Raw genomic sequence first — 144179 nt, 5'->3', positions numbered from 1 at the left:
AAAATACATTCTCTGAACAAAGCCAAAATATCTTTTCAGTGTTACTTCTAAAACAAGATAAAGTAAATGTATCTTGTTTTAAGGATGTTTAGATATTTTTACAGAAAAACAATACAATGTCAAAGGTCTTACTTAAGGAGAAAAATACAAATGTGTGCTCAAATGTGGATTTTCTTGATTAAAATATCTATATATAATCACAACTGATACCAGGTGCATGTAAAAGGGCTAGAAATAGCATTTAAGTTTAGCAAAACGCTAAATGTTTACATGACAATTTACACAAGATTAACCAATTCTGCTGCTCCAAACTTACTTCACAACCCCACAGAGCAAGCAAAACATAATCTTTTTATGATCACATGTGGATTCACTCTGTTAAAAACCCAAGGGAAAGTTCCTCAATGACGTCATATCCACCTTTTCACTCATAACAGTTTGAGATCATCCTCTGTTTATATAAATACATCATAAGAAAGTGTATCACCTCGTTCAAACTATCATCAGATTGCATCATTTATATGGATAAATGTTTTATAACTGAATAGACTAAAAATAAAATGCAAAGTAATCTCTAATACTTTTTGAATGTAACTGTATTCTGATTACTAATTATTTAAATTGCAACTTTAGTGGAATACAGATGCTAATATTTTGTATTTTAAATATGTAATCCTGTTACATGTATTCCGTTACTCCCCAACCCTGAGTATCACTCCACTTGTGTGTTTTGCACCATTCCAAACCAAGATCTATAATACCTGGCAAGAGCTATCTGTTACACTCCCATTCATCTTAATGGCAGTTGCTCAGGTGGCACATGGACCCCCAGAAGTACACAACAAAAAGTAAACATTGTGAGAATACACTTTACTTTTGAATGGCTGTCAATGGGGATGCTTTTTTGCCATCATGGTTTAGTTATGAATCTACCAGCAGAGGTTAACTGAGTGACTCTCACCAGCCAATTCCTAACCAGCCAGTTCCAAACAGGCAGTTTATCCTGCTTTTCATTTGGAACTATTCCTGCAATCAGAGATAAAATATACAAAATGACTTACCATACTGTCAACAAAAATAAATTGTTGGGTAGCCTAAAATGTGCTTCAAATGGTTACATTCAAATTAACTGGCATTTTTTAAATCAAAAATATTTAACATAACTAAACCAACCTGAAAACAATATGTTACAAAAACAAAAGTAATCTTATGTGTTAGATCAAGTAGAATTTATTTTTTTAAAACCATGCGTGGATGTGGTTTTTTGGCTTTGCAATATGCAGCACCTCATTTTAATCAATTTAAACCTACTGAATACTGTTCACAAAACTCTAGACTATCATTTAAGGGTTAATGATACAACTGAGTCATGTGACAACAACATGACGTTGATTTCTGTGAAATGCTTCTATGGGTGCAAAGCCAACAAGAGTGTCTCTGGTAAGAAACCTCTTCAAGTTTTTTCATTGAAACCTGTTTGGGTGTAAAGAGTAGCGTCTCTGGTTTTGTTTCATATGCCACTTTTAAAAAATTTGAAATTTTTTGATAAACATTTTAATAAAATTCATTTATTTTTGCCGGTAAACAATGTTTTTGGGACATTACTCCCTCAAAAGTTGAAAAAAAACATGTTAGTTATTTTAAATAACTTTCAACATTAACACATCTATGGGTCATTTCGCTTCATTTTAATATACATTAAACTTTCAAATAAAATAATGCATTTTATTTTGTTATCACTGTATAATACGGTTCTATTCATTAACATATGTAAATGCATTCCACTGTGCATTTTCACATTAAGAATCTATGGGCTCATCCAAATGCAGAAAAGTTTTGCTTTCAGGTGCTTCATATGGATTAAGTATGAAAATAAGGTGAATTTTGAACTGTTCTGAGATCAGTGCATACAGACAGCACACTGGAGATTAAGTCTTTCAATAAATTAGCATCCTATAGCTTTCTATGCAGCTAAATGCATTCACTCCTAAAATCCAACCAAAAGTTAAGTTTCAGGCTGCAGATGATATTTGGACCACTCAGCATAGTTGACAGACATGGGACAGTGGTAATTGGTACATATATTCAGAATTTATAATACATAATTTTATTTTTACATGGTTGGCAGTGATTGGATGATGCTGGCCATTACTCTGAATCAGAATTAATTAAATGCAATTTTTTTTATGTAATGTCTGTAACATCTCAAAAACTTGAATAACCAACACTCTTGCAAACATAATAAACAATTTGATGAAAACAATCAGATTTTCTATAGCGTGATATTATTTAATATTTGACAACAGTCCAGCCATCCACATATGTGGACATACTGTACATTTTTAGGAAAACAGTTTGCTCTAGATTTCTTTGTTGTTTTCTTGTTTTTTAGGTGTTACTAGTTACAAATCAAAAAGGGAAATGGAAAATGCACACAGCAGTCACGCTAGTGTCTCAGGAGATTAAGATAACAATGACACATTACCACTTTTTAGAGCATTGATGTTAACTTCTATATAGAGCTGTTGAATAGAAGCGATATCAGCTAACAATTAAAGCCTGAAAAAAGATCTGATTACTGACAAACATATCAATGCTACCTTTCTGTGTTTTTACTTCTCTAATCTAGTTTGGCATAAATGCCTCCATTTATATTTGAGGATAAAGCAACAGAAAGCAGAACAGCCACCAGATACTTCGACAGTTGCCCAATGTGCAGAAAGATAGGCAGGCAAGCACGTTCTCATTCCATCCTCATCATGAAAGCCAATTGAGGCACAGAAAGAAATGAAAGTGTTCCATTCCCGCCCAATTCCCTGCCAACATCTGTCACTGCCAGTGCTTTGCATTTGTGATTTATGTTTGTTTTCGGCTTTTGTGTGCACAAGTGTGTGTGTGTGTATGCATAATTGTGCTTGTGTGTGAGGGTGTACTGTCCAGCATCCTTGTTTACAGTAGTCTATTGTGAGCTATGTTGATTGCCCTTGACAGGTGTAACACTTTCTCTCTCTCCCACCCCCTGTCAATTTTTGCCCTATAGTTGTTTGCTGTCTATCACCAAATCTGGCCGCACTAAAATAATGAATCCCTCTGATAAGCGTATGTGAGCTGCAGACTCAGCTTTGCATTAGTATGGTCATGTTCTCATTGAGTAGGTGTACAGAGACACCGTCCCTTGATGAAATACCGCGAATGAGGCCCTTTCTTTGTACAGAGCGAAAAAAAAAAAAGAAAAAACATGCCTCGCTTTTCATGCCTAAGGCGCTCGCACACCTACAGCTACACTGGGAACGAGCAGCTGAAAGTGTGAGGGAGGAGAAAGTAGAAAAAAATAAGATCAAACAAATGAAAAGAACGAAAGACACCAGAAAAGATGTGTGAAAGTGAAAGTGTGAACCGAATGAGAGACTAAACGTTAAACTCGCCACTTCCAATTGCAGAAATTCACACTTGGTGAGCTGGAGTCAGCTCAATAAATCATCACCAGTCCATCTGTGTTCTATCAATGAAGAGATTGTCAGTATGGACAAACCGGGCCTGTTATAGCAATCAAAACATTTCCAACACTGGAAAAATCCATTATCTCCAAAATCAGATCCAACGAGCAGACAAAAGTGGTCTCGGAGATCACAAATGAAGCTGAGAGATACTATGAACACTATAAATTAAAAACACTGTCACGTTTTTTTAGAGTCCCGTTTTTTTTATCTGAGCTGGGGGTTTGTATGAGCTCAACCTGAACCCAGAACATGAACATAAGCTAATATGGCTTTAATAAAAACAAATATGCACCTAGGTGGATTCACCTAAAAATATTGCTCTGTTTGTTTGAGCATCCTGAACAGCATGACAAAGCAACATTGGCTCAACCAATGGCACGAGTTGGGATGGTGGTGTTTGGAAAACATTTTGAAAATAAGCATTACTATTACTATTGCTCTTACTTTGCATAGGGATATGAAGAGCCTCAGCAAACTTACAAGGGGGCCACGTGATTACTTAAAATAAGTTATATTACAGTTTTTATCGATTGCTTAAACACATTTCTTGAGATTATGCCTCCTTTTCTCGAAACTCTAAACATAAATCCATAACTTCTCACCCAATTCCGCAAACTTCCTTTTTTTCAGGTCAAAATGAAGCTCTCCACACAAAACCATTCAATCCTGTTGAAAAAACTAATTTTGCCCTCAGACATTACACACAAGCCCTGAAAAAAAACACACACTACAACATAGTCTTACACATTGGTGAGATAAATTCAAAACAATACTACAAAAACCGGTAATAAGTTATGTTGCTTGTGTTTCTCCCCCTCAAAACCTTTTCACATGATGACAACACAACAAAAGACATAACAAATGTATACATTTGCAATTTTTTTTATTCTTTAATGTACTCTATCTACAGTACAATACACCAATCAAAAAAAGTATAATGCCCCAGCATCCCTCATAGTCATACCATGGACAAGGACATGATCAACTAGAGTGGCACGAATTTCATCCGAGATTGTTTGTCTCCTTGACCTTCCTCATCCTTGTAGTCGTCATCCTCAAGTCAAGTCAAGTCAAGTGGTTTTTATTGTCATTCAACCATATACAGTTAGTACAGTACACAGTGAAAAGAGACAACGTTCCTCCAGGACCATGGTGCTACATGAAACAACATAGGACAAACACGGAATCGCATGAGACTACACAGACTAAATAACATACCTATATAAAGTGCACGTGCATACGTGTGCAAAAAGTACGGGACAGTACAATAAATTACTAAAAATGAACAGGACAATAGGCACAGTGAGAGACAGTGAGAGACAGTGCAGCGCCGGCCAGTACACAGTTGTGCAAAAAGTTGACAGTTTCTAAAAATGCCAAATGTAAACATAACATACTATGAGATAGTGTTCTATGGACATACCAGTTATTGAGGTAGCAGCCAGGTATAAAGTGACAATAATTAAAGTGCAACTCAGGACACGTGTGTGTGTGTCAGTCCAGTCTCTGAGTATTGAGGAGTCCTCCTTCTCCTCTTCCTTCACTCCCTACTGCTTTTCCTCCCCCTCCTCCTCCTCTCCGGTGTCCTCGACCTCTTCCTTCACGTCTCTCTGGATCCATTGTTCCAAATCTGAATTAACTGACTCGGGCCCTTTTATCTATCTATTGAAGGTTCCGATTGGTGTGTGATCAATTTTGACTCTGTGTTTCCACCTGGGTAATTGTGTGCTAACTGAGCTCAAACTGTGCTGACTTGAGTGAACAATATTGAATGCTAGTGGTTTCTAAATGACTACATGGTGTAGACAATGAGAAATTAATGGATTTGTGTGTAGAGTTTTGCAGTGACAGTTCAACAAATCTGACTCATGTGTCAAAATAGGGGAATAGTGTTTATAGTTTAGGGAAATGGGTGAGCTTTTTGATAAATGGCATTATGGTTTTGAAACTTTAGTTCAAAAGCCTGGTTATAGTGTTTAAGCAATTGAGAAAAACTGTAAAATAATCAGAGGGATGGGGGACTTTGAATATGTCCTGGACATTGGGGGGCATTGGAGTCACAAAGGGTTGAGAACGGCAACAAGTTTAGCATGGGCAAGTGACACTTACATTTTCTTAAGAAAATGTAAATATCTTTTGGCAATACTGTTTTGTGATACAAGTAGCACATACATTGCATACTTCACCTCAAATATTCAAAACACCTGCATTCTTAGGTCACATCCACACTAATCCTTTTTTGTATGAAAACTCTCAAAGTATGCAGGTAATGAGAGCATTTTCTAAACTCTACATTTTCAGAGGAAGAAAATGCTGTTTCAATGTTGATAAGAGGCATAAACATACAGCAAAATCATGTGAATGAGGCCTATTAAGGGGGTATTTGCACTTCATGTGTTTTTACTGATCTAATTGTTATCCGATTGAATAAGCACATTCAAAAATATACAACAAATTATCCACCAAACAGATATAAATCCAATCTTCAATTCTCACACTATGTACAAATATAACAGAGCTCACTTCTGTGATTATGCTAATGCTGGGCAGTGAATTTAAAAGATTTGATTTATTATTTGATTCCAAGTGACTTTTTCCTAGTGTGCATGTCTGTGTGTGTGCACTGTGTATTTTTCCCTTCGGGCTTCTCGTAGGTAAGATGCTTCATGCGCGTCAACTGCACTCACTGTCAGTGTTTAGGTTCAGTTTCACCAACGATCTGCATCAAATAAATTTAGAAGTTCTGTCTCCCCCACAACATGCATCTGTTTCTTGATATTTTATTATTTATTGCACGACACAAGCCTTATCCACAATATTCCTGAATCCCATAACGCTTTGCCGGCATTGTGGGCAGAACTTCCGGTTAAGAGTACTCAATCATTATGTTATGTACTAACACAGCATTAAAAATGAAAAACTTGAAAACAAATGATCACAGAATTATAGTAAGGCGATATTGTTCTTCCCTACCTACCTGTTAATGATTAAGGGTTTGAGGATGATCACCAAACATCTCAAATAGAAGCATTTTAGCTATTTTGTTGAGTCTTTATCCATCGATGGAAGAACCTGAGCAGATTAACCTGAAAAGCAACTTCACAGCTGTAAAGTTGGACATGTTTTGAGACCTGTAGATAATTCTGGTTATTTAAGCATATATTGAGTCTAGTCAGAACCTGAAGAGTTTGTTGTACCAAGATTATGTACTTAATGCAGATACAGGGGAGGTCCAGACAGCAGGATGCTCGTGTATTACAGGACTCAGGCAATAAGACAGACATGCTGCTGTTTTTCAGATAAAATAAAATAATTTTACGGAAGATGAAATAAATAACCTTAATGTAGTAAGCTCAATCTAGCTTTATAATTGTTAGTTTACATAAATAATCTCCATATCTAAATGCTATAACCTACATTAAATGTTTTAGTATTGTCTGAACAACAGTTCCTGTTGATTTAATTTATTGTTCTTGTGTAGGAAATAGTGATGTCTTAGCAGCCACACAATAAACTGTATCGTGCAAAAAGAACTACATGCAAAACAAATAAACATATTCATTTGGACATACATTATAAACATTGTACACAAAAGTTCAATGTTCTCTGTAAAGCAACTATAAAACAGTATGGATTATTAAATACAAACAAGCTATACAAATACATTTAATTGATACTTAACCCTCTGGGGTCGACGGACACGTCGGTGCGTCCTGCTGGATTTTTTCGTCATTACAGCTGAAACAACTCAAAATACTCCATCATTTTGGGGCATACAGATAAGTGTAAGACATCATTAGAGACTATAAAGGGTCTACTTTTATGTATGTACACACACAATAACAACAAAACCTTGTGCTTTTGTAAAATAAAGAAAATAAAAAGGGTGAGCTGTCAGCAGTCTCTGTGTGCATGAGGATATTTCTGAAACATGTCACAAAAATTTACTGAAACTCTGCGAATACTTATCACACAAACATGAAACATATGTCTAAAGAAAGCTTAAAATGTCTAACATGTCTTTTAAATAAAACAATTCAAATTTAAAACAAATATTCTCCTGCAATGTAATCTGTATGAAACAAAGCGATGTACAATTTCTCCTGGCTCAGCTAATTGTCTCTAATGTGATCACACCCACCAGCAGAGCGCGCTATTCATACGGCAATGTGCTGAGACGATCAAACGGTAAACGCCCACGACTGTGCCTTAAAAACATCAAGTTCATTAGCTTTTCTGCGCATTTGGAAGATGGCATGATACACAGTTGAGGAAACTCCTGGATAGTGACGAAGAGTTAACATTTTCCTCAAAAGAAGAGCGGGACTCCGATGAACGTTTGCATTTTGAAGAGAAACTTGATCCAGCTGAGGATACAATTTTGGACGAGTAAACCATTTAGTTTTACTTTCATATTAGTTGACATGCTATTTTATATAAACATGTACATATTTTACTAGTGGGACTGTTTTCAGACTTGCCAGCAAGGATTCAGAGTATTGAAATTTGAAATATGACTCCTAATAAGCAAGTTTTGGTTACATTTAAATGCTGTTTCAGCTAAAACAGGTATTAAAATTGTATGCTGTATGATATAAATATGATATGTAATATGATATAAAAATAATATTCATGTTTAGATTATATTTTAACTTGTGTTTATGCTGCCTCATTATCATCAATGAAGCTTGTGCTTGCAAATATGTGTTCGGGTGTAAATGTGTCAAATGTGATGTAAATATGCCCATATTAGAAAATCAGCATATTATAATGATTCTGAAGGATCATGTGACACTGAAGACTGCAGTAATGATGCTGAAAATTCAGCTTTGATCACAAATTGCATTTTACAATATTTTCAAATAGAAAACTGTTCTTTTAAATTGTAAAAATAGTTCAGAATATCACTGTTTTTACTGTATTTTGGATCAAATAAATGCAACCTTGGTGAGCAGAAGAGACTTCTAAAACTTTTAAACAGTAGTGTAGGTCAAAAAAAATTTGTCTGGACCGAGTAAAGTTTACATATGTGGCTTGAACAGCCAGAAGCATTTACAATTGACCGAGTTTTGAATGACATGCATCTCAGACCACCTCCGGAGGTGAGTGATTGGATTTATATTCGTCTCATATCTGTCTTGGAGGGCATTTACACTTGGTCTTTTTATGATTGGATAGCAATCCAATCAGGGAATTCTGAGAATTTCCCCAAGATTTAGAATCAATAAAGCTTAATCTGTTACATTCCCAATATTTTATTATATAAAAAAACTATTTATGTACATTATATTCTATTTTAACTTCTCCTGAATATGCATGAAATACCCACACCTGTGCCTGAAATTGCTACCCAGTTGTTTCAAATAAGTTTGTATAGGCAGATACTGGGTCAAAGCTATTCCTTAACTTACCCTCTCCAGCTCAGACTTTGTCCACTTTAACTGGCCTTTAAACAGAGAGCGTTTTCCCTCCCTGACTGTGGCAATCTATCGCTGTGATAAGATCTCTCCATCTTCCCAGCGGCGGGCCATTCGTCCTGGAAGAGCTTTGTCCTGCATGCTGATAAGGATGTTTTCTCCTCCAGTTCTACACTAGCCTTACTGATAGGAATGCTGTCTGGTTTAACCACCAGCCAACAGGACCGACCTCTGCACTCATAAACAAGTCTAGGTCATTTTACATCTCTACTCTGTGTGTGTGTATATATATATATATATATATATAAAGAAAATAAAGAGGAAACAGTTTGTGGCTTCCATATAACAATCGCGACTGCAATCATCAATCATGTCGCAATCATGTGACAAAAAGTCTTGATCGTCACCCGTGATTTAATAGTCATCCGAACGCTTGAGTTTTATCACAGAGGAGCCATGAAAACGTAGCCTACTTTTACAGATGTCAACCTGAGAAACAATTGCCATCCGAATAGGGCTAATATCATACTTTTGGCATAATCTATTGAACTGATATTCAATTCATTGTATACTAGTATAAATTATAATACATTATTAATTATGAACAAATTTTAAAGACCAGAAATGTCATTTTTAACTTGGTCCTACAGTTTGATGGCAACACTGTAAACTGCATTATTTTTAACATTCCTTAAAATTAAGATACCCTAGTAACATTATTTATTACCTTTGTTTTACAGCATGGCGAAAAGACAAGTAAATAATTTCATTCCATTTTATTATTTTCACACAAATTGTAGTGTTGTCTGCATTTGTAAAGCTTAACTTTTCAACTCTGTCACCAAAGTTGTTGTAAGAAAAAATATCAAAAATATTTTCCTTTGATTTATGGGAAATATAAGTTTATAATAACTACAAAACAACATTAGTTTCCAAACTACTGTAGCTCCTATTGTGTGATAGGTTAATTTAGCCTACATTTGCAACCCTGTCACTTACCTTTCAAAAACATTACAAATCTCATATAAATAAATGCAAATAAAAACACTCATATAATATATAGTTTGACCTCCTGAGGTTAAGTACCTCATTTAATTGACAATTTGTTAATAAAAACAAATACTTCATTATGTGTTTCAGGCCCCGATGAGTACCCTGTTTAGTGTATTGAGTACACTAGCTTTCTTTACTGAAAAGCAAATACATTCACTACTATATAAAATACAAAAAAATATCAAAACATTTTCAATTCATAAAAATAGCTCCATTCCCTTCCACACAAATAAGTCTACTCTCTAGAGGAATATATTAAAAAGATTATATTAGCAAAGCCAGAGATAGGGCATACCTTCACATCTTTAGCTGGATAAACAAAACTAAACATAAAGACCTTTGTCACCCTTGTTTTGGGGTTTGGTCTCTACAGGGCCGTATGGTGTGAAATCTGCCACTAAGGCACAAGAGCTGCCAACACATCTGCTATTGGACTCCAGCCAAGGTGGGTCCAACACTTACAAAAAAAAAAAGCCAGAGCCAGTGTGAAATCTCTGGCAGCCAAAACGCAGCCCTGAAGTTGGGGATGGTAAGGCAGTGAGTAGGCAGTAAGAAGTCATAGATCATTGTCAGAGCTCAGCCGAGAAAAACTTTTTTTTACATGCTTTTTCATTCGCTCTGCAGTGGAAACACGCTTTCTCTCTCTGTATCGCCCAAACATCTGCAAACTGTTGCTGAGAAGGAACCCAGAGGAAAACATTTACCTAACAGAATACTAATTCTTTCAGGCCCCGGTGTCAGCACTTCGTAAATAATGGCAAGTGTGCAGGGAGGGTTTTTCGCTCAGGCACATGTGAAATAGTTTTTTCAAGGGAAGTCTGGGAGAGCCATCTCTCCATTGCACTGTGAGCAGCACATGGTTTAAAAGGGGAACAGCACTCTTACTCATCCCTTTCTCTCCCTCCCTGTCTTCATGTTATATCTATCCACAATCAAACTTTTCTGTTGACTGTAGCTGCATATTACTCTAATCGCAACATAACTCTGTTTATATCAGTCTCAGTCACCATTCACTTTTTGCATTGCATCTTTTTTCCATATATTGAAAGTGTTTGACGATTGAGACTCTTTACAGGTTTGGAAACAACATGAGGGTCAAAAAGGGTTTTATTTTTAGGAGCTATCCCTTTAAACATGTTATACAATTGTTTCTATGAATCAGCGTATTGATTTCTTGGTTCTTGGAACCAGTGAAATTATTTTCTAAGAATTAGAGATTAAAAAGTTAATTTAACTTTAATTTAATTTAACTTAAAAAGATTCATAATATTAAATTAATGTTCCGAGTTTATATATAAGCTCAATCGACAGCATTTGTGGTATACTGTTGATTACCACACAAATCTATTTCGACTCGTACCTCCTTTTCTCAACAAAAAGCAAAAATCTGGGTTACAGTGAGACACAATGGAAGTGAATGGTGCCAATCTGCAAATGCTAAAATACTCACTGTTTCAAAGGTATAGCCACAAGACATATACAATATGTGTATACACGATTTTAGTGTAATTTACCCTTGTGCGACCTTCGGGACATTTTCGTCTTTTTCATTTTTGTTTTTTAATTTTCGTTTTTTCCATTTGTTTTTTCATTTTGGTTGTGTTAACGCCAACGGCATTCAATTTTGCCAAAGGTGTGTATTTTTGAGGGAATTTTGATATTTCAACCTCAATTCCTAAAATACAACCATGTATTTTACTGTGTACACAAAAAAAGTAACACTCAGGACCTTCAGGACAAAAATGTGCCAATTGAAATCCATTTAAACTGCAATATTTGATCCCAGTGCCATTAAAGCATAAATTCATGAATTCTATTATATTGTGCTTTCATTTCTGAGCCCTGGATTCAAAATTTAATTTTTTTTATATTTTCCACCAGAGGTCACCATTTTTTTCACTTTTAGCCTATGGAGCAAATACATGCTTTTTGTCCTATTTTCTGTTTGCTGTATTATAGAGCACTGCAGGCCAATTGAATAAATGATGCAGCAAAAATTTTGTGGGTGTTAGTATGGATGTCCGAGTGTGTTATGTATGCATGTGAGGAGCGGTAGTGTAGCGGTAGGGGGGTGGTAGTTTAGCGGTTAGTGTGCTGTGCTACAAACCTGGTGACCTGAGTTCAATTCCCACTCATGGCCAACACCAGTGATGCTTATCTGAACTGGTCCCAGGCCTCCCCTAGGTTGACTCAGCCTAAAAAAATGAGTACCTGGTGCGGTCTGTAAAACATCATCACTGGGGAGACAAAGGTGGTCGGGTGTGGTGCTGGTCACCCACCCCCTTGTATACCGTTCTGGCCTTCATAGGTGCTTGCTAACAGCACTTCTTCAGACCTCTTGAGTAACGTTTTTTATTTACACACAAGGGTTGTATAGCTTGCTCACCTTCTGTGTGTAAAGTTTTATATACTAGCAGTTAATCCGGAAATAACAAAGATTTAATTTTAGTGCTTTTATAAAATTTTAAGCTTCACATTTCTGCCTTTAACCCTTTTAAAAATTGGCCACATTCACGTCCAGTTTTTAAAGAAGACCAATGATTGGTCAAAATAAGTTTTTGTTTTAATTAACATTATGCCACAAACGCTGTCAATTGAGCTTAACTTGTATTAAACCCGGAATATTACTTTAAGATGTAAATCCCTATTTAATTCTAACTGGAACCATTAGTTTTAAGATTGTAGGTTATTATAAGGCCTTCAGTGGATGGATGTAGATGGGACAAAATAGTATATGACAGATGATTGGAAAGCTGTATTTTGAATCATGTTATAATCTGCTTCCATTATGATGTGTGTGCATTAGGGTCTCACTGCTAAGCTAAGAAATAGTTTAGAACCATAGATTTAGAATCATATTTCACAAATAAATTCAAATAAATGTTAATTAGACAATAAGAGCACAGATACCTCACAAACTCTGTCATGCAAAAAGCATGATCGGTTGGTGTGGTATCACAATAAGCAATTACTATCCTAAGAACTCTGATTCCCAGTTTGAACATAATGGCCACTGGGATGAGCTCACAGGCAAATAATGCACGTCACCTAATGACAGCGGCTGTGGTTAAGAAATGAATAAGTGACAGAGACACATGCATAATTCAGTGGTTTTAAGGCATCTTAGTGGAAGTGGATGAGCAGCAGAGAGAGGCAAATATATGTCTGCAGCTACCTCATCATCTCTTTCAGTGCCAAGTCTGTTGGAGGGCCGGGACCACGGCAAACAGGTGAATACGCAAGCACGGGGACCAGCTCATGAATAAATGAATGCAACACGGAGATAATTAGCATCTTTAAGGGGAAAAAAGTGGCGTTTCATCACTTTGTCTTCTGAAATCTGGAAAGGTACTTTTATTTATTTATTTATTAATGGAGAGTGTTGTTATTACATAATAGTCATTAACAGTGGCGTTCCAAGAGGTGTCATTGGCAATGCTGTGCATTGTCAAGCTGATCACAATGAGTTCTCGTGCATTTTCCTCCCCTTAATTAGGCTTTCACAGAACACATCATAATGAATGCTGAAATGCATTTGTCCTTGCCTAATATCAGAAACAAATTTTTGAGGTTATTATGCAAATCAATACTGTTTACGAACATGAAAGCTGGCAGTTGCCTTTTGATCTGCAGCAGAAATACCATCGCTTATCAATAGCTAAAGCCTCCCTCTGCAGGTGTCATGTCAATAACAGCAGAATCGATAGGGCCCATCTTGGGGGGATTGGGACAGGCAGGTCTCTAAGCAGTAGTTAGTCTGTGAAGACCTGGACACATTGCAAATTCAAAGTGGCCTTTGGAGTTTGACTCCATTAACGCAGCACACACAAATGAAGGCTAATGGTTTGCAGAACAGATTCTGACTGCTCGGCATTAAATGTCTTGGGAAAACTCAAAAATTGCAAATGGTGCTCTTTGCACTACAGGCCATCAGCATCAAACCATGAAAGCAGGCATATATCCTAACAGATACATACATTTAAATATCACAAACCAAAGTCTAGTCTTCTTATTTTTTTTGAACACCTGCTATTTCCCAAAACGTGCTTCTCTTTTTCATACCCAAGTCAGTTTCATTTGCAGTCTGTCTGAAGATGCACTCATTCTACTCCCGTGCATGACTCTTGGTCCACAGGCACTCTTTTTCCCCGCTCAACCTAATGTGTAAGCAATCCTGACAGAGCAATGATGATGAAGTAATAGCACTGGGATGGTGTAAAGGGCATTTAAAGAATGCAGTGATGTTAAGCAGCAAATCGGGATGTGATGAAAGCAGTTTCTAGAGGTCAGGAACATTTCTGACTGTTAATAAGGTGTTATAAGGCTCTGAGTTAACCCCTAAAATGTTATAAAAACTGTGTGCTGGGGATCCGTGTTGGGGAGTAAATATTTCAGTAGCATGACAGCAGCTCAGCTATTTTCATAAAAGTGCAGCTTTTATAGTTACAAGCTACATTTGTCACATTGTATTGCGAACGCAGCAATGGAGCTGAGGGAGTTAACAAACATGCTCACAAAAACTGTCCTCTTTCACTCATGTTAGCGCTGGGAAAACAGAATTGTTTAAGTAAATTAGTTATATCGGATGGTTCAAGTAAATGAACTAGTTATCACAAAAACAATTCACTGTTTCACTGAGCACCGCACAGCCTTAGAGGGACTGCCTTCAATTTTGAAGCGAAATATTTAGTTATTTGCTGTTGTTTGTCACTATATTTTCATTCAGTTATTAAAAATGGGGTGTTTTCTAGTTTAATTTGTGTATATTAAATATAAATATACTGTAAGTTCAATTTAATGCTTTCTCTCTTTTGAAAATTAAACATGGTTTTACTTAATTGTTGTAAAGCAATGCCATCCTAATTAAAAATACAACTATCAGGTGATATTGTGGAATTCTATTTTTGAAATCTGTTACATATCTAAAAATACTTTCTTCTTTAAATAGCTTCAATGTAGTTGAGACAGCAGCAGGACCACCAAGGATGTTTGCCGTGATGTCTTCCACATATATTAATATTTCTGTCCTTGTAAACCACTTCAACCTACACCCCCCACGCACACACACGATTCAGTATATAAGTGAGGAAATCTCATAAACTTCTTTTGCTTTCATAGCAGCCTAAAGATATATTCTATCCCCTAAACCCAACCCTTGCAGAAACCTGTGCATAGATGTAGATTTAAAGCCAAACATGATTTATGGGCCTTTGTTAATAATGAGGACCAGCTAAAATGTCCTTACTAGAGTGTGTTGTCTACCAGTTTCACTACATTAGTCAGGACATTGAAAAAAAAAATTGCCACTCACAAGTATAGCCAAATCTGTACACAAACACACACACACACACACACACACACATACACACACACACACACACACACACACACACACACACACACACACACACACACACACACACACACACACACACACACACACACACACGTTGTGTTTCCATGTTTTATGGGGACTTTCCATAGACATAATGGTTTTTATACTGTACAAACTTTATATTCTATCCCCTAAACCTAACCGTACCCCTAAACCTAACCCTCACAGAAAACTTTCTGCATTTTTACATTTTCAAAAAACATAATTTAGTATGATTTACAAGCTGTTTTCCTCATGGGGACCGACAAAATGTCCCCACAAGGTCAAAAATTTCGGGTTTTACTATCCTTATGGGGACATTTGGTACCCACAAAGTGATAAATACACGCTCACACACTCACACACACGCAAACATATAAACATTCACTGTTTGAGTAGATTCTAAGGAATTCAAGCATATAATAACACCCCCACAATCTGCTTTTAAGCAGTGATTTTTGAAAGAAAACAAGACACAAAGAACGCATGACTCACAGGTGAAACTGAAATTGAGTTCTAAAAGTGAACGTTGCCTGAAAAAGAGTATCACAGTGACTGATTATTTTGAGAACAATGGCAGGGACTGGTAGAACAGTGAAATCTGACGGTTCTAGAGCCCTATTTACGCAGCTCCACATTCTTTTCTGCCTTTCAAACAACCTTGACAAAACACACCATCTCAAGTTGAGTGGGAAACATAAAAAAGGCAAAGAAACTGTTGCGAAGAGGATGATCAATAAATAGAGTTTTGTTTTTCTTTCTTTCATTTTGTCTTTTTAATTAAGTGTGAGAGACACCATGCAAAGCTAAAGTTGGATGACACAATGGGTACACTGAGGGACACAGTCACTTTAGGAAGATTTTCAAAGTGGAAAGCACAACTAGAGGTTTGCTAAGTCATAACAGCTAATTGATACAAACTTAATGAATGCGGGTGATAACGAGACAGATGCTTTGTGGAAAGTAGCAGATATCGGTGACTGAATGTCTCTCTCATTCTGTTGCACATCAAGACACCAAGAACATTTGGCAGGTCATAGAGTTACAGAAGGAGAGTAGAAGCTTGCGAGAGTGGGGAAAAAGCCCATATGATTGTGTGTTTGTGTGTATCTGTGGTACGTCTGCTCTTGAGCTTGCCTGTTTGTTTGAACACTCTCTCTTTTGTTTGGGCTTTCTAGACTTGCCAGCTATGTGGCTTGCAATTAGCACTCAGGCCTCAGGGACCTAATTAACCAGTGCAGTTAATTCACTTTTTATTTATTTATTTATTTTAAATCCCATACGAGTCACCCTGACATTTGCAAGCCAGTCGGGAGGTGTTCATTGTAAGTGATTATTAACTGATTGGCTCATTTGCAAGCTCTACCTCTCCCCTAGGAGGTGGTTAGTTGGGGATTGAGGGGTGGGCTGTGGAGGAAGAGGGGCAGTGATGGTGGACTAGGTCTGCTGGGAGGCAGGTACAAAAACACTGCAACTATGGTGATGAGTAGAAGTGGGGGTCCACTGACCTTTCATCGAGTCTACGATCAATATGGTGCGAGAGCTGGTCCCTTTGACGAGCAGGCCTTGCGGTCATGGCCACAAAGAGGTGGGGGGAAGAAAGGTAGGAGGTATTAGCCGTCTTCTCTCATTAGCACATTATGACATCTTTGTCTTTGGAAAAAGGAAAGGGGGGGGTGGGTGGGTTTGGATGCCACTGGTCCCCAACAGTCTTTAATAGCCATTCTCACCATATGGGACCATCTGATCACCACACAGCAATAATCTATAGAAAGAGAGATTTTGCCATATTCATAAAGATTTTTGGGAAAAAACGATTATATTAGATTTAGATTAGATTAGATTAAGGGTTAGATTTATAGGACTTAAACAAATTTAGGAAAAATCGCAATAACATCGTTTCTTGGTTAGTTTATTTTCCTCTATGGTAATAACAGCACGTTTTTGTATGAGGCAACTTGTACGATTTCTTACAATTTCTCCATCTTGTACTGAAATCATGTTTTTACCACTTACATAAAAATAAAATACATGAAATGAGGATGTTCCATTTTAAACCCACTGCTGGACAAATGGTATTTAGGAAATTTGGTTTAATCTTGCTTAATTTGTAATTGAATCTCCAAAAAAAAATTAAATACAAAAACAAATACAAAATAAAAAATATACTGTATATATATATATATATATATATATATATATATATATATATATATATATATATATATATCTTTCATTGCAGGAAGCCAGAGTTGTGTTTCAATATATTTAACGCTTTGTTTAATTAAAAAAAAATATATATATATATAATTATGAGAAGTGTCCTTTTTTCCACTTGAGCCCCTGCACCCCAAAATGTCTGTGCACGTCCCTGGCCAAATCGATAGCAGATAAACATCCATCCAGTTTGCTGACCTGAACTGTGTGTGTGTGACTGACTTAACTGAACATAGTTTCTCCAGCCGGAACATGAGACAGCTGGTACTTCTTTTCTGTGTTTACGGACATGACGTAATGACGCAAGGATGAATGTCAGAAGGCAGCGATTTCACACCAAATCCGAACCAGACAGCTTAAAATACAAATCAGGGTAAGATAAGGACATTGTCTTGAACAATGATGGTTTATGTATTCATTCAATAAATGGCACTTTGTTAATTTTTAACCATGAGTTTCCATTTCATATGAGTGTTTTATAACAAGTGTCAATCCAGAACTGGAGTTTGTTATAATGAGTGCTCTACATTGAGTGATAGCGATCAGTGATGGTTTCTCGAACACTTAAATTGCAAATCAAAATGCAAACAGACGTGTCCCCGCCATAGCCAGAGTGTACACACGCCATAGCCATGTGTAAGCCTACCCTGGACACAGGGCATGGACATGGGGCTGCTAGGATCACCAGGACAACCACCACGCAAACCACACTATTGCGTGGGGCCCCAAAAGTCTGGGGGCCCTGGTCGAAAAGCTAAAAAAATGCTCAAGGGGTGATGGGTGAAAAGTTGTTTTTGGAAATATGCTGTTTTCAGCCATCTTGGATCAGTTCACATGCACTGTGAAGGCAAAATGACCTTGAACAAAACTGAAGTATTTTGTTTCAAAATAAATGTGATAATTTCAGGGATTCACTTTAACTACATGAATTTGCAACATTTAAAAAAATAGAAAAAACTATATCAAATTGCCTCAAAATCCAACTTTAGACATTAGATGCAAAGATCTAATGGATCAGGAAATGTTGGCAGTTTATAGTGGCAAACAGGTGGAAAGTACTGAGGTAGTCTTTGTTACTGTTTAGTGTTTTGGGGGAAAATCAAATAAAATGTGTGAGAGTATTAATTATAAAGTGATATACATTAAGTACATACTTCATTTACTTCATTACATTTATTTACTTCAGCACAGTAGGTAGCAGTTCAACTACTAACCTTAGAAAGAAAGGGTTAATAGGTCACACGGTCAAAATAGACATGTCTAAAATATTACACATTCAAAATTACCATGTTAAGGCGATATTTGTGCGTCAACACTTGATAAATAAAAATGTTCAAAATGTCTGTGTTAAGGCAATATGAATGTGCGTGTCTACACGTAATAAATAAACACATTCAAAATTACAGTGTTTAGGCAATAACAATGTGCATGTCCTGTCTACATTTGTGATGTTTCTTCGTAAGGTTTTGTGATGTTTTGCTGTTTTCTGTTTTATAAAAATTTGTATGTTTGTGAGGTCGAAGCTACTTAAATTGCCCTGTAAAGGGACAAATAAAGATTTACTACAACTACTACTACTACACCTATTAATGTGTCTACTCGTTCAAAACTGACAGATAGAAATAGATCATGATGGAAATTTTACAACTTAATCTGTCAGATATTTGTAGCACAACCTCTGTATATGACCTGTAAAACGTTTAAATCACAAAAAGTAAGAAAATACAATGAACACATACAAGAGGACAGGGTGGGATTTAAAAATAATTGTTTTACGTGCCCTAACAATTTTTTGTTTGCATTCCCTTGCACAGTGGTTCTACAAAAAAAAAACATATTTTAACTATATTTCAATATTCGTAGTGAAGCATAGTAATAATATAATGAAAGTAATAATGAAAAAAGATAAATCTTAATTTGTGGTTAATCTATAGTAAAACCATGGTTTCTATATGGATACATTATACTGTATTACAATTATTGTTTCAGCCAATAAAAAAAGTGTTTTTAGCCAACTAGCTTGTGCAGAAAGATTCCTGGAATAGTCGATTACTCTTGCACACCCCTAATATTGTGAAGTTACATTTTTATAAAAATCAAGTTCATGGAACTGTTATATGTCAATCAATCTATTACGTCAGTTCTACCTAATACATGTTGACTAGTCTATTAAAATCTGATATTTGTAAAGACTCCAGCTGGAATAGATTTCTGAGATAACACCGTGGCAACTCTGACGTTTACATGCTGACCCGCATACATTTATTGGCAGATTCGATCCAAGAACATTTCCATTCAATCACTCACATGGGAATAAGGGAAGAGCGTAAAAGAGTCTGACAGACAAAAAGACAGAGACACAGAGGGAAAGATTCCATTGTTCCTTGTGTATCATGACCAAAGAGTGCCCTTTTCAATGTTGTGCATACTCTCTCTCTCTCTCTCTCTCTCTCTCTCTCTCTATTTCTCTCCACGGCTCTCACTCTATCTCTAGTGCCCTCAAACTTCCCCAAAGAAAGCACAGCAGTAGAGAGTCTCTGCAGCTTTGATGGGGAGGGGGCTGTTGTGTAAATATTTTGTGTGAAAGAATGCCTTTTGAGCGTCTTAATCGTGTGTTAGGTGATCTCTCTTGAGTGGCACGGCAGGCGCTGGCTTTCATACCCACTCCTGGCTGGTGATGGGGTCTCTGTACTTCTAGGAGTGCTGGGAGCAAGAGTTCACTATGGGGGCGTTAAGTGTGTCAAGAAGAACGGTTCCCCCCATCGCAAGCCCCAGGCCCTCTCCACAAACATTAAAAAGCATAAACAGTCAATACCGAGTGTTACCGTTAGAAAAAAAAGATAGAGTATGAGAAAGGAACATTGGCTTTCTGAAGAATTACACAACATGGCGAGATCAGAGTGGAGCTTTGGCTCTGCTGTATGGGTTTTTCACCATGCTCCACACTCTTGGGGAGGCAAACCGCTTGTTCTCGCAGTGAATCATTTATACCGGGGGATGCGGAGGGTGGGGGCACTGCAAATAGAGGAAGAGAGGGATCAAGGAAACCCCCACCTGGTGCAAAGAAGAGGTCAAAGCATCCAGGGAAAGAGAAAAACAGGAAAATGAAAAGAACTGCTCCACGTCATTCCATGAAAAGATGTCTGCAACACTGCAGTATTTAAGCGCATATGGCGATAGGCTGTCTATTATCGAACTGACATTGAAAGTTGTCTTTTATGATAAGTGAGAACAGCAATGATGAAAAAAGAATCACACATCCACATCTGAGATTTCTCTTTTGAAATGTGAAGGTTTGTTTATCTGTAGTGTGTTGCGAGCGAGTTCTAAGTGATAGGCTTTACAAGCAAGGAATAAAAATCTGTCTTTCACACAAACACTCAAATAATTTCTCAAAACACTCGACACCTGCCTCCTGACTGAAGATCTGTAATAAGTGGAAGTCCGGATGTTACAACTTAAATATGTTTTTTATGACATATTTTTTTGTTTTTAACTGCAGCACATATATATATATAAAGAAATAAGGAGTAATTGGTGTAAATTCCAGTGAAATCTCTTCAATATTGACTGGCTGCATCAGATTTGAGCTGTTTTCCATGTTGTCTTTCTTAGAAGAGTCCTTATACTCAGCTCAGGTTACTATGAACAGTTTATGTCCCAATTATGTTCAAGGGACACAAAAAATATTGCCATGCTTTATTTATAATCTCAATGTAGCCATAAACTATAATCAATAATTAAAAAAAAAATCTGTTTAAGATTCTATGTTTTTTAAATTTTTTTATTTGTTTGACCTTGTGTCAGATGCTGGAAGATTTTATGTTAATAAAAGTAACCACTGACATGACAAAAAACATTAAAAACACCAAAGAGATGTAATGTCCATTGGAATTGACTCAGGGTCTGAAAGGGTTAAGGACACAATTTTAAATTAAAACATTATTTAATGAAACAAATTCATTGAAGGGATAAGTCACAGGAAAAAAAAACTTTCTTTCTCCTATGGAACACAAAGAGATATACTGTACATTATTAGGCAGAAAGTTAAAGACTGACAACCTCAGTCACCATTTACTTTCATTGTATCTAAAAAAAAGATGCAATGAAACTGAATGGTGACTGAGGCTAACATTCTGCCTAACATCTCCTTTTGTGTTTCACTGCAGACAGAATGCCACGCAAGTATAAATGATGACAGAATACAATTTTTTAGGTGAACTATCCCTTGCAGGTGAATGGTGTAACTACAGTATATGTGTATTTTATAAAGGCTGAAATGTTTTATTGACCAATCAGTCTCCTGGACCGGACCTATCCATTTTATAATGACATTTATCATATTATCAAACAAATGTACATACATGCAGGCTTATAGTGTAACACAAGAAAAGGAAGGCAATGGTGACTCCCTGGGATTCATATACTTTCCTTTTGTTGTCAAACAGAATCATTAAACATGCTCATTCATATCCCCTGGTGTGGCGTTATTAATTTATCACTTTGGAGTTAACAGTGCTCTAATACACGTGGTCTTAGATGAATGGCAATGTGTTAAATTTAGTTTGAGTTTGGCTGCTATAAATTATGTAACCATGGAGACTGGAAGCTTTGTTGCTTCTTCAAGAGTAATCTCACTGGAGAAACCAACATACATAATCTGATATGTGCTTTACTTTCATAATGAGGGTATGAGGTGATGACCAGCATTTCACTGAGATTTTGTCTCTGTCATGAGTGACAGAGAGTCACCACTGCTTTCCTCCATCCGTGAGACAAAAACAAACCAACACTTCTCAGAGGAAAGTGGGGCACTTCATCCCATCATTGTAGAGCTCTGATGTTAGCTGTGATGTCTCAACAGGCTGGTTTACAAAATAAATAAATCAAATAAATAAATAAAAAAGGGGGCGGTGGAAGCGCTATCAGATGTTGATCGTTGTGGCTAAGGCAGTCTTTGATAGGCTTCTAAGGAGTGACAGGACTATTTTTCCCAAATGCTCTCTGCTAGATGGCTCTGTAAAAAAAAACCTGCTTCATTTGAGTGGTTTGAACAGACTGTCAAATGTCAAGACGTTATCAAATAAAAGATGCATTTTTATTTTAAAAGATTCTGGTAGAGAGTGTTTTTTTACGCCTATTCCAGACAGGGTGCAGGATGCCCAGGCCCCACATGTTGCCCCTAAAACTGGCCCAAAAAGGACTGTTTGAAGAACACATCCATTGGAAATGATAGCTAGTTTTCCTTATTGAATTTATAGAGTCATCATTTTACAATAGCCTTGGGATATGGGGGGGTTGCTATCCTTTTCTGCGGAAAAGTCCCGGTTCTCCCTATGGCCAGTCCTCCCCTGGAGTGACCTCTTTTTAGACTATAGCATATAAGTAGCAAACGGTGTCTATATGAAACTATCAATAAATACTCTGGAAAAAACAACCAAACAACAACAAAAACTCTAGTTCTTCACCTGAAATGCAAATGTAGACTAAGAGTGTTGTAGTTCAACATAATGCAAGGAGTGTTGTAATAAAAAAATAAAAAAATGTATAGCCACATGGTCACACTCTATTTCATGTGTCAACAATAATTTAATTACCTTAATTATTCAATAAAGCATACAGTAGTTGTGTGTGAGACTGTGTTACAGTGATTTTACTACAGGTAATGGGTGTTCTTACAATGGATAAGTAATATAAGTAATATAATTCATTATCCAAACTGTATGTTTTAATTAGGGCAGTCAATTGATTAACATTTTTAATTGAATTAGTTAAATGGTATGCTGATTAATTAATCACTAATCAATAAATGTTTGCTAAGAAAGCCCCTCAAATAACAATAATTCAACATATGATTAAATAATTATAAATCTCTCTTTTTGTCCCACGTAGGTGCAGGGTCCGCTTCTTGATAGTCCGCATATATATATTTTGATTTGACACAGGTTTTACGCCGGATGCCCTTCCTGAAGCAATCCCTAGTGGCTGGGAGACTCTTACTCACACACATACGGGACAATTTAGATTCTCCAATTCACTTAACCTGCATGTTTTTGGACTTGTGGGGGAAACCAGAGCACCCGGAGGAAAGCAGAACATGCAAACTCCACACAGAAAGGAGCTAGTTGGGCCGGGACTGGAGCACAGGACCTTCTTGCTGTGAGGCGACAGTGCCAAACACTGGTGTGCATTTTACAACAATTTTGAATGTGGCTCATCTAATCTGATTTTATAAAAATTATTATTCAAACACTAAAAGAATTCTGCAAAATGGATTTTGAGAGAGGATTCAAACTTTACTATCTTGCTACTTGTTCTTTATTAAAACTACAATTTTAAATGACTCTTATCCCATGTGTGAGATGTGTCCCCGAGTCTTATAAATAGTCAGTCTCTACTCTTAGAGTTTTGAGTGCAGTTCTGAACTACTTGCCCCGCTCTTTTTATTCTCAAACATTTATGGGTAGTGTGGATACATGCACAGAGACCAACTGGCTTGCGGCAGTCCTGTCAGAATGCTGACACTCTAAAGAGTGTCCTACTCAGTGTTTACACTAGAGGAGCCTCATGTCTTCATCTAGCTGGACTGGGAGAGGATCAAAAAAAGGATCAATTTATTTCCAAAGGCATTACATTTCAGATTCCTTCAGCTTGTTTAGAAAGATCATCTCAGTTTTAGAGTTGGCATAGACTGAAAAAATAACTATTTTGTGGTGTAGTAAATACAGCAAAAATGATTAAGTACTTTCTACATTGAATGTAGTTAGTTTAAGTTAGTTTAAGTGTGAAATTGAAAATATTTTGTAAATTCTGCATTCAAACGTGTAAAAATTAAAGCTCTATCTTATATGTAAATATTATATATGATTGTTTGTTATTTTATCAATGTGTCAACTTGTATTAATCCTAAAGTAGAAAAACATTTTATAATTATTTGCTAATTTAAGAAAATGCCTCTGGTAAATACTGTTTGCAAGTTTATTCATGTTAATGAATATTGTTAATATTGTTTTTATTGTTAATGTTTGGTAACTTCATGTTTTGTGCAGTTTTAAGTTCTCAAAATTACCCATTCATGATCAAAATAGTTATCAGTTGATTGTCACCATCATGGTGTTTTGTCCATCCAAGTGTAGAGGTCTGCAATGGAATTGATTCCAAGAGTTGTTTCCAGACAAATATTTTCAATTCCGGAAAAAAAAAACAGCAGGTTAAAGTTATATCTCATAATAAACAGCTCACTACAAAATGTTCTATGCACTATTTATAATAGCATGAATGACATTTACTATTAATAGCTCCATTTAAAATTAAATCAGGGCCTGTGTGCACATACCAAAGCACGATGCTTCAATCCCATGAGATAAATTTGAGGGAAATTTGAGTAGATGTGCCTGTATTTCAAAGAACTACCGCATATAATCTTAAAAGCACAATTGAACCTACATTGAAATTATTTAGAGAGGATATTAGATATTAGTTTATATTAGAATGTATAACAAATGTCCACTACCATTTCTATACTGAATAAAATGTCCAAACAATACACACTTCAGTTTTATTTAAAAATCCAGGTTATTGTACTGGTTTATTTAATACAATCTAAAAAAATATATACATTTTATAATGTGTTTTTACCTTTTTTTTATGTTTCTTATTTCATAAAACAATTTTTATATAAAATTGTTTAAAATGTAGGCTAACTAAAAACATTATATGCAAAAGGTTTTAAAACACTGTAAAAATATCGAGATTGAGCTTTTATTAGTGCAGCACATTGATCAATTAAACTCCAACATACGTAATTGATGTGATCTGGGACACTAACTCAACTCTGCCATCTCCTTGTTGTAGACATGTGTTGTATCATCAGGGAAGTTGTTATTGTGTGCCATTTAAAAGACACAAATTTGGCATGTTGATTACAAGTTTAATACAAAATAAAATACAGCAACTATACAGATGCTGATGGACTAAAAAAGACTCGATGATCGTTAAGATGCAGTCATTTAATAATCCTCTTGTAAATTGCATTCTGGAAGGCTTATGAAATGTGTAGTTCAGTGGTCGAGAAAATAAACACAGTCCGAAAATATCAACCGGTTTCCCAGAAGCTCTGGAATCGATTCCAAGCGCTTCGAGTCGATTCTCGATTCTCGATTCCCAACACCTTGGAATTTATTAAATTTGTTTTTTAGTGTAGTTACTGTGATTTGCATTTGAAGAGTGGTTTTGTTGATATGTGTTTTCCAATCATTAAATTATTACATTTTGTTCACCCTGATCCTAAATATGTCCAGATATATCTTGGGTTTGTATGTATTCTGAGCTCAAAGTAGCCTTAGAAAGTAATCCCATGACGACTATTACATCTAGTTACATTGTTGGCTACTAGTCTCTGTGTCCCCTTCCTACACTGTAACAAGATCACAATATGCTGTGTCCCTTCACTCTGTCGCATAAACAATCAATTGCATAACATTTTGACAAGTTTTTGTTCTGTTTGGTCATACATATTGCAATAAAATCACAAAGCACACATACTGTATCTTTGCTATTGCCACCTATGTTTATCGTGTATTCTTTTTTGTGTCTACTGCTGAAGCACTTCCAAGAGAGTGATGCTCTGAAGTGGATCTCAATTTTAGAACAAAAGAAAATATCAAGTCCATTTTCTTTATAAGAAAAAGCTCTGCGTTAAGTTTCATTTAATTGAATCTCTATTGAAAAGTGGGGGTTTGTGTTTTATTTATGTGTTTTTCCTCCTCTTCTCCTTTCTTTGTTGCTTCTCTTCGCTCGCTCTGACAAAAGATGCCAGCCTGCCAAGCAGGGCTGCTCTGGGACGAACCTGTCAATCACCACTGACGGCACCCTGACAACATGAACGTTAAAAATTAAACTAGCACGCAAAGCTGGCGTGTGACAGCCGAGCCTTTGAAAATGGCTGCAGCGCTCAGCGACAGAAAGGCAGGAATGAGGGAAAAAAATATTAAGAAAACACCAGCGCGATGGGAGGAGAGTAGAGAGAATGCAAGAAAGAAGGGGAAATCAAAAGTTAAAAGCGCAAAGAAGACGAACCGCAGTATTGATGGTGGGAATTGGTGTTATTTCCCTGCTTTTTTTTATTTGGTGATCTCCTCCGAGGGGCTGCTATATGTCATTCTTGATTCTTCGGGCCTCTCACAAACATTCAAACAATCTCAAAGTTCTAACCAGCTCACCAACAGAGCATCTGCTTCATCTAACGTAGATAGTCGTGACCCAGACTGGTGTCAGTCATTCAAATATATTGTAAGATATGCAGATCTTAAAAGAATTATAGCATATGTATTTATCAACTGGGATCTGAGTTAAAGGGAAGTCACGTGTTTCTATACAAAAATGTTCAAACCACTGTGAAATGAATTTGCTGACACAAGAGCTTGATTTCCAGAAGCCCTTAGTATGTAACAAAGAATAGCTAAGCCAATCCCAGTTGCACACCAAGAACTCGAGCTATGTTTCGAAATAGCACACTTCTCTTGCTATTTCTGCAATAGGCTACAATTTAAACAGTAAAACATGGGTATGTGCAATTGTTACCTGTTATTTGTACTTGATCAAATCCTTCCAAATGTATTTTATTTGTGTAACCTACAGTAATGTATTCAGGTTGATTCAGTTATATCAATTTACCTGACAAAAGATTTAACAATAAAACACCCAGATGACCTACTGCATCTGATAAAATGTGCATTATACTACTATGTGAGATCTCACAATGCAATGCACTTGACTTGACAAGAGGTCGACCATTGTGGATTTGGTCCATACCGATAACCAAGGTGGCCGGTTATCGGCCGATTTCACCACATTAGTTATCGGTATCGGCAAAATCCACAATCGGTCGACCTCTTGTCAAGTTAAGTGCATTGCATTGTGCGACCTCACAATGATAAATTACATTTATAAAACAATTTATAGAATGTAATTTTTTTTTTAAGTCTTTCCATACTACGACGGGCACAGACAGAGGCTACAAGAGTCCAAAATGAACAAAATTCCAGATTGTGATTTCATCTATTGACGGAGAATTGGCTCAGTTAGAATGCTTTATATCCCTGCGATGGACTGGCGACCTGTCCAGGGTGTCCCCCGCCTTTCGCCCAATGTTAGCTGGGATAGGCTCCAGCCCCCGCGACCCTGTACACAGGATAAGCGGTTGACGATGGATGGATGAGAATGCTTTATATTTAAGTGTCTACCAAATTTGTATAGCCTATATTCACCAGATTAAGGATTTTTATATCACCAGGTTTTTTTTTATTATGTATGTTCTATGGGGCACATTTCGATATAGTCAAATTTTTCTTTGCATTCTCTCGCTTCAATTTAGAACACTTCATCACAATAACAAAATATGCATTGAAGTGAGGATAAATATATACATGAATATTATATTAAGTATTTAGATATAACAAATCCCCAATAGGTGTTAGTAATTGTTTTTATTTAACTTGTGTTTTTATTTAATTAGAGGCTTCTCTTATATCATAGAAAACTGTGTGCAAAAAAAATAAATAATAAACTATCGGCATAGATTTTTGCCGATAACAGATAGTTCCAATAAACAACTATAGGCATGGATTAATCGTTAAAAGTGATATATCCATCTACATCTAGACTTAACCTTTCATTTCTGGTGTGACAAATAAACTAGAGATAAGCTAAGCCACAATCTCCTTCTTGACTAATTCTTTGATAAGGCATTTTTACACAAAATTATATTTCAAATATGTAAAATAACCATTTTTATTTCCAAGATGATAACTGGATGCCACTTGCAGAATTAAACATACTATATGAGGTCATGTGACGTGAAAAACGTAGTGAGGTCATGTACTCTAATAATGTTCCTAATTATCTGGTTTTATTCAATTGTAATGTTACATGTGGTAGAAACAGCTCTTTGCATTAACAATTTCACATTTTCACTTTTTGCAGTATATTTAAGAAAATATTAATTAGTTTACAGTAGCCTATAAACACAGTATAATGGCGAACATAGTTTTAAAACAGTTTTGCTGGTTTGATGCAAGATATATTGTCTCAAACTGCTTTAAGGTAAGGAAAATGACTTTCATTTTATTATCTATTTTTAGACATTGATGATGTAATGTAGGATCTCAGTATCACTATTTATTTAATAATGTCTCTGAAATGTAAATCATCAAAAATGTTAGGTGCACATAATCGAAGCAAATTCTAGATATTTTTGTACATGGTTCTATTAAAAAACTATTTAATAGCCTATTTTAGTCGCATACCCATTTATTCCCACACACCAGAATGTTGCAACACCAAAACAAAAAGCTTTTACATGCATGTGTGCTGTGTGTGCACATGCCTTTGTTTGTAAGCGAGAGTGTGTTTATTTGTGTGTATGAATACCCACTGTGGCCTGTGCTCCAGGTCAGCTCCCTCACAGCAGCTGTTTAAAATTACCTGCGTCTGAGCCCAACACAGCACCTGCTGCAGCTGATAGGATTTAAAGCACAGAGAGATGACACAGTCAGTAAATACATATCTGTCTGCACACTTCTTCCAGGAATTATTTTACAAATAAATAGAGAGAGAGAGAGAGAGAGAGAGAGAGAGAGAGAATAGATGGAAGCACATTTAAAGCTCTACTGCCCTCTAGTGGTGTTTAAAAGATCTGAATAGTTCAAATAGTGTCCCTGTAGGATGTATCAGAGGAGTGATTTGATTGATTCCAGCATTTTAATATTTATTTAATCATTATTTATGCCTTGGTAAACAGGCATCAACATTATGTAAATGATCTGCAATCAAAGCAATTATTTTACCTAGGATTCCTATGGCATACAACATAATCTAATAAGTACAAATGAAAGTAAAATAATACTTTGCCAAGTCAGTTGAACAGTAATTTAATAAGGGTTTAGTTAGTGCTAATTATTTATTTGTGTTCTTATTTTTTTCTGTACATAACATTTTTTATTTGACTGTTTGTTAATACTGACTGTTATGTTAAAAATCTAAGTAAATATAAATACTATCATACAATTATCCTTACTAAAACATTACCTTTAAGAACCTAAAATTGCTATGTTCATTTATTAATAACAAATGTGTTTCACTCAACAGAAAAACAGGTAACTAAAAATGTGCTTCATGTGGTACTATCTAAATGAATTGTTTTTATTCAAGTCAAAATATGATTTCATATGAAGGATTTAACCTGATTAAATTGTGTTACACCAATTCAAGTCATTTGTATGGGTTAGATCAAGTAGATATCAAACCTTAACTACTGTAAAGCATATTGAAGCCTGCTTTGAATTTTAAAAACATACATTAGTGTGTAACATTGCAACAAGAAAACTTTTATTATTATTATTATTTAATATTTTCAAGCATATGGCAATTATATACTCCACTATTCTTTGACTATATTTGATCATTTTTAGTTTTTGTTGTTTATTATAATTTCATATGATATTGTTTTCACTGTGCTACACACTGTCATTCCATTTTAATTTAACAAGACTGAAGGCATTTACAGGATAGAGTTAAGAAGAAAACTGTGCAGCGTGTTTGGGTGTTAGAAAGGGGTAAACGGTTTCATCATTATGGATATGGGGATGAGCCACACACCCCATCAAGCGTTCTTCTGTTTATTAATAATGCGATACGTAAGGTTCGTAAGGTTTTTCAAACACTCTTTGAGAGATATGGTGCACCAGCACGAAGGTGAACAAAACATTTCATTTCAAATGCTACTTCATTTCAAACCACTCAAAAGGAATTTCACACTGCTCTCTACTATCTTTTATTTCTTCATGCCTTCACTTGCTCCCATATGAATGCCCCATTTTTCTTTGCACTGCTCATGAGAACTGCTGCATCCCTTTGAAATAAACAGTATTATTTATTGCTGGCTACAAAGTAGAGTGGCTTCTTCCACTACCAACATTTGCATTTTTTATGCTCTCATGTGAAGCTATACTCAGAAACTCAAAAAGATAACAGTCGGTAATGATAATCAACAATGACTATCGCTCTCAAATGAATTATGACACCACAACCATGCAACATTATTTGAATAAACTGGCCATCTAGGCATTTAAAAATACACATATGTAGCCAGGATGTACCCACAGTGGGGTCCAAAAGTCTGAGACTAGTGCAATGCTTTTATTTTGCATTTTATAAATGTAATGTAATTATTGTCAGTACAAATTAGAATATCAGTATAACAATGAGTGCAAAGATTCATTGGATTTTTTTTTTTTTTTTTTTAATTTACAATTTCCGAACTTCTTTGTATTTGGTATGTTAACCTTTCGCTTAGTGACAGCATGCACTCTAGCTGGCATGGACTTCACAAGTTTTTGCAAAACCTGATGACCCATGTTATCCCATCTAATGTGCAATAAAAGAAGCAAGGAAATCTGACCATTTGTGTTTAACAAAGTTAACATGATTAATGTAAAAAATTTGCAGATTAGTCTGCAAACATCTTTATCTCCAGGTTTTTTTTCAAAATCCCAGAATTTCAGTGTGGTGTCTTTTAACTTTTTGGACTCAATAATATGATGTACGTAATAAAGTGTAAGGAGGTTTTGTCAAGTGCAAATTGTGTTTCTCAACCCAGTGTTATTTAAATCTCATGTGGAATTAAAATATTATCATTGTCAGGCCAAGGAACTGAGCTAGATTTTTGGCTACATTAATGTGACATACAAAAGTGAGACAGAAGGAAGTGTGTTGAAGGAGAGACACCTTAAAGTTGTGATTATCCTGATTGGCTTGGATCAGCAGTGATGCCTGCTGGGACATGAGCACAGGGCTTCTAAATAAATTGCAAGTGGCCTTGGGCAAAGAGAAGAACTGTCTTTTGATCTCCTTTATGAGTGAATGAAGAGAATTTGCAGGCTGTCAATCAAACTCATAAGTCTTCACAACAATAGGAACAACCTTTATCTATTATTTTTTTTATTACAAACAAGGCTCTCTCTCTCTCTCTTCCCTGGTTCTGGTCGAGAGCCGCACGATCATTAATTGATACGGCGTGGTAGAGCCGACTTGCCTCTTTTTCTTTGGAAACCTGTTGTCAGAACACATTTGCTTTGATGTCAAATTTGAAGAAGCAAAATGGCATCATATGTGATTATATATTTAAGGCTGTAGAAAGGTTGGTATAGATCGTCAGCTCTGGTGCACCATTTCCCTGTGTTCAAGGGGCTCTATTGAAGTTGTGTGTGTGTTGTTGCCAGCTCTTGCCTTAAACACACAGATGCATTGTAAGGTGATTCCACCTTCTAAAAGAAGAGATGAAAAGATCTGAGTTGTTTTTTTTTGTCATGTGTCAGTAAATACAGAGAGTGCTTTTTTAAAAGAGGGCAGATCACAGAAAAGAAAGCTACTCTTTAAACTCTGAGCTATGGGATACATCACGACAGACAATTGTTTTTTTTCTGGACTAGTTTCCTCTGAAAAGAACTCAAGATGCGTGCAAGACAAACCCAGCAACCGATAATGCATACTCATGTTTAAATTTGGATCGGAGCACATTAATCTGGGGTATGAATTTGGGATATAAATTTGAAATTGGTGAAAAAAGAATACATAAAAAAATAAGGACACCCCAATTTATGATGTTATAGCAATGATGTTTTGTTTCCTTAAATGTCATCTTCCGAATATCGGGGAATGGGTGCATTTATGGTCGGAGATATCAAGTAGGAATATCCCTCATTCAACTTGAATGAAACGCAGCATAACCGTGTAATCTGACGAAATGAAATTTATTGCAAGAAACATTTCAATCGCAAATATTATTAGATAGATTTTTCCAGGTATTGTAGACCTCCTTGGTAGATTCACATGAAAAATAGTGTCATTTCAAATTCTGGCTTTCGTGCATGGACGTGTTTTTAAAATGTCAATTGTTATTAGTTAGCTGTGACAATGTATGATGCCCAAAGGCATAGGGTGTCTTGTTCATTGTGAAACTGTGTTTTCTTAATGGCATGAATCACGCTGAAGGCCTAGACTTTAAATGCATGGCCCGTCACTGGTGAGGCACTTACAATGGAAGTGAATTGGCCCAATCCGTAAATGTTGAAATACTCAATTCCAAAGTAGTTTCAAAAGTATACCGATAAGATGTAAATGATATGCATGTTAAAATGATTTAGTGTGATAAAATCGATAACAAGCCTTTACTGTCTAAAGCTAGATCCAGTTTTATGTCATCTTTTCAATGATGACATAATGCAATAAACCCTAAAACCCTTAAAAGACTGTAAAAAAGTCTCAAATAAATAATACACAAGTTTTAAAATAGTTAATGTGTGCTTTTATGAAATTCTAAGCTTCACATTTATGAATTTCTATTCTCCAAAACGTGCCCCATTTTCTTCCATTGAAAGTGTTTCACTGTAAACTGTATTTGTTTCTTTAAATAAAAGGAGGGACGAGTCAAAATACATTTTTGTGGTAATCAGCATTATTCTACAAATGCTGTCAATTGAGCTTAACTTGTATTTTACCCGGAATATTTCTTTAAACCAGCTAGACCATCTCAAATCAATTCAATGGTTCAATGGTTCAATGGTTCAAGCTGTTTTTTTTGTTTGTGTTTGTTTTTTGTTTATTTGTTTGTTTGTTTTTCAGGAAAGGCATACATTTATTAAAAAAAAAGTTGGGTTTAATCTAGGAGAAGTTTTATGAAATGCCCAAGAGAGAGTGGTGGTAGAGAGACTGAGAGAAATGTTTAACTAAATAACTACATCCATTATTTGACTGGATTCAGAACCGCCCCTCCCAATCCCTCCATTCTTTAGTGTATATTCCACAACTATTTCCTCTTTTAATTATCCTCCAAAAGAAAATGGAGCACATCAGACACATCTCCACAAAGCCATCCCTGGCACGCTCTCAGAGTGGCCGCCAAACATAGGCACCGTCTGGCGAAGCCGATAGCAAGGCTCATGCGCTGGCAGGGACAGACATGGGCCGCCTGCAGCTCCGCACAACAACAGGAGGATGATCTCTCTGCAAAGGGGCCCTCATCTTCCTCCCCCTCACATGGGAGGCTTTGGCTCGCTCAGCCACATCACACTGTCTTCGACAGCAGATTAAGGCCTGTTCATACAAACCCGAGACTAATTGGAGAGAAGTCGTACTTGGCGGCAGCTGTCATTCACCAGGGCAGTGCTTAAATGTCCTGAAACCATAATGTACTTTAAATGACTAATTTTCTGTATAACAAACTGCTCAGATGGCTTTTTTAAATACTCATATCTGGGACTGCAAAGTCCTCTGGATATTGTCTTCATATGTATTAAGGAGGACAATAAATGGATACTTTGTATTACTTCATAATGATGCCAATTTCTTATCATAAACCGACAGTGTATTAATGTATTTACAATTTTCTTAATCTAAAACTATGTTGGATGTTTGCATTAAAATGCTCCATGACATTGTTAGGCTTGGGATTTGGGTAAGGGATTAGACTTCATGGCTAGATTTAGGTTTGGCTTAGGGGTTAAATTTAGGACAAATCTTCATAACAGTGTTCATTGGTTCGTTGTACAATCAAACTTGTACAATTTCTTGCGATCTCGTACAACTATTCATGAGACCGGGTTGGGAGAGGCAGACAGGAAAGTGTTGGGGGGGGGGAATAGGATTAGGACATGACCCAGGCCATATTTGAACCTAGGTCCCAATGAGTTAACGACATGATCTCATTGGAAGTCTGCATGTTGCTTCTAAATATTCCAGTACCCTGGCACTGGCCCCATCATGCCAAGTTACTGACAAGCACCATATCCAATCGGACATTTTCCAGTTTGCATCGTCCCCTGTTGAAACCAGGAAGTAATCTTGTTTGCATAATGAGTGATGACCGTGATTCCAAGGTTCCTCTAAGACATTTTTTACTCCACTGACGATTAGGTTTAAGGAAGATTTATACCTATGCAGCATCCAAATGTGCACCTCTCCAAAAATGTAACATCATGTTGGAGCAATTCAGATGTCAAAAGCTGTCATTGTTCTGCTTTGTAACCAGAGTATGACAAAGAGATATCTTAGGTTGTGTCACATTTTCTCCAAGATTATTTTAAGACCTATACATCATATCACATTGTAGTGGAGTGTGGTTTTAATCAGGAACATCTGCTGTTTATTCTTTTTGTTTCAGGAAGTTACAAGCGAAAACTCAACAAAAAGACATATCTGTTTGCGACTTATACACTCTGGGCTTTTACTTTTATTAGTTGTATTCTACTTGAGAACTTTCTGATCTGTACAATAAGACTGTATTTTTAACAGTATGATGTACAGTGTATAATCATACACAAACACACACACACACACACACACACACACACACACACACACACACACACACACACACACACACACACAGTTGTGTTTCCATGTTTTATGGGGACTTTCCATAGACATAATGGTTTTTATACTGTACAAACTTTATATTCTATCCCCTAAACCTAACCTTACCCCTAAACCTAACCCTCACAGAAAACATTCTGCATTTTTACATTTTCAAAAAACATAATTTAGTATGATTTATAAGCTGTTTTCCTCATGGGGACCGACAAAATGTCCCCACAAAGTCAAAAATTTCAGGTTTTACTATCCTTATGGGGACATTTGGTACCCACAAAGTGATAAATACACGCTCACATACACACACACACACACACACACACACTGGCAGCCAAAAGTTTAATAATGTACATATTTTGCTAATATTTTGCTAATATGTTGATATTTGTTCAACTGTGTGTTCTTGTGTATGGGTTTCTCCTCTTTATGTATCTATTAAAGTCTCAATCAGACAGTATTTTGTTGTTTTTGTCTGCATTCAACAACGTTACACAAGTACAGTGTGCCCTGTGTTTTATTCCATTTTTAAAGCAGCATGTTGCATTCAACATTGTGTGACTTGAAGAGGTAAGGTACGAAGCTATATTTGTTCATTAATCTACTTTGTCTAATGTTGCTTGTCTGTTCAATCTTGTCTTTGAATAAAGACAAATTTCCCTCTTGAAAGAAGAATAAACACAAAACCAACAGAGAATATAACATATTAATTTGCTTGTAAACATTGTGCAACCAGCATTTGGTCATTCCACAACTATCACACCAGGCACATCATGTAAGTTATCTACCTACATAAACATCTGAACTTATAATAGTGTATAACAGAGCATCTCCTTATGGTTCTACACATGTCTACAAACAACACAGAATGGCAGTGACAACTAGCCAGCACGCCCTCATCCACTTTATTTAATTGCTGGCTACTAGCCGCAAGTTAGCCATTGTCGACCAAGGGCTTTTGTAGATAAGTGTACCAATCAGACATCTAAGCATTTTCCACTTTTCTTTGTGCAAAGGGCAAAATGGTACATTTACCTATTTTAATCAAATGTCAGGAGTTGAAACTACATAGAATTATAGTCATTTTCAGGAATATACTGTAATGTCTGTTGATGTTTCTGCTTGAGGACTTACTATTGGCTGTTATGTTTGCATAATTAATTAGGTATGTCTGTGTAGGTTTTAGGGACTGTTTGTGGGTTTTATTAACTAACATTTAAAAGTAATTAGGGTTATAGTATGTTTAGAGTTCATTTTAATGTTAAATATGTCATTTTATGTTATGAAAAGGGGTTATTTATTTGGTTACCCTGGTGAAATTAGTGTTGCTTTGAGATAGTTGTGATCCTGTGTGACTTCAGTTAGGATTAATTGCAATTTTTCTGTGTTTTGATTGTTGAATAACAGTGGTTTAAAAGCTACTATGCTTGGTCCCCCGACTTTCTTCATGGTAATGCCCATGCTAATATCCTTTTTATATAGGCACCAGAAGTACATATATTAATGCCAGCTGAAATTCAGTTGTGGTGTGGGCCAGCAGTATTATAAGTATAACATTTAAGTATGTCCATTCTGTGTATTTCAAACATTATATGCAAGGGTAGATATTTAAAGTGTACTAAAGTATACTTGAAATAGTTCCATTTTAGCACAACCAAGGATACTTCACACATATTTAGTTGCACCACAGCACTGCTTTCGGCAAACTAAAGTGCATTAAGTACAAAATTAGTTGTTCCAATTTAGCAGACTTTAAGTATACCAATTTATAGCCTGCCAGCAATACACTTTAGTGTACTGAAGAACCCACGAATAAAGTGTGCTTATATCTTTTTTTTTTTTCACTTGGGATTGCTTTGTTTTGTAACTTTATTACCTTACATTACCAAAAAAAAAAAAAAGAAAAGACTGTTACTCTCAGTCTGTGTCCAACAGCAACTCTCTCCCTGTGTCTCTCTCAACTGGAGACGAAGCAAAAGATCTTAAGTGTTGGCTTTTTGTTCTCCAGGGGGAACCAAGAGAGAAAGCTTGGGTTTATTTTAAGAATTCTGCCCCGTGTGGGGAGGAAAAGTCTTGTAGCGCTTTCAAGATTACTATTTGTAAGCCTGTGATGTGAGAGAACCATTCCTGTAGCGCAGAGCACATGTGGTAAAGTAATCGCCAACTAAGCCGTGGGGGTCAAAAATAAAGGGGACAGGGAAAAATTTGATTGAAAAATAATTTCTCACAAAAACAAGGGGAAGCAAGGGTGTCATATACACTTTATGTTGTCAGGTTACCTGTTTAACATGCAAGGGGATGTTCAATATTTGATCTATATATAATATATATATATATATATATATAGTAATACAGCAAGCAAAATGGCAACTGAACTTGAGAGTTGAACATTACTTTTCATTTTATGGAAAAGACCAGCTATGACATTTTGTTCTAAAAGTTATCAGACTAGTTGGGAACATCATGACTGTAGATGATGACATCATTTTTAGTTTAAAGCATATGGTCAGCAGAAAGATCTGCAGACTTGATTGAACTGACCATATTTAGACATCTGCTGATTTCTGCCCCCAAATATTTTTTTACCTACAAAAATAATGTAGCTTAACTATCGAATATATATATATATATATATAAAAAAAAAAAAAAACTTTTCTTAAAAGTTACATTCAAAATCCACTAGTTTCAAAAATGCGAGGGGGCTCATGCACATTAGTACCACACAAAAGAAGAGATAAATATTTATAACTCAATGTTTGAGGATCAATATTTTGCATTTTTAAAAAGAAATCTCACACATTAATAATGCTTGTGACTGTCAGCTCAAGCCATTGTCAGATAAAGAAACAAAGCTATAACTTCTCAATGGCAGAGTGGTTATCAAAGAACAGTGTGGCTTTTGATTTACAAAAGCTGTCTTTCTCCACAGTAAAATCAGCAAAGCGCACAAAACAATACACAAAACAAAGCATTGCTCCTCATCTTGATGAAAGGAGAGATGAGGGGAGTAAAGTTCAGCTTTGAAAAGAATAAAAAAGGGCAACTCTCTTTGGCCTTTTGCCTGTCAGCTGAGGGGTCTGCTTACATGCCAAAATCTACTGTATTAGAGTTGAAAAAACCCATCACACAATACCACAAACACACACATATGATCCACCACAATACAGCCTTATCAAAGCCTTGCATCAGAGCAGGTCTTCAGGCTATGGAAGCAAAAGAACGCAACATATTGTCGGAGGTTATGTCAGCATATTCCAGAACAATCAATAGTGTCAGAATCGCTTAGAGTTTGCCTGAAACTGCGCACGGCAGGCAAAAGACAGACCAGATGTACTATAATGTGTACTGTGATGAAATCACTCACAAAGGCCCAGTGTTTAAAAATAAATATTTAAATGTAAATTTCCAGACCAACTGCTTGACAAAATGTCTGTCAATTTGCCTTTATAAACAGAATGTGACACTTGTGTTTCCATGTAATTGCATATTTGATGGTGACATTAAAAAACAGCTATAGAAAACTATTTATGCAATATAGGGATTTCAGAAACCTGTGATGAAAAGTTCTCTTAACACAGTTTGAAATAGGTGTGCAGTAAAGTTAAGACTTAGAGTCTTAAATCATGTAAATTTCAAATATAAATTAGTTGAGTATACCTAACATAATTCATTAGTTAGAACATGTTTTTGTTTTTTTTAACACCATCTCTATAAAATTATTTCCAAAAAATCTATATTGAATAATCACAAATGGCTGCAAAAGTCATGGCTGGGTCAATATGTTAAAAAAAGTATTAAAAATACATTAGAAATGGTATTTTCTCAATACGCAATACTTTTAGCAAAAGTAGTTCAGAAAAATATATTATTATTATTTCTTTAATATTTATAATATTTGTAAAAAATAAATAAATTATATATGGCCTATATATATATATATATATATATATATATATATATATATATATATATATATATGAGTATATATATATTCTTTTAACTTGAGAAATATGTGTAAAACATTTTTAATATTAATGATTCGGTTTTTCAAAACAGTGATTCAAGGAGCAAGAATTATAATACCTTTTACTTGTTGGTTACACCACTTGACATTTTTGATGTCATAAAATAATTTGTAAAAAAAAAAATGAAAACCAACATGGACACAAAGATAATTTTTTTTTTAGAACTTTACATGTTTTAAACTATATATTTAAAAAAATATATTTCCACGTTTTAGCATCACGGACAATCTTATTTGTCAACAACCCTGCAATTCATTGGTCAAAAAAGTGAGGTAACTACATCTTGGGGGAATTTACATTTCCAAAATATCAGGAAGGGATTGAATAAGAGGTAACCTAAATAAGCCTTTGATTTGGATCAAACTAAAATTGTGATTTATCTTAAAAATGTTTACATACTATTTTTTACCACACAATGTGTCAAATACAGAAAGGCCCATTAGAATGCCTCCTGATTCTTTTGTGACTCATTGTGAAAAGAGCACAACACCAGGTCATGTGTGAACAAGGCTTGGTGTGCTGGTAAGGTGTATGAGGTGAGGGGAAATTGTATAGGTAAACTCTAGCATTGGTGAATAATGGGAGTGCGGCTATAGTTGTTTTTGGAGAAATGAATAATGGGAAAGTTCTGTGACGTTGTTAATGGTAAACTCTAGTCTCTGTGACGTGCCTCTGGCAGCGATGTGTATACATATGTAGAAGAGTATAAAAGCACCACCAGGTCCTCTATGGCAATACGGCAGATTGGCGTAGACATCCTGCTCTGCAAACATGGGAAAGGTAGGTGTTGGCCGTGATATTTAAAAAATATTTTACATGGCATGTGCTACTCATTGGCTAGAAACAACGACTTGGTGACCAAAGATTCATCTAACTAAAGAAGTTCCTCAGAGGATATGAGTGTACAAACATCTAATTTGATAAAAAACAAAAAGGACTTGTTATTCTATATAGCACCTCTGTTTTTGAACAATTTCATGTCATGAATATAAATTACGTAACACACAAACATTAAATGCTGTGTAAGAACTGCATTCATAAAAAATTAAACATATCAAATATTTTTTAAATGACTACAGCAGGATGTCTCATCAGATCTGAGCTATAGGCCTTCAGGAAATGTTTTTGGAGGCTTAGCTTAGCTAAGCTTAGTTCATGAAGTAGCTGTATGACATTTCTCACTCTAACATATTGGTTAGAAAAGTAATCTTACTGAGACAAAAGTGTTTTCCAAGCTAAATGAGATAAAAAAAATGATGAACTAAAAAATTTATCACCAATATCAAGCTAGCAACTTGATAAATTATGCAGGATATTAATTTGTCACTTAGCTTACATGGACTATTTCACTTTTATTTGCTAATATCTTAACTAACCACTGAGCTTTTTGATTCTACCGTCTCTTTCTCTTGATAGATCGTCTTTTACGAAGGCCGCAACTTCCAGGGGCGCTCTTACGAGTGCTCTGCAGACTGCTTTGACACCTACAGGCACTTCAACTGCTGCAACTCCATCAGGGTCATGGGGGGTCACTGGGTTGCCTACGAGAAGCCCAACTATATGGGGTATCAGTATGTCCTGGGCCGTGGGGAGTATCCTGACTTTCACCACTGGATGGGCTTCAACAGTTGTATCAGATCTTGTCAGATGTTCCCCCCAGTAAGTCAATCAAACTGATGGGTTTTATTCCACACAGTTCGACATCTTATAAAAGCAACGTCAATCAATGAGTCCTTTGAAGTCATTTATAAATGCAGGGGGAAAAAAACTGGTTCACAGGTCCACCAGGAGATTTAGTTATTTGAAATGGAGCAAGACACACTCTGATGACTGCGCAGCTCATCTTAATTCCATTCATCTCTGTTTTTGGCAGTGGAAAAATCATCACACTGTCACTAGAGTTTGTTTAACCAAAATGACTAAACGTCTACTTGAAAATCTTTGAAAGCTGCACGTTTACAGCAGGAAGTCATGTTCAAAGGTTTCTAGTCTCAACAGAAACATCAAGAATTCAGAGCTTCAGTTTTGCCTCCCTAATATCCTGACAACTTGTTTCACTCATGTCCTGAGCATTGGTCTCTCAAATGTTCTGAATGATTGTCTCTCTATAATGCCATGATTAGTGGTTTCTCTCAAGCCCTGACTCCTTTTTTTTCTCACAACACAACAGTACAGAGGAGCCTACCGCATGAGAATCTACAACAAGCCTGAAATGCACGGACACATGATGGAGTTCACAGACGACTGCCCCAACGTCCACGAACGTTTCGGTCACCACGGCATCTACTCCAGTAACGTTATGGAGGGCTTCTGGACCTTCTATGAGCACCCTAACTACAGAGGGCGTCAGTATTTCCTGAGGCCCGGAGAGTACAGAGCTTGCGGGGACTGGGGTTGCATGAATCCAATGATTGGTTCCTTCAGAAGAATAAGGAGCAGTTTAATGTAAACAGAGTATTTTTTATGGCCATTAAAATCTTTTAAACTGATTAAAATGGTTCTCTTTTTTCATTCCACTATCAATTTTTGGGTAGCAAAGAAAACAGAAAGAGCTTGCTCAGCTTGCCAGTTGTTTTTAAAGTTAGGATATACTGATCCACTGCCTAATAAACATGAAAATAAACAGTAAATCAGTTCTAACGTTAAATATTTGTCTTGGTTAAAGGATTCATTTTAGTCTCATTCCAGAACATAAAAAAGCTCAGACGAAGAAGAAAATCCCCAAAAACGTGCCTATTTGAGAGAATTGTGTTTCATATTAATAAATTCCTATAACAAATTGAAATGCAAACTGGTTCATATTGCCATTTGATCTTCATTTGTGTGTTCTGCCCATTCACGGGATAATGTAAAGCCCTGGAGCAACTAAAAGCAGAGTTTGCAACTTTTTTTTTTTGTCAAGCACTGAAAAGTGCAGTGGTGCCATTTTTGGCGAGAGAGCAAAAAAAAAAAAAGCTTGCAAAGACACAAAGGGGGTTGCACACTGCCAGATCTACAGTTGCGTGCACTCTATACAACACATTTTGCTGACAAGACAGAGTTTTGTGAGTCACACACAAAGCCCCGATCCATGCCGGTTCTATAAAGAGGTCCTGACCTCAGAAATGGTTTGGTCTGCTCAGAGAACAGTCACAATGGGCAAGGTAAGTGACCAAATTATATGACATCTGTAAATTCAGTTATACAGAATAAGGTGTTAGGATATGCCACCCTATTACTTTTCCTCAAAATAAACACTGAATAAAGAATACAGAACAGATTTAGTACTTTTAAAGCCATAGTAATCGAGAAACTAAAACCTGTTATATCATGGTGCCCATTTATATCCTAGAAAATATTCATTTCAGTCTGACTTTGATGTTTAAAGTCCAAAAAAAAACAACTAAAAGATAGTCCAGTTAAATGAATTTAGTATGTCTGAATTAAAATCTGTATTAGTGTATTTTAAGTATATGTGCATGACAAAGAGAGAATTCAGTTTATTGTCATACTGAGGGAAAACATTTCAACTGAGAAGCCTTAAATAATTAACTTTTAAAAAACTGATATTCAAATTAACAATCCAGCTTTTCAAAAAGATTTCTAAAAAGTACTGAATAAGTAACTGCATCTGTTTTTTTTTCATTCCTTCATTCTAACCATCCAACAGATTACTTTCTTTGAAGACAAAAACTTCCAGGGGCGTCAATATGACTGCAGCGGAGACTGTGCTGAAATGCAGTCCCACTTTTCTCGCTGCAACTCCATCCGTGTAGAGAGTGGATGCTGGGTGGCCTACGAGAAGCCCAGCTATGCTGGATACCAGTACATGCTGTCCAAGGGTGAATACCCTGATTTCCAGCACTGGGCTGGCTTCAATGAATGCATTCGTTCCTGCCGCATGGTTCCTCCTGTGAGTATTTGACTGTATAATAGAGAAATAGTTTTGTTTTTTAGAGCGTGCATCATGATATAGTAAGGAGGTTATTAATCCCCAAACCCCAGCTACTCTCTCAACTTACTTCAGCAGTGGTTTTTCGTTTGTGAATGAATCTGTTTTTATCAGAAATAATTTAATTTAACAAATCGTTCTCATTCACTATTCAAAATTCTGTGTTTTTAATGAATCAGGATGTGGGACACTCATTTGTCACCACCTACTGCTATAAAAAATACAATCTGCACAAATGGTCACTGAATGAATCTTTTTGGTAGACAGATTCAAAAAACTTAACGGATTTAAAAGAGTCACAGACTATGATTTAGTACAGTAAAATGATTACATATAGCATAATTAATTATTTTTCCTTGTTTAAAGGAAATATATGGGGGCATTTAAATAGTTGTTTTTAAGAATTATTTTGTGGTATTATTCATGTTTTGTTGCAAATAGTTGTTTAGTGTGATGTCACCATAAACGAGATCTGTTTCCCATTTGGTCAAGTTGGACCCTGTTAAAACCATCTCAGTTCTCAGTACAGGCATATATGCATTTCTATGGAGAAATACATTTATTTGACCTAAAATCAGAAATCATCTTCATTATTTAAGCTGTGCCATTTAATTAAAATTATTAAGTTGAAACAACAAATTTAAATAGAAAATCTGAGTTAAGTCTACTTGCATCTAGTTACCATAACTTCAATGTTAAGTTAATTCTTTATGAACACCAAGTTAAGCAAACTTAATTACTCAAATTTTGGAGACACCATTATTCAATTAAATTGAAGGAATGAGTTTACTCAATCATTTGAGTAAAGTCAACTTATTAGGGTAATTAACCACCTAAGGCTAGTTTAAGCAATTTTTTCATCAAGGTAATTTTCTCTTTATATCAACAAGTTAAATATATGAGCTTATATTATAAGTCTGATTGATTCATCCTCAGTACACTGGAAACTACAGGATGAAGATCTTTGAGCGTTCCGATTTTGGTGGTCAAGCAATGGAGCTAAATGAAGACTGCCCTGATCTGCGCCAGCGATTCCACAATGGAGACATCTCTTCAGCCAACGTCATGGAGGGCTACTGGATCCTCCACGAGCATCCCAACTACTCTGGCCGCCAGTTCTTCCTGTGCCCTGGTGAATACAGGAGGCACGTTGAGTGGGGCAGTCCAAGTACTACCATGGGCTCCCTGCGACGTGTGACTGACCTCAACTGATGATCCAAATAATGCAACTACTAAATGAAACCCTCTCCTAATGTGTCAACAGCACTGCCTGTCCATGCAGCCGTTATGTCTGACCTTTTATCACCTCAGGGTGACAGGGCATGTGGATCTGTTAAATGTATTTGTGGTGCTTGCTATAATCCAGCACTGTATCAAAGTGGCTGTTTAGCCTCACTTATGTAGTGCTATCTGCCTCCTTTAGCACTGTTGACCGAGCAAACTTTGTATTTTATCAGCACCCTTCCCTTCCCAGATAAATGGAAATAAAGGAAAACTTGATTAAAATCAAACAAATGAGTTTTGAATAGTGACTGCAATAGGGTTGCACAATTATGTTGTACCAGTACCATTAGTAGCTAAACAATGCAACAGAGATTCTTATACATATACTATGCATTATAGGTCCAGTGAAAGGCCTTGATCTGGCATGGCATCAACTTGTGCCGAGAGCCAATATATATATATATAAATTAAGGAAATGAAAGACTTGTTCTTTGAAACGAGTTATTAGAGATCAAAAAAGGTGTATCTAAGGATGGAAGAGCAGAAGTCTTTATAAGATCACATGGGGGGTAGCAGGCTCTTTGCGCCCATGAAAGAGGCCCATATTAGCAGTACATCATAGGCCAGTGCAGACTCAAAGAGGAAAAGTCAAAGTGGCCTGGTCTTATCCCCAAGCAAGCAGCTCTCTCAGAACACGTTCATGCATTTTTCATAAGGTATGGATACCAAGCCCTTTCAAAGATAAATATCAATTATTGAAATTGTTAATTAGAACTCCGTAACTGGCAAAGATACAAATGAATAAATAACTTTTACGATTAATTATTGATTTGAAAAAATTAAGCTCTGCCGGGAACGTGTTTGAGTCTCTAAAGATCAAGGAGAAAACAGAAATGTGAGTTTTGGCCCCAAGTAATGTTCAATTAAAGCTGTACTGACTTTGCTGTGAAAGTCCGAGGGTTTGACATGAGACCGGTTCTTTTCATTTTCATACCCATGTGCCCCAAGCACTTAAGTTTGGCCTTGACATGATACATCATATCAAGTTTCCATACCAGGTTGATGGGGATACAAAATTAAACATACAGCAGTCATAATTTCCACAGAACAAAATAAAACCAAATAAAACTACATCCGAAAGTAGCTCCACTTAATTACGTATGGAAAGATGAGAGGTCAAAACAATGGGCAAAGCACATTTTTACATTTCCTGGAGAACTAGTATAACATAAATGTAATTAGGGCTTCAAAGTATGTATGGTTCTGTTTACTGAATAACATATTCATGTAGCATGATATTTACATGGTTCCAAAAAGTACATTTCCAAAAAGTTTGTATCAATGGATTTTAGGTATATCTTCCAAATGCGAGACATCTTCATCCAGGGCACTTCTCTCTATTTGTTCTTCATGTTCAAAGTATCCAGTTTTATGTTGTAATTTAATTTATGATAACCGTTCGCAGTTTCCGGTGTGTGTATAGCTCTTTTCCGATTGCGTCATTGCCATCATTCATTTACTCAAAGATACTGAGAGCATGGATGTGCATGAATTTATAGAGATATATTTTAAACTTGGCCTTCAATACAAAGACATTACTGTCTATGACATTTGTAATACTGTCATGGTTGAGACATGCTTTGATCTTCCAAAGGTCACTAATCAAACAATAGACTCGTACTTGCATTTAAGGAATGAGATATTAACCTCATTATAACCTGTGCTTAGCATGTTTCTTTTATCTGAGATCCAGATATAAAATGTATATATTCATACTTATATAATAGTTTTGTGAAAGTGTTCACATTTGTTACAGTTATTTCAAAGTTTAAATTGAACTGTGAGCAATGCCCCTTGTTTGTTACTTCAACAGTCATAAACTATTAATGAAATTCTGCAATTTACTCACCCTCACGTTGTTCCTAAATCACATGAATAGGCCACAAAAGGATATGAAAGGCAGAATGTTATGGACTGAGAGTCTCAGTCACCATTCACATTCATTGTAAAGAATATTGATGCAGTGAATTTGAATGGTGACTGAGACTCTTTGTATTGAAGGCCAAGTTTAAAATATATCTCTAAATTCATGCGCATCCATGCTCTCAGTATCTGAGTAAATGTATGATGGCAATGACGCAATCGGAAAAGAGCTATACACACACCGGAAACTGTAACGCGTGCGCACCAGAAAGTTTCTCGTGCGCATACGAAAGTCTCTGTGATGTTTTTTTTTTTTTTTTGCATAAGTCACTTCAGGGGCTCCGTACTTCTGCCACAAGAATGTAATGCATTTTAATTATCTGAATATTTTTGATTATACATATATATATTTTTTTTATATTTAAATCTAACTATGTATAATTATATATTAATATAAATATAATCATTATATATTGCATTATTGTTATATGAGGGGCTTTCTCAGAAAATATTTGTATACGAGATATATTTGTATATGCGATTAAATGCTATTAATCGTGATTATTTAATCGGGACACCAAATAATTAATTCGATAAAATGTTTAATTGTTTGACAGCCCTAGTTTGTTGTTGTTGTGTAATCTCAGGTAAAGAAACATAATTTATGATACCAGTGTTGTCAAATTTGATTGCTGATTTGAAATATGTTCTTTGATCATAATCTTGACCATCCGTTTTGGAGATTTCAGTTTTTCCCTATTCATGTAGATAGGAGCTCTAATTGCCACTCGTTTACATAGAAAAATAGCTGCCTGAAAGCCTTCCAAATATGACCGCCATTGGACTGACTCGCTAAAAAAGACTTTGACCAAGGGCATGTTAACCTTCGAACAGGATGAGTCGGTTTACATTGAGTAATTATTTTATCTTGTGCAATAGACTATATGTCAAAATGTGTTCTGACAAAAAACAATATATAAATGTATATTTATTTATTCTGCAAGTAAATGTAACTGCAACTACATGACATAGATCATTAATCGTAGACACAGTAACAACTGAATGAGAATTTCATTTTTTTATTTTTTATTAAGTCTTATTGAGCATAAACAGCACATTTTGGGAAATGAAAAGGATTCTCCAGTCAAAATGCAGTGGCACTTTTATGTCAAACCTCAGTCTTCCCATAGTCTCCTTTTTCCTAATAGCTACCTAATTAATCCTCTGTGGTATTGTTTTTACTCTTCCATGTCCCACTTAGTGGTTGGCATGTCTTACTCCCCACAGAGAGACCTCTTGATGTTTCCCACACTGGAATGCACTGAAGACAGATTAAAAAAGTTAAAAATGGCTCCAATACTCCTCAGTTTCCTCACATTCTGATTGGCTGCCTTAATTATTCTCCAAAACAACTTTCACGTGCAAATTCAACTTTCAGGTCTTTGTTGAAAGTGACAAATGTAACAAGGATTCTTAGAAATACAAAAAAGAAATATATTCTACATACAAAATAGGTGAACAGCTTAATTTAAATTTTGAAAAATGTTAACAGTGCTTTTATGCAAAGATAACAAGCCCTTTTTCAGCAGTTCAGGACAAAGGCTGTCTGTCCCAGGTGCATTTTACACAGATGACAGGAAATTCTTTACAGTACTGCCCATTCCTTGTGATTAAAAAGTAGGAAAAAAAATAAAAAATGCTATTATGTTGTTTCATTGTTGTTGTTTTTTAAAATAAAAGCATACGATACAGACAATGCATTTGGAAAATACAACAAAAATTGATTTATGTAATATTGTTTATGACCAGAACTTTGCAAAAAGAGAAATTATTTATTTATTGTTATAGCTATACAGGTATGTACTGTATGCAATATGCGGTGCACAAAAACAACAACCAAAAAAAAACAAAAAAACATTATTTTTAATGCTTTGATGCTCTGATTTATACAGCCTGTGTCTGGGAAATTTTCTTCTGAATGTCCCGATGGAATTTCACATCTTAAATACAGTATCACAAAAATATACCATCAGCATCGTAAGGGCCGATTAGTCTACCTCATTTTGTCAACTCAAATTCACAGGAGTCAGAAACTTATTAGTGGGATTGTCTTTAGATTTGCCATGAAATTGGCTTTATATTTCACTACCCAGAGAAACATAATGCAATGCACAATTCATCCCTGAAATAAAAAAAGAAACAAGATTTTTTAAACAGGTCAATCAATGAAGGGTTCCCCTTCTGTCTTTGTGGCACAACATTTTTAACAAGCATGTGGGAGTGTGCTGCTTTGTTCAGAGAACAAGACAAATTCGATCAGATTTGAGGCAGGTCAAAAACTGTTCAGCCCTTCTGACAGTCCCATTTATAGGTTTTATGGATTTACAGGTTTGCTATTCAAGGCTCTTATGTAATTGGGTGCACTAAATTGCTCTGTCCATTTAAGGTTTCATGTCTATTATACTTACTCCAAACAAACTGTCTGATGGGTCCCTTTAAAAATGCTGTTTTAAGTGGGTGTGCTTTCACTTAAATGATATTTGTTTGGTTCTCCATTTTAAGTGCAGTGGAGTCATAAGAGTATTCTTGCCTGTAGAGGCTTTTATTAAAAGACTCTAGCTGGTGTTTCTGCGTCCAGGCAGAGGCTGTGCAACCGGGAGATTCTCATGAAGGAACTTCAAGCTGCCCTGTTCAGAGAAGTCTGCAGCCGTGTGACCCTCACCCCGCAAGACCCACTTGGTAGTGAGAAGCCCCTCCAGCCCCACAGGTCCACGGGCATGAATACGGGCTGTGCTGATGCCAACCTCCGCACCTGCAATACACCAAATGATCATTATAGGATTAAAAGGGAAATGTTTTAACGATTAAAAGAAAATATTGAAGTGCACCCAAAATAGAAAATAGTCTTTTCCTCACACAAAGTTATTGTATGGCATTAGAGGACTGGTATTATAGTACACAAGTCATTTGTTCCCCTTTAATTATACTTTTATGGTGCTTTTTTGTCATTTTGGAGCTTGACTGCCCCCATTCCTTTTTTGCTGTCATTATATATTAGTATATAGTGGCCAAGACATTCTTCAAAGTCTACTTTGTGTTCCACAGAAGAAAGTCTACAACATGAGGGTGAGCAAATTATGATATAATTTAAATTTTTGGGTGAATTATTAGTTTTTGGTGAAATAATAATAATTAAAACAAATTTAATAAGGGCTCTCTACCAAGACCGAAACGATATCCATCTGCAAAGCGTGAGCTGGCATTCCAGAACACGCAGGCACTGTCCAACTGCTGCAGGAACTGCTCTGCTGTCTCCTCTAAACAGATTATTAAACAAAGATGAAAGAAAAATGGTTAATGCAATGTGAATTACATTACATGCATGTAAGGTTTCAAGTTTGGATGCAATAACAATCTTGTCACTAGATGGCACTGTAGCACTTGAAACAGGGCCCTCAAAATCAACAAACTTAAAGGGATCATTACATGCATTTTTTAAAAATGATTTTAATATGTTCTTTTTTGGTTAACTTACAATATTAGTACTTTTTTGGTGCAAACAAGTCATTTATTTGTAAAACATCTCTGTACTGGACTGCCCTGCCCTCTCCTTGCCATCTCAATGCTTAGCACTACTGGGTGGGCTAAGTTTTAATGTAAAGCAAGTGCTGATGTGTTATTGTAGAGGTGGTCAGATGCAAATGTCTACCATAGTGTGACATCACAATGTGGAGGAATTAGAATACAAGTTGTTGTTGCCAGTTGGTTTCAACAAATGTTATTTTTGCAGTGAGGAAGTTTAGAGTTTTTATAGTACATTGACCTCTTACATGTTAAACGATCCCCCCTTTAAACGAATCATAAATCTAAACAATTTCGACAAACTGTTTAAGTATGTGTACAGATATATCTTCCTTCACTGCAGGGAAACTGTATGTTCAGCATTACCATTCTCAGTGACAATAACATCAGTGTGGGAGCTGCCGTATTTATGGATGTGATCCACTGCTTCATGCATACTGTCCACCACCTCTATACAGCACTCCAGATCCCCATACTCGGTACGCAAAGACTTCACCTCTGATGGACTGAAGGTCAGGTAGGATGCAAACTTGGGGCCAGCATGGATCTTTACCTGTGGTAGTCAAGTCACCAATAATCATGAGGAATCGTATTTAGAGTATAATTTGTTTACTTTTTTTCTATTTACGGCATGAAAAAAAAAAAATTTCTAGACAAAAGACAGATTTCATTACAGTTCTGAGCATATGTAGCTACTTAAGTATGAATGGTATACTGTGTATATGCTGTTGTCTTACATGTTCTGTTCTCAGCATGTCAATGATCTGGTCAAACAGAGGGGTTCTGAGAAGATCTCGATGCACCAACAGGGTTTCCATGGCATTACAGGCTGCAGGGTAGTCGCACTTGGAGTCTCGGACTAAAGAGATAAGCAGAGGGTTTCCCAAACAGGGGTTTGTGAGAGAGTGAAGAGGTTGCACACAGAAATATTTCCATCATTTACTGAATTAAAAAAAAAACTTTGATGGTAATTCAAAATGCCATTATATACAGTGAGGAAAATAAGTATTTGAACACCCTGCTATTTTGCAAGTTCTCCCACTTAGAAATCATGGAGGGGTCTGAAATTGTCATCGTAGGTGCATGTCCACTGTGAGAGACATAATCTAAAAAAAAAAAATCCAGAAATCACAATGTATGATTTTTTAACTATTTATTTGTATGAGACAGCAGCAAATAAGTATTTGAACACCTGAGAAAATCAATGTTAATATTTGGTACAGTAGCCTTTGTTTGCAATTACAGAGGTCAAACGTTTCCTGTAGTTTTTCACCAGGTTTGCACACACTGCAGGAGGGATTTTGGCCCACTCCTCCACACAGATCTTCTCTAGATCAGTCAGGTTTCTGGGCTGTCACTGAGAAACACGGAGTTTGAGCTCCCTCCAAAGATTCTCTATTGGGTTTAGGTCTGGAGACTGGCTAGGCCACGCCAGAACCTTGATATGCTTCTTACAGAGCCACTCCTTGGTTATCCTGGCTGTGTGCTTTGGGTCATTGTCATGTTGGAAGACCCAGCCTCGACCCATCTTCAATGCTCTAACTGAGGGAAGGAGGTTGTTCCCCAAAATCTCGCAATACATGGCCCCGGTCATCCTCTCCTTAATACAGTGCAGTCAGCCCTGTCCCATGTGCAGAAAAACACCCCCAAAGCATGATGCTACCACCCCCATGCTTCACAGTAGGGATGGTGTTCTTGGGATGGTACTCATCATTCTTCTTCCTCCAAACACGGTTAGTGGAATTATGACCAAAAAGTTATATTTTGGTCTCATCTGACCACATGACTTTCTCCCATGACTCCTCTGGATCATCCAAATGGTCATTGGCAAACTTAAGACGGGCCTTGACATGTGCTGGTTTAAGCTGGGGAACCTTCCATGCCATGCATGATTTCAAACCATGACGTCTTAGTGTATTACCAACAGTAACCTTGGAACGGTGGTCCCAGCTCTTTTCAGTTCATTGACCAGCTCCTCCCGTGTAGTTCTGGGCTGATTTCTCACCTTTCTTAGGATCATTGAGACCCCACGAGGTGAGATCTTGCATGGAGCCCCAGTCCGAGGGAGATTGACAGTCATGTTTAGCTTCTTCCATTTTCTAATGATTGCTCCAACAGTGGACCTTTTTTCACCAAGCTGCTTGGCAATTTCCCCGTAGCCCTTTCCAGCCTTGTGGAGGTGTACAATTTTGTCTCTAGTGTCCTTGGACAGCTCTTTGGTCTTGGCCATGTTAGTAGTTGGATTCTTACTGATTGTATGGGGTTGACAGGTGTCTTTATGCAGCTAACGACCTCAAACAGGTGCATCTAATTTAGGATAATAAATGGAGTGGAGGTGGACATTTTAAAGGCAGACTAACAGGTCTTTGAGGGTCAGAATTCTAGCTGATAGACAGGTGTTCAAATACTTATTTGCAGCTGTATCATACAAATAAATAGTTAAAAAATCATACATTGTGATTTCTGGATTTTTTTTTTTAGATTATGTTTCTCACAGTGGACATGCACCTACGATGACAATTTCAGACCCCTCCATGATTTCCAAGTGGGAGAACTTGCAAAATAGCAGGGTGTTCAAATACTTATTTTCCTCACTGTATAAAATGAAAAGGCTTTCATTTGACATAAAAAAACAAGAAAGAGTACAACTGAAAACAAGCGTGTCAATTTGCCATTTAACCATTTTAAACAACTATTTCCTTGCACAGCTACCAAAACCCTTAAAATAGAATGTATAAATTTCCCAAAAATATCAATATAATGTTTAATTTCCTAAAAATATTTCCTGAAGTAAGGGTGATGGGAATAGATTATATTTTTTATAATGGTTGCAACAGCCCTGGCTTTGTTACTTTTATGAAAAGTAACTTTGAATGCTTGAAAATTTAAATATGGCTATCAAATGTACATACAAAAATGGAATGATATGTTTATAAAATAATCAGGGAAATTAAATGGGATATGACAGACTAAAATAGACCATTTAAAAAAACAAATTTACAAATTTTTAAAAATGTGAAGGATAATGATTATATGTAGTGCAATTTTTGATTGGGATAGAAATGACATTGGTGAATTAAATGAAACATGTACTGTATACATATTATATGAAAATAAATATAACAATAAAAAACATTAAGTAAAAAGAAGTACAATTATTTCTATTTTGAAAGGTTAACATTACTTAAAATCTCAGGGGTAGCTACTTCAAGAAAATAATTTAGGTCAAAGGGTTTCAGCTGAAAAAAAAACGTTTGGGAACCCCGGTGTTAAAGGAATGGTCCAGACACATATGACTTCCTTCCTGCGGAACACAAAGAGAGCCTTTTATAGGTTGTTCCTTCTGCTGATTTCCATGCAACGGCAGTTGATAGTGACTCACTTTAAAGCTTAAAAAAAAAAAAAAAAAAAGAAAAAAGACCCAAAAATGTCTCAAATGGACACCCATTCAAAATGCTCTTGTGTTCTGCAGAAGAAATAAAATCACATGGGTCTGGAAAGACATGAGGTTGAGTTAATAAAGAAAGGTTCTCTACAATTCAAATAAAGGCTTATTCATAAGCAGTCCATCTTACTGATATTGATGGCTTTGTCAATGCTGGCCTCATGGTCCACATAGACATGGCAGATGCCCTCACTGTGGCCAAGAACAGGGATGCCTTTAGCGGCACGCTGAATATCTCTAACCAGCTGAGAGGATCCACGGGGAATGATCAGATCTATCATCTTCTCAAGATGACACAGATCCTCCACCTCTTCACGTGTGCTCACCTGCAACACGTTATATCATTTACATGTTAGATATGCATGTAAATACTACATGTGTAATTAGTGTCAGTGTGGAGCTAAACACTGACACTAATTAGACATAAGGTCAAATCTATGGGTATACGAGTGTTTCATGTACCAGCTGGATGGCGTCTTTCACTCCATGGATGGACAGGGCCTCCTGGGCGAGCTCATGCAGGATGTGATTTGTGTTTGCGGCCTCTTTGCCACCTTTCAGCAAAAGAGCATTTCCACTGGCAATGGCTAAAGCAGAAACCTGCTCAGACAAACAAACAAATGTTAGCCCAGATCAGTAACCACTAGTCCAACCACCCCATGCTTGCAAACATGAAAGCTATTAAATATAGATAACTAAGAAACTATGCTAATGATCAACATTGAAATCATCTAAATTCACATTCTCTTGATGTCATTAATACATTGAGCACGTGTTTTTGTGTGACTGACCTGGGGCAGGCAGTCTGGCCGTGACTCGAAAATGACCAGCAGTACTCCTATAGGCACAGTGATCTGTTCCAACTCCAGATTGTTTGCCACACGAGTCCTGCGCAGAACCCTGCCCACGCTGTCTTGAGAGGACACTGCGATCTGACGCAGACCAATGGACAGACTGTTCAGCTTAGATGATGACAAGCTGAGTCGCTTCAGCATGGCTGGAGACAGGCGACCTGTAACATTACCAGATGAGAACCAAAATGAAACCAAAAATCCTCTTTGGGATAACTCTATACCAATTCAATGGGGGTACGTTGTACATGAAATTGTGTGCCTGACAAGAAATGACTTAATGTTACCTGTGCTGACAGAAAGCTCCAGGTCCTTTTTATTGGCTGTTAAAATTTCATCTTTTCTCTCGGTGAGGAGGTCAGCCAATGCACAGATGATGTCACTCCTCTGTGGGCAAACAGATCAATAATACATAGTGCCTCCGCATTATGCAAGACTAAGAGTTAGTCTCAAGGAAATTAAACTTATTTTCGACTTAATGTCTATGTCATGCTGTCGATCACCACAGACACAGTTAATGCCAAACTTCTTCTGGAAGCATGTAACAGTATCAGGGTGTGAAATTAACATCTGCCACCAGCCTCAAAAGAGAGTATTTTTTTATGTGCTTTTTTTAAAGTGGCAAACAATTCGGAGAACAGTGAGGAATGGTTAAGTCGCATTTCCAATTAACTGCAGTTCAGCATGATATGATAACAAACCGTTCTGTTGGTATGTTTTTAGTATGTGGCGTCACACAATTGTCAATTCGCCAATGCCAAGGTAACAGTAGTTTCTAGGTAGCTGGCCAAGTTAACACAAATTAGTGTATGTTCATGATTTTATGATGATGGTTTTAACTAGTATGTGGTCTGTTGACCACAACCACAATATTTACCTTGGTTCAACTACATATTTCCAACTAGGACAGCTCAGAACCTGGGAATAATGGCAATGACCATTTTAACTTCACTGCCCACATCTCATCAACCACCCAGTCTTGCAGGTTCATGCTTACAACATAACAAAAAAATCAGACCTTTCCTGTCTGACTATGCTACACAGCTCCTGGTCCAAGCTCTGGTCATCTCTAGACTGAGCTACTATAATGCTCTTGAGATAGAGGACTACATCTCAACTCTGTCTCAGCGGTCACATAGAAGCACAAACTCTGTTTCACGATCATTCACTTTCTCTGTTCCTCTATTTTGGAATGCGCTTTCAACCTCCACATGATCTGCTGAAACCATCTCAACATTCAAGAACCAGCTGAAAATGGCTGTTCTGCGAGTACTTAAACAATTTACACTTACTAATTAACAAAAAAAAATTTTGGTTTAGGAGTCTCTAGTAATCAACAGCATGCCACAGATGTTGTCTTAAGAGATTACGTTGAAAATATCCCAGAGATTTCCTAATCAGGACGTTGGTCATACAATAAAGCCACAGCAACAACTTGTGGGAAAAAGGGACATATTACAGGCAGTTAGTTAACATGGTTAGACCTAACCTGCTCTGAGTCAAGGGAAGCTAGAGTCCTGCCAGCAGTACGAGCCATTTCTGTCTGCTGCTCGACTGTGGGGCCTGCGATAGAAGAAAAGTGGCATCACTCTGAGGTCATCTTACAGACAAAAACAAAAGGAACCACTAAAGAAAAATTGTCCTGTAGAACATGTGACAGCTTACCAGCTGGCTTGACCTCTGAGAAGAAGGTTCCAACTTTCTTGCCTTCAACAATGTCAGTGATCACATGACCTGTGACTTTGGGGTGTGTACCATTTGCTATGACAACAGAAGTCCCACCCTGGAGAGCCCAGAGAGCAGCTTTCACCTAAGAGTTAGTCATAGCACAGACTGCCATGTTTAGTGATTCAATCAAATAATAAATATGAATATAAAAATGCTGCATTAATCACATGAATATTGAATCACACCTTCGCTTCCATTCCTCCAATGCCAACCCTGGACTTTGTGCCATAGGTTATTGACTGCTGGTCCCCAGGGTAAAACGTGTCAAGGAGCTTGGCGTCATCGGATCCTGGTGGGCTGTCGTAAAGCCCTGCATATTAACAAAATAGGCCTCAGAGTGGCTGAGTTCATGGTTTTGTGACAGCAGTTCCATTATACCATTTTGCTTTCATATTTTGAGTAAAAGCTGTAATCTCACCTTCTACATCAGAGAGAGCGATTAGAAGATCTGCCCTCATCTCTACGGCAAGTCGCGCTGCAAGACTATCGTTATCCTTGATACTGATAACCTAGAGTATAAACATAAGAAATATATGTTTATAAAAACAGTTTTAAAAGACCTGTACAGTGGATGTGACTCATTGGGTCTCATTTACCAACTGTGCATGCACATAAATTTGACCTTAAAAAGTGTTTTCACTCAGAAATTATGATTCATCTATAAGTTTGCAATTTTTCTCAATTTAGAACAAACTTAAACCACAAGTACAGACTTCTGGTGGCCTTGGACAAATGGAATATGTTATGCTGAGTTTGCACTACACGATTTTAAGCCTGATTTTCGCTCGACGACAGTTTTGTGGAGATCACCGACTAAAGCCTGAAATCGTAGGCAAATCGGAGCTCGCTCCCATGACCGACGATTGCAATGCTATCAAAGACACGATCTGAGAGAAGCACCAACGTGTCGCCGATGTCAGCGAGACATCTAGAATGTTAAATATCTGGACCCATCTGCGATTCCAAATCGTGCAATGTGAAATATGTTTTGACTGAATACAACTGCAGCGTTAACCTACAGCCAAAGAGAGAGCAAGAGAGTCATGGGAAGTTCTGATGTACCTGCAACAGAACATCAACTAGCATGGCTGTGGTATCAAGAGTCTCATTGGACCACAGACATGGAGGAACAATTTGTGGAACATTGGAAGGATCATCAGTGCCTATTTGATGTTTCCTCTGAACTGTACCACAACCGGGTGGAGAAAGAGAAGAGTTGGAGAGAAATTGCCAATTCTCTTTGACAGTCAGGTAAGCAAATAGGTAGATTTTTCAATTGTGCCTTTAGTTGATTAAAAACATACACATCATATTCTGAAATGCATAACATGTGATCACGCATTTGTTTTCGTATCACTTCTCGCGTGTAATCTGTAGTGAAACGTAATTAAAGAGTCCAGGCAGAGTAGTCGGGGATTTGTCAATAGTGAAATGTTTTGTAATGTGTTCACCCCTGTCGCCGATCGTCATGTAATTTGAAAACGCTACGACTTCCTACGACAGTTGTGTAATATGAACGGTACCACGATCCGACATCTTTGAAAGTCGTGCAGTGTGTAGGAGGCATTAGTTGGAAATAGTTCCTATTATTATGTATTATTTAAATGAGACATTTAATAACTAAAGGAGTCTTTACACAGGTGAGTTAAGGCTGTTCTGAGCCTGCTTAAAAGTCTGTATAAAGAAGCAATGCTGCATAAAAGCAAGACAAATTATGCCTGCTCAGCCCCCAGCATCAAAGGCAGTTCTGATGCTGCACTGGTTTGGTGTAAATTAAATGCAGCTTCAGGGCAGCCTTAAACTTTGTTGATATAATGATACAGCATGTATATAAGAATGGATGACTTCATATTGAAAAGTATCATTTAATTTGTTCATCCTCATTGTGGCATCCTCGTGTTCATTTCATAGTTAAATATTCATAATTTTATATTTAAAACAGTAATTTCAAAACATTATGCAATTGTAAGTGCTGTGTAAATTAATTAATGCCACCACTGTGCAACATTAAACAGCTTTTCTTGGTATATATGCCACTTTAGATGCAGCTTCTGTGAACTTTTTGCAGTGTAAAGATGACTATAGTCCTTATTAACGGTGTGAATGCTATCTTTGATTTTATTGGGAATGACAATGAGGCTATGAAGAATAGACTTACCATCTCTTCAATGACACGTACCATTTAATGCTGTAAAAAGCTCAGATTTTCTCATGTTGTCAGGAGTTTTTTGTCAACAAAATGTTTTGTCTGCAGAACAATCAAAAAAACACTTTAAACTGCAGTCCAGCTTATTGAAGAGACAGCACGTCTATCCCTCACAGTCTTGTTGTCATTACGGTCAAAACTCAAAGATGACACTGCTGTGAATAAGGTCCAGTGACCCTACGATAAGTCAAACTTAAAAAAAAAAAAGGATGTGTTATTGCTCGAGCTGGGATGGGTTCTGCATAAAAATGCAACCTGTATAGGAGAATGTACAGCTGGCTAATGAGAGGTCTGAGCACTACCTCATTTCAAATAATTCCGATTAATCAAAGGATTGTAAGAACAATTTATGTGTGCATTCACATTATGTTCTAAATATGACAGAAAATTGCAGTGAGAACTGTTTCTGCACAGATAAGTAAAAAAAAAAATTTAATAATTATTAGTGAATGAGACCCATTGTCATTTAAACACACAGCCATGAATTAGTATTATGCCAATTTTTCTTTAAACTGTGATATTAAATTGAAAATGATGAACAAGGAAAGTATCTGCTCTATGAAATGGTAACATTCCTCAAGAAACCACATGTGAAACCCCAGCCAGTGCATAATAGAGCAAGCGTAGACCAGCCCAGAGTGTTAGCAACGGAGCTGCACTCCCAATGAAGTAATGTTAGTTCTACCACAGTTTCTACAGGAACAGAAAACACCCTCAGGCTGCAACAGTGCAGAAGCCAAAGATCAAGCCTCAACATTGTTCTGACTCCCAGCATGCATCTGTAAAATCCCCTCCCAGCATGCCAACAGAGACAGGGTGGGTGTGGTAAGGCTGTTTAGCAGACTCTCTCCCTGCCCCGTTGTGCTCTGTACCCACATTTACCCCCTGCAGGTCACTGTTGGGTTCTGGGGGAGGCACCACAGCGTCATTGGTGTTGATGATTGGCACGATGTTCATACGCAGTAGCTCGTGCAGAGTGCTGTTCAAGTTCCGTCTTTTCTGGTCGTCTTGGAAGTCTAAATTCGTCACCAGGATCTGAAGCAGCAAAAATATCCATTACAGAATGAATGACACTTTTTGATCTGTGAATTTCCATTACTTTTTTTATTCCTGATAAGGGTTGAATTAAGAAATCATTTAATAGAGATTGCTGGATGGATTTCCATTTGTATGCCAGGAACCAATCTTTTGAATTAGTAGATAACGATACATTCGTGTGCAAATATTTCAATAAGAACATTCCAGTTTGCAATTTCTGCACCACTAGCATCACCATACAGGATTACCAAAAAGACAAAAAAAACAAGACTATTTTCAAACAGATTCCAGAAAAATCCATCTTCCATTGGTTGCAAAAACTTAGTCGCACCACAAATTTGCACCAATGGCCGAGCCAATGTTGCAGTGTCACAATAGCACCAGAGATCCAGAGTGTTACACTTTAAGGTGAAATCAACCTACAAATTGCATTATTATAGTTAACTTTATATTAAGCTGTAATACAAAAAATTATTGTTACTTTGAAAAAAAAAATCACACACATATTGTAGAAAGACTGTTGGCGCTAGCTTGCGTTTTGCAGAGGTTTTATTCTACGCAAGCACTCACACAGAAAAATACTCAGTCAAATAAATATTTTAAAGCGGAGCAAAGCTTAAAAAGCATAATCCTTTTAAACATTTCCATCAGTTTTCTCAATTTTACTTTCTATGACTTTTCAGACCTGGAAATTACAATTTTAAAATCCCCTGATATTGCTGTTGTTTTTCATGATGGAGAAAACCCTAACAAGTATATTTTCTAGCTTTGTCATGCATGTGCAAGTGTGTGTATGTACCTGTGCTGTACAGGTGCTGTATTGAGTGAACATAGCTTCATAAAGTGCCATGAGCCCACTCTGTCCGGCAGCAGCACACGCTCTTGCCTCCAGAACCGGTAGTGACTGATATAGAAAATACATTTATAATCACTTTGACTTCAGTACAATTTATCCTGTATCAATCAATGCAGTTACTGTATCCGGCACATAAGGACAGCATGGAACACATTAATGCAAAAAAATGCATAAAGTTATATACAGTACCCTCACCATGTCTTTGAGCTGATTCTGGCCTGAATGCAGGGCTTGTCTGACACTCTGTGAGAGGAGAATTTCGTGCCTCAGTCTCTGTTTTCCAAATGCCACAGCGCCACTGGTTACAATCATCATTTCTCTGCCCTGATTCTGAAGCATCGCCACCTTCAACAATTAAAATTGATAAATACAAGCCACAATATGCCAATAATTACATGTGTATGTATGTATAATATATATATTTCAGTTTTTCTTTTTTAATAAATGTGCAAAAATGTCAACAATTCTGTGTTTTTCTGTCAATATGGGGTGCTGTGTGTACAATAATGAGGAAACTTAAATGATTTTAGCAAATGGCTGCAATATAACAAAGAGTGAAAAATTTAAGGGGGTCTGAATACTTTCAGTACCCACTGTATGTATATATATATATAAAAACACACACACACACACACACACACACACACACACACACACACACACACACACACACACACACACACACACAGTTGAAGTCAGAAGTTTACATATACTTAGGTTGAAGTCATTAAAACTCATATTTTAACCACTCCAGATTGAATATTAGCAAACCAATTATATGCCATATAGGACATCTACTTTTTCCAACAATTGTTTACAGACTGATTGTTTCACATTTAATTGACTATATCACAATTTCAGTGGGTCAGAAGTTTACATACACTAAGTTAACTGTGCCTTTAAGCAGCTTGGAAAGTTCCAGAAAATTATGTCAAGCCTTTAGACAATTAGCTTCTGATAGGAGGTGTACTGAATTGGAGGTGTACTTGTGGATTTATTTTAAGGATTACCTTCAAACTCAGTGTCTCTTTGCTTTAAATAATGGGAAAATCAAAAGAAAATTTGGACCTCCACAAGTCTGGTTCATCCTTGGGAGCAATTTCCAAATGCTTGAAGGTACTACGCTCATCTTTACAAACAATAGTACGCAAGTATAAACACCATGGGACTATGCAGCCATCATACCGCTCAGGAAGGAGTTGCATTCTGTCTCCAAGGGATGAACATAGTTTGGTGCGAAAAGAGCAAATCAAAACCCAAAACAACAGCAAAGGACCTTGTAAAGATGCTGGAGGAAACAGGTAGACAAGTATCTATATCTACAGTAAATCGAGTCCTATATCGACATAACCTGAAAGGCTGCTCAGCAAGGAAGAAGTCACTGCTCCAAAACTGCCATAAAAAAGTTAGTAAGTGAACATGGGGACAAAGATCTCATTTTATGGAGAAATTACCTCTGGTCTAATGAAACATAAAAATTATGTTTGGAGGAAAAAGGGGTGAGGCTTGCAAGCCAAGAACACCATCCCAACCGTGAAGCATGGGGGTGGCAGCATCATGTTGTGGGGGTGCTTTGCAGCAGGAGGGACTGGTGCACTTCACAAAATAGATGGCATCATGACGAAGGAAAATTATGTGGATATATTGAAGCAACATCTCAAGACATCAGCCAGGAAGTTAAAGCTCGGTAGCAAACGGGTCTTCCAAATAGACAATGACTTCCAAATGGGCATATCTCCAAAGTTGTGGCAAAATGGCTTAAGGAACAAAGTTAAGGTATTGGAGTGGTCATCACAAAGCCCTGCCCTCAATCTGATAGAATATTTGTGGGCAGAACTGAAAAAGCATGTGTGAGCAAGGAGGCCTTCAAACCTGACTCAGTTACACCAGTTCTGTCTGGAGGAGTGGGCCAAAATTCCAGCAACTTATTGTGAGAAGCTCGTGGAAGGCTACCCAAAATGTTTGACCCAAGTTAAACAATTTAAAGGCAATGCTACCAAATACTAATAAAGTGTATGTAAACTTCTGACCCACTGAGAATATGATGAAAGAAATAAAAGCTGAAATAATTTATTCTCTCTACTATTATTCTTACATTTCACATTCTTAAAATAGTGATCCTAACTGACTATATCCATATAGTGGACTAGTATTTTTTTTATTAATAGCATTTAAAGGATTCATATCATACTTGTTTTTATCATTTCTTTTTTTTTATTTTTCCAGAGGTTCACTTATAATGTCAGTTATTGAACACACGCACACAGTTAAAATAATAAAATAAAAAAATACATATTTTCCAGGTTCAATACAAGTTAAGCTCAATCGAAAGCACTTGCATGTTAACACTAAAGCATGTTAACATGCATAATGTTTATGTATAATTGTGGCTAAACATTTAAAACAAATTACAATTTTAAAGTTTTTATTTATTTACATTGACCCCAATCAGTTCCATTGTAACCCAGATTTTTACTTTTTTTAAAGAAATGGAGGGGCAAGTCAAAATAATTTTTTGTGGTAATCAATTTTATGCCACAAATGCTGTTGATTGAGCTCAACTTTTATTGAACCAGCAATATTCCTTTAAAGGGTCAAACAGCTGCGGTGTCAAATATAGGTTAACTTCCTTATCCTTCTATAACATTCTCGTTTATTACATTGTCACAGGTTCCGAAATAATCTATGCTGAAATGCGCTGCACAAATGTATTTTAAGTAAAAAATAAAACACTTAAAAAAGCCTGGTTGCATAAGTGTGCACACCCCTAAACTAATACTTGGTTGAAGCACCTTTTGCTTTTAAAGAGTCTATCAATTTAGCACATCTTGATTTGTCAGTTTTTTCCCACCCTTCCTTCAAGATCAATCAAATTGGGAGGGGGTCTCATGTGCACAGCCCTCTTCAAGTCATTCCACAGATTTTCAATTGGATTTTGATCTGTGCTCTGAATGGGCTGTTCCAAAATGTTGATCTTCTTTTGAAGCCATTCCTTTGTTGACTAAGATTTGTCTTTATAGTCCACTTCAGCTTTCTAATGGAGGCCTGCAGGTTTTGTGCCAAAATTTTCTGGTATTTGGCACTATCCATGATATCTTGACTAGTGCCCCAGTGCCAGCTGAAGAGAAGCAGCTCCATAGCATGATGCTTCCACCACCATGCTGCACCATGGGTATGGTGTTGTTTGGGTTATGAGCATGATCTTGTTTTTGCACCAAACGTTCCTTTTAAAATTATGGCCAAAAAATCTATATTGGTCTCATCAGACCATAAAACAATTTCCCATAGTTTTGAGTGATTTTATATATGTTTAAGGAAAATTGTGAGTAATTGCTTCTGTTTTGCCATCCTACCCCATAGCCAAGTGAAGATTATGGGAAATTTTTGTCACATGCAGTGAGAAACCAGTCCTAGCCATATATTCTTAAAGCTCATTTAATGTTGCTGTAGGTCTCAACAGCCTCCCTGATAAGTTTCTTCTTGTTTTTATTTTTTTTATTTTTGATGGGTTCTTTGGAATGTCATTGTGATGCCCCATTTTCTCCACTTCTTGATGATGTCCATCATGGTGTTCCATGGCAAATCTAATGTTTAAAAAATTATTTTTCACCCCTCTCCCGATTGTTATATCTTCACAATGAGATTCTGCACATCATTTGTAAGCTATTTGCAGACCATGGCATAAGCAGTAAGATGCAAACAAGAAGTTGCCAAGAACATCCTACAGAAACAGAAATTTATATGAATCACTTAATAGATTACTTTAGGACTAAAATTACTTTTGAGTAAGTGTTTGAATGTAATTGGTCAATTCCAAAAAGAGTCACATGCCCCATTATAAAATGGTGTGCACACTTTTGCAACCAGGTTTTTCCAAGTCTTTTCTTTTTCACTCCGAAAAAGTTTATTCTTGTTGTTCACTTGAATTTGGTTGATTGCATTTATCACATTAATTATGGAAAAAGATCTGACATGATTTAGATTGGTTACATTTTTTACATCTCAAAATCCTGCAAATTAGCAGAGGCGTGTTGGCTTTTTATATCCACTGTAACAGTTTTAGAACTTTTGAGTTTTAGAAGTAGCAGTTTTCATAGCACAAATGACTCCTTTAAAACTTTAAGCAGTTTAAGTTCATCACATTTAACATCAAATACTCACATAGAGGATTACACATTTTATGAGCGACTTTCATGCCATAGAGTTATTCATTTATTTTAAAATTTGGAGCATCTGGCATTTATCTTTACCTGTTCTACAATCGAAGCAAGCCGTCCCAAAGCGAGACCACACTCGTCACCGCGGGTTACGACAGCACTGCCCAGCTTGACCACAATTCTTTTGGCCTGGCGCAGCTCGCTACGGTGGCCAAATGACTTACCATGCGCCCGTGCCAGTGGCACTGTAAAAAAAGGCACGTTACTCCAATAACGCACAGCATGGAGTGAGAGAGATGGGGAGAAGGAAGGATCTGCAGGGGGAAAGAGAGCCAGGAAAGCACCCAATGAACAGCCATGCCATGCAGGGTAGTCAGTGACAGGACAGAGGGAAATTAGGAGTGATTTGGTGAATGTTTGTGTGCAGCAATCGATTGTGTCACTTATGAATGTCACGATAATCAGGAGAGGATGGATATGAGAGAAAACAGTGAAAGACAAAAACAAGCAGACAAAACATGCATGTTCATCATGTTTGATTATTACGGGATAATGCTAACGATATTAATTTACTACAATTGTTAACATAAACCAACAATAATGTTCCAAAATCTGCAAATGCTATATAATAAAATATTGTTCATTGTTTGTTCATGGTACCTAGCTGAAAAAATAGTACCCAATTGTAAAGTGTTACTGGGATACCAACATGAGACAATCCAGTTTAAGCAGACTTAAAGACAACATGAAATCAAAGTTGACTATATTTACTTTTCTTAGTTCCCAGCTTTTATTGCACATGATTAATCAGTGCACATTATTCTAAGGATTTTTTAAAATCTTTCATTAAAAAGTAATAGCTTTCTCCACCTCTGAAACACAATAAAAATCAAAAAACATCACAGCCACATTTCAAGATCCAATCAGCCATCACTGGATGAATCCAGATCCCACTCTACATTATTTCCTCCTACAAATTCTTTTGCATTCAGAAAAAGTAATATTATGTTAAATGTAAAGCAATCCAAGTAATCATAAAAGTTATTTGCAATCAAAATCAAGCAAGTGATCAGAAATCTGGGACAACCAAATCACAAAACTGAGTTTGCACAGAACAGAATCCACCAAAGCCCCACCACATTCTTTATGAAAGAAAATAACATAGTAAAATGTGCCACATCAGCAAAGCCAGACAGCACACCAAATGCTGACAGCTTGGAACTCGAAGTGCAGTGAATGAGGGAGACAGACATGCTGTAAATTAGGAGTGATTTGAGCAGTTTGGGGGCAAATGAATGGAAACAATTCCTATATATCCATACTTCAATTCCTGTCGATTTTTTTAACAAATCAGAAACAAGGTTGTTTAGTACTTGCTATTTATTGGTAAAGGCAATTAGTTTTGTAAGACTAGATTGTCTTATATAGAGTTCCGTTGCATTACTCTGCATATATTTTTTTTTAGATCTTTCAGGAGGTAGAGTGGTAAAAGCTGTGTGATACAGTAAATAAAGACTTACTCTTCCCTTGTGAAGCAGCTCTACTGAACGTCTGCAAAGCATTTGTCCTTGTAAAACGCCGAGAACAGGAGAGCAGCCTCTGCAGATACATATTGATCTGATCTGTCCAACTGAAATCTAAATAAAAAAGAACATTGATCTAATCAATTCCTGTAGTCCTAGGCAGGATTCTTAAATAAATAATGAATCTGAGATTATGATAATTGTTCTTCTAAACTTGCTCAAGACCATTAGTGAATTCTTATTCTGAATTTAAATGTAAAATTTAAATGCAATATTAGGATATTTTATAAGTATGGGCATAAGATCTAAACGCATGCGGTATGCGTAATATTATAATACAAAGAGATTTAGCATACTATCCTAAATTATAAAATAAGTACATAGTAAGGCAGGATAAAGAACAATATTTCTTATTTTTAATGCAAACTTTATTTGGATGCAAGTAGATTAAATGGCCCAGCATGACATTTCTAATGCAAATTGAATGGGTAATTCAGTAATGTGTAAGCAGCGCACACAATATCATTTTAACATACCTTAATCTGAAAAATAAATACTCTTTATCCAGCTCAAGTTCACTGTCAAGGCAGCGCTCTCTTCAGTGCCACATCAACTCTCAGCAGTTGCTCTCATCATGGATTCAGCCATGTTTACGTTCATCGACGTAGCTACGCAAAGAACGTACACTTCATCGCTAAAGGCTGTCTCATTTAATTTTTATATTTATTTTTCTTATTTTTTATTCTCTTTTATTTATTATCAATGCCTTTCATTTCTACAATTGCTAACCTTTTTTTCATGCCCAATAAAAAATAAAAAAAATTGAAAAGAGACAGCCTCTATGACGTATGCAGCCGACAAACCCGACCTCCGGAGGACACATCCTTCCAAACGAGATACAGCCTACAGTCATTGGTCTACGCGGAGTTTCGTAGTGATTCACAAACATAATTACGCAAAATATAGTCCCGTTTAGAAATAAAACGCTGCCAACGTCACATACGCAATCTGCGCAGCTTTAATGCCTTAATTTAACGAGTAACTATATCATGAATGAGCTAAACAACAGAATATTAATTTCGTAGTAGCATGACATTTCAAATTTATTTTTTCTTATGATTCTTAATCACCCCGCCCCTTTTCAGCGTCGCACGCTTCCGTGTTTTCTCTCAAGGTGCTTTTTTTTTTTTTTTTTTATGGAAATGTATGCAAAAAACTTTCCTACTCCCCGAAAGATAATAATGAAATAAGTGTAATGAGATATCTTACTGGTCTCTGTGACAGCTCTAGACACTATAAACAGCAAACAAAAATGTGTCCGCTGTCAATTATACTTTCGACCTCTCAATCATGTTGCACGTTCTCATAGTATTGTAGTTGCAGCGAATTATTGAAGCATAATGCATTTTTATGCTATGTTTCTCATAACTTTTCAATATATGGTGCTATTATGCTGCTGGTGTTTTTAACCACTTTTTCAGCTCTCATTGAAGCTCATTTTGGTATCTTTGGAGATTGAGGCATGGCTAGGCTCTAATCACTTACAGCACCTTTAATTTCTGGATTGTATATCAAATTCTGTAGTATTTTTGCCATTATGGACAACCAACTTGGCCATGTGCTCCAGAGACATCTATACGTATTAGCACCTTATTAGCAGCTGTTTCTATGGACTGCCATGCCTTAGCTTGTCCTCCATATTGGTTAGGTCAAGAGCCATCTGTCAACACATGAATGTAAACAGGGTTGGAAGGGTTACTTTTGAAATGTATTCCACTACAGATTACAGAATACATGCTGTAAAATGTCATTTGTAACGTATTCCATTGGGTTACTCAAAGTCAGTAACGTAATCTAAATACTTTGGATTACTTCTTCAGCACTGCTACATTTTTTCACTTGTTTTGACTATTACAGTAGGTACAGTAAGACAAAATAAACATGTTAACAATACATTCTCTGAAAAAACTAAATATCTTATGCAGTGTTGTTTCTAAAACAAGATCAAATCAATCAAAATGATCTTATTTTAAGGATTTTTAGATATTTTACAGAAAAAAAAGAAGAAAAAAGATTAACAAGAATAACATTTTTGCCCTAATATCAAAGGTCTTACTAGAAAAAAACTAGAACTAAAATTTTCTTGATAAAAAAAAGAAGATCGTGCCTGGTAACATATGCATGTAAAATGGCTAGAAATAGCATTTTAGCTTAGCATAAAGCTGACCATTTACACAAGGTTTATTTCTATTTCTTCTGCTCCAAACTTACTTCAAATGTACTTCTCTGTATGCTCGTATGAATGTAACACATCATAAGAAAGATTTTCACTGCTGTTCAAATGCACTTTGGATCACATCATTTATATGTATAAATGTTTTCTATCTGAAAGGACTAAATATTAAATGAAACAAATGACAATAAAATGCAAAGTAATCTCTTCAGTAATCAAAATACTTTTGTAACTTTATTCTAAATACCAATTATGTAAATTGAAACAGTAGTGGAATACAGTTACTTATATTTTGTATTTTAAATACGTAATCCGTTACATGTATTCCATTACTTCCCAAACACTGAATGGAAATTGACAGATTACGGTCTGCAAAAGTCTTTTGTCGTTTCCAGACGACTTTCAGATTATCTGATTTTCCATAAATATTGGGAAATATTTTATATTATATTAAAAATTCTGACCACTTCTAAAACAAGTTGTTTTCAATCTCCACCACTAGAGTGCGGTGTGTAAACATGAGGATGCAGATCTCTCTGATGGGTGATCTATATACCAAGGGCCAAACAAAAGACAATGGACCATTCTGAACGCTGATATATTAAATAGCTTTATTACCTATTTAGTGTTTTAATGACCACGTTCGGCTTCCAGCACGTCTATTATAACAGCTTCTTGGATGATACATAAAATATGTTAAAGTGCTGTGGTTAAATCCAGTGGAGGTATTAAAATGGCAATACATTTATTTGTGAAGTAACCCATTTAAGGCTAAACTTATAAATTCTAAAATGAAATAATTGTTTCTCAAACTAGGTAAATAAAAGTATATTTTGTCTTGTTTATAACAAGTCAGTTCAGTATTCTTTGGACACTATACTATGCCTACCTCATCTTATCTGTTAGCCAAATTTCATAGAAGGTCTGAGCCATGACCCTGCTTGTAATTTACTCGAGGATCAACTTGCAAGCCTTCAAAAACACAATCCAGATGTGAACACAGGTTTTATTCCTTTTTCTGCATTCCACAATTTCTCAGTTAAAAGCTACAGCACAACCCTGTGACTAAATCTGAGCCATAAGAAACACCTGGGCAAATGAGCCATGGCTTTTTCTATCCATGTCTTTGTCCATTTAGACTGAGTCTTGTCTATTCTGCTATGAAGACCTGATTTGAAATCTATTCAAGAAATGCGACAGTATTTCTGTGTTGCACTGTCCTGTGTGTTTTTATTTATTTATTGTATGTTCATTGAATGTTGTTTTTACCATGTGTATGTGAATAGATTAATGAATTTGTGAAGTGGACAGTGACAGTGTGTGAGCATGAATTTAAAAGATACAAAAGCACTTAACAGCTCTTTAAAGTCTTACTAGATTTGCACCCTATTTTAGACAACAGTGATTACTCTACACCTAAAGCAGCAAATCTCCTTCACACAACAGCTAATTTATCACATTATGAACACTTTTATCTTTGTGAATCAAAATTACATCCGTGATCAGCTTTAAATAGCCTTTAGTTTAGTTGTGTTGTGAAGATATGGATACAGCAAAACAACATTAATAACGAAAGTGCTGTAATTTAGTAAGTACAACAATAAATGAATAATTATATTGGTAAAGCAGGATACAAATCTGCAGAATGCTTTAAAAGTTGTACAAAACACTGGTAGAATTTCTTGAATTCTGCACTAGAACAAATTAATTAATTGCAAGGACCATAACCACATCATAACCAGCCTTGAGCAACTGGAGTTCTTTCTAACAATCATAAAATTAATTAATTCCCTTGATTTTTTTGGAATGTTGTGTGGAATCCGTAACATTCCAACAATGTCAGTCACCTTTTAAACAGTGGCGGAGCTAGGGGGTTGGACACTCATTGGCCACCCCACACGAAATTGCTGTTTTAGTAAGGTTTTTTGTCATTTTTTGGCACAATTTAGTTCTTTAGAGGTGAAATCATCTCCGTTCAAATGTACAAACTTAACATGTGCACACCCCAAGGTCGCCAAACCTCTCCGCCCCGGTTGTCATTGTATCCAGCATAAATGTGAAGCTTACAGTGTAATAAAATAATTTTCATACTAATTTCTGTTAAAACCTGTGTAGTTTTTGAGCTGCAAAGTTGTTTAAATCAACGTTTTTGCAGAAATACAGGGTTTAGTTGTAAAATTGGCTACAAATTTACACAGAAAAGGTTTGTAAGCAATTTTATCACACTAAAATCATGTTAACACATATTGCTTATGTTTTTGTGGCTATACTATTAAAACATTGAGTGTTTTAGTGTTTACGGATTGCCCCCATTCATTCTATTGTAAGTGCCTCATGCTGATTTTTGCACATTTTTAGGGACAAGTTGAAAAACCTTTTTTTTTGGTCGTCAAAATTATGCCACAAAATGCTGTCGATTGAGCTAAACTTGTATTGAACCTGGAATATTCCTTTAACATAAGTAGTCTCTTATTTTCTCTGCCTTACAGTGAACCAGATGTGCACAACAAAATAGGTAAAGCAAATAAAAGCTGAAAACACATTGGAAATTATCCACGCCGCAACACAACAAATTATCATGGGAAAAAATATTTCAAAGAAATGCTGATCTTATTTGTTGTGGCTTAGGGTTAGTTGTGTTTTGTTCTGTTGTAATTGCAGTTATTTTGTTGTTCTGTGACTTTTCAGTTGTGTTGAGGTTTAATCTAGATTGGCTGTGGTTTATTTTATTCAGTTTTTATGTGCTTTGCTATTTTGGTTTTGTTGTTAACCCTTAGGCCACAGTATTTGTCATATGTGAGAGTTCAAAATTAATTTAGCTGAATATCACCATAATTGAGTGGGTGTTTGTATTGTTTTCATCACATATTTTCTTTTTCAAGTTGTGCACCATGGCCTTTATACCATATGGATAGCAGGAAACCCCTTTGGGAGGGAAAAGAGTTTTCCAACTGGGAAGCAGATGGTTGACATCATAGCCAGACAGCCATTATAACAAAACTGCTGGCTCTAAATCACAATGGCAAAGTTCAGTTTACTTTTTGTGAGCTCAATTATGTTGCCATTAGTGCTTTAGATGTTTATTCAATGCTTTAGGTTTTAGGCAGATCATATCCCGGGGACGTATGGTGATTATTAGGCCCTCTGCTTCTCTGCTTCAACCGAAAAACAAGTAATTCCACACATCTGTTCTTTTTCTTCAATCAGAGATTTCAGCGCAATTACATTTTTCCATTGCTATAAAAAAACAATCACATGGTAACAAGATGAGACAATTGATTATGTTTTCACCATCCAAATACAGAGGATATAAACATCCCCCCCAAAAAAAAAAATCTTTCTGAAGATTTAATTGAAAGAATATGCTTTTTGAGCCTTTTACAGGCCCCAGGAAGTCATTCAGACGATGCATTTTCTTTTAAGGAAACTCTAAAGTTATGTATTATGCATTTGGTATCACAGAGGTCCCTTGTGTATTCTAAATTTAAAAGGGCAACTAGCTTCCATTTAGAATGACCATGTTCCAAATTGTTTCCTCTGTTGTGTAGTTGCCTGAAAGACTGTTATTGTTCTATACATGTTTAAAATACAGTATCTCCGACTGATTTATTACAATAAAATTAAACTGCAAATTTTGACTTTATGTGTGCCTTTGATCCCATGTTTGACATCTCATGTCTTCATGGAGGATTAGTCACTGCAGCTGTCAAGCATTCAGTATATCTGCTAATGTATTAAGTAGTCCCTGATCAGAACAGATCTCAGATATAATTGCGTGACTGCTCTCAAATCTTCTTACAATCTGTTTGTCAGATGAAGCAGTGAAACTGTTTGCCATTAAAAAATTATCTCTTTCTTTCCTTTTTTCCCCAGAAATCCCATTTTCTTGGAAATAACATTCTTTGATTACAATCGCTTGCATTTTAAGTAGTCCAAATATTACCAGAGCATATACTAGTGGGGTCATCCCAAAAATCTGAGAGAACTAGTGAAAATGCTTCAAATTATTCTACAAATGTTTTCATAATAAACCATATTATAAACATAAAAATGTGAGTGAAAAGCTGAATTGAAAAATTAACATGAATTTCAGAATTTCTTCGTAGAGGAGACTGGACAAGTTGTCACGCTAGGAAGTTGTCACAAAGGCTATATTAAGATTTGGAAAGATGTCCAATTACAATGTGTTTTCTCTAGCACTGGCTTTCTTTGTTGGATGCAAACACTTATGCACTTAAAATCCTTCTTAAATTAGAATATGTTTTCATATTCTACCCTAAATTTTCATCATCATATTTTTGTTATAGCTGTTGGGTAAACAAGAGAACATACATAATCAAACCACACTGGCATACATACATGCATGGGTCATCTATATATTTATTTATTTATTTATTTATTAAGTTGGCTTGTGAGAGCCAACTTACTGAAATCCTATTTAAACTTATTATTAGTGGTGCTTGCAAAGCATCACTATTGTAATCTCACATACTTATTATTTTAATTTTTATTATTTTTATATCTCCGTACAAAACTTCGGCACCTAACTCGTCCCGCACCGTTTGGCGTAGACCCACGAATGAGGTGTCAAATCGAACCGCCTATTGAGGACACGTGTGCTATGACTTTTATAAGCGATCGGGGGTACGGTATTTGCCCCAGGGGCAAAAAAGCGGCCGAAAAATCCCATAGACTTAGCATTGCGACAAACTTTGACGCGTCACAGCTCCGATCGAGGATTTCACAGAAATGTGTGATTAGCCACATTTGAAGAGGCTGGCAGGCTCTGTAAGAGCATACCTCAATATGGGGTAAAAGTTGCATCCCTGGGGGGCAGGAGCTCCCCAAAAATGCCCCAATTGACTTACAATGGTGTAGGGAGGCCCATGAAATGAAATGGCATAGGGATTTTGTATTGAACATAGCTCTGGATCACAGTGTCATAGAGACGAGGGGGCGGGCTCATTTTACTCAGACGACCAATCAGTCTCTCAGGATCATTGTGAAGCTATCAAGCCACGCCCTAGCAACCATTTAGAGCACCTTAGCAACAAGTCCCATAGACTTCTATTGAAACAGATCAAAGGGATATCTCCGGATAGAAGTGTCATAGAAACACAAGTGTGGTCTCGTTTGACTCGGGACAGCAAACAGCCAATCATGAATCACCTCAACACTTCCTAGCTCCTCCCTAGCAACCATTGTCGAGCACCTTAGCAACCAAAATCCATAGAGGGATATCTTCCATTCTGAATGTCACAGAGGCATGGGAGTTGGTTTATATCATTCATACTGACAAGCAGCCTTTGGAGATTCATGATTGGCAGCTGCCAAGCCACTCCCTAGCAACTAAACAGAGTACCCTAGCAACCGAGTAACAAATCACATATTTCTGAACCAGAAAATCGTACAGACTTCCGGGTTGATTTCTTTCAACCAGGATGGCAAGGACACTTCATTAGTATCAATATGGTGACTGCCTAGCAACCAGATGGGGTTACCCTAGCAACCGAGCAACAAATCACATATCTCTGCACCTGAAAACACTACAGACTTCCGGGTTGACTTATTTCACTCAGGGTGGAAAGGAGCCATGTATTGTATTACCTTGGTAACTGCATAGCAACCACATGGGCTTACCCTAGCGACCGAGTAACAAATCGCATATTTCTGCACCAGAGAATCGTACAGACTTCTGGGTTGATTTATTTACGACCGTGATTTTTGCTCTTTTCAAGCATGCTATTTGACGAGTTTTGCCACGGCAAGCACCACTCACATTTTCTTCAGGAAATGTACCCATCTAGTTAGTAGTGCTTGCAAAGCATCACTATTGTAATCTCACATACTTATTAGTGGTGCTTGCAAAGCATCACTATTGTAATCTCACATACTTATTATTTTTATTTTTATATCTCCGTACAAAACTTCGGCACCTAACTCGTCCCGCACCGTTTGGCGTAGACCCACGAATGAGGTGTCAAATCGAACGGCCTATTGATGACACGTGTGCTATGACTTTTATAAGCTGATCGAGTGCGGTATTTGCCCCAGGGGCAAAAAAGCGGCCAAAAAATCCCATAGACTTAACATTGCGACAAACTTTGACGTGTCACAGCTCCGATCGAGGATTTCACAGAAACGTGGCAGCTGGCAGCTGCCAAGCCACTCCCTAGCAACTAAACAGAGTACCCTAGCAACCGTTTAGCAATAACTATATCTCTGCACCAGAAAATCAGAGAGACTTCTGGGTTGATTTATTTCAATCAGGATGGCAAGGTGACTTGATAAGTATCACTATGGTAACTGCCTAGCAACCACATGCAGTTACCCTAGCAACCGAGTAACAAATCGCATATCTATGCACCAGAAAATCGTACAGACTTCTGGGTTGATTTATTTCAATCCGGATAGCAAGGAGACATGATATGTATCACTATGGTAACTGCCTAGCAACCAGATGGGGTTACCCTAGCAACCGAGTAACAAATCACATATCTCTGCATCAGAAAAACGTAGAGACTTCTGGGTTGGTTTATTTCAATCAGGATGGCAAGGACACTTGATAAGTATCACTATGGTAACTGCCTAGCAACCACATGGGGTTACCCTAGCAACCGAGTAACAAATCACATATCTCTGCACCAGAAAATCGAAGAGACTTCTGGGTTGATTTATTTCAATCAGGATGGCAAGTAGACTTGATTAGTATCACTATGGTAACTGCCTAGCAACCAGATGGGGTTACCCTAGCAATCGAGTAACAAATCACATATCTCTGCACCAGAAAATAGTAGAGACTTCCGGGTTGACTTATTTCACTCAGGATGGCAAGGAGACTTGATAAGTATCACTATGGTAACTGCCTAGCAACCAGATGGGGTTACCATAGCAACCGAATAACAAATCACATATCTCTGCATCAGAAAAACGAAGAGACTTCCGGGTTGACTTATTTCAATCAGGATGGCAAGGAGACTTGATTAGTATCACTATGGTAACTGCCTAGCAACCAGATGGGGTTACCCTAGCAACCGAGTAACCAATCACATATCTCTGCACCAGAAAATAGTACAGACTTCTGGGTTGATTTATTTCAATCAGGATGGCAAGGAGACTTGATAAGTATCACTATGGTAACTGCCTAGCAACCAGATGGGGTTACCCTAGCAACCGAGTAACAAATCACATATCTCTGCACCAGAAAATAGTACAGACTTCTGGGTTGATTTATTTCACTCAGGATGGCAAGGACACTTGATTACTATCACTATGGTAACTGTCTAGCAACAAGATGGGGTTACCCTAGCAACTGAGTAACAAATCACATATCTCTGCACCAGAAAATAGTACAGACTTCCGGGTTGACTTATTTCAATCAGGATGGCAAGGAGACTTCATTAGTATCACTATGGTAACTGCCTAGCAACCAGATTGGGTTACCCTAGCAACCGAGTAACAAATCACATATCTCTGCACCAGAAAATAGTAGAGACTTCCGAGTAGACTTATTTCACTCAGGATGGAAAGGAGCCATGTATTGTATTACCTTGGTAACTGCATAGCAACCACATGGGCTTACCCTAGCAACCGAGTAACAAATCACATATTTCTGCACCAGAAACTCGTACAGACTTCTGGGTTGATTTATTTATGACCATAATTTTTGTTCTTTTCAAGTTATAACATGCTATTTGACGGGTTTTGCCACGGCAAGCACCACTCACATTTTCTTCAGGAAATGTACCTATCTAGTTATTTGTATTTTTATTATTTTTATATCTCCGTACAAAACTTCGGCACCTAACTCGTCCCGCACCGTTTGGCGTAGACCCACGAATGAGGTGTCAAATCGAACGGCCTATTGAGGACACGTGTGCTATGACTTTTATAAGCGATCGGGGGTACGGTGTTTGCCCCAGGGGCAAAAAATCGGCCGAAAAATCCCATAGACTTAACATTGTGACAAACTTTGACGCGTCACAGCTCCAATCCAAGATTTCACAGAAACGTGTGATTAGCCACATTTGAAGAGGCTGGCAGGCTCTGTAAGAGCATACCTCAATATGGGGTAAAAGTTGCACCCCTGGGGGGCAGGAGCTGCCCAAAAATGCCCCAATTGACTTACAATGGTGTAGGGCGGCCCATGAAATGAAATGGCATAGGGATTTTGTATTGAACATAGCTCTGGATCACAGTGTCATAGAGACGAGGGGGTGGGCTCATTTTACTCAGATGACCAATCAGTCTCTCAGGATCATTGTGAAGCTATCAAGCCACGCCCTAGCAACCATTTAGAGCACCTTAGCAACAAGTCCCATAGACTTCTATTGAAACAGATCAAAGGGATATCTCCGGATAGAAGTGTCATAGAAACACAAGGGTGGTCTCGTTTGACTCGGGGCAGCAAACAACCAATCATGAATCACCTTAACACTTCCTAACCCCTCCCTAGCAACCATTGTCGAGCACCTTAGCAACCAAAATCCATAGAGGGATATCTTCCATTCTGAATGTCACAGAGGCATGGGAGTTGGTTTATATCATTCATACTGACAAGCAGCCTTTGGAGATTCATGATTGGCAGCTGCCAAGCCACTCCCTAGCAACTAAACAGAGTACCCTAGCAACCGTTTAGCAATAACTATATCTCTGCACCAGAAAATCAGAGAGACTTCTGGGTTGATTTATTTCAATCAGGATGGCAAGGAGACTTGATTAGTATCACTATGGTAACTGCCTAGCAACCAGATGGGGTTACCCTAGCAACCGAGTAACAAATCACATATCTCTGCATCACAAAAACGTAGAGACTTCCGGGTTGACTTATTTCAATCATGATGGCAAGGACACTTGATTAGTATCACTATGGTAACTGCCTAGCAACCAAATGGGGTTACCCTAGCAACCGAGTAACAAATCACATATCTCTGCATCAGAAAAACGTAGAGACTTCCAGGTTGACTTATTTCAATCAGGATGGCAAGGACACTTGATTAGTATCACTATGGTAACTGCCTAGCAACCATATGGGGTTACCCTAGCAACAGAGTAACAAATCACATATCTCTGCACCAGAAAATAGTACAGACTTCCGGGTTGACTTATTTCACTCAGGATGGAAAGGAGCCATGTATTGTATTACCTAGGTAACTGCATAGCAACCACATGGCCTTACCCTAGCAACCGAGTAACAAATCACATATCTCTGCACCACAAAATAGTACAGACTTCTGGGTTGATTTATTTCAATCAGGATGGCAAGGAGACTTGATTAGTATCACTATGGTAACTGCCTAGCAACCAGATGGGGTTACCCTAGCAACCGAGTAACAAATCACATATCTCTGCACCAGAAAATAGTACTGACTTCTGGGTTGATTTATTTCACTCAGGATGGCAAGGACACTTGATTAGTATCACTATGGTAACTGCCTAGCAACCAGATGGGGTTACCCTAGCAACCGAGTAACAAATCACATATCTCTGCACCAGAAAATAGTACTGACTTCTGGGTTGATTTATTTCAATCAGGATGGCAAGGAGACTTCATTAGTATCACTATGGTAACTGCCTAGAAACCAGATGGGGTTACCCTAGCAACCGAGTAACAAATCACATATCTCTGCACCAGAAAATAGTACAGACTTCCGGGTTGACTTATTTCACTCAGGATGGAAAGGAGCCATGTATTGTATTACCTTGGTAACTGCATAGCAACCACATGGGCTTACCCTAGTGACCGAGTAACAAATCACATATTTCTGCACCAGAAAATCGTACAGACTTCTGGGTTGATTTATTTATGACCAAAACTTTTGTTCTTTTCAAGTTATAACATGCTATTTGATGAGTTTTGCCACGGCAAGCACCACTCACATTTTCTTCAGGAAATGTACCTATCTAGTTAAGTTGGCTTGTGAGAGCCAACTTACTGAAATCCTATTTAAACTTATTATTAAGTTGGCTTGTGAGAGCCAACTTACTGAAATCCTATTTAAACTTATTATTATTATTAAGTTGGCTTGTGAAAGCCAACTTACTGAAATCCTACTTAAACTTATTATTATTCCGCTTATTCTTCTTAGCGGTGAAATTTCTATATCTAACTCCTCCTAGAGCTTTAACTCCACATACTCCAAACTCGGCTCAGACACTCAAACTGTTCTGACTCGAGTTGCTATATCTTTTCTAACTGATCGGACTTACGGTTTTCCTAAAAATGACGATCAAACTCGGAAAAAACTCCCATTGACTTAACATTGCGGAATGTTCAGAAATTTAAATCCCAACTGACATTTTCACACACACAGACAAAAAGGGCCTGTCAGCCCTGCATCTCTCCCTCTCTCTCTCCCTCAGAGGATTTATTTATCAAGCAGCCAAAAAGTAATGACCTAAAATCTTCATAGCCACACGCTAAAACATGCTAAAAACATGCTAGCATCATGCTAACACATGCTAGCATTGACTAGCGAAGTGTTAAAACAAGCTAAAAATGTGCTAGCATCATGCTAAAATCGCCTAGCGAAGTGCTAAAAAATGCTAAAAACGTGCTAGCATCATGTTAACACATGCTAGCATCGCCTAGCGAAGTCTTAAAACATGCTAAAAATGTGCTAACATCATGCTAACACAAGCTAGCATCGCCTAGCGAAGTGCTAAAACATGCTAAAAACGTGCTAGCATCATGCTAACACATGCTAGCATCGCCTAGCGAAGTCGCTAAAACATGCTAAAAGCGTGCTAGCATCATGCTAACACATGCTAGCATCGCCTAGCGAAGTGCTAAAAAATGCTAAAAACGTGCTAGCATCATGCTAACACATGCTAGCATCGCCTAGCGAAGTGCTAAAACATGCTAAAAATGTGTTAGCATCATGTTAGCATCACCTAGCAAAGTGCTAAAAAATGCTAAAAACGTGCCAGCATCATGCTAACACATGCTAGCATCGCCTAGCGAAGTGTTAAAACATGCTAAAAACGTGCTAGCATCATGCTAACACATGTTAGCATCGCCTAGCGGAGTGCCAAAACATGCTAAAAACAACGTAGCATCATGCTAACACATGTTCAGCATACGCCTAGCGAAGTGTTAAATCATGCTAAAAGCGTGCTAGCATCATGCTAACACATGCTAGCATCACCTAGCGAAGTACTAAAAAATGCTAAAAACGTGCTAGCATCTATCTGTCTGTCTATCTATCTATCTATCTATCTGAGGGTCAATATCTATCTATCTATCTATTTGAGGGTCAATATCTATCTATCTATCTATCTATCTATCTATCTATCTATCTATCTATCTATCTATCTATCTATCTATCTATCTATCTATCTATCTATTTGAGGGTCAATATCTATCTATCTATCTATCTATCTGAGGGTAAATATCTATCTATCTATATCTATCTATCTATCTGAGGGTAAATATCTATCTATCTCTCTATCTATCTATCTGAGTGTCTGTCTATCTATCTATCTATCTATCTATCTATCTATCTATCTATCTATCTATCTATCTATCTATCTATCTAGCAACTAAGTTAAACTTTTAACTACTTTAAACTACAAACTACTTTAAACTTTAAACTAATTTAAACTTTAAACTCATTTAAACTTTAGACTAATTTAAACTTTAAACTAATTTAAACTATAAACTAATTTAAACTTCAAACTACTTTAAAATTCAAACTAATTTAAACTTTAGACTAATTTAAACTTTAAACTAATTTAAACTATAAACTACTTTAAACTTCAAACTACTTTAAAATTCAAACTAATTTAAACTTTAGACTAATTTAAACTTTAAACTAATTTAAACTATAAACTACTTTAAACTTCAAACTACTTTAAAATTCAAACTAATTTAAACTTTAGACTAATTTAAACTTTAAACTAATTTAAACTATAAACTACTTTAAACTTCAAACTACTTTAAAATTCAAACTAATTTAAACTTTAGACTAATTTAAACTTTAAACTAATTTAAAATATAAACTACTTTAAACTTCAAACTACTTTAAAATTCAAACTAATTTAAACTTTAGACTAATTTAAACTTTAAACTAATTTAAACTATAAACTAATTTAAACTTCAAACTACTTTAAACTTCAAACTTTCTGGTCCAAACTTTCACAAGCCAACTTAAATTTTGTCTCGACGAACTTTTTCTAGTTAAGTTGGCTTGTGAGAGCCAACTTACTGAAATCCTATTTAAACTTATTATTATTATTATTATTATTATTATTCTTCTGAGACTAAAATTACCAAGACTAACTCCTCCTAGAGCTTTTAAGCTACAGGCACCAAACTCGGCACAGACCTTCAGACTAATCCCGAATAGTGTGCTATATCTTTTCTAACTGATCGGACTTACGGTTTTCCTAAAAATGATGATCAAACTCGGAAAAAACTCCCATTGACTTAACATTGCGGAATGTTCAGAAATTCAAATTCCAACTGACATTTTCACACACACAGACAAAAAGGGCCTGTCAGCCCTGCATCTCTCCCTCTCTCTCTCCCTCAGAGGATTTCTTTTATCAAGCAGCCAAAAAGTAATGACCTAAAATCTTCCTAGCCACACACTAAAACATGCTAAAAACGTGCTAGCATCTATCTGAGGGTCAATATCTATCTATCTATCTAAATATCTAAATATCTATCTATCTATCTATCTATCTATCTATCTATCTATCTATCTATCTATCTATCTATCTATCTATCTATCTATCTGAGGGTAAATATCTATCTCTCTCTCTATCTATCTATATCTATCTCTCTATATATCTAAGGGTAAATATCTATCTATCTATCTATCTATCTAGCAACTAAGTTAAACTTTTTAACACTACACTGTAGAACTGGCTCATTAGAGTCATTCATTTGGGAATCAGACCACACTGGTCACACTGTATGTTTCACACTGTAGATTCAAAAGAACTGGCTCATTAGAGTCATTCATTTGGGAATCAGACTACACTGGTCACACTGTATGTTTCACATTGTAGATTTAAAAGAACTGGCTCATTAGAGTCATTCATTTGGGAATCAGACTAAACTGGTCACACTGTATGTTTCACATTGTAGATTCAAAAGAACTGGCTCATTAGAGTCATTAATTTGGGAATCAGACTACACTGGTCACACTGTATGTTTCACACTGTAGATTCAAAAGAACTGGATCATTAGAGTCATTCATTTGGGAATCAGACTACACTGGTCACACTGTATGTTTCACACTGTAGAGTCAAAAGAACTGGATCATTAGAGTCATTCATTTGGGAATCAGACTACACTGGTCACACTGTATGTTTCACACTGTAGATTCAAAAGAACTGGATCATTAGAGTCATTAATTTGGGAATCAGACTACACTGGTCACACTGTATGTTTCACACTGTAGATTCAAAAGAACTGGATCATTAGAGTCATTCATTTGGGAATCAGACTACACTGGTCACACTGTATGTTTCACACTGTAGAGTCAAAAGAACCGGCTCATTAGAGTCATTAATTTGGGAACACACACAGACAAAAAGGGCCTGTCAGCCCTGCATCTCTCCCTCTCTCTCCCTCATTGCATAGGGATTTTGTATTGAACATAGCTCTGGATCACAGTGTCAAAGAGACAAGGGGCGGGCTCATTTTACTCAGACGACCAATCAGTCTCTCGTGATCATTGTGAAGCTATCAAGCCACGCCCTAGCAACAATTTAAAGCACCTTAGCAACAACTCCCATAGACTTCTAATGAAAGATATCAAACGGATATCTCCGGATAGAAGTGTCATAGAAACACAAGGGTGGTCTCGTTTGACTCGGGGCAGCAAACAGCCAATCATGAATCACCTCAACACTTCCTAGCCCCTCCCTAGCAACCATTGTCGAGCACCTTAACAACCAAAATCCATAGAGGGATATCTTCCATTCTGAATGTCACAGAGGCATGGGAGTTGGTTTATATCATTCATACTGACAAGCAGCCTTTGGAGTTTCATAATTGGCAGCTGTCAAGCCACTCCCTAGCAACTAAACAGAGTACCCTAGCAACCGTTTAGCAATAACTATATCTCTGCACCAGAAAATCAGAGAGACTTCTGGGTTCATTTATTTCAAGCAGGATGGCAAGGAGACTTGATAAGTATCACTATGGTAACTGCCTAGCAACCACATGGGGTTACCCTAGCAACCGAGTAACAAATCACATATCTCTGCACCAGAAAATCAGAGAGACTTCTGGGTTGATTTATTTCAATCAGGATGGCAAGGAGACTTGATAAGTATCACTATGGTAACTGCCTAGCAACCACATGGGGTTACCTTAGCAACCGAGTAACAAATCACATATCTCTGCATCAGAAAAGCGTAGAGACTTCCGGATTGACTTATTTCAATCAGGATGGCAAAGAGACTTCATTAGTATCACTATGGTAACTGCCTAGCAACCAGATGTGGTTACCCTAGCAACCAAGTAACAAATCACATATCTCTGCACCAGATAATCGTAGAGACTTCTGGGTTGATTTATTTCAATCAGGATGTCAAGGAGACTTGATAAGTATCACTATGGTAACTGCCTAGCAACCACATTGGGTTACCCTAGCAACCGAGTAACAAATCACATATCTCTGGACCAGAAAATCGTAGAGACTTCTGGGTTGGTTTATTTCAATCACGATGTCAAGAAGACTTGATAAGTATCACTATGGTGACTGCCTAACAACCAGATGGGGTTACCCTAGCAACCGAGTAACAAATCACATATCTCTGCACCAGAAAATCAGAGAGATTTCTGGGTTGATTTATTTCAATCAGGGTGGCAAGGAGACTTGATAAGTATCACTATGGTAACTGCCTAGCAACCAGATGGGGTTACCCTAGCAACCGAGTAACAAATCACATATCTCTGCACCAGATAATCGTAGAGACTTCTGGGTTGATTTATTTCAATCAGGATGTCAAGGAGACTTGACAAGTATCACTATGGTAACTGCCTAGCAACCACATTGGGTTACCCTAGCAACCGAGTAACAAATCACATATCTCTGGACCAGAAAATCGTAGAGACTTCTGGGTTGGTTTATTTCAATCAGGATGTCAAGAAGACTTGATAAGTATCACTATGGTGACTGCCTAACAACCAGATGGGGTTAGCCTAGCAACCGAGTAACAAATCACATATCTCTGCACCAGAAAATCAGAGAGACTTCTGGGTTGATTTATTTCAATCAGGCTGGCAAGGAGACTTGATAAGTATCACTATGGTAACTGCCTAGCAACCACATGGGGTTACCTTAGCAACCGAGTAACAAATCACATATCTCTGCATCAGAAAAACGTAGAGACTTCCGGATTGACTTATTTCAATCAGGATGGCAAGGACACTTCATTAGTATCACTAAGATAACTGCCTAGCAACCAGATGGGGTTACCCTAGCAACCGAGTAACAAATCAAATATCTCTGCACCAGAAAATCATAGAGACTTCTGGGTTGATTTATTTCAATCAGGATGTCAATGAGACTTGATAAGTATCACTATGGTAACTGCCTAGCAACCACATGGGGTTACCTTAGCAACCGAGTAACAAATCACATATCTCTGCATCAGAAAAGCGTAGAGACTTCCGGATTGACTTATTTCAATCAGGATGGCAAGGACACTTCATTAGTATCACTAAGGTAACTGCCTAGCAACCAGATGGGGTTACCCTAGCAACCGAGTAACAAATCAAATATCTCTGCACCAGAAAATCATAGAGACTTCTGGGTTGATTTATTTCAATCAGGATGTCAATGAGACTTGATATGTATCACTATGGTAACGGTCTAGCAACCATATTGGGTTACCCTAGCAACCGAGTAACAAATCACATATCTCTGGACCAGAAAATCGTAGAGACTTCTGGGTTGGTTCATTTCAATCAGGATGTCAAGAACACTTGATAAGTATCACTATGGTGACTGCCTAACAACCAGATGGGGTTACCCTAGCAACCGAGTAACAAATCACATATCTCTGCAACAGAAAATCGTAGAGACTTCTGGGTTGATTTATTTCAATCAGGATGGCAAGAAGACTTGATAAGTATCACTATGGTAACTGCCTAGCAACCATATGGGGTTACCCTAGCAACCGAGTAACAAATCACATATCTCTGCAACTGAACAACATAAAGACTTCTGGCTTTGTTCTTGGGACTCAGGGTAGCAAGGATCAATCCATCCATCAATCAATCCATCCATCTATCTATCTATCTATCTGAGGGTCAATATCTATCTATCTATCTATCTATCTATCTATCTGAGGGTCAATGTCTATCTATCTATCGATCTATCTATCTATCTATCTGAGGGTAAATATCTATCTATCTCTCTATCTGAGTGTCTGTCTATCTATCTATCTATCTATCTATCTATCTATCTATCTATCTATCTATCTATCTATCTATCTAGCAACTAAGTTAAACTTTAAACTACTTTAAACAAATTTAAACTAAACTAATTTAAACTATAAACTACTTTAAACTAATTTAAACTAATTTAAACTTCAAACTAATTTAAACTACAAACTAATTTATACTTCAAACTAATTTAAACTACAAACTAATTTAAACTATAAACTACTTTAAACTTTAAACTAATTTAAACTAATTTAAACTTCAAACTACTTTAAACTTCTTCAAACTTTCTGGTCCAAACTTTCACAAGCCAACTTAAAGTTTGTCTCGATCTAACTTTTTTTCTAGTTATTATTATTATTCTGAGACTAAAATTACCAAGACTAACTCCTCCTAGAGCTTTTAAGCTACAGGCACCAAACTCGGCACAGACCTTCAGACTAATCCCGAATAGTGTGCTATATCTTTTCTAACTGATCGGACTTACGGTTTTCCTAAAAATGACGATCAAACTCGGAAAAACTCCCATTGACTTAACATTGTGGAATGTTCAGAAATTTAAATCCCAACTGACATTTTCACACACACAGACAAAAAGGGCCTGTCAGCCCTGCATCTCTCCCTCTCTCTCTCCCTCATTGCATAGATATTTTGTATTGAACATAGCTCTGGTTCACAGTGTCATAGAGACAAGGGGGCGGGCTCATTTTACTCAGACGACCAATCAGTCTCTCGGGATCATTGTGAAGCTATCAAGCCACGCCCTAGCAACAATTTAAAGCACCTTAGCAACAAATCCCATAGACTTCTAATGAAAGACATCAAAGGGATATCTCCGGATAGAAGTGTCATAGAAACACAAGGGTTGTCTCGTTTGACTCGGGGCAGCAAACAGCCAATCATGAATCACCTCAACACTTCCTAGTCCCTCCCTAGCAACCATTGTCGAGCACCTTAACAACCAAAATCCATAGAGGGATATCTTCCATTCTGAATGTCACAGAGGCATGGGAGTTGGTTTATATCATTCATACTGACAAGCAGCCTTTGGAGTTTCATGATTGGCAGCTATCAAGCCACTCCCTAGCAACTAAACAGAGTACCCTAGCAACCGTTTAGCAATAACTATATCTCTGCACCAGAAAATCAGAGAGACTTCTGGGTTCATTTATTTCAATCAGGATGGCAAGGAGACTTGATAAGTATCACTATGGTAACTGCCTAGCAACCACATGGGGTTACCCTAGCAACCGAGTAACAAATCACATATATCTGCACCAGATAATCGTAGAGACTTCTGGGTTGATTTATTTCAATCAGGATGTCAAGGAGACTTGACAAGTATCACTATGGTAACTGCCTAGCAACCAGATGGGGTTACCCTAGCAACCGAGTAACAAATCACATATCTCTGCAACAGAACAACATAAAGACTTCTGGGTTGATTTATTTCAATCAGGATGTCAAGGAGACTTGACAAGTATCACTATGGTAACTGCCCAGCAACCACATTGGGTTACCCTAGCAACCGAGTAACAAATCACATATCTCTGGACCAGAAAATCGTAGAGACTTCTGGGTTGGTTTATTTCAATCAGGATGTCAAGAAGACTTGATAAGTATCACTATGGTGACTGCCTAACAACCAGATGGGGTTACCCTAGCAACCGAGTAACAAATCACATATCTCTGCACCAGAAAATCAGAGAGACTTCTGGGTTGATTTATTTCAATCAGGATGGCAAGGAGACTTGATAAGTATCACTATGGTAACTGCCTAGCAACCACATGGGGTTACCTTAGCAACCGAGTAACAAATCACATATCTCTGCATCAGAAAAACGTAGAGACTTCCAGATTGACTTATTTCAATCAGGATGGCAAGGACACTTCATTAGTATCACTATGGTAACTGCCTAGCAACCAGATGGGGTTACCCTAGCAACCGAGTAACAAATCACATATCTATGCACCAGAAAATCATAGAGACTTCTGGGTTGATTTATTTCAATCAGGATGTCAAGGAGACTTGATAAGTATCACTATGGTAACTGCCTAGCAACCACATTGGGTTACCCTAGCAACCGAGTATCAAATCACATATCTCTGGACCAGAAAATCGTAGAGCCTTCTGGGTTGGTTTATTTCAATCAGGATGTCAAGAACACTTGATAAGTATCACTATGGTGACTGCCTAATAACCAGATGGGGTTACCCTAGCAACCGAGTAACAAATCACATATCTCTGCAACAGAAAATCGTAGAGACGTCTGGGTTGATTTATTTCAATCAGGATGGCAAGAAGACTTGATAAGTATCACTATGGTAACTGCCTAGCAACCATATGGGGTTACCCTAGCAACCGAGTAACAAATCACATATCTCTGCAACAGAACAACATAAAGACTTCTGGCTTTGTTCATGGGACTCAGGGTAGCAAGGATCAATCAATCAATCAATCAATCAATCCATCCATCCATCCATCCATCCATCCATCCATCCATCCATCCATCCATCCATCCATCTATCTATCTATCTATCTATCTATCTATCTATCTATCTATCTATCTATCTGAGGGTCAATATCTATCTATCTATCTATCTGTCTCTCTGTCTGTCTGTTGTCTATCTATCTGTCTGAGGGTCAATGTCTGTCTATCTATCTATCTATCTATCTATCTGAGGGTAAATATCTATCTATCTATCTCTCTATCTATCTGAGTGTCTTTCTGTCTATCTATCTATCTAGCAACTAAGTTAAACTTTAAACTACATTAAACTAATTTAAACTTCAAACTAATTTAAACTACAAACTAATTTAAACTTCAAACTAATTTAAACTATAAACAAATTTAAAATTCAAACTACTTTAAACTTCTTCACACTTTCTGGTCCAAACTTTCACAAGCCAACTTAAAGTTTGTCTCGACGAACTTTTTTTTCTAGTTATTATTAAGTTGGCTTGTGAGAGCCAACTTACTGAAATCCTATTTAAACTTATTATTAAGTTGGCTTGTGAGAGCCAACTTACTGAAATCCTATTTAAACTTATTATTATTATTAAGTTGGCTTGTGAGAGCCAACTTACTGAAATCCTATTTAAACTTATTATTATTAAGTTGGCTTGTGAGAGCCAACTTACTGAAATCCTATTTAAACTTATTATTATTATTATTAAGTTGGCTTGTGAGAGCCAACTTACTGAAATCCTATTTAAACTTATTATTATTATTATTATTATTATTATTATTATTATTAAGTTGGCTTGTGAAAGCCTACTGAAACTTATTAAGTTGGCTTGTGAAAGCCAACTTACTGAAATCCTACTTAAACTTATTATTATTCCGATTCTTCTTAGCGGTGAAATTTCTATATCTATCTCCTCCTAGAGCTTTAACTCCACATACTCCAAACTCGGCTCAGACACTCAAACTGTTCTGACTCGAGTTGCTATATCTTTTCTAACTGATCGGACTTACGGTTTTCCTAAAAATCACGATCAAACTCGGAAAAACTCCCATTGACTTAACATTACGGAATGTTCAGAAATTTAAATCTCAACTGACATTTTCACACACACAGACAAAAAGGGCCTGTCAGACCTGCATCTCTCCCTCTCTCTCTCCCTCAGAGGATTTATTTTATCAAGCAGCCAAAAAGTAATGACCTAAAATCTTCATAGCCACACGCTAAAACATGCTAAAAACGTGCTAGCATCTATCTAGCTATCTATCTATCTATCTATCTATCTATCTATCTATCTATCTATCTATCTATCTATCTATCTATCTGAGGGTCAATATCTATCTATCTATCTATCTATCTATCTATCTATCTATCTATCTATCTATCTATCTATCTGAGGGTCAATATCTATCTATCTGTCTATCTATCTATCTATCTATCTATCTATCTATCTGAGGGTCAATATCTATCTATCTATCTATCTATCTATCTATCTATCTATCTATCTATCTATCTATCTATCTGAGGGTCAATATCTATCTATCTATCTATCTATCTATCTATCTATCTATCTATCTATCTATCTATCTATCTATCTATCTGAGGGTCAATATCTATCTATCTGTCTATCTATCTATCTATCTATCTATCTGAGGGTCAATATCTATCTATCTATCTATCTGAGGGTCAATATCTATCTATCTATCTATCTATCTATCTATCTATCTATCTATCTGATCGGTCATCTATCTATCTATCTATCTATCTATCTATCTATCTATCTATCTATCTATCTATCTATCTATCTATCTATCTATCTATCTATCTATCTATCTATCTGAGGGTCAATATCTATCTATCTATCTATCTATCTATCTATCTATCTATCTATCTGAGGGTCAATATCTATCTATCTATCTATCTATCTATCTATCTATCTATCTATCTATCTATCTATCTATCTGAGGGTCAATATCTATCTATCTATCTATCTATCTATCTATCTATCTATCTATCTATCTATCTATCTATCTATCTATCTATCTATCTATCTATCTATCTATCTAGCAACTAAGTTAAACTTTTTTAACACTACACTGTAAAACTGGCTCATTAGAGTCATTAATTTGGGAATCAGACTACACTGGTCACACTGTATGTTTCACACTGTATATTCAAAAGAACTGGCTCATTAGAGTCATTAATTTGGGAATCAGACTACACTGGTCACACTGTATGTTTCACACTGTATATTCAAAAGAACTGGCTCATTAGAGTCATTCATTTGGGAATCAGACTACACTGGTCACACTGTATGTTTCACACTGTATATTCAAAAGAACTGGCTCATTAGAGTAATTTGTTTGGGAATCAGACTACACTGGTCACACTGTATGTTTCACACTGTAGATTCAAAAGAACTGGCTCATTAGAGTCATTCATTTGGGAATCAGACTACACTGGTCACACTGTATGTTTCACACTGTAGAGTCAAAAGAACTGGCTCATTAGAGTAATTTGTTTGGGAATCAGACTACACTGGTCACACTGTATGTTTCACACTGTAGATTCAAAAGAACCGGCTCATTAGAGTCATTTGTTTGGGAATCAGTCTACACTGGTAACACATGCTAGCATCGCCTAGCGAAGTGCTAAAACATGCTAAAAAAGTGCTAGCATCATGCTAACACATGCTAGCATCGCCTAGCTAAGTGTTAAAACATGCTAAAAAAGAGCTAGCACCATGCTAACACATGCTAGCATCGCCTAGCGAAGTGCTAAAACATGCTTAAAAAGTGTTAGCATGATGCTAACACATGCTAGCATCGCCTAGCGAAGTGCTAAAACATGCTAAAAACGTGCTAGCATCATGCTAACACATGCTAGCATCGCCTAGCGAAGTGCTAAAACATGCTAAAAACGTGTTAACATCATGCTAACACATGCTAGCATTGACTAGCGAAGTGCTAAAAAAGGCTAAAAATATGCTAACATCATGATAAAATCGCCTATCGAAGTGCTAAAACATGCTAAAAACGTGCTAGCATCGCCTAGCGAAGTGCTAAAAAATGCTAAAAGCGTCTTAGCGTCATGCTTAACACATGCTAGCATCGCCTAGCGAAGTGCTAAAACATGTTAAAAACGTCATAGCATCATGCTAACACATGCTAGCATCGCCTAGCGAAGTGCTTAAAAATGCTTAAAAATGTGCTTAGCATCATGATAACACATGCTAAGCATCGCCTAGCTGAAGTGCTAAAACATGCTAAAATCGTGTTAGCATAATGTTAATACATGTTAGCATCACCTAGCGAAGTCGCTAAAACATGCTAAAAGCGTCTAAGCATGATGCTAACACATGCTTAGCATCGCCTAGCGAAGTGCTTGAAACATGCTAAAAACGTCATTAGCATCATGTTGACACATGTTAGCATCGCCTAGCGAAGTGCTAAAAAATACTAAAAACGGGTTAGCATCATGCTAACACATGCTAGCATCGTCTAGCGAAGTGTTAAAACATGATAAAATGTGCTAGCATCATGCTAACACATGCTAGCATCGCCTATCTAAGTGCTAAAACATGCTAAAAACGTGTTAACATCATGCTATCACATGCTAGCATCGTCTAGCGAAGTGCTAAAACATGCTATAAACGTGCTAGCATCTATCTGTCTATCTATCTATCTATCCATCTATCTATCTGAGGGTCAATATCTATCTATCTATCTATTTGAGGGTCAATATCTATCTATCTATCTGAGGGTAAATATCTATCTCTCTCTCTATCTATCTATCTATCTATCTATCTATCTATATCTATCTCTCTATATATCTAAGGGTAAATATCTATCTATCTATCTGAGTGTCTATCTATCTATCTATCTATCTATCTGAGTGTCTATCTATCTATCTATCTATCTAGCAACTAAGTTAAACTTTTTTAACACTACACTGTAGAACTGGCTCATTAGAGTCATTAATTTGGGAATCAGACTACACTTGTCACACTGTATGTTTCACACTGTAGATTCAAAAGAACCGGCTCATTAGAGTCATTAATTTGGGAATCAGACTACACTGGTCACACTGTATGTTTCACACTGTAGATTCAAAAGAACTGGCTCATTAGAGTCATTAATGTTGTAATCAGACTACACTGGTCACACAGTATGTTTCACACTGTAGATTCAAAAGAACCGGCTCATTAGAGTCATTTGTTTGGGAATCAGACTACACTGGTCACACTGTATGTTTCACACTGTAGATTCAAAATAACCAACTTTAAAATTCAAACTAATTTAAACTTTAGACTAATTTAAACTGTAAACTAATTTAAACTATAAACTAATTTAAACTTCAAACTACTTTAAACTTCAAACTACTTTAAACTATAAACTACTTTAAACTATAAACTACTTTAAACTCATTTAAACTAATTTAAACTTCAAACTACTTTAAACTTCTTCAAACTTTCTGGTCCAAACTTTCACAAGCCAACTTAAAGTTTGTACTCAAACTTTTTAATCTAGTTATTATTCCGCTTATTCTTCTTAGCGGTGAAATTTCTATATCTAACTCCTCCTAGAGCTATAACTCCACATACTCCAAACTCGGCTCAGACACTCAAACTGTTCTGACTCGAGTTGCTATATCTTTTCTAACTGATCGGACTTACGGTTTTCCTAAAAATGACGATCAAACTCGGAAAAAACTCCCATTGACTTAACATTGCGGAATGTTCAGAAATTCAAATTCCAACTGACATTTTCACACACACAGACAAAAAGGGCCTGTCAGCCCTGCATCTCTCCCTCTCTCTCTCCCTCAGAGGATTTCTTTTATCAAGCAGCCAAAAAGTAATGACCTAAAATCTTCCTAGCCACACGCTAAAACATGCTAAAAACGTGCTAGCATCTATCTGAGGGTCAATATCTATCTATCTATCTATCTATCTATCTATCTATCTATCTATCTATCTATCTATCTATCTATCTATCTGAGGGTAAATATCTATCTCTCTCTCTATCTATCTATATCTATCTCTCTATCTATCTATCTATCTATCTATCTATCTATCTATCTATCTATCTATCTATCTATCTATCTATCTATCTATCTAGCAACTAAGTTAAACTTTTTTAACACTACACTGTAGAACTGGCTCATTAGAGTCATTCATTTGGGAATCAGACTACACTGGTCACACTGTATGTTTCACACTGTAGATTCAAAAGAACTGGCTCATTAGAGTCATTCATTTGGGAATCAGACTACACTGGTCACACTGTATGTTTCACACTGTAGATTCAAAAGAACTGGCTCATTAGAGTCATTCATTTGGGAATCAGACTACACTGGTCACACTGTATGTTTCACATTGTAGATTCAAAAGAACTGGCTCATTAGAGTCATTCATTTGGGAATCAGACTACACTGGTCACACTGTATGTTTCACATTGTAGATTCAAAAGAACTGGCTCATTAGAGTCATTCATTTGGGAATCAGACTAAACTGGTCACACTGTATGTTTCACATTGTAGATTCAAAAGAACTGGCTCATTAGAGTCATTCATTTGGGAATCAGACTACACTGGTCACACTGTATGTTTCACATTGTAGAGTCAAAAGAACTGGCTCATTAGAGTCATTAATTTGGGAATCAGACTACACTGGTCACACTGTATGTTTCACATTGTAGAGTCAAAAGAACTGGCTCATTAGAGTCATTAATTTGGGAATCAGACTACACTGGTCACACTGTATGTTTCACATTGTAGAGTCAAAAGAACTGGATCATTAGAGTCATTAATTTGGGAATCAGGCTACACTGGTCACACTGTATGTTTCACACTGTAGAGTCAAAAGAACCGGCTCATTAGAGTCATTAATTTGGGAACACACACAGACAAAAAGGGCCTGTCAGCCCTGGATTTTGTATTGAACATAGCTCTGGATCACAGTGTCATAGAGACAAGGGGCGGGCTCATTTTACTCAGACGACCAATCAGTCTCTCGGGATCATTGTGAAGCTATCAAGCCACGCCCTAGCAACAATTTAAAGCACCTTAGCAACAACTCCCATAGACTTCTAATGAAAGATATCAAAGGGATATCTCCGGATAGAAGTGTCATAGAAACACAAGGGTGGTCTCGTTTGACTCGGGGCAGCAAACAGCCAATCATGAATCACCTCAACACTTCCTAGCCCCTCCCTAGCAACCATTGTCGAGCACCTTAACAACCAAAATCCATAGAGGGATATCTTCCATTCTGAATGTCACAGAGGCATGGGAGTTGGTTTATATCATTCATACTGACAAGCAGCCTTTGGAGTTTCATGATTGGCAATGGTCAAGCCACTCCCTAGCAACTAAACAGAGTACCCTAGCAACCGTTTAGCAATAACTATATCTCTGCACCAGAAAATCAGAGAGACTTCTGGGTTCATTTATTTCAATCAGGATGGCAAGGAGACTTGATAAATATCACTATGGTAACTGCCTAGCAACCACATGGGGTTACCCTAGCAACCGAATAACAAATCACATATCTCTGCACCAGAAAATCAGAGAGACTTCTGGGTTGATTTATTTCAATCAGGATGGCAAGGAGACTTGATAAGTATCACTATGGTAACTGCCTAGCAACCACATGGGGTTACCTTAGCAACCGAGTAACAAATCACATATCTCTGCATCAGAAAATCGTAGAGACTTCTGGGTTGGTTTATTTCAATCAGGATGGCAAGAAGACTTGATAAGTATCACTATGGTGACTGCCTAACAACCAGATGGGGTTACCCTAGCAACCGAGTAACAAATCACATATCTCTGCAACAGAAAATCGTAGAGACTTCTGGGTTGATTTATTTCAAACAGGATGGCAAGAAGACTTGATAAGTATCACTATGGTAACTGCCTAGCAACCAGATGGGGTTACCCTAGCAACCGAGTAACAATTCACATATCTCTGCAACAGAAAGTCGTAGAGACTTCTAGGTTGATTTATTTCAATCAGGATGGCAAGGAGAGTTGATAAGTATAACTATGGTAACTGCCTAGCAACCACATTGGGTTACCCTAGCAACCGAGTAACAAATCACATATCTCTGCACCAGGAAATCATAGAGACTTCTGGGTTGGTTTATTTCAATCAGGATGGCAAGAAGACTTGACAAGTATCACTATGGTAACTGCTTAGCAACCAGATGGGGTTACCCTAGCAACCGAGTAACAAATCACATATCTCTGCAACAGAAAATCGTAGAGACTTCTCGGTTGATTTATTTCAAACAGGATGGCAAGAAGACTTGATAAGTATCACTATGGTAACTGCCTAGCAACCAGATGGGGTTACCCTAGCAACCGAGTAACAAATCACATATCTCTGCAACAGAAAGTCGTAGAGACTTCTAGGTTGATTTATTTCAATCAGGATGGCAAGGAGAGTTGATAAGTATAACTATGGTAACTGCCTAGCAACCACATTGGGTTACCCTAGCAACCGAGTAACAATTCAAATATCTCTGCACCAGGAAATCGTAGAGACTTCTGGGTTGGTTTATTTCAATCAGGATGGCAAGAAGACTTGACAAGTATCACTATGGTAACTGCTTAGCAACCAGATGGGGTTACCCTAGCAACCGAGTAACAAATCACATATCTCTGCAACAGAAAATCGTAGAGACTTCTCGGTTGATTTATTTCAAACAGGATGGCAAGAAGACTTGATAAGTATCACTATGGTAACTGCCTAGCAACCAGATGGGGTTACCCTAGCAACCGAGTAACAAATCACATATCTCTGCAACAGAAAGTCGTAGAGACTTCTAGGTTGATTTATTTCAATCAGGATGGCAAGGAGAGTTGATAAGTATAACTATGGTAACTGCCTAGCAACCACATTGGGTTACCCTAGCAACCGAGTAACAATTCAAATATCTCTGCACCAGGAAATCGTAGAGACTTCTGGGTTGGTTTATTTCAATCAGGATGGCAAGAAGACTTGATAAGTATCACTATGGTATCTGCCTAACAACCAGATGGGGTTACCCTAGCAACCGAGTAACAAATCACATATCTCTGCAACAGAAAATCGTAGAGACTTCTGGGTTGGTTTATTTCAATCAGGATGGCAAGAAGACTTGATAAGTATCACTATGGTATCTGCCTAACAACCAGATGGGGTTACCCTAGCAACCGAGTAACAAATCACATATCTCTGCAACAGAACAACATAAAGACCTCTGGCTTTGTTCATGGGACTCAGGGTAGCAAGGATCAATCAATCAATCTATCTATCTATCTATCGGAGGGTCAATATCTATCTATCTATCTATCTATCTATCTATCTATCTATCTATCTATCTATCTATCTATCTATCTATCTATCTATCTATCTATCTATCTGTCTCTCTGTCTGTCTGTCTGTCTGTTGTCTATCTATCTATTTGAGGGTCAATGTCTATCTATCTATCTATCGATCTATCTATCGATCTATCTCTCTCTCTATCTATCTATCTATCTATCTATCTATCTATCTATCTATCTATCTGAGGGTCTATCTATCTATCTCTGTATCTCTATCTATCTGAGGGTCAATATCTATTTATCTATCTATCTGTCTATCTGTCTGTATGTCCATCTATTTATCTATCTATCCATCTATCTATCTATCTATCTATCTATCTATCTATCTATCTATCTATCTATCTATCTATCTATCTATCTATCTATCTATCTATCTATCTAGCAACTAAGTTAAACTTTAAACTACAAACTACTTTAAACTTCAAACTACTTTAAACTTCAAACTACTTTAAACTATAAACTACTTTAAACTATAAACTACTTTAAACTCATTTAAACTACTTTAAACTTCAAACTACTTTAAACTATAAACTACTTTAAACTATAAACTACTTTAAACTATAAACTAATTTAAAGTAATTTAAACTTCAAACTACTTTAAACTTCAAACTTTCTGGTCCAAACTTTCACAAGCCAACTTAAAGTTTGTACTCAAACTTTTTAATCTAGTTATTAAGTTGGCTTGTGAAAGCCAACTTACTGAAATCCTATTTAAACTTATTATTAAGTTGGCTTGTGAAAGCCAACTTACTGAAATCCTACTTAAACTTATTATTATTCCGATTCTTCTTAGCGGTGAAATTTCTATATCTATCTCCTCCTAGAGCTTTAACTCCACATACTCCGAACTCGGCACAGACACTCAAACTGTTCTGACTCGAGTTGCTATATCTTTTCTAACTGATCGGACTTACGGTTTTCCTAAAAATGACGATCAAACTCGGAAAAAACTCCCATTGACTTAACATTGCGGAATGTTCAGAAATTCAAATTCCAACTGACATTTTCACACACACAGACAAAAAGGGCCTGTCAGCCCTGCATCTCTCCCTCTCTCTCTCCCTCAGAGGATTTCTTTTATCAACCAGCCAAAAAGTAATGACAAAAATCTTCATAGCCACATGCTAAAACATGCTAAAAACGTGCTTAGCATCATGCTAACACATGCTAGCATTGACTAGCGAAGTGCTAAAACAAGCTAAAAATGTGCTAGCATCATGCTAAAATCGCCTAGCGAAGTGCTAAAACATGCTAAAAGCGTCTTAGCATCGCCTAGCCGAAGTGCTAAAAATGCTAAAAGCGTCTTAGCATCATGCTTAACACATGCTATAGCATCACCTAGCGAAGTGCTTAAAACATGCTAAAAGCGTGCTAAGCATCATGCTTAACACATGCTAACATCGCCTAGCCGAAGTGCTAAAAATGCTAAAAGCGTCTTAGCATCATGCTTAACACATGCTTAGCATCGCCTAGCGAAGTGTTAAAAATGCTTAAAAACTTGCTTAGCATCATCGTTAACACATGCTTAACATCGCCTAGCGAGTGCTTAAAACATGCTAAAAACATGCTTAGCATCATGCTAACACATGCTAGCATACGCCTAGCCGAGTGCTTAAAACATGCTTAAAAGCGTCTATAGCATCATGCTAACATATGCTTAGCATCGCCTAGCGAAGTGCTTAAAACATGCTAAAAGCGTCTTAAGCATCATGCTTAACACATGCTTAGCATTGCCTAGCGAAGTGCTTAAAACATGCTAAAAACGTCTTAGCATCATGTTAACACATGTTAGCATCGCCTAGCGAAGTCGCTAAAACATGCTAAAAGCGTCTAAGCATCATGCTAACACATGTTAGCATCGCCTAGCGAAGTGCTTAAAACATGCTAAAAGCGTGTTAGCATCATGCTAACACATGCTAGCATCGCCTAGCGAAGTGCTAAAAAATGCTAAAAGCGTCATAGCATCATGCTAACACATGCTAGCATCGCCTAGCCGAAGTGCTAAAAATGCAAAAAGCGTGCTAAGCATCATGCTTAACACATGTTAGCATCGCCTAGCGAAGTGCTAAATCATGCTAAAAATGTGCTAGCATCATGCTAACACATGCTTAGCATCGCCTAGCGAGTGCTAAAGCATGCTAAAAACGTGTTAGCATCATGTTAACACATGCTAGCATCGCCTAGCGAAGTGCTAAAAAATGCTAAAAGCGTCTATAGCATCGCCTAGCGAAGTGCTAAAAATTCTAAAAGCGTACTAGCATCTATCTGTCTGTCTATCTATCTATCTATCTATCTGAGGGTCAATATCTATCTATCTATCTATCTATCTGAGGGTAAATATCTATCTCTATCTCTCTCTATCTATTTATCTATCTATCTGAGGGTAAATATCTATCTATCTATATCTATCTATCTATCTGAGGGTAAATATCTATCTATCTATCTCTCTATCTAACTATCTATCTGAGTGTCTATCTATCTATCTGTCTATCTAGCAACTAAGTTAAACTTTAAACTACTTTAAACTACAAACTACTTTAAACTTTAAACTAATTTAAACTACAAACTAATTTAAACTTTAAACTCGTTTAAACTATAAACTACTTTAAACTTCAAACTACTTTAAACTTTAAACTCGTTTAAACTACAAACTACTTTAAACTTTAAACTAATTTAAACTACAAACTACTTTAAACTTCAAACTACTTTAAACTTCAAACTACTTTAAACTTCAAACTACTTTAAACTTCTTCAAACTTTCTGGTCCAAACTTTCACAAGCCAACTTAAAGTTTGTCTCGACGAACTTTTTCTAGTTAAGTTGGCTTGTGAGAGCCAACTTACTGAAATCCTATTTAAACTTATTATTATTATTATTATTATTATTATTCTTCTGAGACTAAAATTACCAAGACTAACTCCTCCTAGAGCTTTTAAGCTACAGGCACCAAACTCGGCACAGACCTTCAGACTAATCCCGAATAGTGTGCTATATCTTTTCTAACTGATCGGACTTACGGTTTTCCTAAAAATGACGATCAAACTCGGAAAAAACTCCCATTGACTTAACATTGCGGAATGTTCAGAAATTTAAATCCCAACTGACATTTTCACACACACAGACAAAAAGGGCCTGTCAGCCCTGCATCTCTCCCTCTCTCTCTCCCTCATTGCATAGATATTTTGTATTGAACATAGCTCTGGATCACAGTGTCATAGAGACAAGGGGGCGGGCTTATTTTACTCAGACGACCAGTCAGTCTCTCGGGATCATTGTGAAGCTATCAAGCCATGCCCTAGCAACAATTTAAAGCACCTTAGCAACAACTCCCATAGACTTCTAATGAAAGACATCAAAGGGATATCTCCGGATAGAAGTGTCATAGAAACACAAGGGTGGTCTCGTTTGACTCGGGGCAGCAAACAGCCAATCATGAATCACCTCAACACTTCCTAGCCCCTCCCTAGCAACCATTGTCGAGCACCTTAACAACCAAAATCCATAGAGGGATATCTTCCATTCTGAATGTCACAGAGGCATGGGAGTTGGTTTATATCATTCATACTGACAAGCAGCATTTGGAGTTTCATGATTGGCAGCTGTCAAGCCACTCCCTAGCAACTAAACAGAGTACCCTAGCAACCGTTTAGCACTAACTATATCTCTGCATCAGAAAATCAGAGAGACTTCTGGGTTCATTTATTTCAATCAGGATGGCAAGGAGACTTGATAAGTATCACTATGGTAACTGCCTAGCAACCACATGGGGTTACCTTAGCAACCGAGTAACAAATCACATATCTCTGACCCAGAAAATCGTAGAGACTTCTGGGTTGGTTTATTTCAATCAGGATGTCAAGAAGACTTGATAATTATCACTATGGTGACTGCCTAACAACCAGATGGGGTTACCCTAGCAACCGACTAACAAATCACATATCTCTGCACCAGAAAATCAGAGAGACTTCTGGGTTGATTTATTTCAATCAGGATGGCAAGGAGACTTGATAAGTATCACTATGGTAACTGCCTAGCAACCACATGGGGTTACCTTAGCAACCGAGTAACAAATCACATATCTCTGCATCAGAAAAACGTAGAGACATCCGGATTGACTTATTTCAATCAGGATGGCAAGGACACTTCATTAGTATCACTAAGGTAACTACCTAGCAACCAGATGGGGTTACCCTAGCAACCGAGTAACAAATCAAATATCTCTGCACCAGAAAATCATAGAGACTTCTGGGTTGATTTATTTCAATCAGGATGTCAATGAGACTTGATAAGTATCACTATGGTAACTGTCTAGCAAGCACATTGGGTTACCCTAGCAACCGAGTAACAAATCACATATCTCTGGACCAGAAAATCGTAGAGACTTCTGGGTTGGTTTATTTCAATCAGGATGTCAAGAACACTTGATAAGTATCACTATGGTGACTGCCTAACAACCAGATGGGGTTACCCTAGCAACCGAGTAACAAATCACATATCTCTGCAACAGAAAATCGTAGAGACTTCTGGGTTGATTTATTTCAATCAGGGTGGCAAGAAGACTTGATAAGTATCACTATGGTAACTGCCTAGCAACCATATGGGGTTACCCTAGCAACCGAGTAACAAATCACATATCTCTGCAACAGAACAACATAAAGACTTCTGGCTTTGTTCATGGGACTCAGGGTAGCAAGGATCAATCAATCAATCAATCAATCAATCAATCATCTATCTATCTATCTATCTGAGGGTCAATATCTATCTATCTATCGGTCTCTCTGTCTGTCTGTTGTCTATCTATCTATCTGATGGTCAATGTCTATCTATCTATTGATCTATCTATCTATCTGAGGGTAAATATCTATCTATCTATCTATCTCTCTATCTATCTGAGTGTCTGTCTATCTATCTATCTATCTGAGGGTAAATATCTATCTATCTATCTCTCTATCTATCTGAGTGTCTGTCTATCTATCTATCTATCTATCTATCTATCTATCTATCTATCTATCTATCTATCTATCTATCTATCTAGCAACTAAGTTAAACTTTAAACTACTTTAAACTAATTTAAACTAAACTAATTTAAACTATAAACTACTTTAAACTATAAACTACTTTAAACTAATTTAAACTTCAAACTAATTTAAACTACAAACTAATTTATACTTCAAACTAATTTAAACTACAAACTAATTTAAACTATAAACTACTTTAAACTAATTTAAACTTCAAACTACTTTAAACTTCTTCAAACTTTCTGGTCCAAACTTTCACAAGCCAACTTAAAGTTTGTCTCGACGAACTTTTTTTTCTAGTTATTATTATTCTTCTGAGACTAAAATTACCAAGACTAACTCCTCCTAGAGCTTTTAAGCTACAGGCACCAAACTCGGCACAGACCTTCAGACTAATCCCGAATAGTGTGCTATATCTTTTCTAACTGATCGGACTTACGGTTTTCCTAAAAATGATGATCAAACTCGAAAAAACTCCCATTGACTTAACATTGCGGAATGTTCAGAAATTCAAATTCCAACTGACATTTTCACACACACAGACAAAAAGGGCCTGTCAGCCCTGCATCTCTCCTCTCTCTCTCCCTCAGAGGATTTCTTTTATCAAGCAGCCAAAAAGTAATGACCTAAAATCTTCCTAGCCACACGCTAAAACATGCTAAAAACGTGCTAGCATCTATCTGAGGGTCAATATCTATCTATCTATCTATCTATCTATCTATCTATCTATCTATCTATCTATCTATCTGAGGGTAAATATCTATCTCTCTCTCTCTATCTATCTATATCTATCTCTCTATATATCTAAGGGTAAATATCTATCTATCTATCTATCTATCTATCTATCTATCTATCTATCTATCTATCTATCTATCTATCTATCTATCTAGCAACTAAGTTAAACTTTTTTAACACTACACTGTAGAACTGGCTCATTAGAGTCATTCATTTGGGAATCAGACTACACTGGTCACACTGTATGTTTCACACTGTAGAGTCAAAAGAACCGGCTCATTAGAGTCATTAATTTGGGAACACACACAGACAAAAAGGGCCTGTCAGCCCTGCATCTCTCCCTCTCTCTCTCCCTCATTGCATAGGGATTTTGTATTGAACATAGCTCTGGATCACAGTGTCATAGAGACAAGGGGGCGGGCTCATTTTACTCAGAGGACCAATCAGTCTCTCGGGATCATTGTGAAGCTATCAAGCCACGCCCTAGCAACAATTTAAAGCACCTTAGCAACAACGCCCATAGACTTCTAATGAAAGACATCAAAGGGATATCTCCGGATAGAAGTGTCATAGAAACACAAGGGTGGTCTCGTTTGACTCGGGGCAGCAAACAGCCAATCATGAATCACCTCAACACTTCCTAGCCCCTCCCTAGCAACCATTGTCGAGCACCTTAACAACCAAAATCCATAGAGGGATATCTTCCATTCTGAATGACACAGAGGCATGGGAGTTGGTTTATATCATTCATACTGACAAGCAGCCTTTGAAGTTTCATGATTGGCAGCTGTCAAGCCACTCCCTAGCAACTAAAAAGAGTACCCTAGCAACCGTATAGCAATAACTATATCTCTGCACCAGAAAATCAGAGAGACTTCTGGGTTCATTTATTTCAATCAGGATGGCAAGGAGACTTGATAAGTATCACTATGGTAACTGCCTAGCAACCACATGGGCTTACCCTAGCAACCGAGTAACAAATCACATATCTCTGCACCAGAAAATCAGAGAGACTTCTGGGTTGATTTATTTCAATCAGGATGGCAAGGAGACTTCATTAGTATCACTATGGTAACTGCCTAGCAACCAGATGCGGTTACCCTAGCAACCGAGTAACAAATCACATATCTCTGCATCAGAAAAACGTAGAGACTTCTGGGTTGATTTATTTCAATCAGGATGTCAAGGAGACTTGACAAGTATCACTATGGTAACTGCCTAGCAACCACATTGGGTTACCCTAGCAACCGAGTAACAAATCACATATCTCTGGACCAGAAAATCGTAGAGACTTCTGGGTTGGTTTATTTCAATCAGGATGTCAAGAAGACTTGATAAGTATCACTATGGTGACTGCCTAACAACCAGATGGGGTTACCCTAGCAACCGAGTAACAAATCACATATCTCTGCACCAGAAAATCAGAGAGACTTCTGGGTTGATTTATTTCAATCAGGATGGCAAGGAGACTTGATAAGTATCACTATGGTAACTGCCTAGCAACCACATGGGGTTACCTTAGCAACCGAGTAACAAATCACATATCTCTGCATCAGAAAAACGTAGAGACTTCCGGATTGACTTATTTCAATCAGGATGGCAAGGACACTTCATTAGTATCACTAAGGTAACTGCTTAGCAACCAGATGTGGTTACCCTAGCAACCGAGTAACAAATCAAATATCTCTGCACCAGAAAATCAGAGAGACTTCTGGGTTGATTTATTTCAATCAGGATGTCAATGAGACTTGATAAGTATCACTATGGTAACTGTCTAGCAACCACATTGGGTTACCCTAGCAACCGAGTAACAAATCACATATCTCTGGACCAGAAAATCGTAGAGACTTCTGGGTTGGTTTATTTCAATCAGGATGTCAAGAACACTTGATAAGTATCACTATGGTGACTGCCTAACAACCAGATGGGGTTACCCTAGCAACCGAGTAACAAATCACATATCTCTGCAACAGAAAATCGTAGAGACTTCTGGGTTGATTTATTTCAATCAGGATGGCAAGAAGACTTGATAAGTATCACTATGGTAACTGTCTAGCAACCATATGGGGTTACCCTAGCAACCGAGTAACAAATCACATCTCTGCAACAGAACAACATAAAGACTTCTGGCTTTGTTCATGGGACTCAGGGTAGCAAGGATCAATCAATCAATCAATCAATCAATCAATCATCTATCTATCTATCTAGCTATCTATCTGAGGGTCAATATCTATCTATCTATCTATCTATCTATCTATCTATCTATCTATCTATCTATCTATCTATCTATCTATCTATCTATCTGTCTCTCTGTCTGTCTGTTGTCTATCTATCTATCTGAGGGTCAATGTCTATCTATCTATCGATCTATCTATCTATCTGAGGGTAAATATCTATCTATCTATCTCTCTATATATCTGAGTGTCTGTCTATCTATCTATCTATCTATCTATCTATCTATCTATCTATCTATCTAGCAACTAAGTTAAACTTTAAACTAATTTAAACTAAACTAATTTAAACTATAAACTACTTTAAACTATAAACTACTTTAAACTAATTTAAACTTCAAACTAATTTAAACTACAAACTAATTTAAACTATAAACTACTTTAAACTTTAAACTAATTTAAACTTCTTCAAACTTTCTGGTCCAAACTTTCACAAGCCAACTTAAAGTTTGTCTCGACGAACTTTTTTTTCTAGTTTATTTTTATGATGCTTGAATAAGTACAAAATTGAGGTTAGAGAAATAAATACTTGTCAGTGGTCACAATGATGTGTATGTGGGTATGTATGTGTATGTATTTATATGTGTATATGTGTATGTGTATGGATGTATAGAACAATATGATAATAATAATATAAAAATTGTAAATTGAATGACTGTAAGAATTAAGGGGGTAGGAGTATATAAGTTTTACTTCTTCCTACTCCTTTTTGCACATGTAATAGAAGTATGTCAACAGGAAAGAAGTATATATATATATATTTTTTTTTGCTGCTCATTTGTTTTGTTTTGTTCTCTTATGTTTTTAAACATTGTTTTATATTTTTATATACTTTCTTTTCCATGTTCTAAATAAAGATTTTAAATCAAATCAAAATCAAATCAACTATATTTTCCAGTTTTGCTGTTTCGTGCATTTTTTGTACCTCATAATTGTTTTACAAAATGTTGCTATAAAGCTGTTAAATGCAGGCATAGATTTTAAGCATGGTGTAGATTTAGTTTTTGGGTACTACTGGGGCAAGCTGTCACAAAAGTAAGTGTGTGGTCAATGAACTGTGTCTTTTGTCCAGGGCAATAATGGTGAAAAGGTTAATAGATTTTTGTAGACAGAACATCAAGGTATGCAGAAATTGCATTAAAAAATCTGTTTATTTATTAAAATATTTAATTTTGGTCTCAGGCAACAAGATACTAGTTTATAATACAATACAACCAACACATCTCCATCTGCTTGTGTTTATTTTATGGCACCTTTTGCATGAGCAGGTGATAATAAATTTACATACAGTTTGGTGATACATACTGTACGGATCTGTATTACAGCCTGTCTCATATTTCTCACATCCAATACAAATCATCTCATTATCAACATCCACTAACAAATATCTGTCCTGATGGCAATACCTGCATGAGACGCCCAAACACAAAAAGAGAGAACACAATATGAGAGAACAATATATCACATGTCATAAATGTAGTTGTTATAGTTGTGTGCTTATGGATTTTGGCTATCAAGAGTTGTGACAGGGAAAGAAAGCTAGCTGTATCCCAGAGAATACAAAAATGTCTTTGTTTGTGATCAGATCTCTGGCAAAAGTCATTCTCTGACATACTGTAGAATGGTGACACAACAATGGTTAGTCAGGGAGTGTGAATAATAATACTTTTAAGGTAAGCTCTCTCTCTCTCTCTCTCTCTCTCTCTCTCTCTCTCGCTCTCACACACACACACACACACACACACACACACACACACACACAGACATACTCTTTGTCAGTGTTTCTCTCACTCTTTCAGAAAGAGAGTGAAGTGAGAGGTAACAGAACATGGTTGGTGGTGGAGGGAGGGAGAAAACTGGTGACTAGCCCGCCCACTCATGCCCCCTTTGCCTTATAAAGAACCTCAAGATTGGGAGAGACCCTCTAAGAGAGTTGAGCCAAGTACCCGGAACAGCACAATAATAGCGGGACGTGTGAGAGACAGAAAGAGGGTGAGAGAGAAAGAGAGAGAGAGAATTATAAGACGCTGCATTCATGGATGAACAAGGAGGTAAGTCTATCAACCACTCACACATTAACACAGTCTTCACCATATTGGTGTCAGAGCAAGGCAGAATGTAATTTGGTAAGTTGTGAACAGAAAACAAGGGGAGGTAACACAAAGCAAAACTTAAAATATAACTTATTTGAATCATATTATTTGGAGCTGGATAACTGTTGGCACTAAACCAATCCACCTTTCTAAAAAGATCTAATTCAAAATGAAACAGTAGCATGTTAGTATTAGTAGTGGTGATGTACGTGTGGTCACTATTTGTTAATCTTTGTATATTGACACCAGGCATACAATTGAAGGATCATATGGTATTTAGTTTGCCACATGCTTTCTTTAATTCCACATCTACGGTTTATTGTTCGCCAAATATTAAACTAATCTGTGACAATAATTCAAAGGACTAAAAATGACCGAAAATCTCCCAACTGACCTTAAAAGGATTTATCTTAAATAATATCCCTTGAGGTATGCACATATTTTTAATCCTGGACAATCTGTCAAACAGCTCATTAAACATTAATGTGCTGCTTTTAAAGCTTAGTGCATATTTACAACCTCTAAGAAACCTATTATGGATCAGGAACTGGAAAAAGTGAGGACGATCCAGTATTGTTTTGTCCGAAAAGTGATCTCACAGTACATTTGGCTTGGTAGTGTAAACAGATTATCTGATGCTATATAAATAAAGGTGAAAGGCATGGGAATACTCGGCAGACAGCACAATCATCTAATGCCTCCCTTGTCAACATCTGGTCTTCCTCAGCAGCAGGAGCCTGCAAAGTGTATTTGTGCAGGACTCAGATTGCCGGGGCATAGTCAAAGAGGAAAAGAGAGGGAAAGATTGTTACATAATCTCAGAGGATTTCTTCCGGAGTCTGGGCATGCCATCTGGTTGCTGAGCAATCCAGAGTAACAAAACAACATGTCTGCATTGTTATCATAGCTTTAATATAATTTAGATAGCTTAAAGCTATATAATATCTCATGAAATTAAAGGTGAAGTGTGTCATATTTGCCTCGCTACGATTTGTCAGTCAAACAAGATAGTCCCGCCCCCAATTCACACTATAAGTTGAGCCAATGTTGTGGTGGGCTGGTCAGGATGCTCAAAAAGACCAATGTTTTTTTATAGCGTTACAGAGCCACAAGATCATTACTTATAGTTGTCTCTGCATATTAAGCATGGATAAAGTATGACACACTACAGCTTTAAAGGGCCAGTTCACTCCAAAATTTTAATTCTGACATCATTTACTCACCCTCATTGTTCCAAATCTGTATGATTTTCTTTGTTCCCTGAAACACCACAGGAGATGTTATGTTATTAACCGGTCCTGCTCGACCCGCACTGATTGGGATTCTAACCAGGTTCTCTAGCAAGGGAGGCGGGTGGGCTAAAGTGGAGGCTAAAGGCTACAGCCTCTAATGTCAGTCGTTAGTTTGCATCTTGACGCCAGGGGAGTGAGGTTTACACACTGCACAGTTACCTACCAGCTGGCTACTGTTACATTATCCTCAGTCACCATTCACTTTCATTGCATCTTTTTCCATATAATGAAAGTGAATGGGGACTGAGATTGCCTTTCTGGCTAACATCTACTTTTGTGTTCCATGGAAAAAAGAAAGAAAATGATATGGGCTTGAAACAAATTCAGGATGAATAAATTACAGAAATGAACTTTTTCAGTAAACTATCCCTTTAAATATCAGTTTTGCACTATTTATACCTGCACGGAACAAGTACTTCTTGGAATTATTTTGTTAGGATAAGTTCCATTGTTTCTTTCTTGTGCTAACTTGAGGAAACTAGTACTTACGTTGTGCCATCTTCGTCTCATTTCTCAACACCAAATGCCTTGAGGAAACTAAAACTTCCTGTAGCTGACACAACAAAGTCAGTGTAGATGTTCCTCCTTATTCCAGTCACATTCAGTTGAGGAAGTCCCACCCCTCCCACACACAGGGCCTCTTTTACAAGCCTGGCTGGGGTGATTCCCTTGTCTTAAAGGAGCATTTCCTTAATCCAGAAACACTTTAAAAAGTGGGATTTGGTTTTATAAAGTTAAATACTAGAAATAACAAGTAAAAGAGATATTTCACTCTTTGAGTTGAAACAGGACATAGGAAAATCTTGCATGTAAAAATGTGGTCATTGACTCTACAATGTGGTATATTGCATGTCATAGTAAATGGCTTGCGTGCATAGAGGGGTCTCTACTTACACTTGCGAATGTTGCGTGGTTTGAAGCCGTTGCAATCTGACACGAGGTACATTACCACTGTCACACAGATGCTGCTGATGTCAGAATTTGGTCTGCTTGTGATCATCACCATAAGAAAATTTGACAAACAAACTAGGCAGCTAGTCACTTTATGATATTAAGTAACATAAGAGAGATGGTGATGAATGTTTAAAAATCCATTAAGAAAATAAATAAAATTTTCTTCCGAGCAGTAATGAATAATCTATGGATTCATCTTCCCAATTAAGATGGCAAAAACAAAGTTCTGCGCTTAATAACTTTATTCGACTCCTTAATAAAGCTATATTACCCATCTGGCAGGCAGTATAAAAGATCTAGAGAGAAAATATATATATACGCAGTTAGTAGATACTACACAGTGTTATCTAGATAGTTATTACTTATCTCAAAGATTTAGAGAGAAAGTATATAAAGGTAGAATGTCTGAGCTGAAATTTCTAATCTCTATCGATGTCCCACCACAATTCAATCACTAAAAGCTGATTAACACCAATAAGATTGCAGAGGCTTCTAAGTTTTTACATTAAAACCTGTTTGAGTCAAAAAAAGCCTCCTTTTTTGTTCCAGGGTTATAATTAATTTGAAACAACATTGTGAGTAGACCAAACATTTATTTTTGAGTGAACTATCCCTTTAAGATGACAGTTATAACATGCAACACTACAAATCATTGTATTCTCCGTCCTGCTATAGCTAAAAATAGAATATGGGATGTATCTGTTATGAGGGGTGCGGAAGCAGGACAAGACGGACAAGAGGTGCGGATCCAAACGCGGTTTTTATTGACTTAAACACATAAGAAATAAAAGGTAAACACAAAGGAAAGTCCACGATGGGAAAACTGGAAACTTAAAACACAATGAAACAGATTAAACACGATGAAACAAAACACAACACAACGAAAACTAAGAACTCGGGAAGGGAACACGGACCAGGCTTAGCAACATACAAGAAACGAACGACAATCGACAGAGACTCAACAAAGAACCAGGGTTTAAATACACAGACAAAGTGGAGACAGAACGAGACACAGGTGGAAACAATGATGAGTGCAGGCAGTGAGGGAGGCCAGGAATTGTGGGAAACGTAGTTTTAGACAAGGACAGTGAAACACGGGGCGACAACAAAGAAAACGTGACATGGAGCATGAACGGTGACGGGTGAAAAGGAAAACACGGAGCAGACAAGGAAACATGACAAGAATGTGAATAGAGAAACATAGAACACAAGACAACAGTGAACATGACAGAATAAAAGAAACTACAAAAAAGACTTCAAAACCAAAACAGGAATTAAACTAAACTTCACGATGACAGTACAAAAACAAAAGACAACAGGGAACATAACAGTATCATACCGATTTAATAAATGGATACAAAGGGTTTTTGAATATTGTACTTTTACATTTTTTTCCCTAAAATCATCCGGTGCACCAAGTTGTATCTGACAGGCTACTAAATGTTATGAGTTTTAGGAATAGATGTGGGGACAGGGTAAAGGCCTTGTCAGTCTGCCAGAAACAATTGTGGAGTTATCATGCTCACACACACCCCATATGCTATTGCACGCACTACCTTACATAACTTCACTGAAGATATGTATTTGGGCGGTGGTTAAGTGGAAATTACTTTTAAAAAAAATATTGTTGGACTACTTTCTTATATACAGGGAGAGCATATCTGTGCTCGTAGCTACTTGACTGATCAGGTGTGGATGTAAACAATATGCCACAGTGAACAAAATGTGCTTGCTTTTTTATTTTTATCTTCAGGAAGAGTGATGCTAAACATCCTCTAGCTTTCACATCAGACTAGCTTGTGTTCGTTATTGAGTAATTCATGTTTTAGTTGATTTTTGAATTTGAACCTGTTGCTTAACTGGCACTAGCAAAAGCAAGATCAAGAGTTTGGTTTTGGGGTGGTACAGTTGATTAAATATTAGTTCCTCTTCACTGTATTACAGCCTGTATAGTTAAAAACAACTCATGTCTTGTCAAGTCATGACAAGTCCCCATCAATAATCAGATATGGCCAGATTGTCTCCCCCAATAATTGATTGTTGCTGTTCTGCTGCAGTCCACTATGCACCATTTTATTGTCATTAAGTTGTGTCAGAAATAACATAAAGTTATTAAAAAGAAAAAAAAAAGGGTAATTTTTTTGCACACTCATTTGTTTAACACCGCTCACCAATGTCATATGAGCCAATCAAAATGATGAAGACTCAAGTCTAAGATGCTGAATGGGAACCTCGTGGATTATTCCAGTGGTGCGCATCAGCAAGCAGTTCAGGTTAAGAGTGTTAGTGTCATTAAACATGCAATATTTGCCCATTATGATTGACATGTTGTACCGTCAGGCACAGATTTAGAAAGCAGAGGCCCCTGGGCACAAAATCTTTTTTTATAGTTTAAAACAAAACCACTTTTTCCAACTCCATTTCTTTTGATGTTAAATGTGACAGCAAAGGAGATCTATACATATCTATAAAACAAAAGACAAAATGGAAACTATCACAGAACAAAATCAACAGAATTTATTGCAATATAGCAGATTCAAATCTATGAAAATCCAGCCTAATAACATAACTAAGAATAACTATAGTCATGTCTGTACAGTCTGTCAAAATCGAACTAGCTTCCCACAGTGACCACTATTTGATCTAAAGAGCTGACTTCAGAAAAACAGCTGATTGTTGAGCACCTCTTTTTCTTTCTCTCACTGTCTCTCCCCTTCACGGAGAAACAGATGATCAACGATCTACTAGGTTGGGTACGGGTCTCTGCTTCATTTCTCTCTCAAGCGGAGTCAGGAACATTTGTTTGTGTGAGGAGATTAAAGCCTCTGTGTTCTTGTGTCATCCTGGGGTTGATGGGGTCGGGTTCACATGATGCTTTTTTCTAGTCATTAGTCATTTCACAACTCAGCAAAATGGAACACAGACACACTCACTTCCTCTGACTACAAAACAGCTCACCCAGTGGAAACAAACATCCTCCTCTGGCAGAATAAACCCTTAGGGAAAGATTGTATACTGAAATGTTCTTGAAGGGATGAAATGCATACATCATACTTGACATGGTCATTTCATTGTAAAAACAAACAACAAAAAACAAACAAACATGGAAATAAATAAAAGGAAAATTACTTCACATTGGGGGGAATTCAATAAACAGTCATATACGTATATACCTGTATATACGTATATACACTGCGTCAAGCCTCAGTTCTATTTGCCTTGTGCAATTCATGTTTAAAAAGCTTATTTAAAAAAAATGTTTACATTTCCATTTGGCAGACGCTTTTATCCAAAGCAACTTACAGTGCACTTATTACAGGGACAATCCCCCCAGAGCAACCTGGAGTTAAGTGCCTTGCTCAAGGACACAATGGTGGTGGCTGTGGGGATCAAACCAGCAATCTTCTGATTACCAGTTTACCAGTTATGTGGTTTAGACCACTACACCACACCACTCCAATGTTCACCATGTTTGTGAAAATTTTTGATTGCTTTCTTAGCAGCTGTTATTCATCAAATGGTTATCAAATGATGGAGAGAGAAATGAAAACGCAATATCAGTGGGCGCAAATTCCTTCTTAGTATATTTTCCCATAAAGTGTAGTCTCCCAGGAAAAACAAAATTACAAATAATGGAATTTATAACTATGCCTTTCCTGCTGTTACGATGAAAGACACTATTATCTCTCTGTTAGTAATGGACATCAGAGTGGAAATCTTTTCTGCTTTCCTATAATGTTAAAAAGAGACACTGAGATTTAAAGGGATAGTTCAACCCAAACAGAGAACTCTGTCTTATTTACAAACCATCATGTTGTTTCAAATATATGAGACTTTCTTCTGTGAAACACAAATAGAGATATTAGACAAAATGTTAGCCTTAATCACCATTCACTTTCACTATATGGAAAAAAGATGCAATGAAAATGAATTGTGTCTGGGGCTAAAATTCTTCCAAACATCTCTTGTTTTGTGTTTTACAGAAGGAAGAAAGTTATATAAACTCACTTTATTAAGAACACCTGTACACTTACTTATTCATGTGATTATCTAAAAAGTAAATCTTGTGCCAGCAGTGCAGTGCATAAAATAATGCAGATATAGGTCAGGAGATTCAGTTAATGTCAACATCATCCATCAGAATGGGTAAAATATGTGATCTAAGTGATTTCGACCATGGCATCATTGTTAGTGCCAGATGGGCTGGTTTGAGTATTTCTGTGACTGCTGAACTCCTGGGATTTTAACGCACAACAGGATCTAGAGTTTATTTAGAATGGTGCCAAAAACAAACAAAAAAATCCAGTGAGCTGCAATTCTGTGGATGGAAAGCCTTGATGATGAGAGAGGTCCACAGAGAATGGCCAGACTGGTTCGAGCTGACAGAAAGGCTGTGATAACTCAGATAACCACACTGTTCAATTGTAGTGAGCAGAATAGCATCTTGTTGCGTATGGGCTACAACAGCAGAAGACATGTCGGGCACTTTATTAGGACTATAGTGTTCCAAATAAAGTGCTCAGTGAGTGTAGGTTTAGTATCATATGAGCAAATGATGACAGAATTGTCATTTTTGGGTGAACGATCCATTTAATGTCATACTGCAGCATAGCACTAGAAGACTAGTCGAAGACAGTGTTCTGTCTTCAAATCTGCTGACAAGCCCATGTTGACCGCAAGATCACACTGGCATGCACTTCAAACATTGGTGAGACAGTTGCTATCCTGCATTATTTGAAAATTCGTCATGTGCATGCTTTCTAAACCACTAAACCACAAGTTTTTAGTTGGTAAATTTCTTTGTCTTTGTCAGTCTATAAGACTGAATGAACCTCACCACGGGTAATCTAAGCCCCTTGGCCTAAAGAGGCTTCTTGGCAGTCTGGCAGTCTAAAACAGTCTGATTGCTTTCAAATGGACTGTGTTTCAATTTTCACTGTTAGATAGTATGGCAAGAAAGGCAGAATTTATTGTATTATCTCTCTATGAAAAGCCTCACCCACAGCTGAATAGGAAATGTATAAACCATTGACGTGCATTATTACTTTAAGGCTTGAATGACAACTTAAAAGGCTATGCCAAGGTGAGATGATATAAGTTCTCATTAGTGTGAGCTCTGGACCTCCTAATGTCATAGCACAATATTCACACACATCACTTTTGGCTGATGGTGCTGTTTTGGGAATTATACCTGTCAATATGACAATTTGTGTCATAATATTGTTTAAATACCAGTCAGTTTCATGTATCCTCAGATACTGGCATAGAGATTGCATTGTCTATTAAGACAACACTACATGGCAATATTATGTGGTCATCTTAACCACACCCATGTGCTTTCTTTCTTTAATTCCATGGGGATCATAGGTAACAGGTTCTCCTGTTGCTCCTATTCAAGCTTCCACTCTTCTGGAAAGCTTTCCACTAGATGTTGAAACATGGATGCGGGGTTTATCTCCCATTCATACACAAGAGTATCCCTACGTGTTAAAGCTGAAATGTGTAACTTTTACGGTGTTAAAATACTTTCTCCTATCCCAGCTTATTATGCAGAGACAACTATACTGTAAGCCATTCATAGGTTAACTGTGAACACTTGCTGGGTTTTCATCCAAAATGTTTAACATTTTTTAAGAGCATTTCTAAAAAAATTACTTAAGAAAATACGAATTGTTGAGGGCTTCCATCCACTACGTAATGCACATAATCATGAGGGAGCAGCTTCGCCATGATGGAGCAATTGAATGACTTCTCCCTGCATTGGTGACAGTTTTATTTGCAAGATTAGAGCAAGTATCTAATTTTATTAAGTGCATCCACGAGACACCGCAGAATATGTGTAATATCTGATATAGTGTGGGCTGAAATAGCTGCGCCAATCTCTGCATACCTGGGAGCGCCCACTCTCAAAACAGTGTTGGTGGATTGTGAGGACCCAATTTATCGACCAGCTGTGGGTTAAACACTTCAGACTGACAAGTGCCATGTTCAAAGAATTGTGTGACAAGGTCAGTCCTTTCAGTGGGCTAGTCACATCAAGCTATCACAAACTCATAACACATGCACAAATGGTCAAAACACGTAATCGTTTTGTGAATAAACCGTTTCCATCAGCACATTTTAACTAATGTGAAACTCTAGAATGACCACCTCCTCCTAGCGCATTACATTTTAAGCGTTTAAAATGTATTCTCATAGAAAGTATTTCCATTCAGGATTTCTTATGCACAATTTCAAAATGCACATAAAATAGTTGGATGGAAACCCACCTATTGTATCTTTATTAAAATTGGTGGTTTTGAGCAACCCGTCTAGCTCGACATAGCAACATTGACTCTTGAGGGCGAGGCTATCTGTTAGTTTAATCAACAGAAGACGGGGGGCATATTCAGAAAGCTGTTTGAAAACAATGTTTATTTTTTCAATTCTGATTGCTGACGGTATAGTGATGCAAAAATGACACACTTCAGCTTTAAAGGGTTTTGTGCAGGCCACTCAAGTTCTTCACCACAAAGCTCAGTAAACCAGTAAACAATTTTACTGGTGGCATCATACGGCAGTGCCACAATGAAAGTCATTAAGCTCTTTAGTATGCCCTATTCCATTGAAAATGTTTGTCTAAGGAGATTGTATGGGTGTATGCTTGATTGTATGCAACAGATAGTACTGGAAATGATCCTAATGAATCTAGCTGAAATTGCCAAACCAGTTAAAGTTTGGCAAAATGAAAACCCAAAACTGAAAATTCTGTCATCATTTACTCACCCTCATATCGTTCCAAACCAGTATGACTTTCTTTATTCCACTGAACACAAAAGGAGATGTTGGGCAGAATGTTAGTCTCAGTCACATCCTACCATCATTTGTGTTAGTCCTAACATAATTTGTGTTCCATGGCAGACAAAGTCATACAGATTTGTAATAACAAGTGGGTGAGTAAATGTTGACAGAATCTTAATTTTTGGGTGAACTATCACTTTAATTAGAAGAGGGTCTCTGCTTACTTTTGGCTGTGTAGTGTATGGGTAATATGTATTACTACAGTTTGTGGCTACATCTATTCAAGACCTTTATATTCTTGTTTTTTGTAATCTAAACCGCATTTGAATGAGGAATACAGTTTCATTCAAACTTGACTTTCAGAATTACACAAAACACAAGGTTCTGTTGTCCGTTTCATTCATAAAAACACACAGGCATTCCAGTTCTCATGATTGTGTTCACTGAATAGGGTGGAAAGTATCATTATTTACATTGTTTCAAGAGTGTCACATTGACATGGATTACCTCATACAAGCTTACTCAGTGAGGCATGTCAGTGCAGGAGAATCCTACAGAGGACACATAAAACCTGATGTAACACGTTTAGTCCCAGCTTTGGCCAACAGTGACTGTACAGTCTAATGAGACATAATAAAAACTGCTGATGATTTGCCCAGGCTGTACTTGCTCTCAGGGGCTTTAGTAGATGATGACAGTGTCTCAATAATGGATGATCCATAGAGGAATTCAGAACTAGAAAGGAAATCTGTTTACTAGAGAGCATGAGTGTGCATTGACTTCTCTTTTCAGTATGTGTTAGTTGCTATACAAATATTCTTTGCACAACTCTGATTTCACAAGAGGAAATGCAACTTAGTTTCATAATGAAGTTCTGTTACAGAAAATTCCATTTACTCAGCCTCTTGTTTTTCCAAATCCATATGACATACATTGTGTAAAAATCAAAAGGAGATGTTAAGCAGAATGTTAGCCTCAGCCACCATTCACTTTCACTTCAATGTATCTTTTTTTATACATTGAAAGCGAATGGTGACTGAGAAAAACATTCTACCTAACACGTAACAACATGAGGGTGAGTAAATATGACAGAATTTACAGTTTAGAGTGGACTATCCCTTTAAGTAAGCCAAGGAACATGTCAACCATGGGGCCCCCTGTTATTACAGATATATCAGTAACTACTTGCATTTGGCAGAACTTCAGAGCGACTAACGCTAAAAGCTTGAGGGTGACATTTTGTATGGGATGGGTGTCTGGAAGAATGCAATGAACGGTGTAGAGTCTACTGCTGCAGTCTTTACAAGAGGGATGAACATTTGTTTTTAATCTACAGTATATTTAGTGATGTGGCTTGGGGAACAAATTACAGATAAAAATGTTTTATTGTACAACAGATAGAAACAGCTGCATTTTAAATATGAGTGTTTTCACTGTATCCCAGCAACAGTGCTTATTGCAATATAAACTGACTTTTAATTGGAGGAAGGAAACCAAGAATAAGGAACCTGAAACAACACAAATAGCTATGTACATGAACAGAACATGATTGTTTTCCACTAGGAGTCATTACAGAGGAGTTAAAGGGCCCTGATAAATTCTGTGTAATTGGTCGAAATGTTTGGGTGGAACAGCAGTGCTATTTGTTCTGGATAACAGTGTCTGATACATTCATGCAATGCATGAAGTTAAAAAGATATTTCACCCAAAATTAAAAATTCTGTTGTTGTTTAGTCACCTTCATGCCCTTTCCAAACCCGTCTGACTTTCTTTCTTGCGTGGAACATAAGAGTAGAATTTTTTTTTCATACAATGAAAGTAAATAGGGAATGAGGTTTTAAAGGGGACCTATTATTCAAAATTCACTTTGACTTGGTGTTTGTACATAAATGTGAGTCTGTAGTGTGTACACAACCACCCTACAATGTTAAAAGTCCACCCACTCCTCTTTCTCATTTAAAACAGTGTGTCAAAATTAACAGTTTTTGTTTCTGCTCTAAAGTGACGTCACTTTAGAGCAGGCCTCGCCCACGACTGGTGACGGACTTCACACTCCTCCCCTGAGTGATCTACACGCAGTCTGCAAATTCTTTTCCACGCTGGAATAGATACAGTTAGAAGAAAAATGTCTCAGCTTTGTGAGCGTCATAAGTGTTCTGTTGTTGGCTGTAAAAGTGAACATAAGAGTCTTCATGTACTCCCGGCATCAGAGCAACTGAAGACGAGTGGACAAGCTGGACTGATAATCTGGCATACCGTGTATTTTCCCAGTGGGCTGAAACACTTTGGGGCTGATCAGGGGCGGACTGGTCATCGGGAGAACCAAACGAAATGAGCCGAATGGGCCGTGATAAGCTAAAATGAGCCGCCGCATTATGCAGAATGGACCACAAAACGGCAGACAAAGGGCATCTAGAAAATCGAGAAAAGGACAGCGAACTCACCCCCTTTCAAATTTTGGGCCAGCTTCTATGTAAATCCTGGGCTGATTTCTCTTCCCAGTCCAGTCCTGCCTGAACTCCGGTATTTACGCTGTCAGTCATATAGGTTCTGATTTGTTTTTGCGGTTGTAACCAAAGCACAAGCTGTAAAGGCACAGCCCTTTTACGGAAATGGGGAGGGGAGTAGCAGCTCATTTGCATTTAAAGAGACACATACAAAATCAGCATTTTTGATTCCACCCAAAAAGAGGCATTTAGAACATGGTATAATAAATGATCCGTGGGGTATTTTGAGCTGAAACTTCACAGACACATTCTGGGGACACCTGAGACTTATATTACATCTTGTAAAAAGGGGCATAATAGATCTCCTTAAAGCTCCATTCTACCTAACATCTCCTTTTGTGTTCCATGGAGAAAAGAAGCTCAAACAGGGTTGGAACAACATGATGGGTGATGTCAGGAATACGGGTGTAAATGATGAAAGGATTTTAATTTTTGGGTGAACTATCCCTTTCTGTCTCTTTTCTCTGATAGGCCAAACTGACATGACTTGTCTAACCTTTAAAATCAATGTTAAATCTTGCATAAAAATGTATATGGTATGGTATTTCTCTTTTGATTCACCTTTTCATGGATGGTGTCCTAATATGAGGATAGTTCCCTAATAAAACAAGTTGTATGCAATTTAAGTTAATACATCTATTTTTTTTTTTAAATAGTTTGTGCATTAAAATAGTTCGATTTAGACTTTAGACCTTTTTATTGATTAATACCAAACATCTAAATCTTGGCAACTGACTTGCATGCCAATGACAGAAGCTTCAAATAAAGTTTGCTTAACCGAGGGTGATCTGTATGCAGCTCATTCAGGTGCTCAAAAGTGGGTCAATTCCCTGAGGGGGTGTTCAAGGGAATTCCGCTCACTGGCACATGTAGCGGTACTGCACTGCCTTGCTCCACATGCAAAACGGATATTTCCCCAAATTCACATTCATATATACTCTTGTATGACATGAAGAGCTACGCGCATAGATGTGTGAATGATCTTCAACTCAAATGACCTGGAATGCACGTTCGCACGATGGAAATGTAATTCAGAAGCCACTTAAATCTCGTTTGTTTGGAAGTTACCGCAGAAACCACGGCAGTTGTTTTCTCCGTGCTGCTGACACACTCTCCCGCCTATGAAAGACGCATGACCTGTGGAGTCCTCATGGGTAGGTGAAAAGAACACCGAGGCGCACTGATTATAATGCACAACTCATGCCATATGCTACTTTCCGCTTAACAGAGACATGTCAACCAAGCAACATCATGAGAAGTGGCTATATTGGACTTTGCAAGAACTGTTTTCAGAACAGTAGAGGAACGGAAGTAAATTATATTTTACTTGAATTCAAGATGATTAATATTTACTATATATGTAGCCTACTAATGTAATATATAACATGTACTGTAGCCTATTGATGTAGAATATTGAGGAGATGAGTTAGATGAAAGCGGTTTCAAAATGTAATGTAGGCTTTTAAAAATATAATTACATTTTTGTCAACAAATAAGTTTACTTTTTTGACCTAAAGCCAGGGTATTATTTGTAACAATGGCCTAAAATATTATTACCTATAACTGGAGTTTTTATTTTATTTTATTCAAAGTTATAATTAGGGTTGTTGACAAATATGTTTGTCTGAGATGATTTCTATGAATCAAGTTCATAGAAATTTAATATTTGTGTCCATATTGGTTTCATACATTTTTGAAGAAACATTTAGATATAGCATTTCCCATTGCTCCCAATTTGGAATGCCCAATTCCCAATACTTAGTAGGTCCTCCTGGTGGTGTGGTTACTCAAGTCTCAGTTACCTCTGCTTCTGAGACCGCCAGTCCACGCGTCTTATCACGTGGCTCTTTGTGCATGAGACTCCCAGCATGTGGAGGCTTCATGCTACACCCCAATCTATGCAAAACTTACCACGTGCCCCATTGAGAGCGAGGAGGTTACCCCATGTGACTCTACCCTCCCTAGCAACCTTGCTTAGGATACCTGGCTGGAGTCACTCAGCACACCCTGGATTCGAACTCGCGACTCAAGGGGTGGTAGTCAGCATCAATACAGGCCCCCAGGCTATAGCAAATGCCACTTAAAATTCTTTCCCTGCACCTTGAAAACACATGAGTGTGTACAATTTAATCATTAATTAAAAAAAAAACATAGTAACATGACTGATTTGGTGGACAAATGTTTTTCAAATATTATTATTTTAAAATCAGAATCAGATTCAGTTTTATTGCCAAGTATGCTTACACATACAAGGAATTTGTCTTGGTGACAGGAGCTTCCAGTCAACAACAATACAAACAATACCAAAACAGCAGCAAGACATGGGTAATTAAAACAAAAAACAAAAAAGAATACAAAATAAATAATTATACATATATGTACATACACTCACCTTCATACATACCCACATACACACACGTAGTGCAAATCTATTACAAACTGTTATACAGAGAACAAAAAACTGTATATTATGTACAGAGCAATGTAAGTAATGGAAGAAGTGGATATGTTGGATAATATAAATAGAATTAAACTGTGTATTGCACATAATGAAAATGAAACTGTTTTTATTATAAGAAATTATAAAAAAGATTTTTACAAACTACTTATCTAGATAATTTTTTCAAGAATTTAATCTTTTATCCATCAGTCACTGGATGGTTACTCCACTTAGACATTTTGAATTTAAGAAAAATATCTTCAAACTCAGAAATCATATCAAATCAAACTCATTTTAATCATAACAGATGTGTATTCAAGTAATTGTTTTGTGTGAATTGCATTTTAACTGTATTTTGGAATAATAGTTCCAGACAAAAAAAAGTCATTGGCCTATTTTCTTTGATCATTAAAATACATGATACCAAAATAAACATCATGAAGGGCCTCTTGTATAAACAGTGGCCAGACAGATGTAATGCACAGCTGAGTGCACAATGACATGACTTAAAGCCTTGTTTGTTGTTCCTTTTAACTGAAAGGATGGGTGATCTTTTATTTATTTATTTTATAAACACCTCACCAAGGTTAGGGATGAATATTTATTTTATATTTATGTGAAGTATCAATATTTAAAACATTTTCCCAACAGTAATGTTTTTTTATTCATCAGTTGCTGTTATAACGTAAGCTATAAATAGAGTTATTGTAGGGAATGTATGCTATAAATTAAACTCACAATAAACACTGAGCCTGTCAAATATTACAATTGTTATTAAATGTCAACCTGTTATCTTTATTTTACTCTGTTTAGAAGTAAAAGTGAAGAACCCATGCCACAGGCCAGTGTTCATCTTTCTGGCTGTTATTATTTCCCTGGGAATCATTACCATGGTGTCCATTTCTGTTGTCCAGAACAAGCCTTTACTCCAGAAGTATAAGGTATGAACTATTCACTATGAGTAATTAATAATGCTCAACTAAGAACACTTTTAGTTGAGATGTAAATATTATAAATTTTTTCTAATATGGTCTGTGTAAACAGTATGGAATAGTTCTGGATGCTGGTTCCTCCCACACTTCAGTGTTCATCTATGAATGGCCAGCAGAGAAGGAAAACAACACAGGCATGGTACGGCAGAAACACACCTGCAATGTGAAAGGTACATGATCCCTAATTTTCTGTGCAGTCTTCAAGATCTAATGTCATGGATTCTAATGGAATAGCTCTCATAACTCAAGAAACAGCTCTGGCTACATTACTGTGTTTTTTACTTTTCTTTTATCTAACCTTCATGTTTTGTTTGGGGTCTGAGATACACAAAGGCAATTTCATATCTCAAGAAACAGATTAATATTGAAATATCAGGTTGAGAAATTCAACTACTAACTACATTTATTTGAATTATTGCAATAGCAATGTGTTTTTCAAAACCCAAAACAAAAGCAACGTTACTATATTGGATAGGTCATATGAAATATGCATGCCTACTTTGTGATACAATAGAGCAATGCTTCAATAATATCTGTCAAATGTGTTTTGAATGGGCTAGAGAAACACAGTAAAATAATTTGAAGTGGAAATATGAAAATGTCATTTAAAAATTACTATAATTTTTTTTTATACAAATCATTGGGGTCTCTATAGGATCCCAAAGATAAAGACATAAAGTTAAAAGAACATGAGGGTTAAGAACCCTTCAATACAGTATGTTGATAACAGTGGCGGCTGCTGGTCTTTCAAAGAGGGGAAGCTCATTTTCGGCCTACAATATAAACTTATTTAAAAGTAAATTATGCCCTACGTTCCTTTTCGAGAAAATGCACTGTGACTCTGTCGTACCAACTAGGCGTCTTTTCCAGTGACTTGACCAATGTCTTCTCAATGGCCAGCAGAGCTAGGCTGCTTAAACGACCTTGGCCCATTGTGTTACGGGTGTAGGACTTGAGACGCTTTAAACAGGAGAAGCTCCTTTCTACACCTGCAGATGTAGCTCCAATTGTTGCCACTAATGAGAACAGTTTGTAAAGCTGAGGCATTGCACTGTCCAACTCCATGTCTTTGAGGAACACCAAGTAATCACACAGCTTTCCCCTGTTACCCTGCAAGTCCTGATCTGAATACAGGACTTGAAGTTCAGACCTCAGACTCCCTGAATCAAAGTGATGGCCATAACTTTTCTGGACACTTTGGAAGGCCTCCTCTGGAAATTCTTGTCTCATGTCATCAAATTTCCCTAGATTGACTAATTCTAAGAAGAGCATACTTTCCAAATTTGAAAAACGTTGAGGAATCTGCTCCAAGATGTTATCAAGGATTGCCATGTAGAGATTTCTGTAGTGCTCTTGGGGATCCTGCAATTGGGTCAGACGGTGCTTTCTCATGGGCTCATCTCGTGGGTCTGATGTGAGATCTGCTGTTTTGGCATAAACAGCTTGGAAAGCCCCCTCTGACCTTTTCTCTTTGACAAATGCAAGAAGAGATTCAATTCTTTTCTTGCAGTAAAAAACATCCATCGCCCTCTGCTGGACAATATGAAAGACCACATCAGTCTCAGTGAAGATTTGTTCATATGTGTACAACATGAACACAAACTCAAAATCCTCCAGTTTCCTCAGAAAGCCTTTGGCACAATCCAGTGTATCATCATCAATTGTCGTGTCTGCAATGATGTTTTCAAATGTCTGCAGGAGGCCATCATAATTGTTTGCCACAGTGCTCACTATCCGTGATGTGAAATTCCATCGAATAGGAGCGTTTCTGGGCAACCTTGAACAGCCTGCAGACTCCAGAAAAGACGTCCTCTTTGTGGATTTTGAAAAAAATGTGCCAAACCCAGAGAGTGATGCAAAAAAAATTCTGCACTCAGGCAAGCATTTAGCCCCCTGTGACAGCACCAGATTCAGTCTGCGTGCATAGCAATGCACAAACATTGCACTTGGGGCTATTGCTTTCACTTTGGCCTGCAGACCATTGAGTGCTGAAGCCATGACAGCAGCCCCATCATAGGTCTGTGCCACAAGCTTATCCTTAAAATTGTAGGCCTGCATGTTCTCATTTAAAACATCAAAACGGACTGAGCATCTCGCCCTCCAGAAACATAAAAAAATCCAATAAAGCGCTCCTGAATTTTACCTGCACTATCCACATAGCGAACAATGACAGAGAGTTGGGCACGGCAGGATATATCAGTTGTTTCATCCACCTGCCATCCAAGAAAGGGAGCATCCTGAATTTCATCTCTGATCTGATCAGAAATGGTGGCTGCAAGAGCAGAGATCAAGTCATTTTGAATAGTATGGGACATACCAGAAAACACAGTTGAGGACTCTAATTGTGTGGACAGTACAGAGTCATATTTAGATAATGTTTCTGTGAACGCCCTGTAATTTCCCTTGTTGGATGATTCACTACTCTCATCATGTCCCCTAAATGACAGCTCCTGTTGGCCAAGCAAGGATGTTACATCAATAAGGCGGTTTAGGAAGGCCCTGTTTTGTTTGACTGTTTCATTATGTTTAGTCACTTGAATGCTAGCACCTTCATTGATTGCATGCTCAACCCTGATCCTGCCCATGCAACTTAATCTTGCACATTCACTCACATGTTCATTGCTCTTTTCATGTCTTTTATATGCCCTGTCAAAGTTAGACAGATCTCCAAACCCCACTTTTGACCAAACAACACATCCGTGAGATGGTTTCATCAAGAGGCATGGCCAGCAGTACATTTTATTTGTCACAGCACTTCCAGTCAGCCAGCTAACTTTGTCATACCAGGAGAGCTGGAAAAGACCTGTTATTTTTCCCTATTTTTTGCACTAAATCAATCTTAGGTGTTGATCTGCCCTGCTGTTTAATTCTAATTTTTTCCTCGTAAGGAAGACTTTCAAATGGCTTCGCCAAAATCAGGTCGACAATATTAGCACCGTCTGCCATCGTGCGCAGTTTAACCCGTACGACGCTAGCCTAGCCTACTGTATGAATGAATGAATGAACGAACGAACGAACGAATGCTCTAAAACAAAATATATTAAACTTGGTAAAACTGAAACAAGGAATGTGGTGTATAATTGTGTGAAATGTATTATGCAAATTGACTAGCAATTTCGCCAAACAAATATAAAGAAATATGTTGCAGCAGTTTGTCTTTCGACTACACTTGAGAAATCCACGATGGGACTGAGCGCGAAATAGCTTCAGTGACTTCTTATAGTACAGATTCAGCTGTTAATCAAAAGGAGATGCAGTCTTTCGACAGATCCTCCAATCATCACGCGGAAGCCCGGAGTCCGGGCCAGCCCACTCCTCATTCACCCCCAGAGACGCTGAGCGTCCGTGGGCGGGACATAATCGCAGCATTTATCCAATGACCGTCTATTTTCGGAGCACTGAAAAAAACTGTTCAGAGCAGCCCCATTGAAGTCAATGGATGCTCGGCTTCAACAGGGAAATGCACTGACGCTACGGGAATGTATGAGAAGTAAATAGAGTCAGCTGACCTGCTATATGTAATGTAGCTGATTCTGAACGAACTCGTCTTCGAGATGAACGTGTTCTAACGCATTTTTAGTCAATAAATTGTTTACACAATAGTACATATTTGACCATTATTTTTTTTGACATTATAGGGGAAGCTGAGCTTCCCTTGCAGTCTTAAAGAAATCCCCACTGGTTGATAAGTAGTTTTAACACGTCACATCATTTCTAAGAGCACTTTCCTTGTTAAAACAGCTTATAGGCAAAGTCTGTATGGGTAACCTGAGAAACTAGTTGCTGTGCACGCTGCTCTGTTTTCCCTGTAGGTAAAGGCATCTCCAGTTACTCAGCTAACCCACAAAAGGCTGGCACATCCCTGCAGGATTGTATGGAGGAGGCCAAGCAGATAATACCTGCACACAGACACAGGGAAACTCCAGTATACCTGGGGGCCACAGCAGGCATGCGATTACTCAAGTAATTACTTCTCAGTACTGTCGACATGAGAAATCAAAGTGGGAGAATATTTTTCCAGAAATAATGGGGTTTGAAAATAATTCTGAAATCACACGTCAAACAGAGAAACTTTAAGTAAGCTAAATTAAGACTTAAAAATCAATGATACATTTTCAAATTCATAGCAAGTAGTAATAAAATTACGAGGTGGCAAAATTTTAAGAAATCTAATGATTTAGCTTGGACAAAATACGTAAGAATTGTATTGGGTAAGTTACTCAAAATAAGTAATGTTCTACAAATGACTAACTATTAAAGTTACAAATTATTATTATGAATTACTTATCTAAAATTTAATCAGATTACTGTACTGATTACTTCATCTAATAAGTAATCACATTACTAATCATTGTACTTTTAAGTTACATACTAAGGGCCTGTATACACCTCAAATATGTCAAGTTTACCCTGCCCAAACAGTGCTACATCAGCATAGGAAAAATGTGAAACATAACAGCTGTCACCAAATATTTGCATTGGGCTTGTGTCACGCAGTAAATAATAACAAAGAAAGAGACAAATGCATGTTGTAGGAGAGACAGAACTTACACTCACCTAAAGGATTATTAGGAACACCTGTTCAATCTCTCATTAATGTAATTATCTAATCAACCAATCACATGGCAGTTGCTTCAATGCATTTAGGGGTGTGGTCCTGGTCAAGACAATCTCCTGAACTCCAAACTGAATGTCAGAATGGGAAAGAAAGGTGATTTAAGCAATTTTGAGCGTGGCATGGTTGTTGGTGGCAGACGGGCCGGTCTGAGTATTTCACAATCTGCTCAGTTACTGGGATTTTCACGCACAACCATTTCTAGGGTTTACAAAGAATGGTGTGAAAAGGGAAAAACATCCAGTATGCGGCAGTCCTGTGGGCGAAAATGCCTTGTTGATGCTAGAGGTGAGAGGAGAATGGGCCGACTGATTCAAGCTGATAGAAGAGCAACTTTGCCTGAAATAACCACTCGTTACAACCGTATGCAGCAAAGCATTTGTGAAGCCACAACACTCACAACCTTGAGGCGGATGGGCTACAACAGCAGAAGACCCCACCGGGTACCACTCATCTCCATTACAAATAGGAAAAAGAGGCTACAATTTGCAAGAGCTCACCAAAATTGGACAGTTGAAGACTGGAAAAATGTTGCCTGGTCTGATGAGTCTCGATTTCTGTTGAGACATTCAGATGGTAGAGTCAGAATTTGGCGTAAACAGAATGAGAACATGGATCCATCATGCCTTGTTACCACTGTGCAGGCTAGTGGTGGTGGTGTAATGGTGTGGGGGATGTTTTCTTGGCACACTTTAGGCCCCTTAGTGCCAATTGGGCATCGTTTAAATGCCACGGCCTACCTGAGCATTGTTTCTGACCATGTCCATCCCTTTATGGCCACCATGTACCCATCCTCTGATGGCTACTTCCAGCAGGATAATGCACCATGTCACAAAGCTCGAATCATTTCAAATTGGTTTCTTGAACATGACAATGAGTTCACTGTACTAAAATGGCCCCCACAGTCACCAGATCTCAACCCAATAGAGCATCTTTGGGATGTGGTGGAACGGGAGCGTCATGCCCTGGATGTGCATCCCAAAAATCTCCATCAACTGCAAGATGCTATCCTATCAATATGGGCCAACATTTCTAAAGAATGCTTTCAGCACCTTGTTGAATCAATGCCACGTAGAATTAAGGCAGTTCTGAAGGCGAAAGGAGGTCAAACACAGTATTAGTATGGTGTTCCTAATAATCCTTTAGGTGAGTGTATTTCCTAATTTATTTGAAGCAGATCGCTGATGAAACTAATATAACACTGAAATGAGCGCAGCTGATGTGCATGATGCGTCTTAGCTAAGTCAAACCCGAGGGGAACCAGACAGTGTGCCCATACACAGACACACACGCGCTAGGCAAATTCACTTGGAATCAAATAATAAAGCACATCTTTTAAATTCACTGCCCGGAATTAGCATTATCACGGAAGTGAACTCTGTATTATTTGCATATAGTGTGGGAATTGAAGATCGCATATCCAGTTATATACATTTGGTGGAGACAAATTGATGTAGCCAAGTGTAAATGTAATGAGCTTTTTCAATCGGATAGGAATCCGATCAGTAAAAACGCATAAAGTGGCTGAGTGTAAATAGGCCCTAAATCACTTTTGCTATTAAAGTTTTTGGTTTTTCGCTAAAATTCCAAAGGTGTATATTTTCACCTCATTCGTTGTGTGCAAGTAATGTACTTAAAAGTACGAAATTGAATTGAAAGCCAGTAACTGTAATCTGATTACAAGCATTTAAATGTAATGTATTGCACTACTTTTTTAAAACTAAAAAGTAATTAAATTACAGTAACTAATTACTTTGTAATCGGATATACCTAATACTGCTCATAAACAAACCAATGAACAGAGTTTTTGTGATTTTTAGAAAATCTAAGCCCTAGCCCAAATCCTTACCCAGAGCCTAAACCTAACCAAGATTTTAATAGAAAATACTTTTAGAGAACTATCAGTAAGAAATATTTTTCTGACAAGGGAGGCATAATACAGGTTATTGACATTTACAGTCATTTGTACTGCATACTGTAAATAAATATGGAATGAGTGACCAAATTTGTTAACTGACATTTCTTAAAATAAAATGTCATATTGGAGCTAAATATGATGCCTATATTGTATATATTTTAAATTCTATTTGATTATTGATTGGTCTAAATGGAAAAAAAGTTGTACTATTTTTGTACGAGCCAAGTCGTACAATATCTTATGATTTCGCCATCTCGCACAAATTATTATGAGTTGTCATGAGACTATATTGGAGAGTACAGTGGAATTTAGAATGTAAGAATGTCATTCCATTAGATAACAAAATACAAACCAAGTGGCATCTTCAAACAAATGATGTTGGCCCTTTATTCAAAAATAAGTTAACTGCACACTTAACTAACTTCACAAAGTAATGTTTAGTGTATGTGGACATGCTTCACTCTGTTTGAAACCCAGTAAGTGTACAAATACTTTTTGTCTTAATTTTGAACAGTATATCTATTTTTTTTTTTTATTTCAAACCAAACAACTTTTTATTTCTTGTCCTTGAAAAGTATGCTTGTGTTAACTTTAAGATAAATGCCACTAGCTTTAATTTTCCTATTTAATGCAATGGCGTTCATGCAGTTTTTAGTGTGTTCAGTTCCCAAATACTTTTTGGGGCCACTGTGTGTGACAAATCAAACTTTGAAACTTAATTTCTGAAAACACTTGTATGATTAATAATTTTTATTTTCTCAAGGATGGAGAATGAAGTGGCCTCAGGCAAGGTCCTTGATTCAGTAGCACATTCTCTGCAGATGTCCCCCTTCTCCTATCAGGGAGCTCGTATCATTTCGGGCCAAGAGGAGGGAGCTTTCGGCTGGATCACTGTTAATTACCTCAGCGAAAACTTGAGAAAGGTAAAGTTCACCCCAAGTTTGCAGAATCTTGAACTTTGTGCATACATCTCAAAGTAATTATTCTGTAGGTTCCCTGTGCTTTTCATGCAAGATATTATTTTGAACTTGTAGGCCACTGGTACCCTTGGAGCTCTGGACCTTGGTGGGGCATCTACTCAGATAACCTTCGTTCCTAAGCAGGAAATTGAATCAAATGACAATTCAATTGACTTTAGGCTGTATGGAAATGATTATCGCCTATACACCCACAGCTTTCTCTGTTATGGGAAGGACCAGGTTCTTAAGCTTTCTCTGGCTGACAAATTATGGTCAACACTTGCAGTTAATAAGGTAATGACCATGCTTGTCTTTGAAAATGGTTCTCAACTTGTGGGTTAAGTCACAGGTCCCTGTTCTGATCAAACAGAAGGGGAAAAAAAACAATGCTTAATGCAAGTAATAAAACAAAACAAACCATAATCATGCATAGTTAGAATTGCTAAATATATAAGATGAGGAAAGGGAGGAGAATTATATCCCCATATGTTGTGCTGTTAACATCAAAGGCTGTGCATCCAATCAGACTCTATGGTATTTTGGCTCAAATTCATGTGTAACTTGGTAGAGCTAGCCAAATTATGCAGATACCACCATGGGCAGGTTGCTTGACATCCCATCAACCTCGAAAACCATGAACATGAAACTAAAGAAGGTAACATACTGTAAATATATGCAATATTCCATATTGTGTTTTCTAGTTTTAATAGTTTATATCCAGTATTAATTTGTCACCTTAATTGAATATATATAAAGTGATGCTATTTAATTCTGCCACCAGTTTAAAAGTAGCTTCCCCAGTTCTGACCACAATTTGTTTTGAGGAGTGAATTATTGACTGTGGAGACATTTTTGTTTGCTTGTGTATCATCAATTCTGATGTGTTATACGCCACTATATGTCCAATGTAAAATCTTGGTTCTGAAGCAGAACCAGTTGAGAACCACTGGTATAGACCACACTTGGCTCTTATATAATGTATCGTGTCTTATATTTGTAAATGTTCTTTCCCCAAGACAGACCCCGTTGAGTTAATGGACCCTTGCTTCCACCCTGGATATAAGGTCAACAAGACATTTCAGAGTTTCTTCGACACCCCCTGTTTAAACAAATCGAATACCCCGCCAAATAAAAACTTAACCCATGTGGGGTTGGGGGATTGGTCGATGTGCCAACAATCAGTGAGAGAGGTTTTTAACACCAATCTTTGTAAATACTCAAGATGCTCTTTCAATGGTGTTTTCCAGCCTTCTGTTGATGGAAATTTTGGGGTAAGAAACAATGGTGATTTCTTTCATTTAAGTTAATCAAGGCTAGATGCAAGTCATTAATATTGATAACTTTCTTGTCTCCCACATGTTTCACTCTCAAGGCCTTTTCTGCTTTCTACTTTGTAATGAACTATTTAAATCTGACCTCTGACACATTAGACAATGCAAAGGAGAAACTGGCAAGGTACTGCTCCACCCCATGGGAAAAGGTGAAATGATTTGTTTACCATCTTAAAAAGATGTTAAAACGGTTCATCTTTGTTGGAGCAGGATGTCTAAATGTGAACTCGTCTGTCTTTTGTAGATTGTAGAAAATCATCCCAATATAAAGCAGAAGTATCTTTCAGAATACTGCTTCTCAGGAACCTACATTCTGACTCTTCTGGAATATGGATACAAATTTACCTCTAACAACTGGAAAGACATCCGTTTCATTAAGAAGGTAAACATGGCAGGAATTCATTCATGAATGAATTCACTAAACAGTTGTACTTTTATCGGTTATTTCAGTGCAAAAACCTACTTATTCACTTACCAACCGCAATCCAGCTGGGGATAAATGTGCTGAAATAGAGCTGCACCATAAATATAAGTGATTGCAATTGTTTTTCAGTGCAAACACTCTCAACAACCCTTTCTATGTTAATTAGGCCAATTAAAGATTGGGACTTTCTCACAAAATTCATTGCTATTTGCATGGCACATTATCATTTAATTCTGAAACAGAATTTCAAAAGATGTTAGGGTATATATTACTGTACAGCCATAGTGAAGTGTGCTAGAGTAGTCAGCCTTAACTTATTTCTCCTCTTATAAAGATTATGCGGGTACATATGTGTGTGAAATAAGATTGTGTTAAGAGGTATGTTGAGGATAGCAGTGTTGACAATCTCTCTCTCTCTCTCTGCAGATAGGAGAAAGTGATGCAGGCTGGACTTTGGGTTACATGCTAAACCTGACCAACATGATCCCAGCTGAAGCTCCAGACACGCCCCTGATGCCTTACGGGGGATATGTCACATTTATGCTCCTCTTTTCACTTCTAATATTTGTTCTCTTCTTTCTGGCCTTCATGTACTTCCGTCGCTCCACTAGGACAGCCCAGAAAGACATTATTTAGCTGGACAATGACAGGCCTATTATGCTGTGATCTCTTAACATTGAATGTTTGGTAACACTTTACAATAAGGTTCAATTTGTTAATATTACTTAACGTGAAATAACAATGAACAATACTTTTACAGCATTTACTAATGTAGGTTAATGTTAGTTTCAACATATACTAATACATTCTAATCAAAAGTTGTATATGTTAACATAAGTTAATGCCCTATGAGCTATATTTACTAACATTAAGATTAATAAATGCTGTAATATATATTGTTCATTGTTTGTTCATGATACCCAATACATTAACTAATGTTAATGAATGGAACCTTATGGTAAAGTGTTACCAAATGTTTATTTCTGCAGGATGTAATCCGTACTATCCAGAACAATGGGTGTTTCTCAATGCTATTCTTATGTTCTTGTGAAAATCAGTATTGTCTAACTATCTTGAAAGAGCAAACTTGGGAAGACATGAGGACGTAAAACGCATCTGCGAGTTTTAAGATGTGACGCAACCTCTTATTATAACTATTTTCTTTTTTTGGAGGTGCTTTATGATGTCAAACAAGTCCACAAGAACACAAAAAGAATGGACATTGGGAAACGGCAAATGTTTTGTCTTGATTTAAAGGGATAGTTCAAGCATAAATGAAGATTCTGTCATCATTTACTCAACCTCATTTTACATTTCAAAGAATTTGGACGTTATACCTCATATGAAGGATAAAAAGGCTTTGTGAGAGCTATGAGTTACAGGTTCCAATGACACTGAAGGGGCATCAAAGGGAAGATTTGTTTTTTCATGACAACTTCAGGTTACCTCTGAAAATCTCTTGTGCTTCTAAAAGATTTTGAGAGGCAACCTGAAGTTGTCATAAAAACACAATAGAATGGGAATAGAACAAACTCATCAACAACAGCTTTTAGCTTTGGGGAGCTGGGTCAAGAGGGTTGCAAGGCTTCCTTAAAAGAAAAGTGCAATGACATACAATATATTGTGTGGATGAAGCTCAATCAAAGGCATTTCTGGCATTATGTTGATTACATAATTATTATTTGTTTTTAGAATTGTCCATCCTTTAAAAACAGAAAACACAGCAAAAATCAAGGTGTGAGGGGGGAGTTAAAGACAGAAATGTGAAGCTTATAATTGTATAAAAGCACTAACATTAATTCTTCTGTTAAAACTCATACATTATTTGAGCTGTAAAGTTGTTTAAATCATTTACTGGATTACATGGTTTAAAGTGTCACTTTGTCGCCATGTTAAGATGGAAAAAGTGGACATAACTGTACAGAGAAAAGATTAGCAAGTGATTTTATCACACTAAAATCATGTTAGCATGCATATTGTTTATGTCTTTTGGCTATACACTTGAGTATTTTAACATTTACGGATTGCCCACTTCAATTTTAGTACCAAATTTTTCACCCCGATTATTTTATTTTTTACAGGAAAAATCGAAATAAATGTTTGTGGTTATCAACATTATGCAGCAGATGCTGTCGATTGAGCTTAACATGTATTGAACCCAGAATATTCCTTTAATCAAGAAAAAACTTCATAAAAATATTTAAAGTATCTTTTACTCTTTTAGTTATTATAAAGAAAATTCTGTGAGGACAAAGGTCTCTAGTTGTACCTCCCTAATTTGAATTATGGTCTTATGGGTATTATTGTGTTAAACACAATAAAAGCTTCCAGCATAGCATATTTGTATGAATTGCCAATTGAGGGCCATGTTGTTAGGGTTGTTACTGCATGATTTTGCTCTCTTCCTGTGCTTACCGTTTCTTGCTTTTTCTTGCATTTATTTTATCATACCACAGGAGCGTTAAAATCATCATTTGTGCTCAAAATAGTAGCTCTTGTCTGCTTTAAGGCACATTCTGTATGTGAAATTCCTGTTTATGGCTCTGAAATATGTAAAATAATGTGAATTCTGATTTTGTTTTTATATATTTAAACAACACCTGCAAATTTCTATATTAAATCAACAAAATGTGATTCATGGATATGCATATAGATTTTATATATATTTAATTGAAAAGCATGCTTGACAGATCAAATATTGATAGACTTTTAACTGACGGTTAAATTGGGATTGTTGAGGTAGGGGAACCCTAACAACCCCCACCACCTCCCGCTTCTAGACAAATATAGCAGACAAGGTTCCAACACAGACTACACAGAAGCATAATGCTTATGTAATTAACTTTAAAGGAGTTTTCGAACAAACACACTCGCTAAATGGAGATGAAATGCATAAAAAAACCTGAACTGCGTACCTGCAGGAAATAAAATAAAGTGACAAACTGCCAATATTTTTTTTTCTTGTTTTAATCAGAGGTGCCAAAATGACCCAATTTAACCACTGCTGATAAACCTTGATACATTTTTGAACTTTTATGAATAACTAAATGTAACATGCATAGTATGTACCTTCATTCTTTATTATTTCTATTTAGTAGTAACAAAATAATCATCCTTACAAAGGTTTACATTAAGCCTTAATTCCACAGGAATATTAGAACCAAGTATTGCCACTGATAGAGATAAAATGTAACATTAATCTGAAGAATCCATGGGTATTGTCTTTCTTTCAGATTATGAGGCCATAACACTGTCAAATGCATACACAGAGTAAATAGAACCAGTTTGAGATTATAGCACATAACAGGAATATTATATTGAAGAGTGTGACGAAACATCAGCAATGGAGAAACTGGCAATATACAGTACTTGTATATATACACTGTACTTAGGTACTTCATTCAACCCATGAAGCGACAATGGAATATACACATCTACATTAGAAATAACAGTTAAACAGAGCACACAGTAGTACTGTAGCAGGTAATCAAATTTCTCTCACCTACTCATTCGTTCATTTTCCAAACACTAAGACTTTTAAAAGTGTAGTGACACCTAAAGGGATAGCAGTTAACCCAACAATTAACCCTCCTGTGAGTTGTTCTGCAAACCATAAGACTTTATACCATGGAACACAAAATGAGATTTTATGCAGAATGTAAGCTTCAGTCCCCATTCACTTTCATTGCATCTTTTGTCCATTCAATAAAAGAGAATGGTGACTGAGGCTAACATTCTGCCTAACATCTCTATTTGTATTCCACAGAAAAATACAAGTCATACATGTTTGGAACTACTAATATGAGGGCGAGTGAAAGATGACAAAATATCATTCTTGGATTAACTATCCCTTTAACCTGTTAAAATAATATATAAAACTTTCACCACTCCATTTAACAGTTTACCCAAGCAAATTCTAAAGTTGTGCATAGAATTGTTCAATATTTTTTGGATCAAGATATGATAACAATAGCACACTCATAAGCAACTGAATCAACTTCTCATCTTTCTAAGCAGTTGTTTGTTGCCATTCCATTTTAATGTGCGGTTCTGAAGCACAAATCTGCCGAAACGGAGTTCATGGCATGAAAATGACACCAGGTCAGTGTATACTGGGAGGACCGGTAGTTTTGGAGTTGCTGTTCCTGGCTTCTCTTGGTCTGATGTGAAGTGTCTCTGAGTGTTTGTCTCTGGCGCTCTCTTGTGGCTCTTCCCGGGTGTGCAGCATGGACCGTAACTGAGGCAGGCACTGCTCCCAATCCTTGGGCAGCAAGAGCAAAAGGAAGCCCAGGCAAATGATAGATGCCGCTATAACACGGACACTGTTGAGCTGGATCTCACACATGTAGCGATCTATGACTGGAGTTCAAAAGGTTTTCAGGGTCTCTTCTAAATGATATATCTGTTTCTTGAGACAATGCCATTAATTTTGAATGATAGCAACATTTACACAAGTTAATCAGAGATGCACACTTATTTGTTTTTTTTTTAATGTACATTTTAAATAAACAATGCTGCTATTTTCTGACAAAAGAGGTTAACTTTACAAATGTATCTCTTTCAGGTTCACAACTGTGTACCTTCTTTTTGCCATCACCATCTGATTTTTAAGAAAACCTTTAAAAACCATGCAATATCAAAGGATCAAGTCCACTTTCCATATCCACCTGCTGTTTAGTTAAAAAATGATTAACCCTTTAAGCTCTGAGGGTGTATTTAAGATTTCCGGTTTCAGTGGCATACCCAAAATTAAAAGCTTATAGCTCAGAAGAAACAACAACAACAAGGAGGGTCAAGTGTTTGGCATCATTGTAAAGAAAACTTCAAATCTGATAATGATATAGATTATGATCAATTCTGAGACTCTCAGCCTAATAAACTGCTGAAAAAAAAAATATCACAAAAAACATGAGCCAAAATTGACTTTGGTCAAGGTGGCTCAGAAAAACTGCTTTTGTTTTATTCCTAATCCTGTAAAATGAAACTGATTACTATAAATAATTTTGTGTTGATTCAAAGCAATCAAAAGTTATAGCATTACAAAAATAATTTTTCCTAGTTTACAAAAACATCTCCAAGTATCCAAAAGCCTCCCCAAACAAATACAACATAATAATTATACATAACTAATAATTATACATAACTAGCAAACACAACAATGACTAAATGTATGCATAGCATGCAGACATGATTTTAGTAATGAGATTTCACATAATGAGTGCCATTTGACTCAATGAGTCTTTGTCATGTACTTGGTGCCATCTCCTGGTAACCATATGTAAGTCACCAATCACATATCTATCTGCCCAAATATGGATGATTTTTGCACCGATCTGAACCCAGTCCAATTGGTTTAGCATTCCATGACACATCACTTCCGATTACTTCATCTGATCCAGGAAAGCCAGTGTGTTTTTCAGTCAGATTGCAAGATGCCAGATAGCCAGATGTTGTATACACATTTTGTTTCAAGACACTTATCTAATGATCTGTGCATCCGATGACCTTGTGGGCTCGTTTGAAAGATAATCACCTCATCTAAGTAATGGTATGCTATTTTAGGTTCTCTTTCTTTTTTATGAAGCTATAAGCAAAAAACGCAGCATAAGAGCAACACTTGTTCACATGAAACATAAATGTCAAAGACATATACTTGGCTATGGCTTGCTATATTTTTGTCTTCATGAAAAATAGGCTGACTGTATTCTAATCTTTGAGAGCTTTCCATCAACATATGACACATGGCTATTTGATGAGTTTGATGTTTTTACTGATTACAATAATATGTACAGTGCAAAATGTTTAATAAATTATCAAAACGGAACACTTCTGATTTGTTTGCAAATTTCAAAGCACTTGTTCAGTTTTGGTCATAATGCCTACATGCATTGTAAAGCACAGCATTTAACCTTTCAAATGATACCTATTTTGTGTTGGTCATGACTGTATTATTAATATTTTGACAGTTAATATTTTCTTGAGGGCCAATTCAAGCTTAAAGGGTTAACCCCATTATACCAAAATTAAGTTTAAATGTTATTCAAATGGTACGGATTAGATTAGCATCTTGATTATTGTTCAACAAAAATTTGGAGTTTCACTGACACAAAAGGCATCAAAATTGTTAATTTAAAAGTTATATAGAGTATTTTTTTTATTATTAATCTATTAAACAGAGATATTCTACGTTTACATTTCTCGCAAAATATTTTTCCTAAATAAAAAAAATAAATGCAATTTATGTGACAGTTAAAAAAAAATCATAGATATAAATGTGACACAATATATATATATATTTAAAATGATACAAAAAAAACTCACCAGAGACAACAACAAATGGTGCTTGAATAACTTACCAGCATTTACAGGCACACTGAGGACCACACCCAGGGAAATCAGAGTAGGAAATGTTATCAAAACACCAAAATTCAACAGGAAGTTGAACACTAAGTGCGCAAGAGGAAAAGTGAGAATATTAGTCGAGTCAATGATAACAATAATTTTAAGGGAATACGGCAATTTCTGTTTACATTTCGATGAGTTTGTATATATTTTTTTGTGCCATCCTCTTACCAAGCAAAAGAGCAGACATGCCACAGATACATGGCCATGGCAAATCTCCAGGGGAAACAAAGTCCTCAGCCCCTGTGACAAGCAGGATCAGAGGAACAGCAATAATGAAGACAAAATTAGCTCCACCAAGGACAGTAAGATACACTGCTGCCTCACCAATCTTTGCATTTCCCAGAACAAGCTTGAACAAAACCTGAAGAAAAAAGATATGTGCAACTTATACAATGCTATACAGCCAAACACAGCATGAAATAATTAAATGTGAACTTGAAATATCTCAGTAGGAATAGTAAGTCAGCAAATAATTCTCTTTTACTTTGTACATGGCTGCTGTTGACGCAGACCCAACCACAAGGGAGATGCCAATCACAGAGTGGCTATGGAAACCATCTGCATATGTCATCATAACAATGCCTCCAATGGCTAAAATGGCTGCCACAATCTGTGATTAGATGGAATACAGGAAATGTGTAACTGTTTTTACAGGTACATTAGATTAACAGGCATTTGCAACAACAACAGAACAAATTAGATATGCATTTCCTGAAGTAATACAAGTGTTTTCAAGGCAGTAAAAATAGTGTTAAAGTTTTAATTGAGCTTAAGTTTTAGGTTTTGTCTCTGGGTAATTAAAATGTTGCATCAATGAAAAATTATGAAGGTAAGATACCCTAGAAAAATGTGCAAGGCATATTATTAAAATAATAAAAATAATGCATGTCATGGCCCCTTTAAAGAATAAAACCAAAAAGATTCAGATTTTTAAATCTGTCTACCCATGATATATATCTAAGTTCTTACTAAGGGATTGTAGTTTTAGTTTAAGTCTCACCCGCACTCCCATGAAGCGATCCCGCAGTACAATCCAGGATATTAGGAAGACAAAGGCACGACTGCAGCAGAATAGGGCACAGGCATCTGTGGCAGGGATTCTGCGAAGGCCTTGAAGGTACAAGTAGCTGGTGAGAGTCCACAGCACTCCAAATGGGGCCAACCGAGAGAGCAGCATCCTCAGTGACAGTCCGTCATCTCCCAAGAATTGACAACACTCTCTATTGCGAATCCAATCACATTCAAACAGGGTTGGGGAGTAACAGAAAAACAGTCAGGTCCATAAATATTGGGACATCGACACAATTATAATCTTTTTGGCTCTATACACCACCACAATGGATTTGAAATGAAACAAACAAGATGTGCTTTTACTGCAGACTTTCAGCTTTAATTTGAGGGTATTTACATCCAAATCAGGTGAACGGTGTAGGAATTACAACAGTTTGTATATGTGCCTCCCACTTTGGCACTTTGTGCCTTCCAGCATTGGCAATCAAATAAAAAAAAAAGATGGAAAAATACACAACTAATAATGTAATTATAAGTATTGATGAAGTTACTGTTTACAAACAAATGCTAGGTGATGGCAACTGTAAGACACGCAATAGACCTCAACCCTTAACACACAAACCTCAATAATGGTGACAATCAAAAGATTAGCTACTAACATCACCACAAAAACCTGACTAACAGTGGCAACAAGTGCTGCGCTCACAGAGCTGAATTTATTCACAACCAATCAAATGACACTTAGCTTTTGTGTAGTCTAAAACAACATGTAGAAAAATAAACTTGATGTTGCTGAATTTCCTGACCTATATAACTTTTCTTTGTGCATTTATAAAGACATAAATAGGAAGACAGCCTCATGGGAAGCAGTGAATGAACGAGTCGGTCTACCAGGTGAAAATAGACAACAGAAACATGTACAGCTTATGTTTAGAAGATAAGGCAAAAATGCAAGCAAAGCCTGCTGCCCACCGCGTCCCGTGTAGCATGTAAAGGTAACTTGTTTTTATGTATATGAAAGTAATTCACATTTTGTAATATCTTTAGTATCTCAACAAACCCATAAACTGGAAAAAACGCTATTTCATTTTTTACAGTGTAGGTCTGCATTTAAAGGTTTATAAGTTAGTTAAAAGTTTGTCCATGTAAAAATTAAAGGGATTTTTACTTCCGGAACCAGACTGTTGCATACTTTTGAGTTTATGATCTGACAAATAATGCTGCACACCGATTGATTTCAACGGGGATGGTCATGTGACCAAAGGTTGCTAAAAATGTTATTTTCACAGCAACACACTCTGACGCCACAATTCCCAAACTTTTTGACCAGTTAAGTTCCATTATAATTTCATGACATTTCCATGATTTTGATTATTTAAAAAACTATTATTTGTATAGAGATCAAACTCATGAGGAGCAATTTCTAGCCAATTTAATATTTCAGAGCACAAGTAGAACATTTTTAATTCACTATAGAAATTTCCATGACTTTTCCATGACTGATTTAACTCATTTCCCATTCACCAAGTAGAATGTTATGGTCCAGTGGATATCCATTTCACTATTTGTATTCTCTCTTAATTTCACAATGGCCTGGCTCTTTATCAAAATGTGTAAAAAGCCAGATACACTCCAGTGGTGACAGTTTAAGGTGCAGAAAGTTACTACTAACTTCATAGAACCAGCTATCCAAGATGGATACAAAACCATAAAAACACTTTTGTTGCATTATTTAAAAATTCTTTCAAAAGTGCTGCCTGGTACAAAAAGCCTTTAAAAATCTGTTGTGCTAAAATGATGAAAAGGACAAAATATTGCCATGGGACACTGTTGATGAAAATGATGCTAGGGTCAAATCTATCAGAGCAGCTCCACCCAACAGAACTGCTAAGTCAACAGATACTCTGGTTCTGCAATTTAAACTTGAGTCAAGTCTGCATAAATCCAAACATTTACATAGTGCAGCACTTTTGCAAGGAGTTCTCATTTAGGAACGCAGTGAAAAGTTTCATAGGTCACAAAAGCAATAAGATCTCGGTCTCCTCCAATCATGCATGAAGTGAAATAATCCTTCTCACCTGAAGCGTTGTCTAGGGGTCTGTCTGTCTTTGCTACAGCAAAGGTGACCCAAGTAGTACAGAGGAAAGATGACACAGTTCCAGGACGTGGAGAACCAAGTGAGGGTGAACGGAACATTCAAGCGTCTGACTGTTATTTTAGCCAACTGAGTGCAGCCTGACCAAGACAAGCAGATGCAGATCACCACTGTGACACCCCATAGTGCTCTGCGCAGGTGGACTGCGGTCATAAGCAAACAGAATTGCAATCTCTCCTGCCTGTTCACACAATCAGACTGAGCAGTTCCTGTAGCAGCATGGCTATCTACCTTCACTTCCATCTTCTCTCTGCTGGATTGGTCCTCTGCAGATAACAAAGGTCAAGTAAATTGTTTTGAGTGTGTCTGTATCAAATAAATGCTGTACGTATTACATTTTTGCTGTTATTTCTGCATAAAATGGCATATAGTACAGCACTAAAATTTTGCTTGACAAATGTGATGCTGACACCGTTGAATTGCTGTCCTAACCTTAGAAGGAACAACTCACACCAAGTACCCTTATAATGTTTCAGTGTAGATTTATGTGATGCTGTCCATGGTACTGAATATGTGCCAATTCATTTTCTACCTAGTCCTTTTTATAACTGTGGCAAATATTTTCATAATAAGTTTGTCTCTGAAACATTTATTGTATTGCAATGTTACTGTCAAGACATCTCATTTCTACTTCAGATACCACACACTTGCCCCTCAAAGCCCATAGGAGAAGTTAAGTCTGCACTTCAGATCCTGGCACGTCTCTAGGCCAAAGCTGTCGGGGTTCTGAGGGCAGGGGGGCAGACAGACTGTCCCCGAGTAGCAGTCCGCCAATGGAGCAAGAGGCTGATTCTTCTATCAAAAGGTACACCACAGACCATAATCTGCGAAAGCTAAATTGATCCAAGTCCCAGCTCTGTGGTGCACACACTGACCCACACATTAATTAGGTGGTGATGGTGCAGTGGTTAAAGATCTGGCTTTAAACCCAAAAGTCAAAGGTTCAAACTCAACCCATGGACTGAAGAATTGCTGAGTTCCCTAATTACCATTGTGCCCTGAAGCAAGGAATCGAGGAGGACGTTCCATGTAATAAGTGTACTGTAAGTCACCATGAAAATGTAAGCATCGGCTGAATATTTTATTATGCATAATTAAAAAATGAAAGCCCTTGTGGAGCAGCACTGCTATGATGTCTTATCCTAGTTTGTATAACAGACAGCGAATCCACATGACTTTTTGGAAAGTACAGGTATGTGTATTAATAAGGCAGTAGAATAAAACTGATTCTTTTCAAGTTAAAGTAACGTATAAAACTACTAGTCTTTCACCTCTCATTATCATTCTCCATTTTACAAAATGTTTGCTCTTTCCAAGTAAGATCATTTAAGTGGCTTTTCCACTGCTGCACCTTAATTCACCTCCATTAAAACTGCTGAACGTTGAAAATGAGAATGTTTTATCTTTTAGTACTACAAAATGACCAGTGTGGTCTATGTTGTGACACAGATTTAGGTTGGATTTAAAGACATCATGAAAACAAATTATATATATATATATATATATATATATATATATATATATATATATATATATATATAAATGCTTTCAGCAGATATAAACATTTAAAATCTGCAGTCTTTCTTGGCTTAAAAGACCCAGGACATTTTTGACGGCACAAAGCAGCTGAAAAACATTGTCCAATCAAATGCTTTCTAGAACGAAAAATATAACGTGATCAGCACGTTATAACCAGCGGCAGTGCTCATGATGCCTTTGCAGGGCACTTCGAAAGGAGGACAATATATGCTTATGGAATGTTCCAATAAGAATAATTTAAAAGGTGAATTACTGATATCACCTTTCAGCCCTCTGAAGCTCTCAGAGTGGATGGTAACTTTCTTCGAAGGGAATCGGGCATAGGGATTTGGATGCAAAGAAAATGGTTGGAGTTTATTCATAGTTTTACTGATCAACTCAGCGCAAATCTGATATTACTTATTTATTTATTCATTTATTTGTCAGGGACCATGCACAAAAACATTAATCTCACAAGAGAAGAGATGCTTAGCACCAGATTTAGCTACTAGCTAATTTCCATCTGCAGTCCCTGGGCAGGTAGATAAAAGAATATAAACATAAAACACAACAAAAATATGCACATAAATACACACATATATATCAACAATAAAATTCTAACATTGTACAAAATTAATGATGACAGGTTTGAATTCCCAAAAGCCATTTTTTTACATTTCTGGAGAATGTATAAAAATCTAAAGACATTTTAAGATCATCAGGTAGTTTATTCCATTCTTTAATTGCCTTGTATGAAAAGGCAGATTGTGCAAATGCTGAAATTCTTTTAGGAATTCTGCAATCTCTCCGTGCAGTAGATTTAGAAACCCTTGGCATCTGTTCTGAACAAAGATGTACAAATCTTTTAAAAGGGGGAGGAGCAATGTTATTAACTATTTTAAAAACAAACCTTACATTTGAAAAAATAATTACATTTTCAAAGCTTAATAACCTGAATTTATTCAATATACTGCAATGATGATACTGCAAATATCTCCTATCTAATACTTTTATGGCCTGTTTATAAAGTGATATAATTGGCTTTATAGTTATCTTGTTTGCTTGCGACCAACAAGAAATACAGTATTTAATATGAGAAAATATCATTGCATTCAAATAAACCCATGATGCCTGGTAATTAAGAGAATTTCTAATGTGTCTAAACGTCGCTATATTATATTTCAATGTATTAGTCATTTTTTTAACATGTTTTTTAAAAGAAAGAGTTGAATCCAGAATAACCCCTAAATATTTAACTTCTTGTACATTGTTTAACTTCTGACCATCAACATAAACATACGGAAAAGCTCTAGGTTTTCTGTGCTGTACTTAAACTCTTCACATTTTGCTATTTCCCTGTGTGTTTAATGTGCAATTGCCCGTAGAGACTCACACGGCATTATACAATTTACATTTTTTCCCTTGGTCTGTCTTTTATTAGGGTATGATCCATCTCTGATAACCCTGCCCCTAAACACCCTGTAATGACAAATCTGACTGTGATTGGTCATTTAACATGTCAGTTAGCTTTTCCTGTCTAAATGGGTATTTCTTGACCAATTGAAGCTGTTATAGAGCTGTAGTCATAGGTCTGGCTACACAAGACTAGTTTTGTAGTAACGTGGTCAGTTGATCATCAGTCGGCTCGCAAGTCAGTGGAAAAGCAGTCGGACTCGGTATTGAGATCGCTTCTCAGGTTCCCTGGCTGAACACCAGATCTGGCACGAGCAGCAGCACAGGGGAAAGTGGATATGTGTGTGTGTGTGTGTGTGTGGCCTTGGTGGGCTGCAATTTAAGATTGAGCCTTTTTGCTATTTTTAAAAAAGGAAGGAGCCATTCAACATGAACCACTGCAATGTCAAGTTTCAGTACAAAATATGCCAATGATGCCAAAGAAAATGAGAAGTATAGCTGCAGGCAGAGCTCCAAACCTTCAGCAAAGATATAGGGAGAACCTATTCTAACCCTTTCTCTAACCCTACCTACTTGAAGAAAAAACTGCTCATCAACACAGTTGACAGGGACTGTAAGGAGCTGCTGTGGTAAGGTTCAGTGAGTACCAGCAGGAGAGGGTAGAGTTAACTTCAATGCACAGGACTGCTCAACAAAGACATAACAGTGTATTAACTTTTCACCCCCTTCTGCTGTGCCGTGCCATTTTACGAGGATATTGAATGTGCATGAGAGCACACAAAGTTTTCTTCATGCTATGATGCAATCAGTGGAAGAATGGAAATGAGAATAGCAAGAGGCCTTGTCTGCCCCTGATGACAAAGCACAAATGGGCTCTGGCTCGTTTACTTTCTCATGCATAGTATGAGCTGCCAAAAATTCATACTGTAACTCATACTACTGTGCTTAGCTATTTAAATCAAATATCACAATAGATACAACTGGGGTCCTATAGGCTAAACAATCACTAACCGCAGGGAAACTAAAAGGTCTCTTGTCTACAAATGATCTGACTCAGCTGGTGCTGGGTGAGATTTTGCGGTCTCTGCCTTTTTCATCATCATTCAAAAGTGTGACCGCAAAGAACTGTAATAGAGAGATTGTGTGTGGGGTTGTGGAGGAGCTCAGACTGATGGAGGGGTGTGAAGATCTTGCACAGTTCTCTGATCGATGTGATTACGCCGTTGCGGCCATCAGCAAAGATGTTTAGTTCTCGCATTTGAAACATCAATCATAAACCCACAACTCACAACTAACAGCTAAATGAAAAGCATGAACAAACAGTCCTGGCAGTAACTAAAATTACAGACAAGTATACTATAGCCAGTATTATCTTTTAGCATTATTACATTTTCAGAATGAACAAGACTAGGGATGCACCGATATGACAATTTTTGGCCAATACAGATTCCAATTTTAACGAACAACTATAGGCCGATAACAATAACAATAGTTTGCAAGTTACCTTATTTTGTACCTCATTTTGCCATCAGATAGGAATACTTTTAAAGCTTTTTAACTGTTCAAACAATTCATAATTTCCAATGTACATTGGATCTGTTAAACACATGACAGGCAAAAATTTTAAAGAGAGCCACAGTGAAAGATACTAAAAGAAAAAAAAAAAAAAAGACTAAATATGATAACGTTATGATTGATATGAACAAAGGTTATTTTGTACTTCTAAAAAATAATTTGCATTTCTTTTTTTGCAGTTTAAAATGCAGCCTTTTAAGGTTTAGTTATTGTGCAAGGCCTTATTGCAATTTCAATCTTAATTCAATCAATCATGTAAGTATTATTGGATATCATACTGATATCTCACAAGTCAAAGTCTGCTGGTTTAAAAGTGTTTTGGCTGGTGTCCCTCATCATGTAGCCTATATGTACCTGCTGTTTTCACAACTGTCATGTCTGTTTATGCCATTTTTTCTGCATTAACGTGATAATATTACATGTTTTAAGGAGAGCCAACTCTTCTTCGTATTGTGGCAATTATTATTTCTGGATTGTGCATTTTAATTCACAGAGTTTTTACCAAGTGTGTTACTATCTGATTTTGAAAAACCAATGGTTTATTCGTATCGCCATTTTCATGCTTATTACTGGAGGTTTTAATTTGGTCAACAACTTTCCTATAAATATCGGCAGCTGATACATCCCTAAACGAGATTCAACCTGATAATTTATAGACTATATGTTATACCCTTAATTCATATAGTACCTTGATACTATATATGAATTTGAATTATGTGTGAGTGTGACATATGCCTGAGGTGTTAGGGTTAGGTTTAGGTTTTGCTTTACAGGGCAGTACAGTTCTTAAGCTTTATAATAGCCATATAATAAGGCTATATAATGCCTTTATAGCTCTATACCATGCCTGATATAATAGTCTTAT

At 37.0% G+C, this 144179-nt stretch overlaps 5 protein-coding genes across 9 annotated transcripts; 3 read left to right on the top strand and 2 right to left on the bottom strand.

Moving 5' to 3' along the window:
- Positions 1–39641: 39641 nt before the first annotated feature.
- On the top strand, positions 39642–41505 carry LOC127626422 (gamma-crystallin M2-like). The gene is made up of 3 exons (XM_052102169.1): positions 39642–39790; positions 40427–40669; positions 41181–41505. Exons 1-3 carry the CDS (start codon positions 39782–39784, stop codon positions 41457–41459), a joined length of 531 nt encoding a protein of 176 aa, XP_051958129.1. The 5' UTR covers positions 39642–39781; the 3' UTR covers positions 41460–41505.
- A 495-nt stretch (positions 41506–42000) lies between these two features.
- Positions 42001–44456, top strand: LOC127626421 (gamma-crystallin S-1-like). The gene is made up of 3 exons (XM_052102168.1): positions 42001–42153; positions 42660–42902; positions 43878–44456. Exons 1-3 carry the CDS (start codon positions 42115–42117, stop codon positions 44151–44153), a joined length of 558 nt encoding a protein of 185 aa, XP_051958128.1. The 5' UTR covers positions 42001–42114; the 3' UTR covers positions 44154–44456.
- Positions 44457–47157: 2701 nt separating this feature from the next.
- LOC127626417 (delta-1-pyrroline-5-carboxylate synthase-like) lies at positions 47158–106868 on the bottom strand. 5 transcript variants are annotated; one of them, XM_052102160.1, is made up of 19 exons: positions 106807–106868; positions 67124–67194; positions 65472–65588; positions 64045–64265; positions 59990–60139; positions 59738–59842; positions 58777–58935; positions 56113–56203; positions 55880–56004; positions 55632–55776; positions 55456–55529; positions 54254–54353; positions 53907–54127; positions 53578–53715; positions 53246–53441; positions 50408–50529; positions 50037–50223; positions 49310–49405; positions 47158–48900 (listed from the first exon to the last, which is right to left on the bottom strand). In XM_052102160.1, exons 3-19 carry the CDS (start codon positions 65560–65562, stop codon positions 48704–48706), a joined length of 2418 nt encoding a protein of 805 aa, XP_051958120.1. In that variant the 5' UTR covers positions 65563–65588; positions 67124–67194; positions 106807–106868; the 3' UTR covers positions 47158–48703. The 5 variants fall into 5 exon arrangements, with proteins under 5 accessions (XP_051958120.1, XP_051958122.1, XP_051958123.1 ...); XM_052102162.1 differs by lacking the exons at positions 67124–67194; positions 106807–106868 and adding an exon at positions 66011–66202 and having other exon boundaries at positions 47158–47409; positions 48679–48900; XM_052102163.1 differs by lacking the exons at positions 67124–67194; positions 106807–106868 and adding an exon at positions 66011–66201 and having other exon boundaries at positions 58783–58935.
- entpd1 (ectonucleoside triphosphate diphosphohydrolase 1) lies at positions 104695–132202 on the top strand. The gene is made up of 10 exons (XM_052102165.1): positions 104695–104983; positions 119812–119939; positions 120043–120160; positions 123803–123953; positions 127287–127446; positions 127558–127776; positions 128499–128753; positions 128855–128962; positions 129058–129195; positions 129664–132202. Exons 1-10 carry the CDS (start codon positions 104968–104970, stop codon positions 129871–129873), a joined length of 1503 nt encoding a protein of 500 aa, XP_051958125.1. The 5' UTR covers positions 104695–104967; the 3' UTR covers positions 129874–132202.
- A 754-nt stretch (positions 132203–132956) lies between these two features.
- Positions 132957–141045, bottom strand: LOC127626420 (putative thiamine transporter SLC35F3). Its single transcript, XM_052102167.1, has 7 exons — positions 141033–141045; positions 138732–138936; positions 136643–136862; positions 136127–136252; positions 135811–136003; positions 135594–135683; positions 132957–133596 (listed from the first exon to the last, which is right to left on the bottom strand). Exons 1-7 carry the CDS (start codon positions 141043–141045, stop codon positions 133340–133342), a joined length of 1104 nt encoding a protein of 367 aa, XP_051958127.1. The 3' UTR covers positions 132957–133339.
- Positions 141046–144179: the final 3134 nt, after the last annotated feature.

The sequence above is a fragment of the Xyrauchen texanus genome, chromosome 33, assembly GCF_025860055.1.
Source record: "Xyrauchen texanus isolate HMW12.3.18 chromosome 33, RBS_HiC_50CHRs, whole genome shotgun sequence".
Taxonomy (NCBI): Eukaryota; Metazoa; Chordata; class Actinopteri; order Cypriniformes; family Catostomidae; genus Xyrauchen; species Xyrauchen texanus.
The sequence above is the reverse complement of the archived record's forward strand: the minus strand, read 5'-3'. Positions and strand labels throughout refer to the sequence as shown.

Bases quoted from the DNA above. Each gene is read 5' to 3' on its own strand.
- LOC127626422 (XM_052102169.1), top strand. The intron at 40,670-41,180 runs GTAAGTCAATCA...ACAACACAACAG, and splicing joins CTTGTCAGATGTTCCCCCCA to TACAGAGGAGCCTACCGCAT.
- LOC127626421 (XM_052102168.1), top strand. From the start codon at position 42,115: ATGGTTTGGTCTGCTCAGAGAACAGTCACAATGGGCAAG. The intron at 42,154-42,659 runs GTAAGTGACCAA...ACCATCCAACAG, and splicing joins GAACAGTCACAATGGGCAAG to ATTACTTTCTTTGAAGACAA. The intron at 42,903-43,877 runs GTGAGTATTTGA...ATTCATCCTCAG, and splicing joins CCTGCCGCATGGTTCCTCCT to TACACTGGAAACTACAGGAT.
- LOC127626417 (XM_052102160.1), bottom strand. From the start codon at position 65,562: ATGTATCTGCAGAGGCTGCTCTCCTGTTCTCGGCGTTTTACAAGGACA. The intron at 59,843-59,989 runs GTGAGGGTACTG...TTTCTATATCAG, and splicing joins AGAATCAGCTCAAAGACATG to TCACTACCGGTTCTGGAGGC. The intron at 54,354-55,455 runs GTTAGGTCTAAC...GTTTGCCCACAG, and splicing joins CTTCCCTTGACTCAGAGCAG to AGGAGTGACATCATCTGTGC.
- entpd1 (XM_052102165.1), top strand. The intron at 120,161-123,802 runs GTACATGATCCC...TTTTCCCTGTAG, and splicing joins ACACACCTGCAATGTGAAAG to GTAAAGGCATCTCCAGTTAC. The intron at 127,777-128,498 runs GTAATGACCATG...TCTTTCCCCAAG, and splicing joins CAACACTTGCAGTTAATAAG to ACAGACCCCGTTGAGTTAAT.
- LOC127626420 (XM_052102167.1), bottom strand. The intron at 136,004-136,126 runs GTAAAAGAGAAT...TTTTTTCTTCAG, and splicing joins CAACAGCAGCCATGTACAAA to GTTTTGTTCAAGCTTGTTCT. The intron at 133,597-135,593 runs GTAAGTTATTCA...TTTGAACTCCAG, and splicing joins CAGTGTGCCTGTAAATGCTG to TCATAGATCGCTACATGTGT.